General features: G+C 40.2%; 3 protein-coding genes across 9 annotated transcripts in view; 2 read left to right on the top strand and 1 right to left on the bottom strand.

Moving 5' to 3' along the window:
- LOC135991560 (vesicle-associated membrane protein 2-like) overlaps window positions 1-44,316 on the top strand; it is a 45,212-nt gene extending 896 nt beyond the window's left edge. Inside the window, exons 2-5 of the mRNA XM_065640274.1 lie at window positions 36,674-36,788; window positions 40,310-40,468; window positions 42,190-42,241; window positions 44,265-44,316. Coding sequence (XP_065496346.1) covers window positions 36,674-36,788; window positions 40,310-40,468; window positions 42,190-42,241; window positions 44,265-44,281 — 343 coding nt within the window. The 3' untranslated portion in view covers window positions 44,282-44,316. The remainder of the gene's footprint in view (window positions 1-36,673; window positions 36,789-40,309; window positions 40,469-42,189; window positions 42,242-44,264) is intronic.
- A 24,098-nt stretch (window positions 44,317-68,414) lies between these two features.
- PER2 (period circadian regulator 2) lies at window positions 68,415-121,658 on the top strand. 7 transcript variants are annotated; one of them, XM_065639715.1, is made up of 27 exons: window positions 68,415-68,960; window positions 77,172-77,228; window positions 78,213-78,266; window positions 80,354-80,513; window positions 87,017-87,118; window positions 88,357-88,831; window positions 89,449-89,517; window positions 92,475-92,629; window positions 93,145-93,266; window positions 94,820-95,021; window positions 96,595-96,646; window positions 98,006-98,148; window positions 98,482-98,560; window positions 103,336-103,442; window positions 104,055-104,208; window positions 104,615-104,723; window positions 105,077-105,208; window positions 106,647-106,743; window positions 108,098-108,254; window positions 108,337-108,464; window positions 110,110-110,283; window positions 110,538-110,798; window positions 112,281-113,128; window positions 115,491-115,677; window positions 116,143-116,335; window positions 118,018-118,168; window positions 119,231-121,658. In XM_065639715.1, exons 6-27 carry the CDS (start codon window positions 88,458-88,460, stop codon window positions 119,378-119,380), a joined length of 4,044 nt encoding a protein of 1,347 aa, XP_065495787.1. In that variant the 5' UTR covers window positions 68,415-68,960; window positions 77,172-77,228; window positions 78,213-78,266; window positions 80,354-80,513; window positions 87,017-87,118; window positions 88,357-88,457; the 3' UTR covers window positions 119,381-121,658. The 7 variants fall into 7 exon arrangements, with proteins under 7 accessions (XP_065495787.1, XP_065495788.1, XP_065495789.1 ...); XM_065639716.1 differs by having other exon boundaries at window positions 80,348-80,513; XM_065639717.1 differs by lacking the exon at window positions 80,354-80,513 and adding an exon at window positions 80,262-80,325.
- Window positions 121,659-135,557: 13,899 nt separating this feature from the next.
- Window positions 135,558-137,960, bottom strand: LOC135991516 (transcription cofactor HES-6-like). Its single transcript, XM_065640209.1, has 4 exons — window positions 137,852-137,960; window positions 137,684-137,770; window positions 137,527-137,608; window positions 135,558-137,446 (listed from the first exon to the last, which is right to left on the bottom strand). The coding sequence occupies exons 1-4, from the start codon at window positions 137,930-137,932 to the stop codon at window positions 137,013-137,015; spliced, it is 684 nt and encodes a 227-aa protein (XP_065496281.1). The 5' UTR covers window positions 137,933-137,960; the 3' UTR covers window positions 135,558-137,012.
- Between the last annotated feature and the right edge of the window lie 6,219 nt (window positions 137,961-144,179).

The following is a 144,179-nucleotide window of genomic DNA, read 5'->3' as shown; positions in this document are numbered from 1 at the left end:
CTGAAACCAGAAGTGTGCTGAGGTAAGTAGGAATTGATTAGATCCTTGTTCATTCACAAAAGAATTCAGGTAGCTAAATGTATCATTCTACTATTGTCTCAATTCATTGCTCATTCCCTGTGCCTCCTAAGGGACAGCCAGAGACGATGTTGAAAACAGTCAGTCACTCACATGTGGTGTATGGGACCAAATATCTGCTGGTATTGGGTGGTCTTGGAAGAACCAGAGCGTGGTTGATACAGGCAAGATGAGGAGTGGAAGCAGTCCTGGCAATCTGTGATTAAATTACTTTAAAAATATTTCCAATAACCTACTGTTCTTCATGAGAGGTTTTCAAAACAGATTCTACAAACACATATTCTGAAATGTTGACTTTTTGGTTTCATGCTATTTCCTATATAAAATCTCAGACAATAAGATTTCGTTGTCTAAAATGTTTCTAAAGCAAGGACCTCTTTGGAAGTAAAATAATTGCTACCTAAAAGAAGATTTCTTACATAAACACTGAACTCTATCTGGTAAAAGCCAGTTCATTTTAAGCGTCTGTTGTGTTTAATCAAGATCGAGATGATGACATCCAATACTTTTATTTGTATGTGAGCTGTTCTTCAATGATTAATACAAGAGTTTGCTACTGTAGTATTATACAATCTATGCTGTTCAGACACTAAGTAATAACTCAGATAATGTTTAACTTAACCTGTGTGCATAGGTGTTCATGAGAGCATTTGTAAATAAAGCGGAAAAGGTGATGCTAATATAACTCAGTCATACTTCTGTAGTGAACTTGCATTAGACTTCTGACAAAACTGAGAAGTAAAAAAAGGAAAGCAGTTTTTGTCTGTTTTGTCAATTTACACTCTCAGTTTGATAATCGAAACAAAGCCAAGACAAATAAGCGGCTTGTCATTGGCAGTGTCAGTTGGCTTCTGTTTCATTGCTAGATATTGTAATGAAAACTTTTTCTTGAACATCTGCATGAACATCATGTCCCAGTAGCTTCTGAGTTACTGAAGAACAACAGAGATAAATGTGTATTAGCTACTGACTTGTAGCAGCAGCTGCAGTTGTATTTCACTGGACAATAAAAGCTAATTGCTAGTGAGCACAAAATACTCCGTAGGTGTTACTTCTCCTGCTGTTACACCTATAGAGTATTGCAAACATGGACCCTTCTCATGCGTGTATACAGACATGCATGTGAGACACGATGCTGTGTCTTCAGCTGGTGTGAACTAGTGTCAATAAAGAACTCCTTTACTGGGTCAAAATACAGGTCCACCTGTCCTGGTGTGCTGTGCCCTAAAGCAGCTTGCAGGGAGTGCTCAGGGAAGAGTACAAGAAAACAGTGGGTATGCAGTGGTATTCCCAGAATACTTTCCCAGCTTCCAGTGGTTTAAGGCTCGGGGAGTGTCTGAATCTGAAGAGAGTTTTTTGTATTCCATTACTGTTCTTTCAGGAAGGTGTCCAGTTGCTCCCTTTGCAGTGTCCTGTGGCAAGGACCTCCACAGCTGGACCATGCAGGGTGTGAAAGCTGCTCTGTGTTGGTTTTGAGCTAGCAGATAGCAGGTTCTGTTTGATCTTATACTGGAAATCAGAGAACAGTGTTCCTTCTTCACTGTCTTCTCTGTGATTCATGATTGTGTATCAACCCAGCAAACCAGCACTGATTTACATCAGGTGGGAGTCTGTCCCCATGGTCTTTTATCGCAGTGAGTACAGTCCAGGGCAGATAAGATACATTGACGTAATAGACATCTTTCACCTTCGTGCAGGCAGAGGAGAGGAAGCTGTGACATGAAAAGGTTGGATGAAAGGAGAAGGAAGTAAGAGGGATCTAAAGCAAGAACAGAGAAGGACTGGACCACACTAGTGCAGCTGGGAAGGTTGTTCTAGGTCTGAGGGAGAGCAAACTAACTTATTTGGAGGAGATACGAGGAAGAGTGAGGGGAGATGAGGAGAAGAAAATGGCGCTCAAAGCTGAGGCACTTATAGGCTTTATTCCTCTCTGGAAAATAGACTAGCAGCAGCAGGTGAAGTATATGGTTTTGGTTTTTTTACAGGGGTCACATGTCCATAGGTAATTACATATAATAGAAGATCATAGCATCATGTCATCTGTTGTTTACAGATAGGTCAATGACCAGACAGCAGGGTGCCTTTGATTACATTAATCCAATACAAATGTGCTCTATTGCAGGGTATAACTTTTGTGAGACAAGCAGCAAAGCAAAGCACCTGGTCGTCCCTGGGGCAGAATTGCCTTGCTCTATCTCATTCCTTGGGTAGCAGTTAGGGCTTTCTGAAAAAATTAAAAATAAAATAATCCTTCTGCCTGTTTTAGAGCCGGAAGGAGTACCTCCTGGAGGGGACAGATGGGATTAAAAAGGTTCCACCAATTGTAAGGAGTCTGTTCCAGCTGAATGCCTATTCAGGTTCTCTGAAAAGAATGGCGTGGATGTGGTCTCCTACTGTTAGTAGAGCAATACTCAGTCCTCCTTTTGTGGACATTTTACGGAACTCAGCAAAACCTCCCTACCCTGCTCTTCTCTTGTACTGATCAGCGGAGACAAACGGATTTAGTACTGATCCGCTGCTTTTAGGGAGTTTAGTGGCTTACAAAAGTGCACAGAGCCAGTGTGTGTCCTAGGAAAGTATAACCAGCATGAAATGGAGGGGTAAATTTTCTAAGTGGTGAAGCTGTTCCATGCTGGTTAGTGTCTGTGTTCCCTTAGAAATATGTTCCAGAAAGGCTTCAGAAATCCATGGTGGCAGGAAGATTTGAGTCTACTGGAGCTCTCAGGATTTACATCTGGTGACCAGCTGCCTCAGACCCAGAGAAGCTAGATTCAGTCTTGACGTTTTCTAACTTTCCCCCGCTTGCCCTCTACAGTCAGCCAGAGAGATCGATGGTTTGAAGGTCCTGTAGTATTGGTTCACACAAGCATAGGTGTGAAAGAGTGAGTTGTTCTTCTCATTTACGGGATGTAATGGAGCTTATAGTGAAAATAACCAGACCGACCATACTCAGTGGAGCAGGGCTGTGTACATGAGAAGAGGATGATGAGAAGGGGAAAGGACCCCATTTTCAGCATGGCTCTATTCTGACTCTTGTTTGCTGGTTTTAAGGCTCACAGCTCTGAGTAAGAGCCTTGAAGTAAGGGCATTAGGAATAGGAGCTGTTGTTTAGTTTGCTGTTTTCAGACTTCAACAGAGGGATGTATGTGTTCTGTTCATTGTTTGCTTCCCTTGACTTGCTCTTTTGTGACATGATGCAGGGAGGCACCTTCTTCATGTATTGCATTAGAAATAAATGCATCCAGCTCACATTGTTATTTCTGATACACTCACTTGCCATTTGAAATAGGGGTGGCCCTTAGGTCACAAACCTTTTGGATATTTGGGTGGTGAGTGTTTGAAAGTGTAGAGATCAAACTGAATGGTGTCTTGAGATCTCAGCAAAGAAAATAATCCCAGAATGGGAGCAACTGGGAATTATATGTGACAAGTACAGACAACGTGAATATTTGTCACAATAAACATTCTTCAAAACAGGCTAATATGAGATAAATGAAGCCCAAATATATTTATTTCAGTGGTCCCTTTCCTTGTGACTTAGCACTCCGTGCTGTTTTGCTGTAATTGAGTTAATTTTCTTCATAGCAGTTAGACTCTTTTGTAGCTAGCATAGTCTTTTGTTTTGGACTTAGTATGACAATAATGTGATCACACACTAAACTTCCCATGGGAAAGAGTTAATCTTATCTGGGACAGAGTTAACTTTTTTCTTTCTAGTAGCTAGGCTGTGTTTTGGAGTTGGTATGAAAAGAATGTGAGAACTGGCTGTTGCCAAGGAGACCAAGAACTTTTTCAACTTTCCAGCTGCAGGTGCATATAGAAGCTAGGAGGTGTTCAAGAACAATTGCACTGTGCATGATTTATTTAATATAGATATTACATTATTGTTATTATTGCTGTCTTATTAAACTTGGTATATCAACTGACAAGTTTCTGCCTTCCCTTTCAATTTTCTCCCCCATCCCACTTGGGGAGGGGATGGTGTATGAGTGAGTGGCTGCATGGTCCTAGTTGCTGGCTGGGGTTAAATCATGACAGGCTGATTCCTTCTGCTCTGCATTGGCAATAACTTGTTCCTGTTGACTTCAAGGCATTTTGCATAGATAGTTTCTACTGCAGAGTGACTTACAGGACACTTGAAGTGGCTGTAGTGGAAGCCAAATCAGTCTGCCAAAGAACCATTTCCTCTTTTCAGATGCTATTTACATAATTAATGTCTTCCTGAAGAATCAATAATTAAGCTGTGGAGCACAGGGCAAGCTCATGTTTGTGTGTGTGTGTGTACAAAATGCTCCCAGGGTGAATGGGCATGGTTGTGGATAGGGGAGCAATATATTAAACCTGTTCTCCCTTTCCTTCCACTGCCCTTCTGCCACCATTTGTAGGATGCAGAATGCATGGAAGATTCTCACTGGCAGCTTTAGACAAATGTTTATGGCACCCCAAAAGGAGCAGTACAGACTGTCCCAAATAAGTTCAAATTGATTGAACTGCTCATTTTAAGCAATCACGACTTAGAGAATATCCTCTCACCTATATCATTCAGTACTCTCTACTGTCATTATTCACAGCCATTACCAGCAATTAACTAGGCTGGTTTTTTTCGATGATGCAATTCCTTTTTCCCTGATGTCTCTACTTAAACCCTCTAAACTCTTTTCCATTATCCACTGAACAACCACCAAATGATTGCAAGCTGGGGTTTTTTTTAAACTGCTTGGTTATGACAACCTTATGTTTTTTCTGTGTAAAGTAGTAACTCACTGAAATAGATCTGTCTGTACATTTGCAAGTAAGTGTTTTGTCAGTTGCAATTATACTGTAGCTTCTGTACTGGATGAATAATTAGAATGGAAGCTTCCTGACCAAATTATGTGAATTACCTGATTAAGTTCCTTGATCTCTTCAGATGGAAAATTTAATGAGAAATATGCAGAAAAAATAAAATATTTCTGTTTCAGAATAAATGAGAAAGAAATGTATCAGTTGTTAAATTACACCTGCTGGACTCAGTATCAAAGGGTCAAAAGAGAACTCTTCTAGAAAACAGACACTCTCCTCTGATGACCTTTTAGAAGATCAAAACCACATTGTTTCAGGATTTTTTTTTTAAAGTATGTTCTCATCTATTGCAGTGCTCCCTAAATGTAAACTGGTAAACATGGTGGAATCAAGTGCTGTCACTGCATATTTGTACATCGGAGCTGTAGTTTGTTTGTGTTTTGGAAGCACCAAATAGCTGACAGTTTGTACTTCTTAGGAGCTGGTGCTATGAACTTCACTGGAGTTTTTATTATTATGAAACATATCAATACCATGCAGAATTGAGACAGCTGGAGACAGAAACAGAACTGATGGATGGTGGGAATATACCAGAGGCTGTGATGTGTCCTACTTCATCGAATGGTGTCCTTATGCTAGTGTCTAAGTAGGAAAGGAAGTGTCCACAGAATTTACAAAACTCCTTTCGTGGAGAAAAGAGTTGAAAAGAAGAAATACGCAGTGATAAATGTACTGAACTTAGTGCCTGATACTGGATAGATGCTGATTTTCTTCTAAGATGCTCACACCAGATCCAGATGGGAATTTATATATTGAACTTTAAAAATTTTAATTGGAAAATGGAATTGAAAAATTGAACAGTATTAAAAATGCAGTCATTGTAGGGAAAAGGATTTTCTTATTTCCCCTCCTAGATGCAGGAAAGTGTGTTATGTTACAAAATTATCAGAAGACTTCTTTGCATTCTTTGCAATTAAGTTGCAAAATTTGGTTTAAAATAACTTCTTTAAGGACTGTAGAGCATGTGTTCAGGAGAGATGGCTTGCAAAAGGTTTTTGGAGATATTAAAAGATCTGACAGGGTGGTGTCCTAAGAAACTTAATCTAGTGGGCCCTGCTTTGAGTAGAGGGTTGGACTAGATCTCCAGAGGTTCCTTCCAACCTCAGCACTTCTGTGATTCTGTTTGAAAAGGCCAGACAAAATTGCATATGTCGAAGATAATTAAATTTTGTCTGCTTTCCAGACATTCAAGATTTTGATGTTTTGTTCATGATAACTTGGTAGCTTTCATCTTTGACTTGTTGGTAGTGGATGCTGCAGAAATATCAGTAATAGAAGGGGAAAATATGTGGTATTTGGGAAGGGAGGAAATGTGGGAGTTTAAAAAAAACCGCAGGTCACTGGAATGCGTTATTAAATTTGGCTTGAATGCTAAAGTTCGTATTCCTCCCACAGAGAAAAAAATCCAGGTTCCCTGCAAGCAAGCTTTCTCATCTTTCATATTCAATGCAATCTTCCCTAGCTTGGTGTCTGCTCCCATCTCTCTATACCATGTCTTGCAGTAGCTTGGTGGTTTGGAAAAGACTATTGTTCTGTTCCGCTGTAAATGCTGTCTCAGTAGTGCAGAGTGCACATTTTAATAAAATATGTGCTTATATCACGTTAGGGCATCCAGATCTATAACAGAGGAGAAACAAATCTGACTGTCACATGCAGTGACTGGAAGAGATAAGAATTGCTGGTAGCAGGTGAGGTTACCAAGGAGTGGTGTGCTGACCAAGACAGGAGTTGTGAGCCACTGCTACAGAGCTGTGGCTTCTGTAGCTCAGTTTGTAACTTCTGGAAATGGTGGGGGTTTATCGAGCAAGATGGTGGCTGTTGAATTAGCACAAAGGACTGTGTTGCTTCAGGGCACAGCCGAGGAGGTGGATCCTTGTCCGTGGAGCTGTACAGGAGCTCTACGGGTGTGCTTGGCAGACAGTGCTCCTTATATCCATACTGGCAGCAGATGCTCCTTATATCCATACTGGTAGCAGGTACCTCTTGTGTTTGGGCTGTCAGAAGCAGGACAGATCCTTAGCCCAGCATCTTCCCTGCCTCTTCAGATCTCCTTCCTCAGTCTAGATTTCATGTACCCCTGGGGAAGAGGTGAGGGGTGAGCTTTTCCAGTAAGCCTTGTGAACTGCAGTTCTTGAGGGAATCAATCTCTGAACCTTTGAAGGGAGCAGTGCACCCAAAGTACTCAGCTCTGCTGACAGACAGTTGCCTATACAAGAACAAGTGTGGATCTGTGGAGGAAAGGACTTGAGAATTGGCTCCGTAGGCTTCTCAGCATATCCTCCGCACCCACAAAAAGGCTGGGGTGCTGCCTCTGGGAGGTGCGGGCTGTTGTAATTCACTAGTTGCCCGTTTAGACACAGAGGTCCTGAGTCAGGCAATATGCCAGCAATTTAGAAATATATGAGTCCTGGCAAAGCTTTCCTAGAAACTATGAAAATCATTAATTATCCCTAAACCTACTTGTTATCTACTTCAGGAGGTTAATGGTTAGAAATTACATTTGTTCATTTGAATTCGCATACAAAAATAGCTCCTTTTTATCATGCTAGTGAATCTGGACCTACTCAGGGCCTTAATTACAGTGTGCTGCAGTAAGGCAAAGGGCACTGCTGCTTGAAAGCATAAACCTGATCTGCTGTTATCCACCAGCTGTTGGCACAGACTATCACATAGAATAGTGTTTTGTGTGTTATCTTGGACTTAAGAGAGAAATTCTAAGACTGGACATTTCTTATTGCTCTCAGTGATCCTGAACAACACTGAAAAAAATGATACAAGCATGTCTTTTCCTCTTTCTCACACACACTCTTTAGGTTGACCTGTGGGAAAGCTTCCTGAACTCTAGCTAGGTTTGCTGATAGCTCCGACAGAGATTCATTCCCCCTTCTCTTTCCTTCATGTATCTCCAGTAGTATCCATTTCCAGTGTGTGCAGAGAGAATAGCTGCACCCAACAGCTGTCACCCATGGTGACAATTCAGGTGGGGGAAAGGGAAGGGAAGCAAAGAAACAAAGAGCTTTAATCAACAGCAGCAGAAACAAAGCTGTCATCTAACCCTGAAAGGCATAAAGCACTTCATGCTATCACCAAGCAGCTGAAGTGATTGGCATGGTACTTTGTGCTGCCAAACAACCTGAGTGGGATCAAATCTTACCAAACAGTTACCACAAGATAATTGGACCTGCCTATTGGTAAAAATGCAAAGATTCCTAAATAGGCATCAGACTGAGTACCAATAAGCAAAACCCTGGTGGAGTGACCTATCATCCGTTGTACAGGGCGAGAGTGGTGGATGCTGCAGGCCTGATTTGCTAGGACTGGTTCTGGCCAAGTACTCATATTTGCAGCGGACAGTTGTGTACGAATATAGCTTCATTTGTTTTCTGTCACAAGTGCACTGTGTGACAAAACAGTCCTTCCAGAAGGCTTTGGGTATCCGGTTGTTTCCTACACTTCGAAAGCTGACTGAGATTTGATGATGACTTATAGCCCATCAGCTTACCCGAGAATTTCAAGGCAAAATTCTCTGAGCTCGTGTCAGCGCTGCGGTTGAGAGCCTTTCATGATTGGGATCCAGGGAGAGCTCAGCTTGAAAGTGGGTACTGTCAGGATGAATCAGCAGATATCTTCCTGGAAGCAATCGACAGTCTGGATATCCCAAGTGTTTAGCAGAGATCCCACCAGGATATAAAAGTCTGCTTCTGAAATGTTTGACTTCTTCTTTCCAGCAAGGAGCTGTACAGTCATTCCTTGACAGCTGTGATATTGTCTCCCACACATATATGAAATCACACAGTGACATTTTTCAGCAACTTTGTTTACTAGATGATATAAATACAAAAATATTTCAAGTCACTTAACATTTTGGTGCTTTTCTCTTTGCATTGAACATTTTAGGGAGACTAGGAGAAGGAAATGGAAAGGCAGAGTATGTCTCATGTGTCTTGGCACGTCAACAATGACCTGCACATTTTTCATGTCAGTTCTTAATTGCCTCATGCAGATGAAGCAACATGATCTCTTATATTTCACCTTCACAGGTGATATGTGGCTACAGCAGCGATGTTAAAGCAAAGACCCTGGCATTACCATGTTCATTGTCTTTGTGACAATCAGTTCTATAGAGTTAACTCTGGGGAAGAATGAGCAGATTTGATTTTAAGTTTTGTGCAGCAGAGACTGAAATGTTTTAGCAGTAGAATGATCTCCTAACAGAAATCACAGCTGACAGGTGCTTTGCTTGTTTAAACCCCCACCTGGCAAAGCCAGTTACAAAGCATGCAACTTGATACTTCTCTTGTTGCTGGCTCCCAGATAGCCATTTGCTGAGAATCAACTTCACCAGCACAGTTTTAGAAATAAAGCCTGTTTTCAGGCCTGAGCCCCCTCTCCCAGCCCTTCCTTCATGAGCAGTGTGGATGGTGAAACTCGTCACGCAGAAAGAAGGCACTTTGAATTAGACTAAAACATAACAATTACATAACCAAACACTCTCTGTATTTGGACAGAGGAAAGAGCTTAACAAGTCAGATAGTGTATGTGGATGAATCAAGAGGGGGCCTGCACCTTAGGGAAAGGAGCATTGTACCCAGAGGGAAGAGCAGAGTTCCCCTCTTAGAAATACCCTTGTTCCTGTGCACTGTCGGTGAACGAGAGGTGCCAAGATTTCCAAGTAACTTGCAGTAGTCTTGGATGAATCTTTAGTTCTCATAGCAAGTAAGAGAACTCCAGAAACCTTAACCTTGATTGCACTTAATTGTTGCTAGTATTGGAGTCCCTTAGAAGACTAAGTGCTGCCCAGGAAAGGGAAAAGGAGTCCAAGAGGTCATATCTGTTTGGGAAGTTAAATCCAAAATCCTCAGAGAGGAAACATGGCCACTGGCTTTAGATCAGGCTCAGCTCAGAGCTAAATCATTCTGTACAAGGTACTTTCATTCTGAGATGCTGCAGGAGCATTGCATATCTTGAAGGAAAACATTAGAAAAGTAGATAAAATGTAGATCAGAAGGTAACTCCCAATTAATTAATCATTACACACTTTGTTGAGTGAACCTGAAAAATGCCCGAATATTGTAAAACATTTAACAAAACTTAACCAGTAACTAGCTAAATAATCTAGTCTATAGGACTGAATCTGGTTTACAGTGAAGGCAGCTGTTCTCCTAACCTGGGCCAGAATAGTTGTGCTTCAGTGTTTGGATATATACAACCATTTGCAAAACTCCTCTAGTTGAAAGGATTTTTCTCAAAGGCTTATATTTATTTCTGTAGTCTTTGTTTTGCTTTGAAACTGATTGTGCAGGTTGCTTATTGGATTATGCATGTCAATAGCAAAGGAAGGTACTTGATAAAGATTTCTTCATGTCTTAAAAAAAAAATATCATCTGAGATGTAGGATCAAAAATGAGAAACTCCTCTTATTTGAAGGATGGTGGGGAAATATTGTAACAAACGGGAGATAGCAAATTGGGGAGCGTATAGGGAAGAGGAGACAAATATAGGTGTTTACACTTGAGGCTTGCTGCACCGAGCCAACTTTCAGTCTCTTGACAGCACAGTCACATAGCGGTCTCCGTCAGCCAGGTGTCTCAGGCAGTGACTCATACACTGAATACAGTTTTCTGTTGTTTTCTCTGTGGTCCCTTGTTAACCTGCAGATGGTCTATCTTGAAATCTGCCTTTCCCTGCAGCTTCCCAGTGGTGGATGTGACTTGTCCGCCTATATTTGAGACTTTTCCCTTCCTGAGGTAGCTTGATTACAGGTTTATTATAGATTTGCCAACCAGCGAGCATCAGCTACAGCTCCAAGTGACAGAGGGCTCCTAGCCTAATTTCCCATGGAAATGGCCTTCCTTTGAATCTGTACTGGGATGGTAGCATGCGTTTTGGGGCACTAACAGCAGAAACATCAAATAGGCTCTCAGTGGTGACAGGAGACAGGGTTGCAGTAATTCCTTTGTGTTGTCAAATTTAAAAAAAAGGCTATCCCTCTGCTCTGAGCTACAATTTCCTTTAATTTGGTCAAAGTGGAATAACCTGTGTTTATTCTTCTTGGCTGTCTCTTTGAGAGAATAAACTAGGTAAAATTGGCTTTATTCTTTCCTAACAGAAAAGACTGGTTGTAGGCTGAGGTCAGAAGAAAATTAATTTAGGATATGTGAGGAATTAAGGCGAGGGCCTTAACTTTCTTATGCCAAATACAACTTTTGAATTTCAGAAAAGCTTTTGCATTTTCTGTTTTGCCAAGCTCCAACCTTGTAAATCCTTCTCTCAGGAGCAGTACAGAAAAATGAGAATTGTCAGGATGGAGAAGGCTTCTTTTATTTTAATATCGCATCATGCATTTGTGAAAATACTAGCATTTGTAAAAATATTAGGCACATGAGATGTGGTGTGACCTCTGAACAGACCAGACAGCTCAATAGTGTCTCTTAATGGAGACTTGAAATTTTAAGCAAATTTTTCTCTCTCCCAAACTCTTTTAACTAGCTAGTAGAAATCTAGTTATTCTTGCTATGTATACACAGAGGTGGAGAGGTGGTCATGCTACTGTTTCCCTGTTTCCAGTTAAAGAGCTTTTTGGACAAAGGCTGACTAGCTTTGTACTGAACAGGTACAGTGGGAGTGTGGTGAAGAGAAACAGGATCTCTGCCCTGCTAAAAATGAAGTAACATGATAAATCTCCATATGTAGTGTTAACGCGGTACCTATTACCTGCGCAATACCATTGCTTCTCCTCCTATCCCATGTCTGTCAATGAGCCCTACAGCAGGGCTGAATCAGGAATCACATGTCTTTGGGATGGAAAAGATTGCTTCTGCCTCCTTTTCAGAGAGACTGAATGAAGAGGACACAAGGATAAACTGGGATGCACAATCCACTGCTACATTAGACATCACACCACCTCACTGTTGCACAGAGAAGGAAATCAGTGCTGTCTCTGTCCTCCTGTCTTCAAAAGGGAACAAAAGGAAGATATCGTAGTTGGCTCTCCTTTCCATTAAAAAAAACCCAAAACCAACCAACCAACCAAACAAACCCAAATGAAAAACTAACCAAAAAACCCAACAACAACCAAACCAAACAAACAAACCAACAAAAAAACCCCCACCAAACAAAAAAAACCCCAAAAACCAAACACTGAAGGATTTTGTTTAGTTATCTTTAAATATTAGACCTCTGCCCAAGTAATGGGGGATGTTTGGAACTGGGAATTCCTTATAATTACTGCCATAACCAAAATAGGGTTCTTCTCAAGATGCCTTTTTCAGAATGTAGTGTATTTTGTATTTCCTAGTACAACATAGATTTTATAGAGAACTTGCTCTTGGGCGTATTCATATAAATGCTCAGGATGATTAACTCGGAGATCAAAAAGACAAGTAAGTTGACCTTACAAGGATTATGAGATAAGGTATTAATACTCTATGAGAAGTGTGAGATTTCTAGGTGAGAAAATATTCAGCACAGGAACAAACACCTCTGCCTAGGAGCGCGCAGATTTTTTTCAAATTGCCAGTGTTTTTAATGACAGCTGCTTTGTGCAAATGTCTACAGAGAATGCCCAATTTAGATATTTCCTTGAAGCTGTACAAGAGCTATTCTGCTTATGAGCGTTATCATGCAAAGCATGCTTTATTTGACAACTCAGTGTTTTACTCTGTCTTTAGAAATAAAATCCTGAGAGGCTGGCATTGTTTGTATGCATGTGTATTAGACGGGTTGTTTTGGGATAGGCAACTTGTTTTGTTTATTTTTTCAGACTATCTAAAATGGAGACGTTGTTTGCCAAAATGTTTGAAATCAGCCTCTCATTTCTGGGGCCTCATCTCCAGTTCACTGAGGTGGCTGTCTCAGTTTAGGCAGTCTGGCTTTGAAGAGTACTTGTTTCTTCCCAGTAGTACTTTGGTTTACATGGATGTGTTGTTGGTGCAGATCTTCTCTACGTGGAGGTATCCTTAACTGCAAGTTTAATGACAACAAAACAGTAACAACTATTTTAAGTCACGTGTCTACAGCATCAGAGGAACAGAGGGACAGTGTGTGGCTATTGACTGCGCAGGAACTAGCCCTGTTCATAAAAGCTAAACACTTTTGACCATGTAATACCACACTAGATAGAAGAGGAAGCATCCAGCATCTTTCTCATTCCTTCTTGTCCCCAGTCTGTAATATATATATATATATATGTATATATATATATATGTAAGTAAAGCAAACTGGTTCTTGGAATATAGCAGTAGTCCTGTACTAGCCTTATACAATTGACTGAAATCAAGAGAAATGTGTAAATGGCCCATAGGCCCTGGGTCTCTCACATCTGGTACACCAGGGCAGAGCAACAACAGGGATCAGACAAGCAGGCAGTGATTTGAAAGTTCAAGTGAATGTGTGAGGTTGAAGTCTCCTTGAAGAGGCGGGGGAGAGATTTCCCTCTATAAACATCTGTTTGCAAGACAGAGCTTTTTTTAAGCAGGGGAACAAAGAGTGAATTTTAATTAGGATAATGGTCTTAATAGGCTAAAAAGAATCAAAATACCCTTCTGTGTTTTAAAGACAGTGGTACTGGCAAGCTCAGCAGTGCACAGATTTACACCATATAAACATTGACAAATGTACCAAAGAAGAATTAAAATCTTGTTGGAAAACTAAGACAAATATAGCCCTTGTATATACTTGATGGATTTTTTTTCCTTCAGAATTAGCAACTGTTAATGGCGATTATGACAGAAGATAGAACATCCTAGTTTAAATTGAGTAGCATAAGTGAGTAAAAACGATTTATGCAGTTCTCTTACATGCTTATGACTGGTCCAGAGCTTTAATGAATGCTTTCCCTTTGCTGATGTCCTCCAAATTTGTCTCACGGAATTGAGTTAGTGTGGGATTGTGTCTCCACCACAGTACTCTAGAAATTGACGTTTTAAAATAAATTAAAACGTCTGTCCTCTTCCTGAATGTTTCTTCTCTCAAAGTACTAGGAAATAAAACAGCCTGTAACAACCTCTACTTATTGTTTGGCTGAGAAGGTGGCTTCAGGCTGGTGCCTTCTGATATTCAGGGTTCTTTGTAACCCCTTCAGGTGTGCCTGGTGTTTGGTAATACACAGGATGGTAAGTACCAGTTAAGTGGTAAGCAAAATAAAGGAGCAACAGGTTGTAACAGCGTGATGCTGGTTGAAGGAAAGATATTCTAGTCCAATGAGGCACATATAAAGTGGGTTACTAGGGTAAAACATAACCATCTCTGCCTTGCTCTTTCTTTTTTGCCTTTTTCCTCACCTTTGATCTATGACTAAGTCTGACTACCTCTGACTATCTTTGCTCTCCTGTAACTAGTCTGCCTCACAAAACCTTTTGTGGAGTAGATTTGCTCTAGTAGTGTGGGCACAATATCTGCCTTTTCGGGTTTTTTTGTTTGGTTTTGGTTTTTTGTTTTGTTTTTTTTTTATTAGAGGCCACATCTTGTACCATCAGGAATAAACTTGCCTGGCTTGAAATTTTGTTTCTTAAATGTTAATAAATTAAAAAAAAAAAAAAGAAAAAAGGAAAAAAGTGATCATGCTATGACGTGAAGGGAACAGAAGCTATGGACTGGGGAAAACATCTTCTCACTAGAAAAGATCTTTGAAGAGAGAAAATGAATTCTCTATGGAAAGATCAAAGCACATGAAGTTAATGGATTATGACAAGGTAAAAAAGATACCTGGAGAAAACAGTAGGATCAAACATAAAAGAGGGAAATAGGAAAGAGTGCTTTTTTTGTTGGAGATAAAGGATTGTTTAGAGGGCTAGCTAAGTACTTGAGATTATATGTTGTGGCTAAAGGGCTATTAGCGGGAATAGGGATTTTGTTCCTCATGCCTGGAACAGCCTCCACTTACACAGTACTCAGGTAGCCTTGGAATTGCAGTCCTGAATTCCTGCTCTATTGCAGTGCTCTGTGCTGGTGACTACAGCCTAATGCACCCTGTAGTGCAACCAGACCCTCTCAGACTGACACAAGACTGGTTTAACTGTAAGAACTCTTAAAGTCACTTCAATAGTCTGATTAGGTCCTGCTAGGACTAAAAACCAGATAGAATTTATCAAAGAAAAAAAGGCAGAAACCCTTCTGGTGAGCTATCAAATGTTCATGGATGAAGAACTCTGGAAAAAATTTTGTTCAGGTTGTTGTTATCAAAGATCATCTGTACTGCTATAGGTATCTGTGTGCCTTCTTCATAGCTGCAGTGTTTGATGCCGCACAATCATACAGAAATAGAGAACTGTGCTAAGGCACAAAACCAGATCCTCAAAGATCTCACTCTCAGTGGCACGCACATCAGTGGGGATCAGACATTTGAAATGCCTCTCAAGAAGCTGGGATCTGATGGAGGGCTGATCAATACTGGAGTGTATTTAGAAGTGCAGTGTCTTGTCTGTAACTGTATGCTGAGAGAGGAGTTGTTACCAGGTGGGGCAAGGGAGGGATTAAGGTCCTTGGAAACCCTAGTCTCCCTGACCCCTCCTTATTAATACTGCCTGTGCTTTGTGTATGCTCCTCTGCCATGTGATTCTTTTAACTTCCAAGAAGTGGCAGAACCGATGTAGGAGCTGTGTTGCTTCCAGCTCACAGGCAACTTCAAATTAAATATATTTAACTTAATTAAAAATAAAATTGTAAGACTTTCTTTTTGTTAGGCAGCTTCACTTTAAACTAGAAATTCTTTTTCCTTGTTTTACAGCAGCTGCAAGAGCAGTAGTCTCTCTTGTCTGTCCCCATGACGAGAAAGAGTGAGGTAAAGGAATAGATTCCAGTGGGTGCATAGTTCAGAAGGAACAGAGCAACATGAGTACAAAATTAAGTTATTAATAGCAAACCATTTCTATCATTTATTCTCTTCAAATCTTGTTTTGTTTTGTTTCTCTGGTCTATACTACACCAAAAGTGATGGGAACTAGATGCAGCAACATTAGGTTGGATAGAACAAGAGGGTTTTGGTTAGAAATGTTACTATTGTACCCTATTGTATCTAGAAACGAGAACATAAGAGACCTTGACCTGAATATTTGATATTCAGAGTTCTTGGTAATAGGATGCCAACATAATTTAGAAGCAGTAATTGAAGGACAGCTGCCATTGGGTGACTTATGCAGTATGTCAAGAACTCTTACAGTATTGAGGCCTTGTCACCTCTGAGCATGGGGCTCATGCTTTCTCCCACCTTTTCTAGGAGAACGGGTCTGTTACAGTTTTTTCTGTGCCATGAGAGAATTATGCACTTTATGTTATGTCTGGCACCACAGTTGTATCTTTTGCTTTTAGTATCTAAAATAGATACTTGGAGTTGTGGAGCTTAACCAAACTCTGCAGCAAGTGCTGCTCACCAGTTACATTCTGGGCTTATACAGATGTGTGTATATAAGGGCTAGTAGCCTGGCACCTCATAATTAGCAAATTCCTTAAATCTTTCGAAAGCAATAGACAAGGATGTTGAACAAAGGCGCTGCTTGTTGTTGTTGTTGTGGCAGTGGGTTTTTTTGGTGGTTGTTTTCTGGTTTCTTGTTTGTTTTTTGGTTTTGTTTAGATACTGGTCCTGAAATTTCAGTTTTCAACCTTTGTTTTATCATGTTCCACTTCTACAAAGTGGTAATAACAGTGATGTCTGTTTGGCACACACTGTTCCTGGCAGGCCCAGAGCAACTGACCTGCTCTGTGGAGTAAAAGGGAGCGCTACTCCCAGACCATTCATGGATACAAAAGCGCGATGTCTCTTCCTCTTCCATCTCTTCCTGTTTCCCGAAACTATGTATGGCTTTTCTTTTGTATATCGTTGGTTTTACCACCAATCATTTCCATTTCAGTGCTGATATATGGAAGATAACATACAAAACATTGCTAGAGTAGGGTACTACTATGAGATTATTCTGGCAACACATGCAATTAACCATATTAATTTATTCTCTTTCAGTAGATGAGAATAAAACATATGGAATTAGTAAGCAACAAAACCTCAGTTTTCATTTGAAAAAGGAAGTAGAGAATAATTCATTCTAAAGCCATACATTCCAAAGGAGGAAGATTTGAATTACTAACAATATATCTAAACATGATGGGTGCTGACACCTTCATCTCTTTTATTTTTACTGCCATGGATTTTCTTCACATGCAGTGAGAGAATTTACACTACAGGAAGTGTTAATGGTTTCACGCTTCCTATCCATTTTTAGCTGCCTAATTTATGGAAAGCCATTACTAGGTGAGTCACTGCTTTCACAAGATTAGTGTGGCTGAGATAGAACTTGGGTGTTTCTTTAATTTCCATATTTGCTTGAAAGGAACAACAGACTCACATTAAAACTGTTAGTGTTTGGTATCACAGTGGAGTTCAGAGTCTCTGAACTTGATCATGTACAAATATTGCAAGAGGTGCTCACTGTCCCTATAAGCTAACAAGCTAAACAAACAAGAGAGAGACTTGTCTGCATTATGGATGCCGTGAGTCACGGTGTCTTATTGTTCATAATTTGTGCCTAATTGGATGAGAGTTAAATATTTGCAAAGATTACAAACAGAAGCAATACTAGGAATCTCACTACAAAGAACTGTTCATCCTGCAATAGCTAATGAGGAAGCATGTTTACTCTCTTGTTGATCTCAAGAGGTTTTGGTTAGACATTCATAAGTTACAATGGTAAACATACAATGGGTTGAAATACATTTGGGCCGTCTGTATCACAAATGTAACAGGAGAAATGCACTGTGTAAAACTCTCAAGCGCTGAATAAGATGTAGATTTCATAACCATGACTCTTTGTAATAAATAATTCAGGAAGATTTGTTCAGTTCAGAGAACAGTCTCCAGCAGGCAGTAACTTAAAGGAAATCTTGAATTGATTTTTTTTAAACTAATTTACTCTTCTGTAAACCTCTTGTTGCAAAAAGCGCATGCTACCTATTATGAGCCTTCCACCCAATTAGAAACTTTGCAACATCTACATAGGTTTTTTTCTGCTACAGGTTTTCTGTACAGGTCTGCCTCCAGAGGCTGTTTGTTTCAGTTATGTGTAGATTTCTTAATTAAGGAGCCCATATCTCACTGCACAGCGCACACCAGGTAGTACATCTGTCCATCTCTAGCTTCTGCATTTGCCTCGCTGGGAAGTCTCTTGTGCAATTGAGTTAGTGTGGACCTGCAGCTGGGTTAACTTTGAAGTACTGTCCTAAAGAAATTATGATTTTTAGGTGCTCTCTGTAGGAAGCATCATTAGTTCTTCCTCTTTGTTTTCCAGTGGATAGTTTGTGGGGGATGAAAGTGGAGAAATGATGTTACAAGTAATTTAATTCTCAGGGCTCTTTTTCTCTCCCCAATTTCTTTCTATTTTGTCAGCTTCTTTTTTCTCACACCAATTATTCTGACTTAAGAAATTACAGTTTTTCACAATAGCGCTTGATGATTGGTATGTTTGCTCTATAAATTGAGGCAGATCTTCAGATGCTAGAAAGTGAAGTAACTCTCAAGCCACAACCTTTTATTTCAGCTAAAGATCTTTTGTATATGAGCTATCTACCTTCCCCCTGCCCCCCAGGGTTTTTTAAATGTTTGAAAGATTTTTTAAAAAGTTGAATAGCGAATGATATGCCTAGGATTGGGAGACAATAAGTTACTGGTGGCTTGTTAAATGCTAAGTTACAGAAACTAAATATAGAATGCATTAATCAATTGGGGTGTGTACATGTCTTTATGTGCGCACCTATGTGTATATTTTTGAAAGAGGTGTTAGAAAATAAGACCCAAATGACCCTTAAAATCTATCATCAAACTGATCACATGAGAATGGTTAATAAGTAATGTAAGCAAGTACAATAAAACATTCTTCAGCTACTGTTTTGCAGTATGAGTCTGTGGTTGGAATTTACTTTTATAAGAATATTCGAAGTACTTTGAGTATTTAGAATCGAACTGTTCCGTATATGTGGATTTTCAGGAAAAAAAAATTATTCTGAACTTAATATAAACATTTGTCGTGGATGCTTTTATTTGTACTTTCAAAATACCCGACATGTTTCACATTTTTGTTTCATTCAGGGCAGCTGAGTGACTGAATGCAGAAAAAAAGCAGCAACACCATTTGAAATCTGAATGATTACCTGCTCATTTGTTATACCACTTCTATGTAAAGTGAACAGTGTCTTCCTCTACTGGAGAGCCACTGACATGACTGGGGTATAACACATTTGAATAACAGTAGCAAAAGCAGAGACTAAAAAGTGGTGTCTACGTGCAAGGCTTTTAAATGGTGTTGGCTTTGGCCTGCCTTTTCTAGGAGATGCAGTTCGTGTAATTCCCTCTATTCTCTTAAACTGATAGAGTAGTAAAGACCTCATGGATTCAAATTCCTAAAAGCTGTTGGGAAAACAGCAGCTAGGTAGAGGCCCAAATTATTGTTGCCAGCTGAGGAAAGTCAGTAAGAGAAGGTCAGAAGCTGTTGGTTACTGTGGCTGGTTGTGTGCAGGAATGGTCTGGACCTCACCACACCAGTAAATGTTCTGACACTCACTAGAAGGGTGAAGTGTGGAGAAAAGACAGGGGATGTGGCAGAAATCGCAAGTATTATAAGTTACCAAGTCTTGCAAGATGGTAAGGGAGTTAAGCTGGATGTATTTTGGTGACTGGGAAGTGATGTAGCAATTTTTGATATGAAGCCAGGCTTTATTGGTTTGGCTCCTCATGGAACAGTTCATGATATAGTCTGCAAAGGTTGCTTTTTAATGAATGACCTCATAAACCAGGGAATAAATGGAGTAATTCTGAATATTGCTGATGTTTTACATGAGTAGAAAGGATTAGACTCAGTCTTGGTATCAATAAAAAGTCACTTGGGACCCTAACCATAGAAAAGGCAGAAACTGCGTACAAAGTGAATAAGTACAATAATATACCATGAGTGTTTGTTCTATAAATAAATAAGCCGGTAGATTGAGTATTTGTCCTGCTTTGATGCATTTCATTTCCAAGCAAACCAATGAACAAATAATAAAAATAAAGCAAGACATTACTAATACACTTGCATGTTTCATTCTGGGGTGTGTACCACAGATAAATTTGTGAGTCCAATACATATCTTCAAAGTAATAACTGACAAGTCAATAAAAGCAAGAATTACCAGACTCAGACCTGCTTCTTCTTTCTTTTGTTTGACTCAGTGCAGTCATACAAGGTAAGACATTCCGGAAAGTGTCTGTGTTTAATGGATACAGTCAGAATAGTTTAATGGATACTTTATTTGCTGCTTCTTATAACTGAATCAAGCAAAAATGTTATTTCCTTTTGGACACTGACAATTGTCTCCAGTCACACCACAGGACATCTAAAATGGTAAGATGGAGCTATACCCTACTATTAAAAGCCCCTTGGACATTGCCTGATACATTGTGGGGTTGCGACAGTAATATTTTACTATAATTGCTTGCTTAAGATGATGACAGAGCACTGCAATTGCTGTCATTTTTTCAGTATGAGTTAAACCAAATATGTGTGATTCAGGCACATTCACTTCACAGAATGCTCTGAATTTACATGATTAGAAAGCTCTTCAGATTAAACGCAATTCATCACGGCATTTCTCACAAGTAAAATACCTTCGTCAGGTTGGCCACTTTTCCTTTACGATGGTAGGAGAGTAATCTTACTGAATTCAAGAAAAATCTCTGAGCTACCTGCACATGCCATCAGGTAGATATGTCAATAGTGTCTCTAATTATTTCCAGATGTAAAACTGCATGTGCAAGATTGAAGGCTGAGTTGAAGGTCTTGCAAAAAAAAAAAAAAGAAGTACAAAGTGGGACTGCAAACCTCTGAAAAAGAGGCTTTTTCGGAAAATCAGGACCTTCAAATATATTGAATCTCCTGAAATGTTAGTCAAAATCTTAATAAGAAAAAATGCTTAGCAAAGAGTGTTAGAAGTTTCTTTATCATTGCAGTTGTTCTGGTTTTGATATCATGCTGATGTTTTAGTTGTTGCTGAGCAGTCAAGGACTCTTCAGCTGGGGAGTGCACAAAATGCTGGGAGGAGACACAGCTGGGACAGCTGACCAGAGGGATATTCCAGACCATATGACATCGTGCTCAGCATATACAGCTGGGGAAAGAAGAAGGAAATGGGGCACGTTTGGAGTGATAGTGTTTGTCTTCCCAAGCAACGGTTACATGTGATGGAGTCTGGCTTTCCCAGATATGGCTGAACACCTGCCTGCCCATGGGAAGGAGTGAATGAATTCCTTGTTTTGCTTTGCTTGCCTGCGCAGCTTTTGCTTTACCTATTAAACTGTCTTTATCTCAAGCCATGAGTTTTCTTACTTTTCCGATTCTCTCCCACATCCCACTGTGAGGGAGCAAGCAAGTAGCTGCATGGTGCTTAGTTGTCCACTGCGGTTTAACCACAACACAGTATCATTCAGGAAGATTGTTATATAGAGTATACAGCAGGTTTTCTGGAATGTTGCCATAAAGCATAGTTACGTGGTCTCAAGTTATCAAAAACCACTTACAAACTGTTCTCTTTATGCTAGTTTCAAGCTCTTTGCAGAAGTGTTGTTATTAATCCACATATGCACAGATGGCGCATTACATATGATGGCTGCTGGTAATCGTGTGAATGCAACACAATTGTTGCAACTAGTAAAAACTTGCATTTAGTTTTAAAAGGCTGTGGTACCATGCAATAACTCAGATGTATTGATATTTTTGAGGTCCTGATTCTACAGGAAACTTACTGGACAGAAACTATGAATTTGGTACAGCTTTATCCAGAGAAGATGATAGCAGAATCAAGAGTGGAGTAAAAAACTAGACAGGTGCTCCCTTGATAAAAGAAGTTAGATCATCTTTTTTCATTGTGTTTATTTCCCTATGTAAGCACAAAGTAAGAATTAAACCTGTTTTAACTATGCTTGGTTGGATGAGCATTGGTAAGATTGTGATAATTACTGGTTCATTACTGGAAACTGTATGCTGTCCTTTTGACTCACTAAAGACTTAAGAATCTCTGTTAGTGTTTAGTGACTTTGTGTAAGGAGAATATAAGCAAAATAAATAGAAAGCAAACCTTTAAAATTACCAATACCCCCGAAGATGAGGTTGTTAACAAAATTGTTTTTCTGCAAGTTACAGATCACATTTCATTTACTTGCATAACTTGGGTGTAGCAGTGTGGTGATTTTAGCCTAATCACCAAACACATACTTTATCCTAAATTTGATTTAGCAGTTATTGATAAAAATTGAATTAACTCAAATACAAGTTGTTTTTTTTCAAAAGAACTGCAGCTTGAAACACAGACTAAGGCCAAAATGCCATTAAATTCTGACTTCTTGTGTCACTGTTTCTGAGGTTTTGAGATACATATATAAAACACATGCAGATATACATATTCGTGCATACACATATGTGGAGTTACTTCAGTCTTTTAAATAGCCTGCACAACAAAGTCTTGAACTAGTAACTTTTATGATTTTGAAGTGAATCAATACTTCACAGTTTATCATTTCTTTGACTTTTCAATTTGGAATTGCCTATGAGCAGTCTGAGCACCTAAGATTTTTTTTTTTTTTTTTTAAAAATCGTTTGAAAGTAATCTCTAAGAACTGTTATTCAGTGGATTACTCACAAGCTGTTAGTTGTTTTTACTGGAAATCTGCTGGAAAAAAATGAAATGCAGTCTGTTCATTTAGGGTGGATTAATTCTGTAATTTTCTCCTCAAAATCTGTTTTCCCAATAACATTGTAGTTTATCTTTCTGATAATATTTTTCTCAGTTAACTCACTCATTTAAATATTCAGAGACAGCAGCTACTGCAAATTTTAATGCTCTTATGAGTATATTATTAATTATTTTAGGAAGCTAGACAATTCTATTTTAGAGTAAGAAACTGAATCAACCAGTTTTTAAAGAGAACAGGCAATGAGAGAACTCTCCTTTGATTTGAACAGGTCCCTTCACAGGTTCAAATGTACTTTGCAAAATGTTTTGTAGATGATTCCTCCAGACTCAGCGTGAATTCTGCCAAACTTAGCAAGGAAAATGACTTTTGTTAGTTTCCTGTACTGAATTGTTCTGTAGATGTTCAGCCACTCTAGGACTTCATGGATAAAATAAAGAGCTTGCTGTTAAGATTTTCATGCAGGCTCCCAAGAATCTTCATATTCACAAGTCACAACTCTTTTTTTTTTTTTTTTTTTCCTCTTGACATTCTAGTCCCTCAGCTGGTTCATGATGGAGAGGCCTATGCTATAGATACACTTTTGCCAGTCCTCACTTAGGGGGGCCCTAAGACTAAATATTGCAAAGCATACTTGCAAGGATTAATGGCTCTGTCTGGTGCCCTAAGAGCTTTGCCTGAGTTGAAAGTGCTAAATGAACCATCAAAATCTCTGATACAAATATCATTGGGGGGAAAAAACAGACAAGGCTGAGGCAGACAAACCTGTTTCAGTTCTGAAGTAGAAGTCAGTCCTGCCTGGAGATAAGGCAGTGGTCAAGATGAACTCCTGAGGCCTCTTCCAGATAAATTTTCTATCTTCCATTATTCTATTAGGAGAGAAAATCGAAAAAAGTAAAACCTCGGTCAAAAGGATGTCTCCTGGCAGAAACACTCCCAGTTATGTCAAAATCTGTTGCTTACATTAGGAACTGACTGAACTTGTGTGGTTATGCTCCACTTCCCTTTGCCTTGATTCCCAAATTTTTGACTATCAGAACAAAGCCTAAGGATTTCATATTGCCACCTAAATAAAATCTTATTTAATTATTGGCTAGTTAACTTTAAGGGAATACTTTATTGGTATGGAATGCTTAGTGCCATGTGTCAACTATGCATCTAACATATAGCAGTCTTATTTCTAGGCAAACACATGTATCTGTGAGAATTGTAAGGCATGATTTATAATTGTATCCTTTTAAAGGACTTGTAATTTATCAAGTTCTGCTGCATTCAGTGAGCATGCCGGTTATCTGGAAGCACAATGAGTCTGGGGCTGTGCATTGTCAGTCACTAATCTCCATCCTGCACTCAGCCTATCAGCCACATGAGAATGACTCATTCTCTGCAAACCTCCTGTTGCTTGGTAGCTCTTTGTAATGTGAAAGAGAGTTGGGAAAGTAGTGGTGAGGTAAGAGGAAAGGGGCTGGGAGGCAACGTGTTCCTGACTGCCTAAAAGGAACTTGTGAATGAGGGTATTATTTGACCTTATAATTGATGAGGAATTTTTCTGCTTCTTCACAGATATAAGGTGCATGAATTTACATGCTCTGCCCCTCTCTGTTCTCTGCAGTATTTAGAAAAGTTATCCATGCCTGCGGGCCTTTATTTTATGTCTTTATTTATTTACCACCATGGTACCACTTTCTCTTTTAACAGTATCTCTTTGTTACCTAGGGAACTGGTTCCAGCCCTGCACATTTCTTCCTCTCTTTGGTGCGTCACCATGCTCCTGTATTCCATACACAAGGTTCCCAACAGAGTTTGAAGAACTGTATGTCTGAAACCTGTTGTGCCAGGCCTGCATTGCAGCACTGGCACCAGCATGGTGACGCAAATAAACAAGGATACGGGAACCAAAGAGGAATAAAAAAGAAAAAAAGTAATAGCTCTATCAGTGCATTGAACCTTGGGGTTGGCAGACTGAATTTGTTGTGGACAGGTAGATTTAATTCCTGATATTCAGCTGGGATAGCTGTAGAAAGTTGTTTAGCTTTTTTTTATGGAAACAAACTGCATTAATTACATTCGCTTCTAAACTAAATATGTATCTGTATCCCAACCACACTAGCAGGAGGTAATGCTTTACCCTTCTAGGAATGTAACACAGATAGAAAGACAGAGCTTGAAAAGTAGCTTTGAGAGCAGGAAATGTTAGCTATGGGAACGCTTCAGTGATTGGACTTTGTCTTTATGGTTGGTTGTAAATGGATTGCTTTGTCCCAAATATGATTCTCACCAGTTTCTTTTTTTCACTTGAATAACGTCTGGACAGTTCAAATTTTGATTAAGTCTTTGACTTTTAAAGCATAACAGGTTTAAATTTCAAACATTTCTCCTCAGTCCTAATGAATTCTTTGTTTTCAAAAAATGAGATGAGGAACAAGTGGTTACTTTTGAAGTATTTTAAAAATAATTAACTTCTACGTTTCAGATGAATGCTAAGCAAAATAGCAATACTCAGCAGATATGGAGGAGAGTGTTTCCATTTATCTAGAGAACTCTTAAGGGCTGCTTATAATGATGCAACTCACAACAGATTTTCAGTGAAGTGTCCAAGCATTTTAACAAATAGCAAAAGGCAGTCTCCTGGGTGTAACAAGACTAAAAGACAGAACCAAGCTAAACTGGTGTTTACTGAATTAGTAGAAGTTTATGGATTTATCTGGGACAGGGCGGGGGGAAGCAGCAAAATCAAAGTTCAGTTTCTGGACTGTAGCAATTTGCAGATGTACAGGTGTGCACAACTAAATTAGATAATCAGATGCCGTATCTCAGCCTCAGCATTGATCCATGGAGTATGTCTGTAAGCTTCTGAAATCACATTAGGCGTTCTGGAAATGTGATTTAAACATAGGTCTTTGTGTAAAGCAAAGATGGTCATTAAAAAATATCAGAGTTTTGAGAGAAAGATAGGTGGTAAGAAAGATGGGAGCATAGTCTAAGGGGAAACTACAAGGCTCTCAGTGATCCCTTGAGGATGAAGAGTCTGAAGAGTCTAGGAGAGATGGCTGTAATGCTATAGACAAATCTTATTTTACATGTTTGAAGTGTTCAAAATGTCTTTCAATATTGTTTATATAATTTTCTTTTAGGCAATATTTAATTAATTCACATTAATTTGTCAAATGATTTATTTGGCAAAGTAGTCTTAGAAGATCTTCTTTAAAAGGACTTTAAAACTGGTTTTGTTGTATTCATAATGTTATGGGGTTTTTTCTTTTAATGAAAGTTTGAAATGAGAAGTTCTCTTTTATTGCTTTAATATATTTGATTGGTGAAATGCAATCTAGTTTCAGTAATTGATGGATGTTGAAATGGGAGAGAAAATACATTGCATATGATTCACAACACTGTGGGAAGGTGGAGCACCTGTGATAAGGACACCGTCACTTGCAAATGGTAGCTGTGTTTCATTTGTGAGAAATAAGTATGAAAGTTTGGCTTCCTGTACAGATACTTTTGCTATTCTCTCTTAACACTTGCACGTACTGTGTGACTGCTGTTTAAGTAATGAATAAGCAGGATAAAATGTTCACTGTCGTTTTCTTGGCCAAGTAGTTAGAGAAGATTTAAGCTTAATAAGCCTGCTGATAATTAAGCTTTAAAATAAGTAAGGATGGTAATTACCATATAAAATTCAGTTGTGATGAAACTGTCACTGAATAGATGTATATAGCAAGGCTACAAGAACATTTCACTGCTGATGGAAATGTGAGTTTCCTTCAGCTGTTTTGTTGTTGCTGGGGCTTTTTGAATTAATTTTTTTTTTTTTTTAAAGAGCGTGTTAATAGTTGATTTCCTTCTAAAGTGCAACAAGAATGCTGGGAAGTAATTTTCAGGCAAATGGAAATCCCCCCAGCCTCCTAGGTTTTAATTCGTGTCTCTCAAAAGGTGCAGAAAACATCCTTGATCCAAAAAATGTTACTTAAAAGCAGGGAAAGCATATCAATCTTATTATTCCTTTGAGAGTCTTCCTTGTTTCTCTGTATCAGAGTTAACTTTTAACTGACTGCAACCAGCCGCAAATGACAGCAGTTTCTTCTACACCAGTACATGAGTCAGTGAGTAGGGGATGGCTGAGTCAAACTCTACTCTGATCCTTCCCTCCCACTCCCTGCCCAGCTGCTGCATGTTTACTCCTTTGGGTAGAGCCCGCGATCCTGGAAGCCTACACAGAAAGTTAGAAATAGTGGATGCTCTTACTCCTCTGCATGAGAACATAAGTGAAGTCTAACCATAATGTACCACGTCAGCAGGAACTTCAAGAACATCAGCTCGTGTTCAGAAATAGGACTGAGGACTTTGGTTAAAGCCTACCATATCCACTGAGCAGTGTCCTTAGTGATTGCTCTCAAGGTTGAAAACAGAGGTTTGTGAATTTGGAATATCTAGCAGACTAGGATGTTTAACATCATTGGCTAGTTCAAATGTACTCTGGCTCTAGAGTCCTGAATTTTTGACACATTTCTCTAGCAATGTTATTTGGTATTTATATATTCCCCCTATAGTTTTCAAGACAGATTGTGTTTCTTATTTTTATTCCAATTTGGAGCAGAAAATAACAGCAATGATACTGATACTGCATTTTCAGAGTATTTATTGCTTTATTCTTGAGTTGTTTCAGACATATCTCACTAAGGCACTTAGTGTTAGGCTTTCTCTCTCCCACAGTCTGGTATGCTTTGGTGATTTTCTGCTTTAATCCAGTATTGTTTCAGTTTGCAATTGGTTGTGTCTTTCCCTAATTTCAGATCGGTAACTTAGCACAAGAAAAACAAAAGGCTTTGTGTTATCCAGGATTTCATTTCTCTGTTGAATTTCTTCTTTGTTTTTGTTGGAGTTTTTATGACCAGTAAAATCACTCTCTTATTTATGAACTAAAATTCCCTTATTAAAGGTTTTCTAGGGAATAAAATGCAACTCTTCCTCTGATGATCAGGATTTGTGTTATTTTTCCAGGTGTGTAAGGTAAGTTCAGTGTGCAAGACAGAGCTGCAGTAACTGGCTGATGGCTGCTACCAGTGCACCTTGCAAAGTCAAGGGCTCTCAGTGTTGAAGACCACAGCAGCTCAAATGGACTAGATTAAGATAGGAACATGTGGGGCTGATGGAGCATAAGGAGCTTTCTTTAAACAAAATTCTGGGACTTCTTACAACAGTATGTTCATTTACCTACACCTTTGAATCTATTTGAAATTGACAACCCATGCTGAGCAATAGATTTAATCTATATTCAACTAACTTGAAATAGTAACCATTTTATGCTAAAACCAGATCACAGAATTGATCTTTGTGCCAGTTTTATTGCCCTTAGCCCACATCATAACCCAGACACTCAAAGTCAACAGATTGAGAAACTTGAAAATATTTGAAAAGAAATTTAAAAAGCAAAAGCTTGTGTTCTTTCAGCTAATGAAGATAAATTACTACAAAAGCCTGAAACCTGCTAATTCTGAAATCCTGTAAGAAGTAATAGAAGGTATAGTCGATACCTAGGAACTAGAGATACTACTTCCTTTTACAAATTGACTTTTAGTGCAATACAGTGCTTTGGTGTTTTTCTCTGTAGGCATTGCACTAAAGATATTTTTTTTAGTTATTAACTATCATTAATATTTCACTTGATGGATTTTCCAGGGTTTTAGGTTTTTTTACTAAACAGTAATTTCTATCAAAAAGCAGCCAGATGCAAATTAAGAATTTAAACAAAATTTAGAAAAAATAAATTACATTGGTCTTTTTTTGCAATGTAATGTTAATATCAATATAAAAACTAAGACAAAGTTTTTTATAATGGCTTACACCTCTATTTTCTTTCATTCCCTAATTAAAATAAACCTCATTTAATATAAATATTACAGTTCATTTCAAATCAGCAAATAATGAGAATTAATTATTTTCTAAGAAATAAAACAGTATGGGACTAAAATTGGGTAAAGACACTGCTCAGTCTGAGGAAATGATCTCAAAGGGAGATTTACTTTAGAATTGTTTAGTTATTTCAGTTCTCTGTATGTAAGTATATAGATTTGCAGTCCTTGTAGCTGTGCAAAATACCTGTAATTTGATCAGAGATTACCCAGATCTGTAGCCAGACTAATGCGGAGGTTGGTCAGGGGCAAAGTCCCCTGTTGATGTGAGCAGGGCAGTGGAGGTTCCCCGCTCCAGTGTGCCTTGCTGGCAGTAGGTGAGCAGAGGTCCCACGTGCAGCGAGGTGCAGTGGGGCTGCCCCATGAGCCAACCAGCACCGTTGGGTGCTCAGCGATATGGGGCTCTTGCTTCCCTCTTGCAGTTGTTCCCAGAGAGACCCAATTTGCTGCTCTGCCTCTCTGGAAGAGACGGGGAACCCTCATCACTTGCCACTGCTTTTGGAGAATTGAGTGCAATGGTGTAAAAATTTAAACCCGTATCACAATGTGTTAGAGCCCAGGTTTGGTTAGTCTAGTCTGGGTGAACACAATTCCCAACTGTGGTTTAAGTGGCAGACTGAGCTCTTTTAAGTGGATCAGATGGGTTACAGGTTATAGTGGTGGCTATCTACCTGGCTACTGCCTTAGTTCCATACATTTTGTTTAAAAGTTTCTTTTGTCCAGTTAAATGTGAAGATGAGACTGGTCAACTGGGATCTAAAGACATGGTAGAATTAGTTTGTGTGTGCAGGTGCTTTTTTGGATAGGTGATCACTTGGCACTAGCATATGTTAAACAGTCGGCTTCTATAGTGTAGTTCTGAGTTTTTAATTTGTGAACCTAAAACCTGTACACTAACACTCTGAGTCATCTAACTCTTAATCATCCTCCAAGCAAATTCAAAGAAACTCTGCAAAGCATGGTCAAGGGTTAACACATGAATCAATATCCCTGCATTGTGTTGACTTTATCTCAAGCCTTTGCAAAAGATGACAGCAAGGGGAAAGAAGGGTCTAAAAAAATCCGTAGTGTTGATGTTTCAGAAAGGAATCCTGCCTTGTGTTGCTTTTCTGACTAACAGAAACCCCGCCTGAGTCACCACAACTGGTTGTTGTAAAGGCTACAGTTTAGAGAATTTATGGAAATAGGGCAACTCTTTCTGGCGAATTCTTACGTTTGTCATGAAAGTCATTTGACTGAACAAATTGGCTTGATTTAGAATTCGGGTGCTTTGAGCCTTGTAAGTAATACACATTTGGCTTGAACGAAGATACTGAAGAAGATAAATCAGTCAGTCTTTACTAGCATAACAAGTGATGATCAAATTAAAGATGATGTCTTAAAGTTCCTCTGTTTTTCCTCCGTGTGCATATTTAGCGCACCAGATGGTCAATGCAGTCATAATAAACTGGTGGGAATATTTAATTAAATGTGTTCCCAGGACATCAAATGTAGGGTATTATTCTTTGGCGGATGATCAGAGTAAATATTTTGTAATAAGGGAGAGTCCCTGTAGAATATTGTTGGTAGTACATGAAAATCACATTTGGGAACAGAAATGTGTTCAAAGCAGAACTTTCTTCACAAAATTGAGACATCTCAAATGCTAATTCCTTTTACATGTGTGTTGGGTTTTTTTCTACCATTAATTCACTATTACTCATTACTACCCAATTATGGATACCCAATGGATAATCACAGAATGGAATGAGTCTAAGTTTAAGTCTGTAGACATTTAATTGGCAATAGTCACATTTTTACTGAACTGTGAAGGGGTGAGATGGAACACTGAAAAGCACAGTTAAGAACAACATCTCTGTTAAAGCAGTGATGGTTGCCTGGTAGTGAAAGAAGCCTGTTTGCTCTTGGTGGGAGTTAATTCTGCTCCCTCTGTGAAATCTCAGAGGACTGAAAACACCTTCCCATAATCTGAAAATCCCTCTGCCCCCACATATGCAAATGTCCACTAGCCCAGCAGTGATAGTCCTCTGTCAATAACCTAATTATCTTTTCATATATCTTTTTCATATCATGGCCTTCTTTATTCCCATAGAGCAGCTTCTCCACCCCACCCCGCCTCGCCCCCGCCCCGTGAAAGTAAGATTAGTAGAATGAAAACAAGGATAAACTTAGCCTATTAAAATTAGGCTAGTTAGTAACTGGGAATATCAGCTAGAAATCTTAAATGCATACAATTAGTAGGCAACTGAACTGAAAAGCAAATTACTCTACTGAGTGCCTCTATCTCAAAACTGGGTAGGTCGTGCTCTCTAGCCAGGGTCTTCTTTTGAAGAGTCCTCTCACCTTACAGGCAGAGAACATCATTATCTCCTTGTAAGAAGGCTAAGAACATAATTCTGAAGGACAGTTCATTTTATGGGGGCATTAAAAGTAAGTTGTCTTTTCTCTGAACGTCCCCTGATAGAATTAATGTGTGGTTTTGAAAGAGTAACAAGACCTGCCGTTTGACACTATCTCATTTCACCATGGGAAAAGCAAAAATTTAGGTAGGAAATGTTGGAATGGATAGCTAATATCTCTTGATTTCTAGACACACACATCTGTATATTCCTGAACAGAAACATAATTGTCCACATGCAACTGTGTTATGCGTGTGCTATTGTTAAGTTCATACAGTTAAGGACACAAGGCTGGAAGGCCCAGAGCTTAAGGAGTTGAGATATCAAAGGTACCAATTTCCTTGAAAGAATGGCATGTAAATAAGCTAACACAGAATTTTAGTCTGCCCTCTTTGGTTAGACTGGATTTTGTTAGGACTATGTCAAACTGCACACAGCAAAACTTATTGTTAAGAAAGCTTTTGTGCTAGTGCTGGCTAAACTGACCTACTGCAGAAATAAAATCCTATGCAGTAGAATCTGATTAACAGAAAACTGGCAACTAGCAAATCCCTCCGGAAAGCTCTAAGAAGGCTCTAAGTATTGTCAGTAAAAGTCCCTCTTTGCAAATTAGCAATGGAAAAAATTGTTTTAGCTATTACTGCATAGGAATAAGCAAAGCAAGTTCAAGACTAACAGCAAACCCCAGTGCTATAGAGCTCCTTTATTTCCTTAGAGAACCTCCCTGCCTCAAAGCTTTCAGATACATCTAAATTCACAGATGAATATTCTCAGCACCAGGGACAGTGTGAGCGTGGTTTGTTTCTACACTTATTGTTAGGTCCAGGATCTTCACTGACATCTGTAGTCACTAAGGTAGTGTATTTATTTGCAATTGTAGCTAATTTTAATAATTGTTTTAGAGTTAAATCTCAAGAGCTATGGAAGTGTTCTGATTTATTTTACAATTAAATAAAGGGTGGTGTTGTTTTTTTGTTGTTGTGGGTTTTGTTTGTTTGTTTGGGCTTTGTTGTTGTGGTTGTTGTTTTGTCTTTGTTTTGTTTTGTTTTTTATTAATGCCTTTGGAACTAGACCGTCAAACTCCACTTAAGCAGTCAAGCCCAAATGGGTTGATGCCTTTTGAAGGAGTCCAAATGGAAGACCAGTGTCTTAAATATACACAAGTTTGGTCACAACTGTACATATTTACTACAGAAATATGGTACCCGGTCAGTAAAAAAATAGAGAGGAAGAGAGGCAGTGACATTTTGTGCTTTATTTGAACAATAGGGAAAGGGTTTGTGGAAAGAGGAATCAAACTGGGTTTCATTGCCTCCATTTCACTTTTTATAGGGATCATTAGTTGCATCTTCTGCTGCACTGATGCGCTTTCACTGCCCTCTCCTCGAAGCTTTGCCAGCTGATACCAGCTAAAGCTGTGTGATGTAATTCTCACTTTCCTCATGCTGTAAACTTTAACTGTGTGTTTCTCACTGTTTAAGTCTGAGGGGTAGAATATAATTCCTGCTATTAGAAATATGTTTTGAACTCTGATATGGAGTCAGTAGCTGAAGAAGAGGGGAGCAGAGGGATGTGAACAAAGAGGCCTGGGCTGCTTTGCCACAGGCTTCCTGTGCCACTGAGCAAGTCACTTAATTTTCCTGTACCTGTTTCTGAGCTATATGCAGGGATAATAGCTTTTCCTTAGCCTATGGCAGTGTTGTTAGGATAAAGACTTTGAAGGGATTAGGTCCCATAGCTGGAGGTTTTAAAAGCACCTCGAGTGGATGAAACAAGTTGTTGAAAGCAGCTATCAAGGTCCTAATGTAAACTGTACTGAAGTCACACTGGTGGCCTGGCACCCTCCTGGTATTCACATAGTGTATCTCCCTTCCCTAGCCTGACTAACACAAAAAAATTTCTCCTACGTAGCTCACACATACAAACAAAAATGGAAGTATTTGTCAGGCAGCTTCCCAAAACATTAGATACACAGTCATCCTTACTGTTCCTTCAGCCAGTACTGAAATGGAAAACAATAACACTGGATATCTCCAATTCTGTCTTAATTAGAGTTGCAGCTCCCTTAGACTGTTAGAGCTAAGTAGGTAAATTGTTTCCAAAATACCCAGTTGAGATGAGAAATCTCTTAGTCATGATTTTGACCTACCAGTTTCAGACCCAGCAAGTAACCAGGAGGACTAAGGACATATGAGTCAGCTGAGATCATGTTACTGAATCATTAGGATAGTCTCCACATGTTTTTTGTAGGTAGCTGTATGCATGCACAGATCCAGCACCTGCTTTCAATCAGTCAGATTGCTCATGTGCTAACTGAAGCAAAATCTGGCATGGTGGGGAACAAGGCTGTAACTAATGTTATATAAAGAACAACCTAACTACTAAAGCACTAAGCATGTGGTGCTATTGTCCTAAAGTAAGTGTACTTGTTGCTCTCCCAGAGCATACCCCAGTGCTCTGACATTGCAGAGTGGCTGCCATTTAAGAATATTTGCTAGGGATTTGTACCCTTTTTCACCAACAGCAATAGAGCTTTTTTCCACCTTCAAAATTAATTTGACCTGTTCCTGGGAGTGAAGGTTATCACCATCAATGGTAACTTTTTTTCCTGTTTCTGGAAAAAAAAAAAAAAAGTACACAAGTCTGACGGCTAGGGACCCAATGATGGAGCTTTTATATGGATTTTGCATTCTTTTGTAGCTCCCAAAAATCATGCCAGGCCACGAGAAATTGGACTTTAAAGTTGTGATGCTTAATGTATTTCAAAAGAAAGCCTCTCTAACATAGTGCTAATGTTTTGCATAAGTTTCCTTGAATAATGCTTCTGAGAAATGATAAGCTGCTATGACAAAGTACAGAGGCAATAATAGAATTATGTAAGTTGGACTTTAATTCTAGCATTTTTGCATTAGGATATCCCAGAGAATATTGGTGCTTTCTAGTGATGTAAGCCTTCAATTCCCTTCTTTACTAGAAAACTTGGTTTCAAAGACAAACTCTTAACAGACGCATTGTGGGAATGGAGACACATTAGCTCACAAAGGTCCTGCCTTCTGCTGCTGCCCAGCCAGGATGCTTTCTGCAGAGCTCAGACACTGGCAGGGCTGAGCCAGAAGCATGGAGAACCCTCTCTTATGTTCTGAAGTGCCGTGGAAGGCTGGGAGGAGCAGAGGTGATGCAGGTATCTTTGTGCTTGTTTTGTCTGTTTTAGATATTACATGCTGCCTAATGATGAGAGAGGGGTCATGCCTCATTAACATGTAAGAGCTGCTGGTGGTATTAAAGCCATGTGCTTAAGGACTGATTTGTAGGGCCTGTCTGGGAACCTGTGCTGTGCCTTCTGTAGTGGGTGCTGCATCTCTTCTGGTGAGCACTCTTCTGGTTGTGGCAGCTCATTGCTCTGACCCGTGAGGCTGTGAGCAAGGCAGCTGCTGTTACTGTGTAAGAGGAGCACAGCACCAGCGACAAAAGGTTTGGAATGAGTAGCTCTGCACTGCAGGCAGCACCCAGCTCTGGTTACTCTTGTATTAGATTTTATGTAATTAATTAAGATGGGTATGTTAATTACAAGCTTGCTGTACCTTAGCGTAACGATAGCCATCTCTCTTTGGTAGTTACAGTAACTCCTGCTGGATGGTCAGAGCAGCTGTAAAAACACCCAGTCTTCCCACCCACTCCTCCATTGCACAGGGAGCAGAGAAGCCCCAGGAAATACAGTTGAAACCAAATTAGATGGCAGCAAGGATGCTGGAAGAGAACAAACCAGCAAGTCTCTACTTTATGCAAAAACATTTTAAGGACAGCTTGGGAGGTGCAAAAAAATATTAAAATTACTGGGCAGAAAAGGTATATGGCAGAACACTGACCTGAGTTATCACATAGCTTTGACCAAGAGCACTGCTGCACTTAACAAGCTATGCTTACTAGCCAAAAACGTGTGGCCAGGAAAAAAAAACTTCTCATAGGCTTTCTTTCTGTATTCTTTGGTAAGGTAACAGTATATAGCTTAAGAGAAGAGCTCTGTTAACATTTGTAGTAGTGAACAGCGTGACACAATGTTTCCATAGGAAGAATTCTGCTGGCGTTGGTTCAGAAAAAGCCTATTTACTTCTCTGACTGCAAAGAAAAGTCACAATTTCAATTTTAGCTCTGTTGTTGTACCAGGAACTCTCTTCAAAGTTGTTAATGCTCCAGGGAGATCTTGTTTTGCATTGAGTCTGATATACATTATAGTCAGATTTTGATCCTTTGTGACAACAGCATAAACTCGGAATAAAGCCTGTTGGGATCTTGGCCCGTGGCTGTTCAATGGAGTAATTCCATTGCCGGTGGCAGCAGCATCATCTGGTCTTTTATATTTTTAATAGTGGATGTGGGGTCTTCAAAGGTGAGCAACTAAAGCTTGATAATGATGTTCTCACCCACAGTTGAAGAAGTGTAAGATGCAGCAGTGCTCTGGGTCTGCAAACAGCTGCTCCATCACTCGGAGTCTATGAGGGTCAGTGTTAGCTGTAGGAATCTCAGCCTGTGGGCAATACTGTCAAACTGAATTTTGCAGCTTAAGCTACCTTTGGGAAACTAACTGTAGTGCCCCTAGGCGCTTTGGCAGTGTATTAATGGGGCCATAATTCCAGCAGCATTAATCAAACCCTAGGATGTAAAAGGGAATGATTCACAGAGAAACACTGTGTTCTCTCAGTCTGTCACTGTGGGAAGGCATTGGTAATGCATGAGTGCGATTTGTGAAATTTTTCAGTTCACATGCTTGGGGATTTCCTCTGCAGCTTCAGAAAGGGTTTTATTTCTCTGCAGGAAGAAGTGACAGGAGTCCCTTGAAAGGAAAAGTAAGGTGTCACAGGTTAAAGCGTGGGTGTCAAGAACAACCAGTGATGGTTGAGGGACCCTGTTCAGGCCAACAGGGTGACTTGCCTGCACAAGCTTGTATGCTGAGACAGACAGGATCTGGTTTTGGATTTTAAGGGACTTTTGTTTTGTCTCTTGTTTTAAAGTAAGCTGGGGAAATTCAATGTTGATGCTTAAGAAAAGAGCCGATGCGCAGGAGAGCAGGGCTTTGTTCCCAGCATTGCTGCAAATATTCATCCAGGGTCTGTGACAGATGTTCAAGCCTGGCCAGCTGCTCTAGTGGGGTATCTGGTGACCACTGGTGGGGTGGTTAAGCATTGCTGAATGCCTGAGATTACTAACCCCATACTGTGCAAAATTCTCACTTCCACTTCCTCCTCCATTTCTTTCTCCTCTTTTTTTCTTTACTTGGTTAGCCTCCAGCCAAACACAGAGGAGCAGGGGAATGCATCATTCAGCACACTGAGGAGGAAGGCAGGGTTGCAGCTGTGGCTCCTATAGCACCAACACAAAATACCTGTGGCTGTCTGTTTCCTTAGTGAGATATAAGCTCTGCCCTGCTAGTCAGGTCCGTAATCAGTTTGGCCATTGGCGTAAGTTAGGGTAGATAATCTGAATTGCTTGCTGTTTAAAAAGGCAACAAGAGAGGCCCAAAGAGTTTGATATGGTCCTATTAAGAAACAGTGTGAAAACTAACTGCAGCATGGGAGGGAATGAAATACCAGGGTTGTGATCCAGTAATGGACAATGTGGGCTGTGAGACAATGGAAAACTCCTTTTAAGAGATATGCACTTGTGACTTTTTTCCTGAAAAGAGGTAGTAAACAAGTTAAAGATGGTTTCAGTCACTTTTTGTGTTCTCTGGTTTTGGTCTAGGTCTGCTCCAACTCCTACCCAAGGTCCCACCAGTGCTGGGGCTGCAGGGCCACCTCCTGCTACCAGTGTGTCAAGTAACAAACGGCTGCAGCAGACACAAGCTCAGGTGGATGAGGTAAGTGGTTCTAGGTGATTTGTTGCTCACCATAGGGGTGCTGATATGATTTTTTTTTTTTTTTTCCATTAAGATGCTTTCCTCCGTAGTGATCCAGCAACTCCTGCTTGTTTGAAGGAAATGAGGTTTACCAAAGGATGGCAGTTATGAGAAGGCAGATAGTACAAGAGAGGTTTTGAGTATGGATGTCCTTGTACCAGTAACACTTCTGCAGACCAAATGTGGGCATTGGTACTAATTCAGGAATTCAGCCCACACAGTCAGGTTAGGAGGCAATGTCATAGTGAAACCTGCTCTTTTAATGTGTTTCTGTGTTCCTGAAGGTTAGATGCTAATCTCACAGGTTGTTCCACATGGACAGACCATCAGCTTTTCACAGATAGGTTCAAGCCATGAGAATTGTACAGCTGAGGTCTGTGTTCATTAGCCAGAGCTCTATTGATTAATCATCACAATTCATCCCCAAAGAAAGGTACCCATACCTGATGTCATAACAGCATCTTAAACTAATCCCCACTCCTTTTGTTGGTCGTAGAGGACCACGTGCCCGCATGGATCCTTAAATTCTTGCAGCATACAGGCTATCCTGCCACCTCAGCTGTAATGCCATTGTCCACTAACTGCTGTGATAATGGGAATAAGTGAGCATACCACTGCTCATGGGTGTAGTCCCTGAGCCTACCAGCAGTACAGTAGCAGCTGTAGCATCCTTGCACACCTGCTGTGCAGATTTGTGTGCTGGGTATTAAGTACTGAGATTTACTAAGCCCCTACAAAGACTTAAGTAACTAATCGCTTACTGTCCATGGGGAGGTGGCCAGGGCTTCTGTGATTCTTTAATGCCAATTGAAAACAATATACATTAGAAAATAGTTATTTACATGCATAAAGGCCTCAATTTTCAAAAGCTCTACTAAAAATAGTAGAGATGATCTCACAACATCCCACTCAAATGCATTTCTTAAGATGAATTAAATACACCTGTCAAATTGAGATTTGTCTTTTTGAGAACTTACTTGCTGAAGATCTGAAACAGGGTCTTTCTGGCCTCCCCATTGTTGATGCTCAGAGCTGATCATAAGAACATACTCTGGCTGCAAAAATGTCTACAGAAATTTCTAGACCTGGTTCTCTCATTATCACTGATTTTCACATCACATTAACTTCATTGACAGTACTGGAGTGTTGCTCAGTGGGGAAAGGAATATTACAGTGTCTTAGGTCAGAATAATGAAATAAACTTCTTGTCCTGACCATATTACATCATGATGGTGCTGTAATTGTTTATGTGAGCTACAGCAAAAGTAATTGTCCCTTGAAGATGAAAAAGAATTGCTAGTTGTTGTCTAAAACGAGTGATGCAGGTCAGATATATAGGACTTTTCAAGTAGATCAATGGAGATGGCTCCAGTGAGGCTAGTAAACCCCTGCTTTGTGTTTAAGATATTCTGTATTCTGAGACTTTTCATGCAAGCCTGTGCAAGTTTGTCTTCTTGTGAAACATGATGGAGTAATTTTGGCAGGAATTCTTACCCAGTATGAGGAGACAGTGAGTAGTTCTTAGATTTCAGGATTATTGTGGGTGATAATCAGGGTCCACATTTTTTTGCCTGTAGTTTGAGAGGGAGGATTATATCGGTTTGTGTTTTGAGTGGATAGCACATGGTCAGCGGATTCTTATTTAACAGGGAAATCACAAATATAAGAATAGCCAAGGGACAAAAATGCCACTAGGCTTTCAGTACTATGAAATCACTAGGGTGGAACTGATTTATAGCACCGGAGGATCTGATCTGTTTCCTGGTTGTTTCTTTCAAGTCCTGTACGAAAGTAATCTGTAGGTGGCACCAAACACCACAGCACAGCGCTACACTCCGGCTATTCTGCCCCAAGTGCTGTTCAGCCCAGCACTTCAACCCCAAAACTCAGCAATACCATCACCACTTTGCTTAAGAAAAAATTGTTGGTCTCAGTAAAATGAATGACATTTTTAATGCTATATCAATGCTGATATAGTATTTCCTCTATATCCATGTTGGGTTTCCCCCTCTGATCACTCCAGGCATTCTCGAGCTTATTTGCTAAGGCTCAGGTCTCGGCTTTAGCCTAGACAAACGTTTGTTTATTTGACAAAAGTGCAGTCTCATCTGGACAAGTGTTCACTGCAGTCAGGTTAAATTCAATAGATAGGTTAAATTCAATAAATAGTTCTAGGAAAAAAAAAAAAAGGAAAGAATGGGTACAAAATGTTACAGCATTTTGTTTAAGCATTTTCAAATAGTTTAAAATTTTCCCTACAAAACATTGTGCCAAGACAAAATATAGCTAAATACTAGCTGAGAAATGAAAGCAAAAGTTTTTTTTTTGTTTGATATGAAGTGAATGCTTGCAAGGTTTTGGTTTGGAAAAGCAAGTAAGGAAATTTGGGTTGAGCAAAACATTTGATTTTATTTTAGGTTTGGTGGACAAGCGAAACAAATGTTTTGAGTTTTGGAACAGCATTTAACCCTATGCCAGTCCTTTCAAAGATTCTTTCACTACCAGTTTCATCTCACTGTACTTACATCATGTATTATTTTAAATAAATCTGGGCTTTGGCAGGTAATAGTTAAATTATATAAAATGCAAGCAACATAGACTTCTTTATTAGAAACTATGAGAAGTAACAGATCAGCAACCATATTCACTGCTAAAATAAGTGGACACAACTTTACAGAGATATGTATACTGACTAACATTTACATTAGTGATGAATTTATACAGGATTTCTATTTAGATTTATTGGCTTGCCAAAAGAGGATTTTTATCTAACTCAATGTATGAAATATATGCATGAATGGGCCTTACCTATTGTGTACTGGCTGTGCAGACCTTTTCCACTGAGGCTGTGCAATGGGGTGGCAAGAGCTCCTTGCTACACTTCAAGCTGAACTTTCCCAGGTAAAATTTTCTCCTCCTCCACTTTCAAGCAGGACTTCAAATTATGGCTGGGAAGTCGTCCAAGAAAGATCTGCAGAATAAGTAAGTTCTTTAGTCAGGAAATATATACAGTTCCCTTTAGAGTGGCCTTTATCTAGCCAATTTCTCCAGGTCAGGTAAGGAAAGTGTATTTAATATATAAGGAAAATAATGGCTTGGTCTTAGTGATGACTAGACAAATGCCAACAAAAAAAATTGTAGTATAAGTACAGGCCTCCATCAGGTTTTTTTTGTATCTCTAGTGAAGTAGGTAATTGTAGGCTAAAAGACATCAGAAGTTTTAAAGAAACTAATAATGGTATTTCATAACGTCCCTTTATTTTTTCCATTTAAGGGTATCTGAGCACAGTATAGGTATGTTCATCTTGCTCTCACTGTGTCTGTTTCCATAGGCATGGTTTTTGAGGCACTGTCCAAGTAACTGCCATCACATACCATAAAGGCAAATGGTTTCAGTATGATGTGATATTCTAGAGTGTGAACATATGGATGACCTTCGGCTTTACTTTTGTGGAATCTAACGTGAGGCTGTGCCTTTGCAGGTGGTAGACATCATGAGAATGAATGTGGACAAGGTGCTAGAAAGAGACCAGAAGCTGTCAGAGCTCGACAACCGGGCAGATGCATTGCAAGCAGGTGCCTCACAGTTTGAAACCAGTGCAGCCAAACTGAAGAGAAAATATTGGTGGAAAAATTGCAAGGTATGTTAATTCATGTCAGTTCCCTGTGTGAATCACAAAACCCAAACAGGTATAGTGAATACTAGTAGTGGGAGAAAAGAAGCTTCTCCCCTGTGGGAGATCATCAGCTTCTTGATCTTTCTTTATGATGGTAAACTACCAAAAAAATATTTGGTTCCACAAATGGCATGAGAAGTGAGGAAATGACAGTCTTTTTTAAGGAGGGGCAGATTAGGATAGAGCAGGACTTTTATCAAACAGCTCTCTCCTCTGCTGTCTTCAAAGTCTCAACCTTTCCCATGAGCAGAGGGAACATCACTGCTTTTTCAGACCAGCATTTCTCTTTTCTGGACCCAGAAACTTCAGCTCCTCTTATTCATGTAAGATCCCACATCCTTGCTTCTTTCTACTCATGCGCCACCAACACATGAAGACTATGCCAAAAGTTCAGTTTCATTTCCATTTCTCTTCAATACCATCTTTGCTGCTCACCATTCACATCCACCCAAATAGAACCATCTGTTCTCAAAGAAGAATCTCACATGTATCTCTCACCAGTCTGTTGCCTGCTTTGTCTCTTTAATCCACCGTGCTATGAAATGTAAAGCAAGGCAAAATATTCTGTGTCAACTACATGCACAAACACTCCAGAAATAAGCAGATCTGGGTTAGAAACTCAACTGAGCAGTTCCTCTGGGCCTTTTCTAGATGTTGCCTGTTGCTTGCCTGACAATGCAGGAAGCAGGGTTTTTGGGAGCTGCATGCACAGATTTTGAGTTAGGTTCACCCATGCTGACTGCAGTCACCACTACACTAGACCTTCAAGCCCACCCTCACTCTCCTTTCCTCTTTGTCCCTTCTGACAATCAGAAGCCCCCTGTCCTTCCTCAGGCTCCCAAACTCTGGAAGAAGGGGGAGAAATAAATACCTCTCCTGCAAGCCAATGGCTGGCTCTGTCCTCCAGACCTGTGTTGGGAGGAATGAAGGCCTTAATTTAACATGTCCATGTTTGTTGGTTTTCAGTCTTTCCATTTTCACTGGTGTATCTGCCACAGGTAATTACGGGAATTGGACTTCAGCATCTCTGGTGGCCTCATTAGCATTCAGCAAGTCTCATGTGGGGGCCTCTACCCCACACAACTCAGTGCTGTATGGTCTGTGCACAGCTGACTCTGATGTATCTGTTCTTATGGGAACAGATTTTGACTTTGCAATGAGCTATTTCCAGGCTAACAGGCTGGAAACCGTGCTGGCAAGCATGGGCTACCACTCCCAACAGCACAAGTACAGAAAACCAGCACAAATAGCTGCTACACATTAGACATCTGCAGCTGCCTCTTCCCTGAGTATGGGACTGTGGTGAAAAGCAATCACGTTACTCCAGTATAAAGTAGTACACAGCCATCCATGTGTGAATCGAGACACTTAAATCATCTCTGGAGTTGTTTTACTTCGGAAGCTTACTTTTTCTTTACTGCTGGAAATGGATGATGTGGGTCACCGAATCTTAGCTGATGGGCAAGAACTTGCTAGCTTTAGCAACAGGCGTGTCCATTGCTGGTGGTCAGCTCTTCCTAAAATTGACACTGAATTTGGGGCCTTAACAGGTCTGTAGCATTCAGTCTTTGCAAGAATTAGAAGGGCAAGGAATGAGCCACTAAGTAAAAGTAAAAAAATTGAGGGGTTTATGTCTTTCATGTGTAAACCTGACTTTTTTTTTTCTCATAACTTTCTTTTTATAGATGATGATCATCCTTGGTGTAGTATGCGCAGTCATTCTCATTATAATTATAAGTGAGTAATTCATTTTCTCTTTCATTTATGATCTTGGTAGCTTATGAGGTGTTGATGTATTAAAAACCAAAACAAAACAAAAAAAGGGAGTTACCATATTTAAACTGATTAATTTGTGAAATTCCCCTTCTAGTGTCATGCTGTTATAGTGAGAATTACTGCAACTTCTCTGGACACTTACATGGGTAGAATTTGTTGATATTTAATGTATTTTACATTAGCATGTTACATAACTTTCCCTAGGATTAGAGACTCTCCCTTTTCATGTTTACATAATTTTTTATGCAGTCTCAGAGATCTTCCTTTCATTACCACTAATGCCACGGTCCTGATGTTTTCTAGTGAGAACAGTAATGCTTGAATTACCTCATGCCTATAAAAAGAAGGTGAAGGTTCACAGGCAAAGGGGCACCAGACAAATGTTTTAAAAGCATGTAGGTGCCTAGTTCTCACCAAATCAGCTGGAATTTGAGATGTTGGTGCTTCTGAAAGTCCCTTTGCATCTTGAATATCTAAATATTGTTAAAAGATAGCACAAAGTCTTACTGATTTCTTATCTTGAAAGATCATCTCATTCCACACAGTTGTAATAGGAAAAATGGCACATGAATGAATAATAGCAGTCATGCTGGTTGGGAGCCAGGGATCTTGTAATGACAGGAACTGAACATTTTATTTATGTAACCTCTGTGTTAGCAACAGCCATTATGTGACATAACTGTAATATGGCATTAACTCCTAAAAGGGAGATTTCTTGAGCTAGACAGTCCAGCTAGTAATCCAGAAGAGATTCACCAGGAGGCTCGACCGTGGATGTGAATTAATCCCCAGCTCTCAAATTACATGCCTTGTATTCAGCATGTTTCCACTTTCCTCTGTTGATTCTGTAAAGAAGGCTTACAGAATCACCTGTAAACATGACTAAATGGATTGAGATACATGTTGCAGTTTATTAATCTTATGAATGCTGGCACAAGAATGACCCAGAATAATTTTAGGGTTTTGTAACACTGATACAGCGAGAATGGGAAGTGTCTAGATATTAATTAACTGTATTAACTGGGTACTCAAGGGGAAGATGGGCCTTTGTTCTGCAGTCTAGTGCAGCAACCTAGGAAGACAGATGTGCAGCCGTTGAACTGATTGCTGTGTATATAAGCATCCTTGTGCATTACATCTGTCTTAACAAGAAAGTAAAAAGTAGACAAGATAGCTCATAGGGTCTTTAATCACAACCTTGAGTGTCACATCATCAAACCCAGGTCATGGCTTACCATAGTGAGATCTAGTGGAAGTTTTGTGAGATTTAAATGTATATAAGCTCTGGATCCTAAATTGTTTTTTCAATCTGTCTGATCTTTCTGCAATAGTGCCTAAGGGCTGTAGCTTCAGGAAGGACCCTGTGCATTGAACTCCATTATGTATTTATTTACAGGAGCTCTAAAGAATACTTTTAAATTCTGTTGACATCAAGCATCCAAGTGCTGTCACAGACAAGGCCTGCATGGCTTCTCCAGTCACTGATTTGAAATGGAGGAATATCATACCTTTCATGCAGGGCTAAGCTACCATGGGTGGTGAAATGGCCCAAGTCAGGCTTCTTACCATCCTGGTAGCAGGACCATGGAAAATGTGGCTGGCTCCCTGCTGAAGGAAGGGTTACAACATGTGGGACTGCAGGTGCTGCTGGAGCTGGGGATGGCAGCTAACATCACCATAAGTCCTTGCCCTTTCTATCTTTTGAGCTGCAGTCTCCCCTGTTTTCTACTCCAGTTCCCCTTCCAAACTCTTTTTGACACAGGAGGAGCATCCCCATTCCAACTAGGAAGGTATACTGTGTGCAGGGCATATCATGCTCTTTCAACAGAGATGTGTTACAGGTGTTTGCCATCCCCTGACAGCAGATGCTTCTGTGAGATAAAACACAACAGTAACTCTGTAATAACTGCTGGTTTATGTCTTTCTTTTTTCTTTTATTTTCTTTTATTTTTTCTATTTTTTTTCCCTCTGCTTCCTTTCCCAGTTTATTTCTCCACTTGAAAAAGTGAAGAAGGAAGACTTGGCACAACCTTGTTCATATCAACCAATGATATCAGTGTTCCTTTGTTGAACTCCGCTTTTTAATTCCCGGTGTCTTGGGATTTTTGCTTGTAATAACCCATAAGCATTCAGTGTGGTGTGTTTTGGAATTCTGTTGTTTCCACAAGAAACTGTACCAGCTAAATACTGCCAAGTAGTTCCATACACTGTCTTATACTGTGTCTTAAAATGTGTATGTACTGACCTTCAGAAACTGTAGTATATGAAAAGCATCCTAAACATCTCAGAATCAGAGAATGCAGCTATGGGGAAGCTCCTCCTTAAAGGGACACTGTCAGGTGGATTGGACACAAACATAAGGTCACAGCAAACATTAGGGCCAAAATTTTCAATCTGAGCACCTGAAGTTGGGTAGCAAAATCCACTATCATAGGTAACTTTTTGAGGTAGTATCTGGTACTCTCCTTCAAGAGAGTAGTTACCAAGAAGTATTCATGTAAGATGACTTATTTCAACTTAACCAACCAAACACAGTTTTTGTGAGATTAGTCGTGGTATCCAAGCATCCAAGTCTAAATACGTTGCCTGTAGAAAAGTAATAGAACTTGACTATTACCTTCTATGGTTTAAAATTTTTCCTTATTGGGTATTCTGTACAACCAGAGTGGCCTCAATACAAAACCCAGAAAGAAAATTGTATTACGGCAAAAAAAGGCATTAGCTAGCACAATCTTGAAAAAGCCAAGTGAAATGCAGAAATGGTAATACAAGTGTCATTAAGGACCAAGATCCAGACTCTTGCTAAAAACTCAAAGTACGGTTTGTCAGACTTCATGGGACTCTCTTGAATGCAAATTCCCAATACTTACAGCCCTAACTTAAAGCACATGAACAACTTTGGTTATGTCTGTGGCTTCCCAGCACACTTGTAGGAAGCTACCTCTGCACGATTTTGCAGAATTGGTCCCCACTGTGAGGACCATTAAAAAATCAGGAAGAAGGAGGTATTGGCAAATAGAGGGAACAGTGGAGAGAGGTTGAGAAAAGGAAGGGTGCCTAGCAAAGCTTTCCTGGAGAAGAGGAAGACAGAGAAACACTGTTCCAAAGTGGTGGTGTTAATAGGCTTTTTAAAACTTTAATTTCTGTGTGTTTATAGTTCATGAACTATAGTGTGGTCTTTGTAAAGTCCTCAGCTGAGATAGTTTTCATATTCAATTAAACTAACATTTGATGTAATTAAGAGAAATTATATATTGCAGTTTGAATGTTCTTGTATGCTATTGTTGTAGGGTTTCTTCCAAATGTTGAATTCCTTGTTTTTTCTCTTTTAAGCACTGAATAGTTTAATCCTAGCTAACCAAACTAAAAATGAATTATCAAATTTTGAGCCAGGAAATTCTGGAGGGGTCTTTTTTAGGATAACTCTTTCAAAATTTCTAACAAGAATTTGTAGATTTTTTTTTTTTAAGGGTGTGGTGTGTTGTTTTTAGTTTGTTTTTTGCAATATAATTATGGCATAGGAATTGTGATAATAGTAGTGTAAATATTCCCACTGTGGAGAACGTCTCTTGACATGGTCTTACATTAAAAAACAGAGACCTAGACCAGTTAATTGCAGTGCATGTATATACAAATTGTGTTTAAGTAGAAATTTGCAGAGACAATAAGCAAAGATCAGTTGAAAGGTTCCGGTTGCATTTTTTCTCTATATAGTTAGCACTTCCTGTTCACATGTACTGTTTCATGCCATTAAGCAGTAGGTGGCCACCATCTTATTGAAATTTAACTTTCAAAGTTACTAATATGCTACTGGACTTCCTGGTATGCCCTGTTCACTTCAGTCCTTCAGCTGGGTGAGTATATAAACAATTCTAAAATCCCCCAGGCCCAGACAGAAAACACTGCTGACTCCATGAAATGCCACAACTAAATGCTATATATACTTGAGCTTTCACTGGAAAAGGAATAAGTTGTCCAACTTCAAGACCCTTTTTAAACTACTAAGATATTTGGCTAGCTGATGTGAAAGAATTACCTCCTAAGAGTGAGACCCTGCCACCCATACCCATGTTGAGCATGGCTTGATCCTCACAGGGCTTCTCTACAGAAATGCTGAAAGGACTCAGGAGATGAAGATAGCTTTCATCAAGATGGTACAGTCAGTAAAGTTATATGCTGATACAGACCCTTAATGTAGACAGTTCCTTCTCCTATGAGTCTGAACTGACTACTTAGCTGATATGGCAGCAAATACACATCAAAGAGCTACAAAGATGCAAAGTTTCCAAATGAAACTGTAATGAAACTGCTATAAGGATGCAAAGCTTACATCCTCCTAACTAATGTATCTCAAGCAAGTTAATAATCAAAGTGGGAGCTTTACGGCAGAGCGGAGAAGATAAACTGCTGGTTGTGGAATGTGTACTCATTCTCTCTCAAAACACTAACTGACAGGGATGACTGCTAAATGTTGGTGAGAATTTGCAAGGAAGAGTTTGGTCAAGAAACCTAGCCTCTAGTGGTTGTAAAATGTGAGGAGACTATTTCCTCCTGTGTGCTAATGAAATATGCTAAATTAATGTGTTTAACTCCATTAAGTTGTTCACAATAGTGTGCCTGTGAATGTTCAATGTTTGCTAGTTGTGCTGTGATGGTGAGTTGCAATCAGAAAAATAAGCCATGTAACATTTCTAATTCAGGCCAGGAAGCATGAACAAGTGCGTCCTTCCGTGATGTGCAGACCCAAAGTTGAACTGCTCCTGCAGAGGGTTAATTCTTCTGCAATGAGATTATGGTAATATAGGCCTGTCTGGGGTCACAGATTGTGCAACACCATCACCTATATGTAGACTGATACAGAGGACAATCTCTATAAACACAGCTGGAGATCTTATTTGCATTGAAGCCAGGATTGATTGCTTTCCACTCATTGCCTCTACATTTAAAATGTCCATGCAGTTACAACTGCCTACTTGTAATAGTAAATTTCCCATGAAAAGGTTAACTCATTCTTGTTTAGTCAGCAGTGATTTGAGTTTCAATTACTGGGTAGAATGTCCACTACTATTCTTCATCACTAACTACTGCCTAGGGTTGGGCTGGTAAAAAAGCACAAAGGAGCTCCCTTTTACCCACTCCCCAGCAAACCCTCAGGGGACTGCAAGGCTGATTGCTTTCTGACTGCCATCTTGGGGACTGAAGACTTCTCTGGCTGTGAGCAAGGATTTTGGTAGCTTTAGCCAGAGATAGACATTGTTTGAGACTTGCATGTTCTGTCATTATGAGAAGTGCTTACTCTTCCTTTGGTTTCTGGGCTAGAGCTGTACAGCTAGGATGTTAGTATGGTACCCCATTCAGAAACAGCATAGCTGAAATGGGATGGTTAGGAGCTGGTCTGTGGTTGTACCACAGCTGCTGTTCGGCTTGCTAATGAGTGCACATGAACTTCTGAGGCTGAAGAAGTGTTATTTGCATCCACTGTCCACAGGCTAGTAAGGTCCTGCTTGGAGTTACGTCTTCCTCCTTCTAATTTAGCTCACCTTGAAATAACATAAATGTGGCTTTAAACCTAAAAAATTGTTACACAGAGCTTACAGGAGCAAGTAGCGTGGAAGCCCAAACAGGGACACAGGACCTGATTTTCACTTGACAACATTATGTAGCAACACAGTCAATCCAACATAGTCCAACATAATCCAAAATTATTAGAAGAAGGGGAGAATCTGATAAAGATTCTGAATGTAGCTTGGGGTCTGTAAGACAAGAAGTGATTTAGCAATGTAGTCAGTTTGATTTTTAAAGCTGGCACTTTAATTCAATTGGAACCTGCATGAGGTTAGCCATGGGAACAGTTCAGGCATGTAAAATATGTGGCGTTTTTCTTTTTAAATAGTGATCTGCAATAATTGACTTAAACACTCACAATGATGGAAGAGTAGGACAGTATTAACTGTGCAAGGAATTAATTAGAACAGCCACAATCTGCTATGTTTTCGTCTGGGTAGCAAGACCTTTTGAATTCTCCTGTTTCTGTGTCTCATTTTTATCACTGCTCATTTGACACGGCTTCACATAACTTTGATTTTATGAACAGCTGAGCTACTTCTTATCTGAATACAATGGATTTTAGTTCTTAAGAGCAAGTTCATGACTTGACATTTGTGTTGGAGCATACCTGTAAAATAGTGATGTCTGCTTCTCAGAAGTGCATCTACCATGGCAGACTCACACTTTAGGAACTTTTAGAAGTTCAGATGTTACTCAACTCTTCTTCATCCTTTTACAGCTTTTTTTCTCTATGCCATGGAAGGTTATCCACACAGTAGGAGTATGTATAATCTATTATGTTTTTTATGATGGCACCCTGATCGCAGATGTTGGTGCTAGACCTTTGCAAAGAAACTAGAGAGAAGAGCATTTGGGTGTTATCCAGGATTTAAATCTCAACTGCCCTTTAAACAGGGAAGATGGCAAAAACAGTAGCCATATAAGGCACTGGGCTCTCTCCCAAAGTACACAGTGAGTCTTGGAGAAGGGCCTCGAAGAGACCAAAGTCTGTTTGGTCTGGATTCATGTCCTAACTTGAACTTTAGACCCATAACATATTATAACGTTTGGGCCTCCTGTGTAGTAAGAAGAGTGAGATGCTCTTGCAGTTATTCTTCTCACCTGATTTAGGTCCCTCTTGCTAGATAAGATACATTTGAGCATGCGTTTCTTCATGCAAGAGAAAGCACAAGCACTCTGAAATTACCTTATTTAAAAGCAAACCCCAAAAAGCTGAAGAGTGTAGTTTGAAACACCAGACTGGGATGTATGAAACAAATCAGAACCTCACAGCAATTGTTCTTTATTCATTTGGTCTCCTTCAGAAACGCTTTTCTATTCCACTTCAATAAAGGATTTTGTTTTCCTCTTCAGCTAATTTCCCTTCCTTATTTCATTAGTATATGTCTCCATTGATGTCCTCAGTAGCTTTTTTTCTCCATTGAGAACCAGAAGACTGTCTGCCATTAAACACATGCACAAAAAGATCTGAGCCACCCAAGGAGTTTACCTTTCTTCCTGATGCACTGACATTTAAAAGCTACATCTTATAACAAAGCAGAAAAACTGTGGCAGTCCGGTTACATGCAGTTTTGGTGGAGTAAACACTTGATTATTCAACAATGAGTCATTTCTGCAGTAACCTCATTCTGTCATGACTGTATCACATCTGCTAACTCTCCAAAGCAAAAATCATAACCTATACTGGTTTAAAACATGAACACAGCCTCATGGTTCATAGGTAACACTCTACTCAACCAAAGAAGCCATGAGCTATAAGTTTAGAAGAGCAAAGAACTTGTTCTCAAAGATAAAATGTCATACAGAACAACAAGGATAATTATGAAAAAAGCTTCTCTGTTCTTTAGCTCTTCTCACAGTGTCTGGCTTCTCCATTATTCTTCAAGTCTCTCTTTGTTCTCTTATAAAGCCTTTGTGGTTTTAGAGCATACTGTGTTTGGAACATACCATATTTGGGGCTAGGGTTGTTCTGCTGCCCTCTGAGTTGACACCCTGCCTTCTGTGATATTGTTTTTGTTGACCCCAACCAGAGCAGAGGCAGGCCTGAGTGGAGCAGAACCTCCTCTCCATAATGCCCTGCTGTCCTCAAACCAGCCTCCACTGATGGAATGAGAACACTGGAGGCAGAATATGGCTCCTGGATCTTAATTTTGTTCAAAATGATGTGATACAAAAGAAGGCTCCTGACTGCTAGACAACAGCATTTTTGCTACACTATTTTAATTGTAACACTGGAATTTTAATTAAATGTATTTAACATTTCTTGTAACAGATATTTCACCAGTTTTGATGGAAAAGAGAGGAAACAACAAATAAGGCTAGTGTGATGACAAGATAGTAAATTGGGAAATGGTGTAAGTGAAATATAGCCAACATTCAGTACATTCCTTTTTATAAATGGCTATACCCAAGAGCACCTTTTGTATGTTAAAACTAAGCAGTGCTAGCCTATTGAAGTGCATATGGACTACTACTTAAAATGAACTATGGCAAATGATAGTTGAATTTACTTCCTTTCACTTATTTCTTGAAAACACAGGAAATAAATGCAGGGAGGATGATCTAGTATTTTTGCAGAGCATGCCATTTGGGGTATACCATCCAAATACATGCTGCTGTTGTCAGCTGCAGAAGTGGTTGAGGACTTCAGTCAAATGAGAGCTCCAGTGTGCTTGGTGCAATAAAGATACATACTGAATGCCCATTCTGTTATATAGCACTTTGGTCTGCCAGTAAGGAAATCATTTTCACACAACATGATTACTCTGCTTACCCTTGTTCCACTCTAGTATCTATGCTTGTCTAACAATAAATGATCTAAGGAGAGGATGAAAAATCATTTTGCTGAATCCGTTACATTCCTGTCATGTATACTCGTGGTGGTGGTCTGAGCTTTTGTAATGAAAAGAGTTTGAAAGAATTAAGAGGTTTCAATATTATAATCTATCCTTTGAAATTAGTTTCTCCCGTGATAAGCTAGAGGTTTGTTTAAAGTAAGAGCAAATAATGGCAGCTGCTGTTTCCTTTGTAAGATCAATGTTTGAGATAGTGTATATAATAAAGCCGCAAATTCATAGATGCACAATGCATAATTGTTTTCAGAAGTTCAGTTCTTCATATTTATAACATTGACCTGAAAGGCTGCAACAATTTCTCCATTAGTCATAGCAGTGTTGGCTGGATGTGATAATTCGGTGGTCAGTGTGGCTACTGTGCCGCTAGCAAGCTACAGTTTACTAAATAATGCAAGTTCTACCTTTTGTGAAACTTAAAGGGGAAAAAAGATTCTGAATAAAGGTAGAAAAGTAAAGTCAGTGGGTATAGAGGTTTAACCGTGACTGATTTAAGTATACCTGCTAATTGCTTAAATAATAGATAAATCAAACAAATATTTGAATAATTAGCTTCCGAAGCCTATTTAATAATGAATTTTTTTTTCACATTAGAAATGCTAAGTTCCATCTATGTTCCATTTGCTTTTTCCCCAGATTGGAAATAAAACACTAATGTAGCTAAGACATACTCACGGGTCTGCACAATAAAATGTTATGGATAGCCCACCACTTGTCATGAAAAACATTATTACTTTGTCTTGTAAATGAAAAGTCCTCTCTCCCCCAACCACATACGTGGTAAAATATTAGTCACATTATGTATATCAGCACTACTGAAAGGTTAGAAATTAGTACCTCCTACTCAAGATCAAGAATTAAAAACATCCTTTGTCTGTTGCAAAAATACATTTTGAGGGGGAAAAACCAACTGTTATAGAGGTTCAACTTTTATTTGACAACTCCTATTCTTTTTTCCTCCCCCTTTCCAAAAGAAGTGCGTATATACATAGACAGACATTTGCCATTTGGGTGATAAGTTCTTTTTCCAAGTATGAAAGAGATGAAACACAGCCAGCATCTACCGTGAGCAACCTTTAGTTTGTTTTTCAGCATAAAAAGTTCTTTCAGTGGCAATATACGAACTCTCATTATAAACTCGTTTTCATCATTGCAGGAAATGAGTTTGTAGCCAGTTAGTATTTTCCTTAATGACCTATGCTTGAGTCTTAACACAGAAAATAACCCCCTGGAGGGACTATCTAAGCACTGTAGACTTAGAAATGGCAGATGGTTGAGTATTTCATACTCTGTGGCCACAAGTGAACAGCAAAGCATGGAAGGGACTTCAACATGTGCCTCGGCATATAAAGAATTTCCATTCCCTGTGTAAGACAACAAAAAGAATCCTCATTTGTCCTTACTAAATCCAGGCCTGATATGGAATCTGTGCCACATTCTAATTCAGGAGAGGAAAAGCTTTTCCTTTGAATGATAGAAAAATTAGATTGGAAAGGACCCCAGGGGCTTATCTAGTCCAATCTCTTGCTTGAAGCAGGGCCACCTTTGAGGTTGGATCAGGTTGCACAGGGTTTGTCTTAATGAGTTTTGAAAGTCTCCAAGACTGGTGATTCCACAGTAATTCTGCTATTGGAAATATTCTCTGCCCTACCAAGGCTGATAAAAGTGCAGTATGCGCCTTCCTAAGTGTATGCGGTCTATGTTTTTGCCTATTTTTTTGTGCACTGATCTGATTAAAGTCAAATTCAGATCTAGTGGGAGTAAGTGCAGCCCCCATTTTTCAAAAAGCTTCTACTGACTGCAAAAACTTTTCTTCTTTCCTCGTTTACCTGAGACCAAGCCAGATCTGATCCTGCTGAGGATATCAGTGCATTCTCTCCCCTGTGAAGCTTGCTCCTCTAACACTGAAGTTGAGGATAGCCATAGGATCAGGACATCTGGTAAAGTCTGGTCCTGTACTGAGGTCAGTGACGAAACCTCGACTGGCTACTAAGTTACTAGACAGGCACCTAAGAAAGAAGATGATTTACTGAGATTACTATTTCTCCTAATAAGTCACCTTGGCAATGTCACCCCTCTTTCAAATGCTGCTGGAATGGCAATGCAAAACAAAAACCTTTCTACTACCTCTTTCCTTTTAATTCTTCAAGCTATACTTCTTCTAATAGGAATAACCAGAAATTAGTTTTCAGTTGCCCTTTTAAAAACTAAACTCCAGACCAAATATTTAATTGCATGATTTTAAAGGCTATACAGTAGTGTTAAGCTACGTAGTAATGAACTCAGAAAGTACCTGAAAGTCTGTGCTGAGAACAGCATCTCTCACCTTGTAGACTCAGCTGTACTGAGCAAGAAATTGTGGTTTGTGCTTCTACAGAAAACATTCCATTTGCATCTTCTTAGAGCTACCTGGGGAGGAAAAATAATGTTATGGAGACCAGGAAATTTCTTAAAGTGCTTTACCTGGAGGTCAGTGGAATCCCATTTATAAATGATGAATGCATGAATTTTGATGCTAAAATTGTGATGACTTACAAAGTTTGATATTACTGTACTTTTCTGTGGACAGTGACTTTTTTGAAGTGGTGAACATATTTTCCAAGAATATTGTAAGCGTTTGTAACATGTATGTTTGTGCCAATAAATCTTGTTTTAAGAAGTTCCTTTTTGCATCATTTCTGTTCCAAATATACACAGTTTAAGGACAGTTAAGCAGCTTCGGCTTTCACTCCCTCTCAGTGTTAAGTGCTAAAGACTTCTGAAAATTAAGATTTTCTAAATCACACTGAGTTTTTATATATTCAGTCTAATAGAAAAGAAAAAAAACACCTACATTGTATAAAAAATAATGAACTGTACAAAAAGGGGGAGGGGACAGTGGTACAACTATTAAAAATTGTGAAATGGAGCAGATGGGAGAATGCCTTAAGTGCCTTTTACCTTATTCTTAACTTTCTTAGTAATAACATGCTTCCCTTTTAATAGGGCACAGTTAACTCAGGGAGCTCATGGCCATGAGATACTGTTAGTTCATAAGTCTGGTCTACTTTGGACACACTTTTTTGAATGAAGAAAGAAGGATTGTCTGTGAGAGAGATACAGGCTCTCTTGCAGGGTCACCTTCTGCCTTAACTTGAAACAGCTGATGCTGGCCACTGGTGTGATGACCTAATGGGGCATGGTAACTGTTGCCATCATTATTCATAACGAGTAATTAAGCTCTTTGAAGGGACAAGAGTTGGAAACTGCTTTTCTCCCCCTCCTAGTGATTACACCTACATTTTAAAATATGTAAGCATTACTGTAACTGCTAGGTAGCTCTGCACCTTCATGCATATAGGGCATTATTTGACAGCTCTTCTAATTTTGTTGCGAACCAACTCAGCACATATAAAGGACACACGCAAACACACCAAAGCCAGGTGATGTCAAGATGCCTTCTTGTATGATAGTGCTTTATTAGTAAAACTATATATTTTTCCTTGGTAACTCTTAGCATTAAACTAACATTAAATTAACTAATGCCAGGTAACTCCTGGCATTAAACTGGGGTCACTTCAAGTCTATGAGGAGGAACTGGGAAAAAGCAATCATTGATTTCAGACAGTGCATATTCTGGTCTACAATAGCAAGTAAGGACTGAGAAAGTGAATTGTGTTGATTGGTGCGTATGAATGTGATCTTGAAGAACAAAGAAAACTGACGAAAGCCAAAATGAGGCTTATGCTAATAATTAAGAGAGTACAATGGGCTAATATTGCATTAGCACTCTTGTAGTCACGTCGCTTAGTTAGCTCAGTTTTTGTTGAAACAAAATGTCCCAATTTCTGACTTCTGAGCTTACAAAGAATTCTAGCAAATGATAAAACCAAGTGAAAATGAAATTATGTGTAATGTAATGGAGATATTAAGGTGAATATGGCAGAATCAGGAAGATTATATGAAAAATCTGATGTATTTTTGCATTCTATTCAGATAGCAGATTTGCATAATTCATGGAAGTTCAGGGAGCAAAAGGAAGGACTGCTTCTTAGGGGCTGCTAAGTTAAGTGGGGTGAAGAGCTCCGGGGCTTGCATATATTTTGGAAAGTCAATAGAAGGAAGTTCAAAGAAAAAACAAACCTTGAAGTGACTGTCTTTGCTTATATTTTGCTTATACTTTGTGAGCTGAAGTACACGAAGGTAAGTGAATGAATAAGATGTTTTTAAGGGTTCCCGATGGATCTAAAATTTTTTTTTAAAGTCTCACGTGACTAAAGATGGTCAGAACTGCAATCTGAGAAGAAAAGCAGCTAATCTTGAGACTGCTAGAGCTCTATATGAGAGAGGTAGGCAGTGATGATGACTATTATGAAACCAAACCATCTTTTTTTTGCTTTCCTAGGTGTTTCAAATCTAGGGGAACATAACCTTGTAATACCACCTGTGGTTTGTGCAGCTATCATCAAAAGCTTTTACCACAATGTGGTAGACATATTAAATATATTTTCCTATGGGGATTTCCTGGTACCAAATACACTGAGTTATTACACTTTTAAGGCAGCTTTTAGAATGATTCTGCAGAAATAACACCCTTGCCATCTCCCTTACCATCTGCACAGTTTAATTATAATTTAGCAGCTGTTAGCTGAACTGCTTTACAAAGGCAAGTAAGCCTGGCTTTTCTACCTTCTGTTTGCCACAATGCAGCTTTACTCTGTTGAATGTAGTCAGTGAATTTGATAATTAAACTTCTAGTGCTTATCAAATAACTGGCAGGTTGTTCTTTTTACTAGAAGATGTACAATACAGCAACATGTTATTTACATATTCTCTGGATTAGCTTAGAAAACACCTGCTCCACAGCCTGGGAAGACTTCCCAATACCATACAGCATATGCCTCTCTGATATAATCTGTACTAAGACATAATGCCAGTGGACTGAAAAAGCTGCATAGATCAAGGGTGTTGCCAGTATCATATAGCTCTGCACCAACCCAGGCTTTGTTAAACTTCCTTCCTTATGATCTAAGAAAGCTATGGAGCAGAGAAAAAAAAAAGTTCTCCGCAGTCTGTGTCAAATGGCTGGGGAGTGGGGAGGAGTTCCTTTTTTCAGTTCAGAATCCAGTGAATTAGTTTAACTGCGAATAGGATGCAGAAACCAGGCATCTGAAACTAATGGCGCAAGGAACACTAGGTTTAATAGTGCTTGAGGAGCTGGGAAAATAAACCAGTTTTATATAGCTTTCTAAAAAAAGCCTTGAAATACGGGATTATTACAATGTACATATTGTACTGGCAAAGAACAAGGCCATCTCCTTTCAAACAACTTTGGAGACACCTACAAGTTCCAGTTACAAAGTTCAGTCTTTTTTATCACCAGGAACTGTTTGGATTAGTTTTGCCATCCTTCCACCTGCTCATCAGGCACCATTTGATAACCACATGTACTCATGGCCTCCTTCGGTCCTCTAGAAAGCTTGATCTGAACTTCATTCCTGAACTGGCTAGAAAACTCTTTCTAATGTCCTAGTTACTATCCAGGAAAATATTTAGTTCTTACTCTTTTGTTTGCTATTTTTCTTCAGTTTGACTGGCCCATGTTCTCCTTAGTCATCCTGACAGTCCATCTCTGCACAATCGCCAGTTCCATCACTTATGATCAGAGCAGCAATCAGTGCTCTGGTCCAAGTAAAAGCTCATGAAATGCTGTATATAGTGGCACAAATATTTTGTTGTCTGTGTGAAATAAACCTGAATCATCCTCCTACCATATTAGTACTTCTCTCAACTGATTTACCCTCCCACCTCCAATGCACCCATCCTAATTATCCTGTGTTACACCTGTTGCTTTTTTCATATTTTAGGACCAACAAAATTATAATTGGTGAAACAATAGCAAGCAATATCCTCAAGGATGACTTGATCCAAATTTTCCTGCCTCTACCACCAAAATAAATCCTATTGATACTTCCAGTGCTTAGTCAGATGATAGCTAGGTGGCCTGAGACATTGCCTACAGCAGGCAATCAACTCATACTTTCATTTCAGTCTTTTGTTTCACTCAAAAGTCTCAAAGTTCGAGTGGGTTTTTTTTCCCCCCCTAGAGGTGTTAGTATACCAAAAGTAAAACTGTTGCTTACTGCAACTACCAGCTTAATCAATTCTTGACTACTCAGACATCTCTGTTCTCTTTGAACACGTATGCCAGTCAAAAATACTATGGTTTTTGAGATGCCTAGGTTTGGCAGCTAGATGGAAAAAATACAGTAGCAGTCTCTGATGAGAAAAGGCGTCTCTGAGTAGCTGTAGGCAAAAGCAGTATCCTCAAGGTCTGTCTTTAATCTAGATGAAGAGCCAGCCCACATGCTCTTTGCAGCTGAGCCTAGAACTTGAAGCCCTATGAAGTGATAAAGCCAAGCTGGCTGTATAAGCAGCATTGCTGCATTTCAATGGTGCTGTGCCCATTATGAGTTTCCCTTGGCTGTATGTAGACTTATTGGCTCCCATATACGATATTAAAGTGTCTTCTGACACCATTAAGACAATGCCATCTTACAAGTATCCCTGAATCTGGATTTTATTAAAAAATGGTCTTTGGGCAGTTAGATCATTAATAAATGGTTAAGTGCAGTGTGAACTCTTCTTCAGCCTTGTATAACTGTACAACACATCATACTTACATGATGTGTGTCTGAAAAAGAAGCAGCAAAAAGACACAAATCATTAAAAGGGAGCCCTTCTGCACCTAGCCTGTCTGCTCCTATTTGACTAAGACATGAGGGAGGAATCAAACTGCAACCCACCTAAACTGGCAGCTTCTATTCCTGATTGTTTTCTCTTTGCAGACCATAGCAGAATCTGTGGGACCTTCCAGTAGAGATTTGTGGAACTGCTCTCCCCCGTTCTTAAAATGTGCTGACGAGAGGGCACATCTCTAAATATCTGCAATGCCAGAAAGCAGGTTGTCTTTTAAACTTTTTTTCCTTTAAATAAATAAGTAAATATTTGAAAAGAAGTCTTGCTTTTAAAACTGCCTTAATGAAAAAAAAAAGAAAAAGAAACAAAGAGATACACGTGTTCAGGTTTAGCTGGCGAACTGCGCAGTTGCCTGCAGTGCCCCAAGGGAGGTTGTGCCAGGCTTGGGAGGCATCCAGCCAGCAGACCTGTGACCAGATCACAACAGAAGCAGCCAGTGCAGGCAGCATCACCCTGGGATGGCACAGGCACTGTTGTTCTAGTGAATTTATTTCACGAATGGTGCCAATATAGACTAACAGTGTCAAGCTCAATCTCAAATGCAAAACAAGTTCGCTCACAATTTGTCTGTACAGGCTTAAACTACACTGTCCATCCCATTCTGCTGTAACTAGCATTTATTTTAACAGTTTTTGAGATCTCTCTTTGGCCTCCTGTAAAACAGTTACTTCAGCCCAGGCTCCAAATTTCATAAGCATTCTCAAACTTAACAAAATTTTGCCTTTGTGGTTTTGGCATTGTCTCATTCTCCCTCTTCGCTTCATCCCACCTGTTCTCTGTTTCATGGCATTGAATGAAATATTGTTCTCCCTCATGTCTACAAGTGCTATTACTCCTCAAATCATTTCATTTAACTCTTATTTTCACCACTTCCTCTATGGAAAAAAGAAATTAGAAGATTTGTGTCTATCCAAAACAGTTGCACACTTCGACTAAGCCGTTGAGGTCTTTGTATTCTTCTGATGCTTCTGAGGCTGCCTCCTTAAAAAACTCTTTCAATTCTTGTGTAAAAAACAAGTCTACAGTATAAATGCACCTTTGTCTTAGAAGGAAAGGCTCTAAGTTTCTCATGTGTTTTAGGTCTTTCTTGTACTCTTGAAAGCATCAGAAAACACCGCATCAACGTGGAGAAGTACCTGTTGATCCCTTCATGAAACATCTTTTAAGTCAGGAGCCAATATGAAGCATGTTGCCTGCAGCTGTCTGTACAAAGGCTCCCTATGTCATGTATTGCATGGGGATGACCTCACCAGTTGAACAGAGCTACTGAACCGGTTACAGATGTAGTCTGACAGTCATAGAACAAACATGACTCATTTAGGAGCATTCCTTACCTTCCCTTTTAATGACTGTTTTCACAAAAGTCAGTAAACTAGAACTGAGGGGAAAACAAAGAGTTCTTCAGTCAGCTCTGCACAGCGTTCTCAAATGCCACTTACTTCACTGCAAGAGTACATTTGACACATACTGTATATTTCAAACAGTTGTCCCTCCACAATTACATCTCCTCTGATGATGTCCAAGCTCTCACAATGTAATCATCTCTAGCAGCAGATACTAACATGCCAATGTCAACAATACTAAAAAATGAACAGATCTACGTCCTGAATTTAAAACCAAAAAGCTTTAAAAATACAAAATGTCAGTGTGTTGAGGAGAGTTCATCATCCCTGGTGATGATAATAATAATTGTGTTAAGATGAGAATAGGGTTCTGCAAATAAGGAGATTTGGGTCTATCTAGTCTGACCAAGGATGAAGGCTTGATCATGTGACTTAACACCCAAGAGTGCTCATCTTCCACACTCAGTTTTCTTAACAAGAGGCTAAGAAATTAATTCCTGCTATGCCTTTGCTTCTCCACCTTGTGGTATATCAATAATCACTTCGGTAAAGCTCTTTTTGAGAAAGCAGATAATAGAAATTATGTCAGGGTAAACTTCGAAAATTTGAACTTTATTTGAGATATATTTTAGAATTATAAAATCTCAACTCCACTAATGCCAACAACACCACCACAAAAAAATCTTGATTATAGAAGTGGAACTGAGGCTTCATCTCAGATTAAGCTATTACAGTATCCAAATAGCAGCATAATTTTCTGAATGTGCAATACACTAGTCCACATACTGGGTCTTCTGTTGTTTTGATTTGATTGTAATGGACTGATCCTACATAATTAACTGGCAGTGGCATCCTAAGTTGGAAACAATGGAGCGCATTCATTTCACCAGTAACGGCTGTGTCTAGATGGGCACAGTGCAGTTTTCAAGTATATTTTTTAATGGTGTCCCTATACAATTCTTTGGACTTTACTGTGTCTAGATGGGCACAGTGCAGTTTTCAAGTATATTTTTTAATGGTGTCCCTATACAATTCTTTGGACTTTAATCCACCACATGGCTGGGGAAAGAGTTTATTGAAATAGATTTGGCTGTCACTGACATTTGCCTTAACTCAGTGTGAATTACAAGGTGCATCATCTCAAGATTTGTGGCATGGTTAGTTGTAACGTCCTCATGACATATTATGGAGTGCCACGTCTCTGGTCTTGAGCACTGATCTGTATTTCTGAGAGACTTGAGTCCCACTCTAATGATCAAATTTGCAGTGAGGTAAGAGCTTTTAGATAGTGACACAAAGCACTTTGATTGCATTTTAGAGCTTGAGAAGAGGTGTTGTCTCAGTAGACAGTCAGTGTGTGACAAGAGAAGTTGATTCATTGGTTATTAGGTTCCAGTGAAGTATAAAATCTGTAATTTAAAAACCTCTCCCTTTCTTGGTTTGCTTTCTGAAGTGAGTTGAAGATTAGCACAGGCATCCTCCCTGACTAGGCCAAAACACCTCAAATTTTGCTGGTGTTCAGACCTATCTTGTTCCTTCTAGAGGTAAAGACAAGGAAGGGCTTAAATTGGCCTGAGTGATTTAAAAATTCTTTGACTTGCAGATAAGGGCAAACTGACAACTCAGTTTTAAAGTTATTCAGTTTTTAGTTTTGGTAAAGTTACTTAAATGCCACAGTAGGTAACTTTATATAAATATATACATATGTGTGTGTGTGTGGGGAAAATTCTGCTGAAACTCTAATTTGCCTGCCATGCTGCAAGAAGAGATGGACTTGGACTAATTCAGGTTAGAAGAGCAGAGATGACAAAACTTAGCAACTAATTTTGGTTAACAGCTGAAGTAGATGAGCCTAGTGTCCTTACAAGTCATTAAGTTTAGTAAAAACGCATGTTGCTTTTATCACTCTTCTTAACATGAGCTAGGTCTTGCTAGTAAACCCCAGAAAGGACCATATGCAGACTAACAAAGTGAAGGTATAAAGTTTTTCTGCAAAGAGAAATTATGCGATTTCTAGTAGTCGCAGGAGAACACATAAGGAAATAGCTCAGCAAACTTGTTAGGCACCAGTACTCAGGAAGATACCAGCTGCAAGGACTGCAGTAGGGACCAGCTTGCCCCAACCTGCTTTGTGCTACCCAGCTGGAGGAATGCTCCAGCAGAATGGGCTAAATGCCTCAGCACTGACTGAGCTCCTTGGGTGGGCTTTGCATCTACACTGAGTTCTGTATCTACCTAGGGAGCTTCTGCTATTTTAAAGCTGGCTTGGATATGCCTTCATAGGCAAACTTACAATGCAGACTTATTCTAAGGCTGTCCCGAGTCACTGTTTTCCCTGCACTGTATTAATTTGAAAAAGAACAAGAATGCTATTACTGCATGAGAGGAATCAGCCTCCCTGGCTAAGTGCTGCTTTCTTCAGTGTTAAATGAAGCCAGCAAAAGCTACCAGCATTATTAACAACAATAGCTGTTTAGTAATGCACTGTGAAAGAGCAGGGTTGGGAACACAAAATAATCACTGTAAATTACCCAGATCAATAAAAGGGCTGAAAGGCAGCTGAATATGTTTTTCAGACCCACTAGAAAAAAAAAAAAAAAATCCTGGTGCTCACCCAGTTTTCTGCCCAGGCACCAAGAAACCATGTACCCTACAGCACTTTTGTAATTGCCTACAGGAGGCATATCGCATGTGTCTGCTTTTTTAGCAAGGTAAGATTTCCTTCATTTTTTTTTTTCCCTTTAACTACACCTTTTTTCTCAAATATATTTCCTTAGCTTTCCTGTAGTACAGTGCTTTAGATGACAGAAGCCTTTCCTCTAATGAGCAACAATTAGCTAATATCACTTAGAATTACTAATTTTTGCTTCCCATTTATGACCTTTAACTTTTCTCCTTTAAGGAATGTAAGGGGTGAGGTGGGGTGGGGTTTTTTTGTTTATGTTTTTTCTTCCTTTTGACTGAATTAAATTGCTTGTTTAATTTATTTTATTGTTTATTTACACAATAGAAGCATTGAATTCCAAAGTACTCCTACTGCTAATGGAGTATCACATGTTATAAGTGGACAGAACATGTCTTATTATGACAATGCATACTATATTTTAGTGTTTTTCCTATGTAAATAAGGCTCATGTGATCACTTTGATTCTGTTTGCTTGCTCGCCTCTCCCCATTTACCCGATAATTTTATTTTCTGGTGTCTACAAATGTCCCAGATAGGAAGAAGTCCCAAGGATATTTTGGCCACATAATTTCCAAGAAATTATATACCTGGGAAATCAGGTAGATGAGGGAAGTGTCTCTAGAGCTGCACTGGGGAAAGGGCTGTAGTTAAGCTCATACCAGTTAAACACCAGATAATCCACAAAGATGGGAAAGATTTCTGCTGCCTTTGTTTCCATTACTGTCTTCTTTAGAACAAGTTCTTGAAGCTACTTAAATCAAAGGGTATTATCATAATAGAATTTGTATCAATCCTTCACTATGTGGTGCTGTGGATCAATGACAGGGTGTAAAGTGAGCTGTCCCTTTTCTTTTAATTTATCAAAGTTAAAATAAAAGAATTTCCATAAAACTTTATTTACTGAAGTATCTCAAATTGACTTTGTCTGGGAGGGACTTTTGCAGTGCCTGAAAGGCTTATTAAAATTGCTACTTCGTTTTCCAATAGTGCGGCCAGGTATGTCAGGCTGCTCTTCAGGGTAGATGCTCTTGCTGAAGCAAACTCAGCCACCCAGTATACACCCTCTCCTGAAAACAAAACCAAGCTTCCACTGACTTCAGTAGTAGCAATGTTCAGTTCAAAACAGCTCATGTCTGAACTAATGCTAGAATACTAACTGAGGCAGAACAGTAATGGGAAACTCAATCTGATAATGAAGTGGTTTTAATTGATACACTCTTTCAAATCATACACAAAGAGGCTCTTTCTTATTTAAAATTTGGCTCTGACTTCCTCACCAACTATAAATCACAGATCTATAATTAGTATTCTTAGAAGGAATGCCTGATTGTCTGGCTTAATTTATGCTTATGACTGGGATGAGGAGAGCTGTAGGTGTGTTGGAACAAATTCTAGCTGGTAGTTAGTTAGCTACTTAGTATCCAACTTCTTACAAATGTTTCCGTTATCTGCTAATGTTGTAATCTGTTTCTTAAAACTGAGAACAAAATAAGGAAGAAGTGTGGCTCTTGATTCCTAGTAGCTAAAAAGAGCAGCATGACTCAGTGGCACAATGTTTGGGAGTTTACCTGGGAACAAGAAAGAGTCTAGCTCCAATCCTGTGCCAAAATTTAGTCCAACATTTTATGTAATGATATTTAATAAAAATTGCATAAATGCTCACGGGTGAGGAAGCCAGTACCCATATCTTGTCTCTCTGTCCTTATTCTATTTTTAAAGAAAGATGTGTGTCTCACTCCATTTTTGTAAGAGACTGATAATGCTTCACTCTCCTGAAGTGAGACCAAAAGTAGATCATAAATGTGATGGAGGTTAGCAAACTGACTCAGGTCAGTAAATACAGAGTTTAAACCAATTCCAAGAGCGTGACAGAAATCAGTGGTTGTGGGGAGTCAAGAGTTAGGATACACTGTGTTACAGGCCCAGCAACAGGTCATAGACCCAGATGATTAGGTGTATGTTGAGGAATCCAGGTGTCTCAAGGACATCTGCTGTATGTGGCCATGTTTAATCCAGAAAGTAGTGTGCCTCAGGTATCAAAAGTTGTGGAAAAGTTATTCTGCTGTCTCACTGCCTTGAAAAGAGCTTTCCCATGCCCTGTCCATGCCATGCATGGACTCGGAAATGTACTTGCTCACCAAGGGATCAGATTTAGTTGTTTAACAGGCAGGAAACTAAGAAAGCTTTCTGACAGGTCAACAAATTGAACTGGCTTGAGTACCATAGTGGGCAAAGGGAAGGATCAAGACCACACCCCCACAAGTACATGGTATCAAGGCGATAGTGGTGGCAGGGATGGGGTGAAGAGCAGCACTGCCCCACTTTGATGAAAGCAAAATGTTAGATCAGCTCAGAAACCTTGTGAAAGCTGTCTTTGGCATCTAAGCCTGGATGGACTTGAATGGTGAACCCCAGCCTGATGGAGTCTCTTTCAGGGCAGAAGAGGGTGTGTAAATCCAACACAGTAGGCAGGAATGAGGATACGTCTTTTTGTTTGGCTTCTCTTACTAGTTCTCTAATGCTAGTCTAATAACATGAAAATTTCATTTTAAGTGTCTAACTCTGTAATTCCATGTACAATAGGTCTTGGACCCTCTGTTCCAACCCAAAATGTGTTCTTCCATTCTGTTTTGTTTTGGCTTTTGTGCACCAACAGCTGTGATGTGATCCAACCAAAAACTTCTTTCATGGGATGTTTTCATTCAAATTAGTTTCCTAATCTGGCTGATGGAACAGTTGCATAATCTCTAATTTTTAACTGAGTGGAGGTGGTATGACTGTTCCTTTTGATGGATGTGTCAGGTCTTTGGTCACCTTAGGTAGACTGTGAAATCACAAACTGGCATTAGGAGTTACACAGGAAGCTTAAAACCCCCTTTCGGCACTGTGGATTCAACTTCAGGCTCTCTTCAGCCTTCTGTGAGGCTGACTGCAAAAAATCAATTGCTCATACATACTAAACAGCAGGGTCACAGACTTGTAGTGCTCAGAGCAGTATTTTGCTTCTGAAATCACATTAACAGACTTGGGGATCAGCACCTGTAGTTACAGTGATGAGATACACGCCTTCCATTTTGTATCCTTCTGGTAATTTTAAACCCGAACAATTCCAGGCTCCTTTACATGTCACTTTTCAAGATATTTGGAACTTCAGATTACACTGAAGTTACCAACAGAAACTGAATTTAATAAAAATAACTAGAAAACAGTAAGAATGGGGATAGAATGAAAAACTGCATTCCCCAGAACTCTTTGGAATCTATCTAGGAAAGGTTTTCTGACAGCCATACACCTTTGCAAAGGACTTCTGAGCTGCTGCACTTTTCAGGAACTTGCTGTTCAGTTGGGAATTCTTTATCTTGGTTAAATGTCTTTAAAATTGTAATCAAAGACTTTTCAATACTGTATGGATATTGCTATCTTTCTGCTTGTTACAGTTTTACAGTTTTTTCCTATGCTGTGTAGTGCTTTTAGAAAAACCTGTCCATATATTCACTGGTAATGAGGAAATTGGGGTTTTTCCTTCTCTCATCCTTTGTACAGACAGTAACAGTGACGCGTTTTGCTCATTAGCAAAAATGCCTTTCCGGATCTTTGCAAGAATCAATGACTGTCAGCGTCACTGTAGATGATGAGGAATTAGACTTAGGAAATGAAGAACTGGACATGGGCTCCAGCTGCAAAATATTGATTTTTTTTGTTTTTTTGGTTTTTTTGAACACTATACAGTTCCATCAGTGCTGTGGTATAACTTTTAACAGGTCACTTTTGCAAATGGACAAGTGGATAGCAAAACATAGTTACTTGAAAAAGATAAGCTCTAGTTCTTTAACAGTAAGCAAACCCAAGCAAGCAATCATCAGGCAGATCTTCAGGAAAACTCAAGTGATTTTTTTTTTTTTTTTTTTTTGTTTAAACATTGAAAGACTTGATTTCTCCCCACACATTGATACTGCCAATATGTTGCTGCTTATCAGAACCAATTAAAACACTTTCGTTGAGCAAAAATTGTTTTTTTAAAGCATGCTGGGAAAAGTTTCAGCATTTGGTGTGTGTGTCTGGCAGGAGAAGTTCTGCTGATTTGGAAAAGTGTGAGAGGCCGGGGTGGGGGTCCTTTAAAAAAAAAAAAAAAGCTTTTCTAAATGACATTTTCCACATAAAATCCTTGCAGAAAAACAACCACCACCAACCAACGAACCAACAAAAACCAAAAAACCCCAAACGACACAAAAGAGGGGCGGGAAAAAAGGCCTAGCTCTACTAGTCCATCTTTTGTGATTTCAGAGAAAAAGCTAGGCAAGAATGAGATTCAATAGCATGAGGCGGCTATGTATTAGCAGTGCAGTTTGAGAATGCTATAATAGTTGTACAGTTCAAAGAAAATGGCAAGGCCCAAGGATGGACCCTGCTTAAGAAGACCTGCCATCTTCCATGCTGTTTCACACAGAACAGTATTTGCTTTGTGAAACCAAATGGGGAAGCCAGGTAGAATTTAAAGCAGGACAGTGCCCCACCTCTCCAACCAAAAACTCCTTTGGATGAATGTTACTGTGAGATGTGGTGTGTTACATGCTGAAACAGACGTATATCAAGAGCTTGCCTTAAACAGGAATGATCTGTTTTCACCATGCTCCAAGAGTCACAACTGAATAGGAAAAAAAAAAAAAACAATGCTGGAAAAATCCAAAGTAATTTTAATGTTTTTGTTATGACCTTTGTGTTCTTTAAAACTTCTTGTGTACACACACAAGCATATTTTACCCATGCTGTTATTAAAACTCTCATGCTATAGCTGCTTACTAGGTAGAGTGACCTTAAAATCAAAACAAACTATTTTGTCCAGTAGCATTTTGCAACCATTTTGTTTTGCTTTGTTTCTTAGCAGATGAGCCATTTTGTCAGTAGTAATATTCACTCCTCTACAAGCAACGTGCCTGCCTTCTTATCTCATACTGGTTGCCTAGAATAACTTGTACCTATATACACATGATTGTAACTTTCAGAAAATAAGCACAATAGAAAAAATTGGACTGAACTGGTTCAAGATGGACAATCACATTTTGAGTAACACTGTTTCCCCCTGTTTTGGTAAATGAAATGGAAAGCTACAAACACTAAAAAGTGGCGGGAATAGAACCTAAAAATTATTCCTGTAAGCTTCACCAAAGTAATTTTCAATATTCCTTTAAAATAAGCAAAAATCAAGTAATGCCTCTGGTAGTTACTGGGATGGAAAAGGTACTGGCTTTTTCTAGTGGTGGTGATTACTGTTTGCCTGCTAGAACTGGCATGCTCCGCTACAGTGATGAATGTGTCTCTTGTTCTGTTTGTTCTGGAAACTGATCCAGCCCTGGTGCAGAGCCACAGTTTGCCTCCAGCTCCTCATGCTTGCGCTCTTACAGGGTGTGAGGGGAGAACCTCAAAGTTTTGCCTTGGTTGCAGTACCTTACTTAAAATCTGTGGTAAGAGATATAGCCCTTAGCACACAGCCAGAGATAAGTATTTTTTGGTGCATGCCATGAAAAAAACATCCCATGGAAACCAAGAATGTCATTATACACCACTCCAACCCAACCAACCCTAAAGCAGAGAACTTAAACAGAAAAGATTATGAAATTTTGCATATGAAGTCCTAACAACAACAGTAAGTTGACTACACTGAGAATATCTAATTAGGATTAGTCTTTAAATTAGACTACTCAGAGGAGTGCAAACTAAGAATGCGATCCTGATAAGCTGACTTGAGCACCTCAACAAATCCAGTTGCAGAATCTAGTCCTAATGCTTCCGCTGCCCACCCCCTCTCCTCTCCAGGAGTTATTCTACAGTAATTTACTCACAGGCTGTTTCTGTAACAGTCATAGCTTAAATATCTAGGTACCTAATGGACTTATCCCTAACACTGCTGTGAGGGAGGGAAGCAGCATTAACCTCATTTTGCAGATAAACAGTGGAAGCCCTGATGCCTCTCTACTGTGTTACATCCTATGGAGCAATTGCACATATGCAGTGAGTGTAAATATGCTGTTGCACCAGAGTGCTGTATTCACAAGACTGACAGAGCTTTGGCATGCCAGCTATTTCTCCTTCGCATAGCCACGTATGACTATGAAGAAGACAAAGTTCAGAATATGGATAAGTTATCGTTAATTTCTCAGCTGCTGATTGCTCTGCACAGCCTTGGAACACACAGAGACTGGTACAGTGCAGCTCAACATGCTGAACTACTTAGCAGAGGGTAATCTCACTGCTGAACTGTAGCAACTCAAATCTCAGGTTCTCTCTCACAAACGAGGATGGTGCAGGGGCCTGAGCAAAAACGTGTGTGACCAACGTCACAAGAAACTTTTTAATTTTTTACCATATGATGAGAAATGTCAATACTCTCTGAATGTCTCACCTGAACAGGAGGGGAAAAGATTTAATTTTTTGGAATAAACATGAAAAATTGTTTCTTGTACAGGGTGTTTCAAAAAGATGGATCTAATTTCAAAGATACAGGGATTTCAAATTGGGTCCATATTTTCAAATGCCTTGTACATTTTGAATGGAAAATAAACATATGGTAATTAGTGTATGAGGAACTAGTTTCCCAGAGAACAGCATATACCTTTAATGCCTCGGAAACTCTTAGTTTAACCATTTTTGTAGTAATTCAAACTGATGTTAACTGGATGGTGCTGGAGAAACGTGAAGTTTTACGTTCGTCTGTCCTGCACTTTGGTTTGTGACCCGGCAACTTCTGACCACTACACGGGGTCAGTTTCGAAATTTCAGGGCGTGCACCCAGTGCACCCAGCACGGCTGGCAATACCAGGAAACGCGATACGGGCGCTTCTCACTTATGTAAGCGAACCGAGGCCCCGGCAGGCCATTGGCTGGCCCCGGCAGAGCAATCCCCGGAGGCTCCAGCTGCTGCTGCCACATCGCCAGCAACGCGTCAACATCCCTCTCCCCGGGAGGGTGAGGCTCTGCCGCCTGGGCTGTTTTCCCTCTCTCACCAGGCCGTTAGCGGCGGCGGCGCTCGGGAACCTCTTCCAGAGCGGCCTTTTCCTGCCGGCAGGGCGGGAGCGCTTCCTGGCCCCCCTCGGATGGCACTCGGCGGCCGGCCCGGCCGCCCCTCTTCCACCTTTCCGCCGCCGAGGGGGCCGCGAGGCAGCCGGGCGCTGTGCGGGGACTGTGCGCGGCGCTCCCGGGCAACGCTTTTTCCCTCAGCGGGGCCGAGCGCGCGGTGCGTCCGTTAACGGCCGGGCCGCGCGCCGCGCTCCACCTCTGCTGCCGAGCGCGCGGCCGGCCGCCAACGGTCCCCCGCGCGCCGGCCCAGCGGGCAAGCGCGCGCTGACGTCACGGGTGGCTCCGAGGAGGCGGGGCGGAGCCACTTCCCCCGGCGTGATGTAACCTCTGCCCTCCTCGGCCCGGCGGTGGAGGAGCAGCGCAGGCGGAGGGGAGCGGAGCGGCCGGGGGCTGCGGCGGGAGGCAGCGCGGCGCCGGCGGTGAGTGCGGGGTAGTCGCGCGGGGACGCGTCTGCGGCGGGGAGGAGGCAGGGGGGAGGGGCGGGCTGGCGGGGCTGGCTCGGAGGCGACTGTGGCTGCCGGTGGAAACATGGTGCCACACGTGAGGCTTATGTAAAGTGAGCGGCGTGCGGCGCGGCCAATGGGAGAGGCGTGCGTTCCGCCCTCGCCCCTGTCCGCCGCCGGCGTCACACGCCCGCGGCCAATGGCCGTGCGGGCGGGGCGGGCTCTCCGGGCTCAGTCACGTTTCTGCCTGTATGAAGTCGGTGCCGGGCTGCGCCGCGCTGGCTGGACGGGGTGTGCGCGGTGAGTCGGGCTCCGCTGGGCGCTCTCCCCGCGACCGGCCGGGACTCGGGGGCTGCTGGCGGGGCGGGAGGGGGTGGTGCGCGGCAGCCGTGCTGGGCAGAGGGGCTCCTCCGCCTTCCCCGCCCGCTGGGCCGAGGTTACGTAACCCCCGCGCCGGGGCTCTCCCGTTGCCAGGGAGACGGGATGGGGCCGCCGGTGGGGCGGGCGGCGCCCTAGGGGTCGGGCCCGCGGGAGAGGGGGCGGCTGGGACTCCCTTCAAGCCGGGGAGGGGGCGGCCGTGACGTGCCCCTCCATCTCAGACCGTAGCGGGGTAAGAGGGCACCGGCTTTGACTCCGTCTTCGGACCGGGCCGCGGGGTGGATGCTCCGGAGGGGAGTGCGGCACGTTCCCCGCCCGTCTCAGACCGGGACGGGGCGTCCGGGGATGGGAGGCACAGATCCCCCAACTCAAGCCGGGCAGGAGCTGAGTGCTCCGAGGGGCGCAGTGCCACGCCACCGCCGCTTCCCCTGCCCATGTGGGGCTGGGCCGGGGTGCCGAGGGGCAGCGGTGCCCCCAACCTCAGAGCGGGAGTGGGGCGGCTGTGCCCCGGGACGGGGTGGTGGCGCCGTGGGGCGGCGGTCGGGCCGGTGCGGAGGAGGAGGAGCGCGGCGGGGCGGCTGTGGCTTCCCCGCCCCGCGGCCTGTGGGGGCCCGGTGGCGGCGGGGCCGGTCCCTCGGCGCTGCCGCGGGGCTCCGCTCTGGCGTCCCTGGCGGCCGCGGTTGCAGGGCGCGGGCTGCGGCCGCATCTGTGCGGAAGGTCAGTTGCGGGGTTGGGAAGGAGCGAAAATAGACGCGGGGAGCGCCTTCGGGGAGCACACGTGTCCCGGTCCGGTGAGCATGGACCGCGGCCCCGCACTCCGCCGTCCCCCCGAGGGGACAGTGCTGTACGCAGCTGGCTGGGTGGCTTTTTTCACATGAGTAACCGTGTGGCAGTGAGTAGCAGAATCTCAGCGTGCTGCTGAGATGGGTGAGCTACAGGTAGAGTAGGCAACAGGTGCGATGGATTTCTTAATTTTTTTTTTTTGGGGGGGGGTTGCCCGTGGTTGCAAGAACGTTTTATTCTTTGAGACCTTGTGTTTGTGCTGCTGTTGTCATTAGTTGCATGCTATTACCTGCATGATTACAAAACAGTTTATGTAAGTACAGTTTCATGCAAATAGATGAGCAGTATGGTAACAGTCAAGCTGATACTTTACAACTGACTTTTTGTAATAGGTTAGGAGCGGGTACAGCATTTCTCTGTGTACTACAGGAGCTTAAAAAGCCCTCAGAGGGGTCAGGATGAGCTCTCTGGTACTCGGAAACTGAAGCACTTTGCAATTGTATTCCAGTGAAACAGTAACTTGGCTGAGACAATGCATATGAAGGATTTTGAAGAAACATGTTGGCTTATGTTTTTAGGCTGTGAGGTGTCTTTTTCTTTTCCAAACGTGAGACTCTGAGGTTTACCATCTTGTACAGCTGAGATCAAATACGTACCACTTATGTATTTACAAGTAAAGGGGGAAAGGTGGAAATTCTGTAATGATTTTAGTGGTAAGATTGGTCAAGTCAAAAGTAAAGAACTGGTTTAGTATAGTGAGAAACTGTTTCAAGTTGTCAGTATCATTTTAACTACAGAGTTTGTTTACAGATTATAGTTAAGCTTGGCTAGTTAACATTTGTCAAAATTGGAGCTGGCTTTTGCTTTTCATCAAGGTAAAATTCCAATTAATCACGATGATGGCAGTGAGGAATATCTACTTGAATGCAAATGGTTAGTTTTAACAATGTGGGGCTGTTGATAAAACTTAAGGGTGTCAAGCTGACAGCCTTGATGGTGTGGCCCTATTCCGTAAACAGGTCCCATTGTATATTAGATGATTTAAGGGCATTGAACTTGATAAAACTCAAACTTTTGTACCTTCTAGGGTACCTCAGTGTCTGTATGTGTCTTTGATCTTCTCAGTCTTGGGCACAGTGTTGTTTATGCACTTTACACAGTGGCACTTGAATACAAAATTTGTGAGCAGGGCCTAGAATTTGATTCATGTCAGAGAGAGTGCCCACATTGTTGTTCTGTAACATCAAGTTCCTTCTTGTTTGTCTGTGTTTGCGTGCTCTTGTGATTTTTCTTTTTGCCCTTTCTTACTGAAACTTGCATTATTTCTGCAAAGCGAGGAAGTTTCACTGGAGAACTGGACTGTGTCCTTGGTTCATCCAAGGCTTACTGTTAGCCTTCTGACTGGGGCACTGTCCTGAGGTGTGGAGCTCTTGTTCTGGACTGTGGAGGTTACTTACCTTGCTAGTAAGACATAATGGAAAAAAAGAGGGCCTTTGGCCTAGAGTAGAAGAAAAAAGCTATTCCCTTCAGTTTTGGTCGGTTTTTGGCAGTTTCAGGTGTTTACTTCAAGGCAGAAAGGAGAATGCTTTAGTTGGGTAGTTGGCATAAGTGTCCAACACTGTGCAGTGAAAGAGTGTGGCCTGTCCTGCACTGTGAAGAAGTGTAGTTCAGCTTGACCTAGTGCAGAAGGTAAAGGCACGGAAAGCAAGATTTTGGCTTTCGTGCGCTTTCCTCAGGTTCAGCAAGTTTTCTGGTTACGTTTATGATCCCAAGACTCTATGGTTTTGCTGGGCTTCTTTTTTGTTTGTTGGTATGACTTGTTGTAGGCTTCCTATATTTATTCTAACACATCAATGCGGTCTGTGAAAATCTAAGTAATCTTCATTTTTACAGTTCACTATTTTCCTTTTAGATTTCCATGGAGAGGCATTAAAGAGACAGAATATTGTGGCAGCTCTTGGAATAATACCTTTTCCACTTTTTTCCCCACAGCCATAAGATTAAAATATGTATCCACTCACTTTATCAAATAAGCTTACTTGAGCCTGTCCCTGGACAATGCATTTTTATAGTAATAAATTTCCCATGTGAAGAATCACATTTTTTGAGTAAACTGTGATTTTTTGATGGTGTTTAGCCTTGGTATGAGAATAGAGTGAAATGGGGAAACTGATTGCAAGTAGAGTTCTGGATTTTTCCTCTACCTCAGGCTTTATTATGACCAGGAAGTGTTTGGTTTAGATATAGACTGATAAACCAATTTTCTTTTTCCTGGCTCCTTGCCACACCTTTATTTCTCTAACATCTTTACACTATTAAAACGTGCTTTACTGCAGAAAAGTATTTTTTAACCCCTTAAAGTATAAGCACATGGGCAGGTTACTGTGGGATGAGGTATACTTGGTGTGGTTTAAAAGCAAGTAGACTACAACTAGCCAGTAGAACAAGTAAGTTATCACTAGTCTAGATCAACTGTACTATTTTATATAGGGTTGCTATAGCTGGCCTATCTTAAAAGGGAACATCATGTTCATAGCAGGGTGTTATGTAATACTTGGCATGAATGTCCCATAGACACTGTATTATACTCACAACGTTACCACATCATAATTACTAGATCATCAGGTGTTTCAGAAGAGGAATTTTTGTGTCCAGTTTTGGATGCGTGGCCTGGAATTCCTCTATGAGGATTGTGGATTACAGAGATTTTTAACTGTCTTGCTGCATTCACACCACATCCAGTTATATCCCTATTGTGTGAGTTTTGAACTGCTTGTCAGGCACTGAGCAGCAAATGGGTCAATTAATAGCTGTATTATTCTTTGTGATGTAGTTTTATTACTCTGAAGGGCTTTGAGTTACTTTAGAGTACAGATGACGTTGGATGCAGAAAATGGTGGTCTTGAATGTAATGCCACTGGTGTTTTGTGTACTGTGTAAAAGGTATTTGTCACCTCTCCTGCTTTAACTGCTGCCTTAAACTTAACTACTGCTGTAGTGGGAGCCAGACTGTTAATGTTGCATGCATCGCTGGTAGTAAGGCAAACCCTTTGCTTGCTAGTTGGTGGTTAGTAAATAAAACTCCACCTTCTGACACAGAGAGAGTTTTCCTGGGGATCATTTCTTTTTAGCTACAAGTGAGATACTTCCTTCTCTGAAGTATGTTTAAAGGGCATGGGAAAAGAGAAGGCATCTGTCAAAAACAACTTCATGGGCTAATGGTTTTGCAGCCTGTTGCTGGGATTTCGTGTGGCTTTGTGAAATACAGAATGGCAGAGAAGACCGAAATGAAGAAGGATCAGATGGTTTGGGTATGTCTGCAAAGGCTGTGGAGAGGCTCTGAAGCTACTCTTTAGAGCTCGTTCTGTTCATGCTGACAGTGAGCCAGCAACCATATGTAGTAGGAAAGCACCCGAACACATGGGAATCCACATGCCTGAGCATACGCGTGGTGATCTGGTACTCTAGTAAGTGGCTTAGTAGATCACCAGGCATGCTTGTGCAGCCTGCTTGTACTCTGCCTGCCAGCAGTGCTGGAACATGGGCAGATCAGGCTTCTGTGCTTCTGGTTCGTATTTCTAAGGTTATCCTGATGAGGTCTTTGTCTGAATGCCTGTGCCAACTTGTACCAATCCAGTACAGAGTCCTCCTGGTCTTCTCTGTCTCAGAGTTCTTGAGGGACAGCAGCAGTTTACTAAGTTTCATGCAAGTTGTACAGCCAGTGCGTATTTTCCCAGCTTATCCACATACACAAGTGTGGTTATGAGAGTTTGTGTGTGTGTGAGTGTAAGGTATTGTAAGGTCAACAAAAGATTTTGTACAGATGTTTTCAGCTGCTGCTGAAGTACTGCTGAAGTAGTGATAATTCTAGAGGAGCTTTCTGATTTCTCTGACTTTTGGTGGTTTGATTTAGACAACTTTGTTTGTAGGACACAATAAGAAGTGAGGCTAAATTTACCTTCCTCAAGATACATGAGTGTGGGGTATGATTTTTCCTTTTTCCTTCATTTTCTCCCAGTAGAAAGCAAAACTTTATTGGGTGGTGCTGAAGGGGTAGCGACTCAGCATGGTGTTTACATGAACAAGTGGACTGAAATACGCAGAGGGTGTGTTTCTTGGGGCAAGAGTATGAAGTTATTCTGCAGATTGTGTGAGTAGGCTGCAGAAGTTTGGTGCAAGCAGTACTGATATTCATCCTGAAAAGATGTGATGGTGGGGAAGAGAGCTCATTTTTATGTCAAAATGTCTGGAGAAGACTTTAAAATTTTGCTTCTGGAGTGTGACATGGTAATTCTTAATGCTTGACTTTTTCATATAGATAGAGTAGTTAGAGATTTCCTTGTATAGATGGCTTTTAAAAGTAGAACTGGCTTTTTAAAAGAAGAACTAAAGCTATACTGCCTTTCAAACATCCTGCCCTAAAACAGAAGTTGTTAATAACACCTGTAATTTTTCATAGTCAAAGCTTAGGGAGACAAGATGAAGTGGTGAGGATGTCCAGTACTTCTCTTTTTAGTTCATTTTGCTTTCTGTGCTCCTTATTGTTTGCAGCTTTTGTATCTTAGTATGCTTTTTGTGCTTGACCTTATGTCATGGTTTAACCACAGCGGGCACCACAGAGCCGCTCGCTACCTCCCTCCTGGCACAATGTGGTAGAGAATCGGAAAAGTGAGAAAACTCATGGGTTGAGGCAAGACAGCTTAATAGGTAAAGCAAAAGCCATGCAAGCAGAGCAAAACAAGGAATTCATTCACTCCTTCCCATGGGCAGGCATGTGTACACTCAGTCATGTGTAACTGTTACTTGGGAAGGCAAACACCATTACTCTGAATGTCCTCCCTTCCTTCTTCTTTCCCCAGCTGTATATGCCGAGCGACATCATATGGTCTGGAATATCCCTCTGGTCAGCTGAGGTCAGCTGTCCCAGCTGTGTCTCCTCCCAGCATTTTGTGCACTCCCCAGCTGAAGAGTCCTTGACTGCTCAGCAACAACTAAAACATCAGCGTGATATCAATATTATTCTCATACTGAATGCAAACCACAGCGCTATACCAGCTACTAGGAAGAAAATTAACTATATCCCAGCTAAAACCAGGATGCCTCATTACAAGTACTTTTGTGTTTCTGCTTAGTTTCTTTAATTGTACAAAGATCTTCAGTATATAAACCACTTCTTCAATTTCAATTACATCTCTACCATGGATTCCTTTGTGACTTGAGCTTTTATTTTTCTGTACTAATATAGCCAACTCAAAGGACAAGTACATCATGTTTGTTAGGTTGCCACGCTTTGTGGAGTGTATTACTGATGTGGTAGGGACCATATTAGTAATACTCGGCTAATTTTTTTGGTGTAGAGTCTTCCAGAGTGGAACTTTCATTCTTTAACGGGATGTGAACTGCAGCAATGTCTAAAGAGCAGCGTTAGTCTGGAACTTTCGTAAATGTAATACCCATGGTGAAATTCTCCACTTTTATTTAAGGAAGGGAAGCATTAGGCATGCAAATACACTGCTTAATGGAGATGTCAACAAATATTAAAGTTGAAATATGATGTTGTAGATACTTTAAATCTAGTTTCACCTACGATAAGGGTGAAATAACTTTAAATCTAGTTTCACCTATGATAAGGGTGAAATATATGACTACATGGGGGGACATGATAATTTTTTCCTCCTTTCTGTGACAACACTTCCTCAAATGTATCATTTTTGTTATTTTGTTCAAAAAGAACAAGAATCGACACATGCATATATCAAAGAGTTCTGACTACTGATCTCCTGCTTAATAATATTTCCAGTTCCACTCAGGAGTAGTGTTTTCTGTTTACAAAGACAAATATCTTTCTAACTTCCCATCTAATACAAAGAATTTTAGTTCACCTTTAAGAAGGTATGTATGGAAGGAAGGATGTCTAGAAATTAGCATGGGGCAGATGAAGGAGACTGTGTTTAGCTTCTTCACAAGATGTCTTGGCACAGGCTGCAATAATTTATCTGTCAGGGGTATATGTCTGTGCTCACGTTTTTTGTTTTTTTTTTTTTTTTTAAGTGGAGATTACTTTGGTACTTGGCTTCTTATATTTACCGGAAAGCAAATGATGAATTGGGAGCTGGCCCAGGTTGGTCAGCACAGCGTAGGTGAGATTGACCCTGCGTGAGGTGAACTTGATAAGTTCAACAATGTGCCGGTGCCGTGCTATTCATAGTAAAACTGAGTTGACTTTGTCCTGTCACCTCAGGCTAACTTTTTTGCTATTAATTACTCCATGGGGAGAATAGGCAGCTTCAAAAACAACAAAACCAATCTAAAACTGGAAGGAAATTAAATAATAGTGGTGCTGTGGGCGCTTCAGGAATAGAAGTGACTGGTGACATTAGCTTAGGTCCTTTTAGGAATCATCACTTGAGGACTGCAGGACTTATTTTTCCTGTTTGGCCCTCTGGGACATAGCTAAGGATGCTTCTTTTCCCCTTTTAAAATTTTTTTTTATCTGCTAAGACTAACTGGAATATGTATTTCAGTGGTGAAATGTTTTAAGATTAAGATCGTAATCTGTGGAAGAAGAAACATAACTTGAATTTAAATATATGATCCCAAATTTTATTCCAGATAATACTCATTCTTCTTGAATGCTCTCAGATGAGTGAATGGTTGATTTTGAAGTATGCTGTGTTGTTATCTGTATTATCTAAACAGTGTGCTAACAATAAATTAAGTTCATGGAGATTGAATTTTTGGGATTTCTTACGTTTAGAAAAGAAACGGAATTCAGTGAGTAGTTACTTTGTACATTGCTCAAGGAACTGATTTAGAAGTTAAGTTACAATAATAGTAAATATTTTTATCAGTAAAACTTCTTACATTTCCTCTCATTTTGTATTTGTAGTCTTTATAGCCATTATTAATCCATGAGATATGTATTTTATGTGGTTGGACTTGTATTACATTATCGTATGGACTTGACTTATGTTTCATAAGTAATTTTTTAAATCTTGCTTATACAACTTCCTTGTTTTTTAATAGGAATATACTGATGACACTTTAAGATTTGGAAAGATTGTGATTGGTACATTCCTTAAGGTAAGTGTCTTACACTGTTCTCAAGAAAGTGATTTATAATATCAGGTCTTTCTCAGTGAGTCTGAACTGATTTTTTTGGTTGTTGTTGCTGCTTTGTGTGTTTCATTTGAGCTGTAATGTCTGAATGCTGAAAAATAAAAAAATATTTGGGACGTTTATAAATTGTGAAGCAAATGGAAATGGTGTGACCTCTCTAAATCTTGAGGAAACTGAAATTTGTGTACCATCCAGTATCAAGTACTAAATCTGCATTGTTTGCTGTGCAGAAGTTTATTAATAAACTTCCAGTCTCCCAGTTGCTCTTGCAAGTGTTTTGAGAAATTTTAATGATGAGGAAAATTCTAGGGTACAGAAAACAAAGTTGCTAGTGCTGTTCAGATAAGCAGGGTGATAGCTCAGGGGGAGAAAAGGAAAATGTTATGCTTTGGTTTAGAAAGCAGGTCATAGCTTCCAACAGTATTTTTCGGTCAGTCGTGATCTGCTTTCTAACAGGTTGATGCTTACTCTAATCTCTGATTGAGAAGTCGAACAGAGGGCATCAGAGGTACTGACTTATATATGTTTATGTTCAATGTGTGAGAAGCTGATCACAACTCAGGTGCAATGTGTGATGGGTTAAGAAAGCAGAATAGACAATCAAAATTATGGTTATTGGAGCAAAAAAAAGGAAACAGCTGAGACCTTCAAGGAGAATGGTGGAGGCACGTCATCTGTGATGTGAAGAAAATTTGTCAAAGTCGTCTTGTTACATGTGATCTGATGATGGGACAATATTGGCCCAAGACAGGAAAGGGAAGGGTAGCAGTTCTGGATAGTACTGTAATATTGCAATACAGATGAAATAGTAGCTAAGATTTTGAGGATTAATGCTGTAGTGTCTGATTCGTCTAAATGATTGAAAAAAAAAAAAAGTTTTTCTGTGGCTACAAAATGTGATCTGAATAGGTTCTTAAAGCTGACAGTGTTCTCTTTTGAATGCTACAGGTGTGACTTCAGTTCTCTACAACAAGTGAAATTGGTTGGGATCCTGCAATACAGGTGTGTTCACTAAAGCAGGTTGTTCATTCTTTTCTAATATTTGAAGTCTTCTGTGCTTGGAATAGATATTTCTCAGTATCGAAGGAAGCATTGTCACAAGTTCTATGTTCTTTCTGTACTGATCAAATTAGACTTCCTTCTGTGGAAAAGACCTTTTTGAGATTCCATACATAGATGAACTCTTTTAGTTCTTTGGGATTTGGATATACTCAGTCACCTGTACATTTCCTCTGATAAATAATAGAAGACTAGAAGATATGACTGCCTCTAATTCTACTCAAACTGATAAAATTCCTGTTTTGAATGACTTGTATTTAGTTTCAGATAAAAATCCTTTTGGCTTAGATTTATCTTGGCTTTCAGTTAAATTGTATAAAGGCTTATCATGAGAATTTTAAGTAGTTTACAAGGACTGTTTTTTCTTAATGTCTTCCTAAATACATTAAGTAGATGAAGCAAATGTTATACCCAATTAAAACAGTACATGCTGCTACTGTGAATACCCTCTTCAAACTTTTTTCATTTTTTTTAATCTATGAAAATGTCGTGATGGAGGTCATCAAACTAGAAGAGTGCTGTGTCACTTCATTAGTAGTCAGGCAAGACTTCGTGGCTAATTTCTTGTAGATCTTGATTAGTGAAGGTAGACACTTAACTCCATCAAGGAAATATCAATTATAGGGAGATGAATTAATGTTCTTTAAGCCAGGATTTAAGTAGTGATGAAAGAAATTCTGTGTTTCTAGTGTCCAAGCTAAAAATTGCAAAATCTGTAAGTAGCTCTAGATAAGGCAATTTCTAACACTTCTTATGGTCAGAGATACAGAGCTTATAATTTAAATCCTGTTTTATCAATTTATGATAAAGACAGACATAAAACATTTAAAGAACCAATGCACACAGATTTGTATCACAATCTGAGACTTCTGGAACTCACATTGGCTTTATGACATTATGCAGAATGGAATGTTATGAATAAATTCTTCCTTAAGTCTGGCCAACACAAGTGTACTTTTAACAGTTGGTAGACATACAACATCTTAAATTAAGGCATGTTAACATGGGCTGCCTTCCAAAATGGTTGGCTTGCGATCTGAACACTGTTCCAAACGTTCCTTCTGCATGTTCACATGAAACACTTAAAGTGATGTAATTGTTTGCCACACAAATGTCGATCATCTGAACTTCTGATTGTCATTCTACTGTTTTTCTACTGTTTTATTGTGTTACGTGGCAGTACAATGTACCAATAGACTTAATTTCCTAGATTTAATAGAATTCTCAGATTTTCCTGCCGAAATTCCCAGTGTCTTTCTTGGGAAACTGTTTTGCCTAGGAAGAATAATGGTGTGGATGGACTTCGTTAGTACAGAGTTCTGAATGTAAGGAAACACTTTTTTTTTTTTCTTTTTTTTTACTGTGGGAGTGAGTGGGCACTGGAACAGATTGCCCAAAGAGGCTGTGGAATCTCCATCCTTGGAGATATTCAAGTCATCGGGAGGTGGTCCTGCGTAGCCTTCTCTAGATGACTCTGCCTGAACAGGGGGCTGGACAAGATGACCTCCAGAAGTCCCTTTCGACCTCAACCAATTTTGTAACAGCCTAGTAAACTCTTTAATGCTCATACTAAGCCTACAGCGATGTAGATAAGTTTAGATCAGGTGTTAAAGTTGTATTCTAACCAAATTTCTTAAGCACTTGGAGCTCCTGTTGACTACATCAGGCATTTTGCTCTGTTATCTTCTGGAGAGGTTGGCCCTTTGTTCTTGGTGGCTATGTCAGCCCCTGCAGACTGTATACATACTATACATGTACACAATATGATACAATACCAAATTGTGAACTGGAAGGGTTATTTTATCTAGTTTAGAAGAGTCTGTTATTTCAAAGCTCTATAAGACCCTACGTAAGACTGAAAGTATTTGAAATGCAAATTTTTATCTGGTTCCTCTGCTGGATGACAGTTTCATGTTTAACCAACATTTATTTGCGTAGGCGTGGCATATCTATGAGCATCTCTCTGCTATCTGTTTGAAGAGGACACTGTTGGGGGGCCCAGGTATTTCTTTTATATTTTATAGTTGTAGAGGTGTCCGGACTCTGTAATGGTCAAAGATTTCCAGTAGAAGAGGATGAGACAAGACTTAAATGCATGTGGGAGACTCTGGACCTAGGCACTTCATGCTTTTGATGCTAGCTGGGAGGGAGCTTGATAAACACTTTTACCAACTTTTCACAGAAAAACAGGTAAGAAAAATGTGCAATTGTTATGATTCATATTAGTAGAAAGATGCTTTTCCCCTACCCCGTAGGGTTTATGCAGAAAATATATTGTTCTGTGTTGGTTTTATCTTGGAACTGTGATTTCAGTCATATATATACTCACTCAGAACTATATTTTGAGTATAAGATGGGGATTACCTTATTTGAAGCTTAGATGGTTTTAGTCTAAAACCATACTTATTCTTAAATTCAGGTTTTGGTTTCTTCACTGAGGAAACAATCTGGTTGGCAACATCCTTGCCATGGTTGCAAGGACCCTGGCCTGGTGCTTATGGTGACCTCTTCCTGTATAGGTGCTGCTGTAAATTCAGGGTGGCACTTGAATGGCTCTGGACCAAGGCTATGTCTTGGTCAGTTCCTCTGTTGTAATCAGGATCACCTTTATAAAGATATTACTAACGTTTATGTAACTAACAGTCCTGCGTACAGGATTCTCTTGAACTGAAAGAGGAATCCTTATCAACAAAGTGTGAAATGAATGCTGTGAAATCCAAATTTTATGGAAGCACTTGTGATATTCTAGATGTTGTCGATAATTTCATTGGCATAAAATTGACTTACACCTCATTCCTTGTTAAGAAAAAGAAGAAAAATTTTTATGATGACTTGCAGTGAGATGATGAATCTATTAAAGAGTTTTAATTGAAAAAGTCTTATAGGAAATTTTTAAGCATCTTTTGCTGTTTTTTTTTCTCATAGTGAAGTCTGAGAATACTGCCGCCTCTTTTTCTTTTTTTTTTTTTTCCTTCGTTGCTAGAAAGTGTCCTACTGAAGGTATTCTGTCAGTTGTTCTGTCTCTTGCCACAAAAAAAATGAAGCTCTTGGTATTATTGTTGGTGAAGTTGTACAGTCAGACAAGTCACTTCTTGGATTATTGTTTTTCAACATTTTTTCTTAATGTTTTGCTGCTATCAAGCATTTAATTACTGTCTAATTGCACAGGGAGAATGCACACATTGTAGATGTTAATTTTCAATTTTCTCTGGAATTGCATGATGAGATTAAATCCCTGCTAGTTATTTGTCATACACATGAGATAACTCTTACCATTTTGCAAAGCAATCATCCAGAAGACATGTGGAAACTCTTCTTGTTGATGAGATCTTCAGTAAAATTGAATCCTGACTATTAGAAAGGTCTCCTGTTGGTGTTGGTACAGTTAAGAGTCCCCAAATATTCACGTCTAAAGTATAGTCATAAACCGTGGTGTGCCTCTTGCTTCATTTGTGAATATTACTAAGTTAATATCAGTTGCAAATTTAGACTCAAATTTTTAGTTGTTCTCTTCTAACTCAGTTATTGAATTAGATAATTTTGACTCTGGATTTTTAGTTTTTGTTCTTTAAATGTCAGTACTAGACATGATATTTTTTGTGTGAAAAGAAATCTGGAAAAATCTGTTCTCTGAATGTAACCTGATCTCTGCTGAAGCAAGATTAAGTTTAAATGTCATAGTTTTAAAATAAATTTGCCTCCTTGATGTTCTACAGTCCTTATTAAGAAGACTTTTCAAAAGCATCAAAACCATTATTTTTTCAAGGGTTTGTCCATACATATTTTGGCATGTTTTTCTGGGGACACTAAGGTCCAGGTTGTTTCCATTGTCTTACTGCAAGATAAAGGGGCTTCTGTAGCTAATGAATAACATCTAACCTGTCTGCATTTGTCCTTAGTGCTCAGTGGAAGTATGTTGCCCTTTTCATACACTGCATCAAGATCTTAGAGAGTTCTAGTCTTTGCCAGAGTGACTTTGGGAGGTTTGCTCTGTATAAAGAGTGGTGAGTGAGGTGCCTTAAAATCAAGTTTAACTGGTGCCAATTTAAGATTAAAGATAAGTTTTTACTTAGAGTCAAAATAGATAACCCCCCTTAAAAGTTTAGAAAGATGTAGCAGAAAAAAACCCCAACTGGCTTAATGTACTTCTCTCAAGATCAAACCTGAAAGAGTTATTTTTCTGTACCCATGTGACTGTCTGCACTTGCTTGCCAAATTGGGTATGAGATGCACTTACCTCACTTTAACTGTGGTAACAGGACAGGTCATCAGACTGGGAAAGCATGCTAGCTCTTATCTTTTCATTCTTGTTTGGTTATTGATTGGAAATTTATTCAAACATATAAGCGGGATGAATGTGTGCATTTATTACGGCACTTTAACTGAGATTAGTTTCAACATTAATTAATCTCTCTGGGATGACTGACCCTCTGTGCTCCTGAAGTGTTTGCGTGGTGCTTGTGTATGCATGCAGATATTCCACTTAAGGTCGTCTTCTGTCGGGAAGTAAAGTCTAGCCAGATGCATCAGTTCTTATATAAAATTACATGCACAGAGCATGGTGTAGGGTCATTGCTAGTCTGTTCTTTTATTCACGGTTATTCCAATCTCTTTGTACAAAATATCTCCACATTTATGGCATATATTACCATTGCTGCTTTTGGGTATCTTGGTGTTTTTATTTATTACACAAGCTCTTGTTTTAGAAACACTCCTCTCCCATCTTTCCCTGGAAGCTCCTAAAAGTCTTTCATAATCTTTTTCTTGTTCCTTCCTATTTGTTCTTCCTGTATTCCTTATCCTGGTATGTGCCTCTGGCACTGAGGCTTTTGAAATTTTGAAACAGAAAAACTTTTGTGCCAGACTGACTTTCAGTGACATTAATCTTCCAGTCCTGCCTAAGAACAACATTCCACCTCAAGGAGCTGAGCCAATTCTTCTAGAAAGATACTTTTTAAAAGTTCAAACTTTTATCTTCTCCATTATTGAGATACTCATTTTTGTTTCTGTCACCGTTGTCCTTGGGCTCCAAATTCTAGTCACCGTAATGTAGTTATGTATTAGGTTGGTGCAAAAGGAATTGCAGTTTTTGCATTGCTGAAATTTGTCATTTGATATTGGAATACATCCTTAAATAGATGTGGTTATGTTATACATAATTTTAATGCACTTTTCTCACTGTAAGTGGGGGTTTTTTTGCTATTGACTTATTACTTGCTGTTTCTATTTATTTTAGACTATGGCAATTATGTTAGACAAAAAGCAAATATGAGCAGTTTTCTTATTTGAGTTCAAAATGGGTCATAAAGCAGTGGAGACAACTTGCAGCATCAACAATGCATTTGGCTCAGGAACTGCTAATGAACGTACAGTGCAGTGGTGGTTCAAGAAGTTTCATAAAGGAGATGAGAGCCTTGAAGATGAGGAGCATAGTGGCAGCCATCAGAAGTTGACAATGACCAGTTGAGAGCAATCATCGAAGCTGATCCTTTTACAACTACACGAGAAGTTGCTGGAGAACTCAATGTTGACCATTCTATGGTGGTTTGGCATTTGAGGCAAATTGGAAAGGTGAAAAAACTCCCTAAGCGGGTGCCTCATGAGGTGACTGAAAATAAAAAAAGAGCGTCATTTTCAAGTGTCATCTTATTCTGTGCAACAACACCGAACCATTTCTCGATCAGATTGTGATGTGTGATGAAAAGTGGATTTTATATGACAACCGGTGACAACAAGCTCAGAGGTTGGACCAAGAAGAACCTCCAAAGCACTTCTCAATGCCAAACTTGAACCAAAAAAAGGTCACGGTCACTGTTTGGTAATCTGCTGCCAGTCTGATCCAGTCCAGCTTTCTAAGTCCCATTGAAACCATTCCATCTGAGAAGTCTGGTCAGCAAATCGATGAGATGCACCGAAAACTGCAGTGCCTGCAGCCAGTGCTGGTCAACAGAAAGGGCCCAATTCTTCTCCACGACAATGCCCAACCGCACGTCACGCAGCCAGCACTTCAAAAATGGAACGAATTGGGCTATGAAGTTTTGTCTCATCTGCCTTATTCACCTGGCCTCTTGCCAACCTACTACCATTTCTTCAAGCATCTCAACTTTCCGGAAGAAAAATGCTTCTACAACCAGCAGGATGCATAAAATGCTTTCCAAGAGTTTGTTGAATCCTGAAGCATGGATTTTTATGCTACAGGAATAAACAAACTTATTTCTCATTGGCAAAACTGTGTTGATTGTAATGGTTCCTATTTTGATTAATAAAGATGTGTTTGAACCTAGTTATATTGATTTAAAATTCACAGTCCCAAACGGCAATTAGTTTTGCACCAACCTAATACAAACTGCGTAGGTAGTTACTGTGGGCAAAGCTGCAGAAGCTCTGGCGTATTGCTAGTTAGAGAAAGAAGTAACATAACTTGAGCAGTTCCTGACACAAGTTTCTGCCAGGTGTCAAGAGGAAGAAAATTCGTGTGGTATCTCCTATAGGCCAGTACCTGTTTCTTGTCTGTTGGTGATTCTCTTAATTTGAATTCATTGCTTAAAGTAAAAAAAATCCTGAAATCTCGACTGCCTTTGAATTACTCAACTCTTGTTCAGGGAGGCACAGGAAATTTCTCAAATGTTATTGGGCAGCTTATATATACATGTGTGTGTGTATGTATATGTATGTATATATATATGCATGTATGTTTAGGGAATTATTCTCTCCCTCGTAAGGAAGCACTGTTGAAGTTTGCTACGTATACCTGGCAGAAGCTAATGTGTCAGGGAAAGAAGGGAGGAGATGAGACAATAGATGATACGTGGAGGTGGAAAAAATTACTCATCAGTGATTTAACAGCTCAGAATTTCAAACTATAAGACTCTACATGCTAGCTATGGTGCAATTTCATTGAGTTTTAACTTCCAAAGGTTACAGAAAAGACTTTGGGGAAATAGTTTTCCAAGGAAAGGTTGTTAAAAAAATATTTGCAGACAGCTCTTGAGGCTGAAAATACTATGGCATATGTAATACTTTGGCTTCGGAATTCAAAAGAAGAGGTTTCTTGTGCTTAAAGACTGAAATACAAAATGTTTGCATTCAGACTTGGAAAGCTGTGATACAATCATTGCTCTTCCCATAGACAGCACAATTTTCCTGATATGTGTGTTACTCTAGTATTGGGCTAATTATCCTTGGAGAATTTAGGGCTATGCTAAGAGCCTTGTCTGCTGGAAGTTCATGCTTATGAACCTATCAGTAGTGATTTATGTAGTTTTCTTTAAGGGATTTAAGTTTAGCAGTTTTGTTGGGGTTTTTTTTGAGAATGTGTGGTTTGTTTTGGTGGGTTTTTTTCCCTTCTAAAGAAATCATGTAACATAGTTTGCTAGCAGATCATGTTGTATTGGTTATGGCAGTATGTTTTTCTTTTGCAACTAAAGCTATTTCAAAGTAGCACGTGGTCAGAAAAATAGGTGGAAATGCCTACCTTAGGCACAGAATATAGTATGAGGAATGTTAGATCTCGGTTTAAATTCCTACATGTCAGACCTCCTATTCAGGTGATGCTGTCTTTTTCCAAAAGTTTCATTTTAATAATGATGGGGTTAATTTGTGTAATTCTTGTGTGTAAGGCATTTATTTAAGTGGACAAAATGCTGTATATGATCTCCAAGGTTGTCTCTAACCTTTACAGGGAAGGTAAAAAGCCATTGCATTGCTAGCTGAGTACTTTGCTGGAGTACCTTTACTCACTGAATCCTCTATAGAACTTTACAACCTCAGCTCCCTCTGAGAAATAATATTGCAGTACAGGCGACGCCTGAAAAGTGGCTTTGAGCGTGGGTTCAGTTATTTAACCAGACAGATGCTCTTATTTCTGCAATACTTGAAGTAGTAGTAAGAGCATTTCCTGGGTGAGAATGGATTAACAGGTTTATAAATCACTCCTTACCTTTACAGTAACAGGAGGTTTGTCTAATGTGCTGTCCATATAGGTATTCTCAGTACCACCGTCTATATTCGTTCTTGAGCCCTTTGACGTTTTCAGTCGCTCTCAAACAAAATGAGTCATGGTTAGCCCTGCGTTGGTAAGCATGGGCTGTGATGCTGCAGGCAGGATTAATAGCATGGGTACCACTAACCAGTCAGGCTCATTAGGAGCATGTGTGGTGAGAGTGGGCTGTGTACAGGGACAGAACTTCATTAAAATGTCCAGCTAAGTTAGGCGAGTGAAAGTGTGAGCTCTGTCTACCAGAGAGTTTAAATCAGTGATGAACTGTCTGATCTAGTTAATCATTGGCCACCAGAGTATGTGCCATTCTGTAATAATACTAGAGTTTCATCTAAGAGTAAATATTATTGCATGTTCCAATTATAGATTTTTTTTTTTTAGACAAGTGGCTTACTTAGTCCAGAAAAAAACTGTTAGAGCTACTCAAGTGTAATTTACTGCCTGTATCTGATGTTCAGTGCAACAGCATGACAGTATGTCTGTTTAGTCTGGATTAGAGTACTTGAAGTGAATACATGCAGAAGTGAAATATCAGTATATTTTACTCTATCCAAAGGGGTTGTTGTATTATTACCTATAATGAAGTACTAGTGAATAATCTTGTAAAGAAAAAAAAGTATTTATATTTGTATGCTATTACTGATAGCTTAAATAAATGTCTTTAAACTACACTTCCTCTTTCAAATGAAAACAGATATCTTGCATATTACTTTGGCCAAACAAGGAGACGAGTAGTATTTTCTTCTGAAAAACTCAAAATAAATGTAAAATGTCTGGAAAAACAGCAATTAGGAGGGTAAGAAAATAGTTTCAATGGTTTTTTTTTTGGGAGGGAGGGGAGTTAAATCATAATGTGTTTTAAATTAATATTAAGTTAATGTTTTCTGTTACGGGCTTTCCTTAAAAAAAATACCTATTTATTTGTGTTTAAAAGGAAGCTGCTGCAGTTAATATTAGCAAAACTTAGTTGCAGACTTTATTATTCCAGTCAGAGGTTTATTAGTCAACAGTTGTAATCTTGAGCATTTTAAAGGAACAAAAAGGAAGGAACAAACATGATTCTTTTGTTGTAAAAACAACCTTTTTTTCACCTGATGATGAATTATACTGTTCAGAGAATCTTAGTTCAGGGTTTTGCAGTACTGTTGTCTCTGGGTTGCTGAAATAGATGAGGAAATGAGTCAGGTTAAATATCTTCATTTTATTCATAAATTTGAGCTACCCTCTAATACTACTTCTTTGGCTCTTCAGTATGTCTGTTCTTAATTCACTTGCATGTACACTTTGAGTGTATACGTATACACTTTTGAGTTTGGTGCATTAGAAATTGCATTAAGCAAGGATCTTACTTTTCTAAACAATGGAGAATTCCCTCCCACCCCCCACCCACAATTAGTGGTGATCAGCAGATAAAATGATTTTCAGGCTCATTTGTGTCTCAGAATTTTTGTTGTGGATAAACAAGTGGATTTGTGTACTTATTTTCCCTGTCCCTACTATATGTTCAGTCTACCTATGCGGCTCTTATACAAAGAAAGAAATGAAGAATTGGTCAAAATGTCAGAACACACTATATTTTTAAAAAATACCTAAAACCCTAACAACCTGCAGACCAAGTGTGAAATCCTGTGATGCCTGGATGGAATCTTGGTTTTATCAGGGTAAACTGGAAGCCAGGGAAATGGTTTCATGAAAATAATAATTAGCGTCCAAATCCAGGCAGTTAAATTGTCAAGTATTAAGTAGGAAGGTAAAAAAACAGCTGAATATTTTCATGTTTGTTTCACTTTCTCTTTCTGTGGTGTGTGTTTTTGTTGTTGTTTGTTTGTTTTTACTAAAAAAGAACTACCTTTTCCACAATAAAACATTGTTAGGTTTGCAGTTATTAATATATGAAACTTTTCACTGTTCAAATGCTGAATATATTAACCACTGAATATCACTTATTGCTTTTAGCTTCATCAGTCAGTGAGAATCTAGCTTTTCAGCAAAGGCAAACAAGAACTTTTTTTTCTTCCTTCCCTTCCTCCTCAGATTTGTGGGTCTGTACTTCCGAACTGAATTTGTACAGAGAGAAAATTCTGAATATGGCTTGATTTGCTCTTGATCTTGGCATTGTTTCTAATGAGTATCCCATGGACTCTATCAAGTTCAGAGGGTTCTACTCTAGCACTGAGGAGCAGGACCCTGAGCAGCAGCCTGGTATCAGTGAAAACGTTTCTTTGTCGTTCTCTTTAAAAGAGCAACAGAAAATGAGTGATTATTCTGGACTCGCAAATAACCATAGCCAGATGATTGCTGAAGATTCAGAAATTCAGCAAAAGCCTGAACACTCTCATGGAGTTCTTCAGGAAGATATCGAAATGAGCAGTGGGTCCAGTGGAAATGACTTCAGTGGAAATGACACAAATGAAAACTACTCGAGTGGGCATGATTCTCATGGCCATGAATCTGATGAAAATGGGAAAGATTCAGCAATGCTCATGGAATCTTCAGACTGTCATAAAAGGTAGTAGCTAATATTAAATAAATTTCATTTTTATTTTTGTCACTGAATGCTTTTTCCATTTGAATCTAATTTCTGAAAAATAACTATGGGCTAATGCATATCTTCAGACTGAACCAGAGTGCTCTTTTCTGCTTAGTTAACTTGTGCTCTCATATGATGTAAATTATGCAATATATTATAATTTGTACAGAGGCCTAGTGTTCTGTGAGGCCAGCTTAATTTGCATCTTTCTTCTCATCATCGTGTGTTTAATTTGCCTTATTTATATATTTTATTGTAAACCCATGTCTATAATTGTATATCAAAAAATGTCAGTCTGTTTTTATGTGTAAGGATGCAACTGTGCTATTTTCATCTTTTAAATCACAGCTTAGTGTATAGAGCAAAGCTACAGTAAGAAGAACCTTCTTACACAAGTGTGTAAGAGCTTTTAGTTTCCATTTGTTGTACCAGGCAGAAGCTTTTAAAGTTGTGGGTTTTTTTGTTTTGTTGGTTTTTGTTTTGTTTTTGTGTTTTTGCTAGATAGTCATTAATAGGAAAATATAAAACTAAAATGAACTAAAAGTTGTCTGTTAGGTTTAATAATATTAACCTCTTTCTGTCTTTCCTTATTCTAGTTCAAGCTCAAATGCATTTAGTCTGATGATTGCAAACTCTGAACACAACCAGTCTAGCAGTGGATGCAGGTAAATTAATGTGCATATATTTTCAGTAATTTGCATGTATGTAATGCTAGATGCTGAAAACTAAATAGTGTTGTGTTTTGCTTTTTTCGTTCTGGCTAAACCTGGAGGAGTACACAAGAAATCCTATGTTTGATTGTCTTTCTGTCCCTAATCATTAGTATGTCCTATTAACCACTTGATTGATTTAGAGCTTTTTGTTGCTGTTCATGCAAGTTGTGTGATAACCTTTCAAATCGTCATACTTTGTTTTGATTTGGTAGCTTAACTCTGTAATTTTACTTTGCATATTGCTTCAGCTCTAGTGGCTCGTTTGTGTGTTTTTTTGAAGCTCTGAGATTTCTGTTCTTCGTAATTTAGTCTGAAGCCCTTATCTGGGGACAACCTACTAGTGTTTTAACATCAGAATTCACCCACTGAGTTGGATGTGTTCTGATATCCAGCAGCCATATAATCTGCCACTCCTGTGTTCCATTCACCAGGATTGAAACCTCAAGTCTGTAAGGATAAACGAACATCAGCTGCAGGAATCCCTCTGTATGAACTCTGCTTCTGACCCTACTATACTTGTTGGGGGTTTCTAAGTCAGCTTCTGATCAGGAGATCAAAACCTGATCCTCAGTAGATCAAGGATATCTAGCTATAGCATCCTGATGTTAAAACCCCCATCTACTTGTACTGACCTGAAAGTGTTTCTACCTGATGCAGTTCATAGAGAAGTGGTAAATTAAGATGACCGCTTCGCACCATTTGGTGCTCGATGAACTTATTGTCTGTGTCTGCCTTACAGGCACCTGGAGTTCTTGTTCCATGCTGTATTTTGGAGTGTTGCTTAGTATCAAAGATGGAGTGAACCAAAGGCATTTCTTAATCTTACTTTCCCATTGATTCAGTTTTCACTGCGAGATTTTTGGGGCATTACTTATTACAGGTTTTCTGATAGCTCTTTATTTTAAATTCCATTAATAGCTCTGCTCATAAATAAATAGGAATTGGATGGTACAGTGTGTCCCCCAGTTGTCAGGCACAGTGCTGGGGGTTACAGAGTAGAATCCGATCATCTTTGGGGAATAGGAGACTAAAGAGATCTAGAGAATGATCTTTAAAGAGAACACTAAAATAGGCTGATAAAGCTATAAGATTAGCCTTTCAGAGGTTTTGGATTCAATATTGATACCAACCATCTACTTAGTTTAATATCTGTTGGCACCTTTCCAGTTTGCTGACCACATAAAGCAAAATGGAAAGCTCCTATTTTTATAGAAGTTGCTTATTCTGTCCTCTGCAAGTCAAGTCTTCCCTGTGGTTGGCTGCTCTGCCTAATGCTACTGATATCTGGAAAAACATTTTCAAGTTATATAACTTACTTTCCAAAGAGGCTTGTCTTCTATATTTGCTGCTGCTGCTGCTGTAAGCTAATTTGGAAAGGTTTCTTTTCTTGCAAGAGAGTCTGACTGCTCTCATGACGCATATTCAGAGAGTACAAAATGAGCAGCATGCCCAGTTGTTTCATAATAGTTTCCCTTTCTTTCCTTCTACTGCCAGCATAGAGGGTTCTTCTGTTAACAAGGCCCTGTCTGATTGCATCAGTCCAAACTGTCAAGCCATGTTGTAGATGTGATTTTAATACACAGCATGAACAGAATGTTTCCCAAGGGAGTACTATACTTTTTCGTCTTATCCCTTGCCATTGTTTCTCAGTACAAAATGACCACTGGTTAAGTGAATGCTACGTTTATCGTAGTACATTGTGAGGTGAACAAGAACAATTCTCCAGCACAAGCCAGCTTTGTCACTTTCCAAGTATTTTTGGTGAAATACACCCAACACCTGTCAGATGATTGATCTACCCAAAGAACTTTTCAAACTTCCCAGAAAAATGTTCAGAAATTCTCTTGAAAATTGCCTGGAAGCTGAAGCCACTTTATTGAGCACTTCAGACAGAGCAGTGCAGTTTGCCAAGACTATTGTTTCTACGGTAACTTTTTAGAGACTACCAGCCGTGACAATCGGCTGCTAAGAGAAGGCCATTCTTTTAATGGGAGAGAATTTATTTTCAGGAAGGTTTAAGAAAAGCTCTAGAATTCTCTTGGTTGTTGTAACTGATTTCTATTCCAATGGGAAAGACATGGTGATTTTTCATTTTGACTGCTTCCTACTTACCTGCCACCCATCTTTGTCATCTTCTCCTCCCTTACCTCCTTTCACTTCCTTTTTGATTTTGTCAGCACCTCTCAATAATGGGGAGAGAGATAGGAATTGCAGAGACAGGTGATAATTTCCTGATGTTGGCACTGATAATCTCTGTAGTTTGACCTTCTATGCTGAGACAGCACTTCTGAACATGCACCTGAGAAAAGTGAATGCAATTTCTGTCTCCAGCCTCCTCTGATTCTTTACCCTACATATTTAGTCAAGTTTCCTTATTTAATGTATTGCCATGCTTAACTGGGATACGTTGTTCCAAGGATTTCTCCGTTTGTTTTAACTTGATGCTCTCCCACTGCCATTCCCTTTTCAGGGACCTTTCTTATGAGAACCTGCTCGAACAGGAGGTGAAGACTTGACTGGACCTCCTGCTTCTCTCCTTTGAAGTCCATGAACATTTCTATGAGTTTGAATTTGAAAGGAACTAAGGAAAATACCACTAAAAAGGGAGGAGGGAGACTGGCAAAAAAAAAAAAATCTCTGGTGCTTGGGTATATGTACTGTTGCACATACAGGGTATATTTTACAATAAGACTTCAGATGGTGGTAAATAATTTCATTTTAAATGATTCTAGCTAATTCAAGAATTATTGTAAGTTCTGAATGTTGATACTAAGTACTGGAAAAGTTCATGTGGCTAGTTGTACAAATTTAGGTATGTGGCAAGTTTGAGTGTATTTGGGCTTCTATGAGGATGATGTGTCCCTTCAAGCATTCAAATGACATCTTATTTTTTGTTTTTAATCTTACAGTAGTGAGCAGTCCACTAAAGCCAAAACACAAAAGGAATTGCTGAAAACATTACAAGAGCTGAAAGCTCACCTTCCTCCTGAAAAGAGAATTAAAGGCAAATCTAGTGTCCTAACAACATTGAAATACGCCCTTAAAAGCATTAAACAAGTTAAAGGTAATCAAGTATGATACTACCAAGATAATGCCAACCTGGATGAAATTAAACATTTAAAATAAGAATTTAAATGTGATTGTCTGTGTAAAGCTAAGTTTGTTAAGTTTGAAAACCACTCTAAACAGATGTTTGTATGGTGTTCCCATTTGTTGGCTCTGCTGTGTTCCTTTGGGAGCTAAAGCAGATTTCTAGATGCTTGATATTTTTACTGATATTTGTTGGGTTAGAAAATTAATTTGAAAACAATTTACAATTTTATACTATTTGAACTGTCAAACAGACCGAAAAATATGATCACACAGATGTGGGTATATTAAGATGGGTAAATTTATTTGGGTTACTGATGAGGAAGCTCTACTGAGGAAAAACTAATTCAGAATAGTACCTAGATTTCCTGACTGCCCATTCCATACTTATGGCAAAAAAGATTTTGTCCCTTTACCACTTCCAGGCTGGATGTTTATTGATGAGATTTTCTTAATTCTGAATGTAAGTTGTTTAATGTTCTCATGTAGCCAATGAGGAGTACTACCAACTGTTGATGATTAATGAATCCCAGCCTGCTGGACTCAATGTGTCATCTTACACAGTGGAAGAAGTTGAGACTATAACCTCAGAATACATCATGAAAAATGCGGTGAGTATGGTGACTCAAGTCTACAGTGTGTATTGAAAATGTTTTCTAGAACTGGAATTCTCAGGCATGCCTTCTTTTTACAAGGTAAGAGGCGGTACTGAGCCAAATAACCTAAAGAAGCTTTTGCCTTCCAGGGAATGTTGAGTAGAAACTCTGAGCCATTGCAGACTTTGCCAACAGCACCTTGATCTGAGTTTTTTTCTGCAGTTAGGTGGGAAATAAGGAGTCTAAACTCTGGCCCTGTGAATTGTACCTCATGCTTAGAGATGATGGTGTGACATATCTCAGCATCCATGTGATATAATGCACTGTGAGACATCATTAATTTTAATTTTAGAACACCTTCTAAATATAGAGAGTAACTCTTTCCAGATTTTAGTCAAGGCACATTGTGAAGTGTTTTAGCTTACCTTTATCAGTAAGGGTTACTTGATGTTTCACCAGTTCTTTGTGTTAATGAGGCTGAAAAGTGATGCAAGTGTTGGAATCACTGTGTAGTTTGTCCTCTCTGGTATTTGTCTAGTCTTTGCAACTGGGGTAGGCTTACGGTGTGATCCAGTGATACTGTGTCTTCTCCTCTAGATAAGAACAGCTATGATGTTCAGCATAGTTTTTAGCAGTAAAATGACAGTCTGAATGATTTTTAAAAAATTATTATTATTAATTTTTCACATTCCCAGTGTTTTAGGGATATTTTAAGGAGTTTTCAAAAAAAATAATTACATATAAACTTCTTAGACTGCCTTCCACTGAAATCAATAAAATAATGGCCTGATGGGAGATGTTCCCTAGTTTGAAGTAGGTGGGGTTTTTTCTATCTGTGAATAGTAAAGGTTGCCCAAAAGGTTAAATAAATAGGAAGTCTAAAGTACAACTGAGAACTTCAGCCAAATATCATAAACATTGTTAAATTCATCTGAAGCATCTGGGTTTGTGAAACTGGTGTTCTGACGACAGCTCTTAAGTTTGTATATAGCGTTAACAGATAGAGCACTACATGTTATGACGCAGGAAGCCCCTCTGTGTCAAGAAGAAAACCAATGTGGAATGACACAAGTGGAGTGTGTTTATGGCTGTATGGGACTTTTTTCCACCTGTCATTATTTTACCAGGTGGCTTAGAGCGCTTTTTTTCATTTTGCAGTGGATGGACAAGCTAACATAAACATTCTTTTGAAAAATAGTTGAATTTTGTAAATGTAAAATATGCCTGTAACAAGCACAAGGAAAACGGCAGTTTTATAGCTGGAAGCTCTTTAATTTTTAATTTGTAAATTCCTTCTGCATCATAAAATTCTAGGCAATGATATTTAGAGCTTGTAATCCGGTAAGATGCTAGTGTGTCATTGCGTATTTCAAAATGTGTACTGTCTGTGTCTACTTCATCAACAGATTAACTTTATTGCTCCCTAAACACATGCTGTTTAACACTGCTTCCTTAATTTTTATTTTGAACTTATTAATGATTTATATCTTAAGTGTTTTTATAAGTAGTAGATACTAGATTGAAGAATGTTTTAAACTGTCTAAATAATTTGAGATTTTTGTTTTTAGGATATGTTTGCTGTAGCTGTTTCTTTGATTACTGGGAAAATTTTGTACATCTCTGATCAAGCTGCTTCTATTCTCCGCTGTAAGAGGGGTTATTTTAAAAATGCCAAGTTTGTGGAGTTCTTGGCACCTCAGGATGTCAGTGTGTTCTATACTTCTACTACCCCGTATAGATTACCATCGTGGAATATTTGCAATAGAGCTGGTGAGTAGTCTCAACAGCAGATACTCTTCTGACTTTCAGTCATGCAAATGCAAATACTTGAACTGATTTTTTTTTTTTTTAGTATCCTTTCATCCTTTTCCATCACTTTCTGAGGGTATAGCACAGATGCACTATTTGAACATCTCTGAACAGTACTAGATGTCAGTCACATTTCTACAAGTCAGTAAGGCTTGTCTGTTGGCTAAAAGTCTTCTGAATGTCATGGTTTATTGGTTCTCATGCCCCTTTTGTCCAAATGAATGAAAACAAAGTAGGTATTCATGCTGAATAGTGGATTTGCTTTCCACTCTTCCTAGCAATCAAATGACCACAGTTTTTCTTTAAAATTCACTTTCTTCAGATATAAGGGAGATAACATTCCACCTCCTTCTTTTTAAAATGGTTGATTTTAATAATGGACACCTTGATTACAATGTAGAAAGATGCACTTCAGCTACCATCACTGTGCATTCACCAGGTGTAATCATCTCTCTTTTATTTTAGCCTTAGAAAAACCGCGTTAGGCATGCTAATTTTGAAGGATGACATCTTGAGGCACTTGATACTTGTTTGTGGGAGGATTGTTTTACTAGTGTAGCTAGAGCTGTTAGGAATTGAGCAATAGCTGCCAACTATTTTAACCAAACACTTGAAATTCAAGGTCTGCTCTAAATGGTTGCAATTCCAAGCCATTGTATACTGAGTCAGTGAATCTAAGTCAGAGTATGAACCATATTTAATCTGAAAAAATCATTGGCAATAAATATATACTAAGTAATGCATACATAAAGCAGGTCTGAAGGGACCTTGTGAGGTCTGTAATCAAACCTCTGGCTCAAAACAGGGTCAATAGTGAATTCTGACCGTGTGATCCTAATTATAGATATTATTCTGTTATGCCTGTTTTGGGAAACATTTTCTGTAGTTTAATTATGTTTGTGTATAGCTTCAAATTTCAAATATGCAGTAAGTGGAACTACACGCACTATGCCGTGTCACAGAATATGCCATAGAATATAATATCCAAAAGTGTTGTGCACTGACTGAGACCTTTGAAAGACCAGAGTTTGCCTCTAAAATTAGTCTGTGGTCACTCTGGAAAAGGAAAGAAATAGGCTTAAAAGGTGAGAGGAAGCCTTCATGAAAAATACTATTCTTTTGGAGGGGGGTTCAGTAAGTGGATCTGGTGATCTAACTGTCCTAATGCCATTCTAGGTAAAAGGTCAAACTTTGGGGTCCCAGATAATCAAACAAACATTTTTGGTCAACATTATAAAGTACAGTAGAAAAGCTGATAAGAGTAAACAGCTCAAACTGGAGAACTGTTTAGAGATATTTTTTGGCAAAAGGCTTAATAAGCAAGCAGCTGTGATTCACACACCAGCCTCGGAATCTGAGCGATATCCAGATTTAGTTGCTTATGAAATACAATGTTTAGCAAATACACATGGAGAATTTAGGGAACAAACTTTTTAAATAATTCAGCCTTTATCACTTAAGGAAAAAAAAAATCTTGCTTTGAATATGATCTTGAAATTTTAAACTCGTTATGAAATATGTTTACTATTTCTAGAGTCTTCCACCCAGGATTGCATGGAAGAGAAGTCGTTTTTCTGTCGCATCAGGTAAGACAATATTATAAACCTTAACATTGTATTATGAAACCATGCATTACAAAAGTGTTTGACTTTTCTAAGAACCATATGGTATGTAGGTCTCTTACTTTTCCATAATGTGAACATAAGGTAAAACATGCGCATGTCCTCTAGTTGATTAATTCCTAGAAGCTACACAGAAAACTGCCAAGTGGTTTCAGGAAGCTGCATCTTAGAAGTTGAGCAGTGTTAATATTGACCTTTGCACCATGAAGGAAGCTGATAAGGTATCTCCTACTGCTATGGAAAGTCTCATGTTAATTGAACTGTTCTGTTCAGCACCTGCTACAGAGTCTCTGTCATTCTAGAACACTAATGTCAAATCTTAAGTTTCTCTCAAGTGTCCTATGGAGAAAGATCCATCAGGGTAACTTGTCTCTTTTACAGTTACTAGATGACACTAGTAATTTGGTTTTGATTTTCTTCCTTCTTTTCCTGCCCCCACTCCCTTTGGTTGCTTTTATTTAGGAAATGCTGGCAACTTACTCAATGTTCGTTCTTGTGCAATTTGATTTCTTGCTGCTCATTGTCTCTGGTAGCATTTCTGAGACTAAAAATTGTGGATCCTATTACTTAAGTACTTATTTGCTCCAGAAGTAATTATCATTAAGGTACAAGTAAACTTTAAACATATTGCAGACAATGCACTACTCCAGGCTGTTGGATTGTATGTACTGCAAAGGTACTGCTGGTATTATTGTAGACTCTTTTGTCCAATTAACGTTGGTTCCAGAAGCTTTAGCTTTATGAACCTGCGCTGTTATAGACTTCTTACAACTGAAATATTTGTGTGTGTGTGTCACTGAGTAAATGGCTGTTGTTTTCCTTACTGTGCTTTGGATTTTATTAAGTAAACAACTGTTATTATAGGTAAGAATTTCTGAGTCTTTGTTCTTTTTAAATCAGGGTAAATATTGAGTAAAAGAAGGTCTGTTAACTCAGGGGATATAGCTATTTTCATAAAATAAATTCGTCCCTCTAAAGGGCATAGTGTCACAGATTAAGATTATTGGATCAACAAGATAACCTATCATAGGAGGTGGGGTTTTCTTTTTCTGTCAAATTTCCATTTAAAGCAATTGTGGTTGATCTTATTTCAGGCAGTAGAGAGGACAACATATTCTTTACTGCGGTTGGTATGCAAAGGGTGTTGTCAGAATTAGGTTCTCTTCTACCAAAAGAAAATAATTCAGACAGTTAAATTCTTGGGTGCTATTTTAGGAGCTATCATGCAGTCCTTGTGTCATGAGGAAATTACAATAGATATATTAAAACTTTGTTTAGCATAAAATGAAACTGTCGAAATAATTAACTCTGTTTAATTATTAGTGCGGGAAAGGAGCGTGAAAATGAGATTTGCTATCACCCATTTCGGATGACTCCTTACCTTATCAAAGTGCAAGATCCAGAAATAGCAGAGGACCAGCTTTGCTGTGTGCTGCTTGCGGAAAAAGTACATTCTGGTTATGAAGGTAATCCGTTGAATACACAAAGACTAATTTGGTTTCCTTAAAATAAGAACTATTCTATGTTCTGCTGCAGGAATTTCCATGTGGTGTAGCACAACTGAATTTCAGCCTAGGATAGCCAACTGTATGAGCTACTGTCAGTGTTCTCAAGTTTTATTACAGCGAAAGATGTTTCTGTTCTCTGCCCTTGCTGAGAGGCTGCGAGCTAGCAAGCTGCTTTCCTATATGCTCTTAGACTTTTAGACTTTACTCAGTATTTAATAGAAGCATGTAGCTTGAAGTATTTTACATATGCAAAAAACCACAGTTGTTAATCTGCTTTTCTTTTTCTCTCAGCACCCAGAATTCCTCCCGACAAAAGAATTTTTACGACTACGCACACACCAACCTGTTTGTTCCAGGATGTAGATGAAAGGTAACTTACAAAAAAAATTCTTTTTCAATTTATTGAGAAGCAAGCTATCCAGTATCTTTACAGGTATTTTTAGGATTTAATTAAGATGTCTGTGTAGAGTTAAAAAATTATGTGACTACCGAAGAGCGTTTAACCCAAGAAAAGTACATTCCCCCAATTTTCACTAAGCATGAAAACACATTTTACTGTGGTATTTAAGTGGAAGACAATTTGCCTACTAATAACTTGTTTGTCCATTTTTCTTTCATCTGGGGCAAATCTGGACATAAATTCAAGGAATGAAACCCAAGGTCAGGAAAATTCCTGTGCCAACCATTGTCACCTGTACGAGGATTTTAGTTTTATTTTAAGTTTATCCAATTAATAATAATGTGTGCTGTCACTTTCTGCTGGCTCAGATATAACAATATAACAAGAGATGTGTCTTTTAAACAATGTTAGATGTTAACTAGGAACACAGATTTTTTTTTTTTTTAAACTACGGTCTTCATATTTCTTGCTGTTGTCTGTACACAAAACTGCTCAGATTGTACTGTCTGAAAACTTCACATTGCTTTGGCAATCGTGGAAGCTGATTAGAGTAAGTATTCACATTTCAAAGTAGAACCAGATGCACTGCCTGTGATCTGAAGGCATACACAGAGGCTCAGGAGCTAAGGTGTAAACCCAGCTTTCCTTTAGTATTCTGAGTTGTGTTTGTCTGGGGCCTTTCAAAGGGTGTTTAGGTGATGGAAATGTGAGGGCTATAAAAGAACAGGAGATATCCCTTCAGTTAGGAGCATACTTGGCTGAGGAGGAGACAGTAATTTCAATAAGCTTTTAAGGGCAGGGGTGCACTTTGGAATATCTTGGTGTTTTGAAGACTCGACTGAGAATTCTCTTGATAGAGAATTCACTTGTTCATGAGTTGAAAACACAGGCTTCCTTTTTCCTTTCTTTCTCTTCCTTTCCCTTGTTTTACTTTATATTGTTTTAATTATCGTTTCTGATGGGCTATATGTGGGATTTTATTTTGGTGTGTGTTGTGGTGGTTGGTTTTTTGTTTTTTTTTTTTTTTTTTCCTCATTAGTGAAAACTAAGTTGGCTACAATAGTAGCATCTGACTTCTGAGGTTCTCCTCTCCCCTTGTTTTTAAGCATTCTAAGAATGCTGAAATTGTCTTTGTAGGTCTAGATGGGGGGGATGTCTGCAGACAAAGTAGCAGTCTAATGGATAATTTTGGATTCCTATGGTATCTTTTGGGTGGGAATCTTCATTTTTCTGAAGAAATACGCTGTTCCTGGGAAAATCTTTAACTGCGGCAGAAGAGAGGGGGATCGGGGGAAAGGTGGTTATTGCAAAGTTTGGCTAAGCTGGAGTCAATAAGGTAAAAATTAGTTTGACTTCTGAGACAGTTTATCTGTAGAGAGGTCAGGCACATCAGTATTACTGCAGTGTGCATGTTCTGTATTAAATGAGAATTGGAAAAGGTACCTATTGGAGATTACTGTACAAGGTCACAATGGCTAATCAGTGAAGATAAGCTTGAACTTTAGGGTACAGCTATTTTTGGCTAACTCGTGGAGACATTGTAGATTAGCATGGAAAGTTCTTGCAGGATAGAAGACAGTGTCATGCTGACAAACTGTTTTTCCATGGTATTATTTATACAGTCTCTAAGCAAAAGAACTACTTAGTCCAGTATAGTTCTGTCTTCTTCATGGATTTTCCTCTCTCCCTCATTCCCACACATGCTGCAAGCAAACTCCAACTTTGCAGGGTGGATTTACCTTTTCAGATAGGTTGATGGCACACGGTAAAGCTTCCCATCCTCCATGCACCCCCAATTCAGTTATTTCCAGTGGTCGCTTAACAGGAATGGCAAGATTACTGAATGGAGAATTTTGCCCTTATTCTCGGGCTTGGGTGGAGTGAGTACAGTAAATCCCTTTCTATGGAAGCTTCTTTCCTGTTAGTCTGTTGTTATCATTTATTCTCAAATACCATTTCTGAACACTCTGAGGGTTGATTACATCTTGGTCTGATATTAGGGCTTTGCTTCATTTATTTTCTGTTCTTGCGATCTGTGTGGTTGATTTTGCTTTTAATTATTTAGCTCCTGAGAGCATTGGCAGCCACATAAACATTTACCAAGATATGCGTATGCAGTTTATTACTCCAAAGCTCTCCAGCGTTAGGTGGAATACGAAAAACCATACATTCTTAAAGAAAGCAGAGTCTGATATTTAAACATATACAACTGAACACCTGCTGTTGAATGAGAATTGTTCATAATATAAAGCTGAAACTGTTGCCTGACTTGCATAAAATAAAGTTAATTCTTTAATCAGTATGTGTTCATGGGTTGGAAAAATGCTTATTTGTCCTAAATCTGCAGGTGGATCACTGCACAGAATATATTAAGTAAATATAAATATTCTGCTGAAATTAAATGGTTCATTCCTGTATATATTTGTCTTTAAAATGTATTTGATACTTGATGTGTGCGATGGGTGCAAGGAGTTCTGCATAGTTCACAGTGGAGTGATCTTAGTAAATGAATTTAAAGCAGTTTCCTATTTAACTTGCAATAAGAATGTAAAGAGACTTCTTATTCCAAGTTGTTTTGACACTTCAAATGTCATTCTATAAAACACAAACTAAACTTGCTGCCTCTCCTCATCAGCCATGCTTATGCCATATGTGCATTTGCGTTCATAAAATGAGTTTAACTTAAACTCTGATTTATTTTGAGTTATTCATTATGAGGAAGTATAATGATGCTGGGGTACTGCCTCTAGTAGATAGTAAATCAAGTATTCTCAAATATAGCATTATATGATGACAGAAATGCTGGTTGGAAGGGACTGCCAGAGGTCTCTGTTCCATCCTTCGCTTGAAATAAATCCTTGCCCAGTTCTAGATTAGGTCAGCTGTGGCCTTGTCTCAATAATGCCTGAAAACCTCCAAGGACAGAGATTACACAATCTGTACGGGAAACTTGTACTGTGTTGCAGTACTAACTTTGTTAAAAAACTTTTCCTAACTTGCAGCATAAGCTTTCCAGACAGCATTCTGGGGCCATCGCCCATAGTTTTATGGTCTGGCACCACAAAGAAAATTTAACTCCGTCTTTGTAAATCCTTTTTCCAGTAGTTGTGGGAAGGTCCTGGGTAATCCCTTAGTCTCCTCTTCATCAAAACAGGCAAGCCCAGATCAATCTCTACTCATTGGTCCTATATTCTAGATCCCTGACTCCTCAGTGTTCTTCATATCAATATAAAAATGTGTAGGAGTTGTGTTGTGGGTTTTTTTTGTTTGTTTGGGTTTTTTTGTTTTTGTTTTTTTTTAATAGAAGTGACTGAATTTACATCTTCCTTTATAACTAGCTTGATAAATAACAGTTTAAAATTTTATCCCTTTTAGGGTAGGTGTTGTGTCACAGCATAAATGTGGAGTTTGCCAGGCTTTCCTAAAGCAGATGGCAAAGAATAGGAACAGCACTGAACAAAACCTCTTGTTTTCTTCTACTACTTACAACATTATTTGATGCAGTCCTCCCTGAAGTAATTAAGAGTTGACTGGTATTTTAAACTCTTAGTGACATAACTTTTCTTACATGCTTTGAACTTGGCAGCATTTTTAAATGTTAATGGGTCAAAATGATATGACTTGGTATGAGTTTCATGCCGGTTTCAGCTTTGTAAATTTTTTGCTCTAGATCATCCACAAGCTTTTAATCCTCATTATTTAACTAACTGCTTCAATAATAAGGTATTAGTTGCTATCCTCATTTTCCCCTGAATGTCTCAGCTCCTTTGCCAGAAGGGTATGTTTGATGTTTTGGGGAACTGATTTAATTCCATTGGGTTATTGGAAATGCTATGTTGAAGGCATTTGCCCCATAATGTTTTTGAGTCTGAACACAACACAGATCCTGTGTCTGTGGTGCACTGTGGCTGAGTTCTTCATTAAACCTGTCCAAATACCTGAGTATCTTTCTGCTCCTGGGCCTTTCTCAGTGAAGGGGGCTGGGGAGGAGGTGTACAGCACCAGGTGTACAGGTCCAAAGCATATTTTTGACAATTAGCTTTCAGGGTAGGGTGCAAACTGGTATTTGTGAACTTTCACTCTTTCTCCTTAATATGAATACTTTAAGTGATCGATGAAAATTATTTCATCACAAAAATTAGTCGCTCACGTCATTACAAGTGGTCATTGGTGATGTGCAGGGATTTGGTAACATTACTTTCATTTCTCTATTTTAATTAATAAGCTTGCTTCCTTGCAGCTCCTTTGAGTTGAACTGTTAACCTGCCTGTGAGAAAGTTTTCTTGAATCCTGGTCAACTGCTCCGTTGCTAGTTCAGCTACAGGAATCCTGTGATCCTTAGCCTTGGCTTGCAGCCCATAGGTTGGGGTACTGTTTACCTTCATCAGTGTTTTACAAGACTAAACTTCATTAATGCTCTTTTAAAATTAGGGTAAGTGTTTATCCTCTAGAGGCAGGCAGCACAGAAAAGACAGAACTGCTGTAGTAGACTTTTTGATTTGGTGTGATCATGTTGTTTTGTAAAGTTACCAAAAAAACCCAACCATCCCACAAACAAATAAAAACCCTCTTGTTCAAAGACTACTACTGCTAATAAGTTGGCACTGCTATTTGCCTAAATATAAACTTAACATTTTTTGTTCTCTTTATAGGGAAAAGAGCAAAGAAAATGTAAAATGGAAACATTTTAAAGATTACATATGCATTTATTCCACTTTTTTTTTTCTTTGTTTTTCTTTCCCCAGGGCAGTACCTCTGTTGGGATACCTACCTCAGGACTTAATAGGAACACCAGTGTTGGTGCATCTTCACCCAAATGACAGACCCTTAATGCTAGCAATTCACAAAAAAAGTATGTAATCTCTTACCGTGGCAGAAACGTATTTGTTTTTCTGAAAGTTACTGTAATAATAATGACTAAAAGACCTCAGCAAGTAAGAGGTGAAAATTAATTGTGACTATGAACTTTTCTGCAAGTAAATACTGAATCCTTTACAACTTGATTCTTAATGCATGTAGATGAAAATGAGAAATCACTCAATTTCATGTTTGATATGAAGCATATGTGTCTGCTGTAAACAAATTGACTGTAAATGAATATTTCATACATAAAGTTTCCTGAGAATGCAGTGATGGAAGTTGTCATACTTCAAATGGTAGTCTGACTTATTTCATGGGGAAGAAAATAAGATCCATTCTGGCAATGCTAATTTGTTAAACTTTGAAAACGTAAGGCTATTCAGTCAGCTTTAGCTTGTTATGTTCTGAAGGTGATTTTCTTGACATAGTCCAGTAAATTATGAAGGTCTGCTTATTCTAGTAGCCCAGCATTTCTGAACATCTAGACATAGCAGGTATTTTTTCAAATACCATTTTCCTCTTTTGCAATTCATTGTAAAATCCTGAATCTTTAAGTAGAATTGTGCAAATATTAATCTGAATTTTTTTGAATCCTTCATTACAGTACTTCAGTATGGAGGGCAGCCTTTTGACTATTCACCCATCAGGTTTTGCACGAGAAATGGAGATTATATAACCATGGACACTAGCTGGTCCAGTTTCATCAACCCTTGGAGTCGAAAAGTTTCATTTATTATTGGAAGACACAAAGTTAGGACGTAAGTCAAACTTTTGGGACTTAAAGTTATTTATTTATTTATTTATTTTTATTTTCCTCAGATTTACATAGTGATCATTAAGAAAGATATAAGAGATGTTCAGGGGTAAAAAAAATGACATAGATATATTGCTTCCTTTTTAAATTTGGGCTTTGTGATGTAGTAACTGCTTTAAAAAGAAATATGAAGTCCTTAAATTTCTGCCAGTATTGTCGAGAGTTGCTTCAGAAGAGAGAAGTCATGCTCAAAGCAAGTAAGAGTATGTATTAGATTCAAAGGTTGTAGATGCAATAGAATAAGCATCAGATTCTGTTTACTATATGTAAGTGGTAAATTGGACTTGTAGTCTCTCTGTGATTGAAGAACTTGCACTTGTAATGAGCTGGGATATGTTTGGTTTATACAGAGGTCCCTTAAATGAAGATGTCTTTGCTGCCCCCAACTATACAGAGGATAGAATCCTTCATCCCAGTGTTCAGGAAATCACAGAACAAATATATCGGCTATTATTGCAGGTACAGCATGGGCTTTTATGTTACCATTTTCATTTCCCACTGAAAAAAGTGCGTTTATCTTTGTGTGACGTTTTGTTTAGCTGTCTACTACTGTATGGGAATTTCTGGCCACAATCCTGGAAATTACTTACACTCACAATTACCAGACAAGACTTACTGAAGTACATTAAAGGTCCAGTTGGTCTTTTAAGGAACTATGGAGTCCTCACCAGAAAAAAAAAAAAAAGGCAAAACAAACCACCACCCAAAATAAATCCTTTTTTCCTCATATGGAATTATTAGTAACAGTTTCAGTTTTGTTTAAAGCTGGTGTGCTGGGTTATGTGCATATATATTTTTGTTGTTGTTAACAGCCTGTACACAACAGTGGATCCAGTGGCTATGGAAGTCTGGGTAGCAACGGTTCACATGAGCACTTAATGAGCGTGGCATCCTCCAGTGACAGCACAGGAAATAATAATGAAGACACTCATAAGGATAAACCAGTAGGTTTTATTTTTCTTATTCGAGTATGTGGCACAAAACAAACTAGTAAAAGAGGATTTTTTTACTTTTAGCATAACTGTTTGAAATTAGGATTGGGATAAAGGAAAAATCATCTTAATTTTTTGTTTAACATGGAAAAAACCTTTCTGTGTAGAGGACTAAACTCTTCTGGTGTAGATGAAGTCTCAGGGTACTGAAGCACAGTTATAGGTGTGAAAGTTGGTGTGTATAAAGAATGTAAAGATGTACGTTGTGTTAACTTTAGTGTCCATTATATGTTACATGCTGTGTTTCTGGGAAAAACAGCTTGATACTTGAAAGCAGTTTCTTTTCGGAAGGGAAAGTCTGTAATTACCGTTTCTCAAAGCCGAGAAGATAAAATGCAGTAATACCTGCATAACCATGTGATAGTTTGACCTTGATTGCTTTTTATGTTGCAAAGATATGCTATATAATACGTAATGAAATAAACTTTTTTTCTGAGCTTAAAACTTAACTGTAGATTTGGCCATTGCTACATCTAGTTGATAATGAGAGAGAAGTTTTAAAATTCCATTAGTCTGAACAAAGCAGCAGCATTAAGCTTGTATCTATGCTTAACAGAACTATTCCATGCGCAAAGTAAATCTGACAGACAGTAACATACTAAATGTGGATGCAGTCGAAGGAACTGCACCTTTTAACATCTCTAGTCATTTTGGCTTTCCTGTTGTTCATCCCAAATTTGTTGTAGTTCCCCAAGCTGTGTTTAATTCTGAAAGCCAAATTTTTCTTGCACTTAGTTATATTGCTTACAGGCTAATTCTCCCAAATCTGATTCATGCATCTGATCAGTCTTGCCAAGGTGGTCATTGTCCTGGCTTTCAGTCCTTGAACACTAGTGGCTTAAGCAGATGGAGTTTCTGGATTTTTCTGTTTAACAGATAACTTATTACATTTCAGAGTTCTGCAGAAAAGTAATGTTTAAGGAGATCTGAGGGAAATAGATACCTATCTTACCTTCACTATTTCCACAAATAGTGAAGACTGATATAATATAGTTCTGTAACATCCTATCAGTGCTTGGTTAAACTTCTCACACAAAAAGTTCTCAGCAGCAATATTTTGTTTACCAAGTGATACTGCTTTTGTTTTGTTTTGTTTTTTCTGAAGTCATCTTTGTAATTTATCTTTATATTTTCCTATCCAAGTCAACCAACCATATTCAACAAAATTCAGAGTAATTGTGTACAAAAAACATACTTTAAATTTCTTCTCTTTCCAATTCCCAAAATTCTGCTGTTGCACAATAAAAATCTAGACATCAGGATTTCACCAGTGATCAGACTAATTTTAAGGTAGAGATTAACTAAGATTAGATTTACTCTGCTGAGGAATCTCTGTGCATGGTATTTTATGTCAGAATTTCATAATAACTCTTCAATGATCTGCTTTCAGGAGGTTTGTCAAGATGCCCGTAAGGTAAAGAATAAAGGACAGCGCGTTTTCACTGACAATAAAGGAAAACTGGGATATAAGAGAGAGCCTTTTGCAGGTAAGACACTAGCAAGTTAAGTATTAGTCTATTGCGCTGGTGCCTCATAGTATGACGGTAGGATTTTTTTCTAGTTTAGTTCTAATGAGTGCAGCATTTTTATAAATTAAAATTATATTATCCTGTGTGTCTCCACTGCGTTCAGGCAAATATTATGTTCAGCTGTATCTCAATTTATAATAGCGTAACACACAGTTAAAGCATGTTCTAGAGCTGTTGTTTTGAAGTACTTTAATTGCAGCTCAAGTTTTCATACAAGTCAAACTTCTTTTCTGTTAGGTGAAGGAAAATGTTATGGTGGTTGTCTTTCCTGTTTGTGTTGTAACCTCACAAATTTTTAAGTTGATAAATGAAAATCTTACTCATGAGATTGAAATTCTGCATGTGTTAATAGGTTATTCTTCTAATAATTGGTTATAACTTAAGAGCACTAGAGTTCTCATGCTGAGTATGTTTCAACTCTAATAATATCTATTATCTAATAGCCACAACATCTCTTCCCTTTGGATCCATGTGGATCAACCTAACTAAGCTTCATACCTCCAAGAATCCATAAGGACAGGAAAATATTTACACAATGTTCTTCTGTCAGTTTGCAAATTTCTTACTTGCTTTACAATGGTGAACCTGTGACTTGTTGTTACTGTTTAGCCCTGGGTGATGGCCAAAAGAGTAAACAGCTGCTCTCTTTCTTGCCTTTCCTTCCCTGAGAAGGAAGGGAAAAGAAGGAAAGGCTCATGGGTTGAAATGGAAACAGATTTAATAGGAAAATGATAAAAGAAAAGTGATACAGAGCAATACTTTGCTGCTGGAACACGTGCTCCCAGCAATGAATGCTAAGGGGTGGGCACTGTGAGCATGGCGCATCCAGTGAAAACACAGAGATTGGAACGGGCATCAGGAGCAGGAACAGGAGCAGGATGCTCCCGGATGGTGGCCATCGAGGAAAGAGGGCAGTGGCTGGCAACTTCCCATTTATATACGGAGCGTGATGTTCACGGTATGGAATACTCGTCTGGGCCAGCTTGGGTCAGCTGTCCTGGATCTGCTTCTACCTGGTGCTACCTTGCACCTGCAGCTGGGCAGTTGGAAAGGCCTTTTTGTCCCTTGGCAACAGCCAAGATTATATTCTTTTCTAACCAAATCCCAAACACTGGAAAGCCACTTGGAGAAAACATTAATTTTATCCCAGGGTGAAAAGTTTCTAACTGTATCAAGAAAATAAACTTGATTTCAGTCAAACCAGCACACCTGTTAAGAAATATGTATAAATGAGAACTTTTACCATTGCTTTTAGAGGAATTTGCAAGGATTTAATGCTGTCGTTGCATAATAGTGGTATCTCTCTTCACAGAAAAACAAAATGATCCTGGTGGTCAGGTGAAAGATGTAGTGGGAAAGGATACTGCAGTAACAGCTGCTCCTAAAAATGTGACTACTGAAGAGCTGGCTTGGAAAGAACAACCTGTATATTCTTATCAACAAATTAGCTGTTTGGACAGTGTCATCAGGTAAGCAACCAGTGTGTGAATTACTCTTGACTTCTAGACTTACGTCTTGCATATCTAATATTATTAAATCATTGTATTTTAGGTACTTGGAGAGTTGTAATGTGCCTGGTACAGCAAAAAGAAAATGTGAACCTTCATCAAGTGTTGCATCGCTGAATTCTGGAGTTCATGAACAAAAAACAGCTGATAATGCTATACGGCCCTTGGAAGGTATCTCTACATCACAGCTGCTTCTTGATTTGACTTCTGCTAGCAGCCAGTTAGATGTTACTTCTTTGCAGAATATTGACAAGTGTAGCTTAAGCATGACCTCATAGCTGTTTTCTCAGTGTTACATGTCGATGATCTAACTTCCGGCATGAAAATCTTCCGTACAGTCAAAATACCGAGTAGTTGATTGGATAACTGAATTGTAGATGCAACAAGCTTATTTATACTGTAAAAAATACTGCAGGATTTTGAGTTTTAGGATTTGAATCATTATCAAATGTACAAAGTGTGTTTCAGAGTTGTAACTTGTAAGAATAACCAGCTGAAGAAGCTGGCAGCTGATTAGTTGCAACAAAAATATGTATCTAATGCTTCGATTTCTTCTTTCTGCACATTAAAAAAAAAAAAGAAAAAAACAAACAAACAAAAAAACCCAAACACACACAAAAAACAAGAGAGGGTAAAATGCTGCATCGGGCTGCTCTCAGTGTTGTGCGAGGCACAAGAACCGATTTAAAGGCAATGTCCAGCCATTAAAAGAAAAGATGGGAATTATTGTGGATAGCTATCTAAGAAGTCTGCTGTGGGCAAAACATTAACTTAGTTAGGATGTAAGCATAGCACTTGATATGGTCCCTGTCTGGATGGGGAGCTAAAGTAAAGGACAAAACTGTTTGGTTAGTACAAAAATTGTAATATTGGTAAAGAACTATACATAAATTAAGATACTTGCTGATTCAACCTTGTTGAATGAGGCTGAAGGGGGAGTTTCTGGTGGAGTATCTCAGAAATTGGTCTTGGGAATGATCTTGTCTATATTTCCTTTGGATAGGCTTCAAAGAGAAGTTCTAATGCAGGTTTTAGAATCAAATTAGAGGGTGGCCATGTACATAGGAGCAAAGTGTCCTGTAGAAGGAATTGAAATGCCTTGAGAACTAGAGAGGAAGAAATGATGGAACTAGCATCATGCAATTAGGAACACAATTTCTGCTGTCATTTGGAGTCTGTACAGTTCTGGTTGACAGGAGAAGATGCGGGTTCAACAGCTTTTTGGTGCACCGATGGCTGGGAACGACAAAGCCACCAACGTACTCTAGTCAGAAAAAAGGCAAACTTCAGGTCTTATGTGTTATGCCAAGCATTCTTACTAGAGAAGTAATGTTTTAATGCTGTTTTATGAGGCACTGGTATGACTTCTGCTGGATTATTGTGTGTAGCTTTCAGGTGCAAGAATTTAAATAGGCGGCTGCTATAATAGGCAGCAAAGCTATAAGGATAACCAGCTAACGACAGCGATGAGTGTGCAACAGTACGGGAGCTGGGTGAGATTTAATCTTAGGCTGGAAGAGGCCAGAAACTTTCTTCCAAAATGGTGCCATGAAGGAAGAGGGAAGACCAGGAAATAGCAAAAAGCCCTTCGTTGAGAAGTTCTGTCTTGCCTCTGCGTGAAAGTAGAGGATTGGATTTGGTTGCTCAGAAATCGTTCTGTTCCTAAAATGTTCTTGGTGGAATGCATAGAGTAAACAGCTCATTTTGTGTCTTATCAAGCACAGTTTAGCCTCTACAGTTTTGCAACCCTAGCAGCATAAAACTTGCATTCGCTTTTGTTTATGTTCAGTAAACTACAAATTTATTTTTTTAATAGATCCTGCTATGTTGAAGGCATCTGGTAAATCAAACGGTCCCCCAGTGGTTGGTGCGCACTTAACATCTTTGGCTTTACCTGGCAAGCCTGAAAGTGTTGTCTCTCTCACAAGTCAGTGCAGCTACAGTAGCACCATTGTTCATGTTGGAGACAAAAAAACGCAACCTGAATTAGGTATGATTTTTCTAATAAATTTTCTCCAAAATGCAATTGCTAGCAAGTTGAAACCTCAGACATTTGAACGGCTCGTATCTATTTGTGACTTGATATTTTCTTGCAGCTATGATGTTCCTATGGAATAAATAAGGTCATAATTTCTATCTTAAACTTACAGAAAAATTATTACGGAATTGTAATAGCTTAAAATGCACATACAGAGGCTTCTTTTACTTCCTCTTGATTTATTTTTTTTCTTCCTGTTTCTGTAGAAATGGTAGAAGATGGTCCAAGTGGAGCAGAACTGTTAGATGGCCAACTTCTTGCTCCTCCATCCAGCTCTGCACATGTAAATCAAGAAAAGGAGCCATTTAAAAAACTGGGACTTACAAAGGAAGTCCTTGCAGTGCATACGCAAAAAGAGGAGCAGAGCTTTTTGAATAAGTTTAAAGAAATCAAGAGATTTAATATCTTTCAGTCCCACTGCAATCACTACTTACAAGATAAACCAAAAGGACGGCCTGGTGAACGTGGTATGGCAATTTTCATGATAAAATTTGTATTTATATAGGAAATAAATCCTGTTGCGAGGATGTTTCCGTTATTAGCTGTATTTTGGGGCCACTGTGAATAGTGACAGTTGTATGCTATTTTTAAAGTCCCACAGAAAAATTCTTTCTGGTAAGTCTTGCATGAAAATTGAGAGTGGAATATAGCGTTTAATGTAATAAGTGACATTTTAGTAACTAATATTTTCATTTTTATCTGTTCACTATAATATTACTGTCATGCAGCTACTTTCAAGGGACAAAAAAATATGCTTTTGCATGTTTGCTTTACTGTATATGTGCCTGTATTCCCTTGTTTTTCTTTCTGTCTTTCCATCTGTCTCTTTTTCATGTTTGTGGTTTTGGCTTTTTTTCCAGCCCCTTTTGCTTTACATCCAGTTTCCACCATTCCACTATTGTGTAATCAGTGAAACAGTCTGATAATTGCTTGGTTATCTTTAAGCTAATAATATGATCAGTGGGATGGAACCGGCACAGACTAGCTCTAATAGTGAGATTGTTTTGTTTATTAAGACTAGGAACTCCGTGTGGCATTTTCAGAAGTGCTTGATACTGATCTGACTTTGTTCCTGTTTCATTCCTGACTTGACTTGGAACACAAATCAGACACTGCAAAGCATTTTTTGCAGATTCTTATCTTTCATTTTTTATTTAAATAGTTGTGCAGGTCCTTGATTTAGGAAACCTGTTTTGGAACCCTGTAGTCCCCTTGTGCCCTTTGTACTCTAAGTTTTCACCTATCTAAATAAGCTTTAGACAAACTAAAGGTTTGAGCAGCTTTTAGTGCCAGAAGATTTTTCATGGATTTCCTCATGTCTGTAATCAGATGAACCTGACAGCCTTTACCTAGGGAAGAGTCACTTGGTGCAGACTTTGCCTAAAATAAGGTTGTAAAGGTAGCATGCTTTTTCCCCCCTGCCTCAGGAAGTTATTTTTATGTGTACTTCCTCTCCTGGTGTGTGTGTGTGTGTTTTGGTTTTTGGTTTAGTTTGGTTTTTTGGTTTTGGGTTTTTTTTGTTGTTGTGTTTTGTATTGTGTGGGTTTTTTTCTTACCTTTTCAGTTATAGACCTGCATGACCTTAACTCTCTAGAAATGCTTTCAGTCATGTCCCATATTGCTTTAATTGTAATTGCTGGAGTAATTAGAAGTTTGCCCCTCTGGGAGCCATTGTTCTGCAGCTTTGTGCTGTTTGGGTGATGCACATTTGAGCCTGAACTGATCTACTGCTGCTGTCTTTTCTTCTATGGTGTGTCAGTATGGTTTTTATTGCCCAGTTAGCTCAGCTCTTGTGCTAGAGGTAAAAGTCAACCTGACCCATTACCAAATGCTTCCATTTGGGTAGACAAAGTCAAGAACTGTGGTTTTGAGTGACTTGTAGGGATGACAAGGTGAAAGGAATCCATCAGATTGCAAATAGGATCCTTCTTGACTTTTTTTTTTTGCAGGTGGCCGTGGACAAAGAAATGGCACTTCTGGAATGGATCAAGCTTGGAAGAAAAATGGAAAGAACAGGAAATCAAAGCGCATGAAACCACAGGAGTCTTCGGACAGTACAACTTCTGGAACTAAATTCCCCCATCGGTTCCCTCTTCAAGGTTTAAATACTACCGCTTGGTCACCATCAGACACTTCGCAAGCAAGCTATTCAGCAATGTCTTTTCCTGCTGTTATGCCTGCGTATCCTCTTCCTGTTTTTTCAGCAGCAGGGACTGTGCCACCAGCTCCTGAAACTTCACTCTCTGGTTTTAATCAGTTGCCAGACTCTGGAAGTAGTTGCCCTATGCAACCGTCTCAGTTCTCTGCACCACTCATGACACCTGTCGTAGCTCTTGTGCTCCCCAACTATGTCTACCCAGAGATGAACAATAATGTACCTCAAACACTTTACCACAGCCAACCCAACTTCTCTGCCCATTCCACTTTCCCTTCGCAGACAGTATTTCCCACACAGCCACCATTCACTACACCCAGCCCTTTCCCACAACAGGCGTTTTTTCCGACGCAGCCATTCCATTATAACCCACCAGCAGAGAGTGAAAAGGTTCCTGTCACAGAGCCACGAAATGAGCCATCCCGCTCCTGCACTCCGCAGTCAGTGGGTCCTCAAGACCAGGCTTCCCCACCTCTGTTCCAGTCAAGGTGCAGTTCTCCTCTGAATCTTCTACAGCTGGAAGAAACCACAAAAACTGCTGAAACCGGAGCTCCTGTGGCTTTACATGGAGGTTTAAGTGAGGAAGGAGCCATAGGCCAAATCATGACAACCGAAAACTGTAGTAGAAAGGGATCCTTACCAGTAAGTATGCTGGTATTGGTTTCTTTTTTAAGTCTTTGCATTCTTGAATGTATCTCAAGTTGTTAATATGTAGAGATGCCTAAAATGCATATTTTTCCCATCTCTGCTACATTGTTTGCAATCCTTTCACTTGTGGAACCTATTTTTTAATGATAGAGAGTAATCCATCAATAAAATGCCGGGAGATGGACTCACAATTGTAGTTAGTAAAATCAAACCTCAGCAGACTGAATAAAACATGAAGTCCTATCATTGGAATAGTCTTAACCTTTAAAAATTAAAACCACCTTGTTGTTCTTCTAAAGTTACACCAGGAAGCTTGGAAATACATCCTGAAACAGTTTTGTTCCACTTTTTTTTTTTTTTTAATATGAATATGGATAAGTTTTGGGCCAGTGAATTTGTGTGGAGGGGGGAAACAAGCTATAAGGGGTCTGAAAGAAGCTGATTTAAAATAAAATCACATTTTTGTTTACAAACAAGCAACTAAAGGAAGAATGAATTATTACTTGCAGACCATAAGGTTTTGTTTGTTTTATTTGGTACACTAAAACTATACTGAGCTATTTGGTAACTTATGGGTTTTTTTATTTCCTGGCTCATTCAGATTTGCCAAATCACTTTAATGAATAACCTTCCAGAGACTTCCGATGGAGTAATATGTCCACAGAGGTTTCTATGACAAAAATATATAGGCTAATATTAGTGTTTTCTAAAGGCACCATAGAGTATCTTGGTAAACGTTAAGTCACTGATGGGATGGAGTTGCAACCTAAACCTTTTAGACTGGCTGCTTCCTCCCTGCTGCTTTTCTTGTGCTGCGGTTTGTAACTGGTCTCTGCATCTAATGGTGCAGTGAAAAAGTATAATAGATCTTGAGTTCCCTGCGTTGGAAGGCGTGGCTTTTACCTTTAGGCAAGTCTGAGGTCTAAACTACTGTAACAATGCTTTTTACAAACTACTTTATGTTGATGCTAGCAGTGGACTAGATGACTTTCTTTGTGCAGTGAGTCATAAGCATGTATCTGTATTAGAAGTTATAAAGGAGGAAAAATGAAAAGCTGCTGAAAATGCTTGTTCCCCACACTGTGGGGAACATTTAGATCTCCACGTTAAACTTTTGGTTTCCAGATGATTTATTTTATCTAATATTCTTGATACTGATCCTTAAGGTGGACGAATGGAAGGAGACCGGAGATAATGGTATTTTGTTATCTATGTTTTTCTAGAGAAACTTCCAAAATTGATATAAGTGCAAAAACTTGTCAGATTCTGTTGTTACATGCTTGTTAACTCAAGATCTTGAGAACAAATACATTTGGTTTTCCTGGAAAGATTCTCTATCATATTTGTTGTGCAAATGCCACTTATGGAGAAATTTTCAGGGATGTATGCATCCAGTGCCATATTTTGACTAGCATATTCTGTGCACTATATAATATCTCTGAAATCTTACAAGTACTGCTGCCTGCTGTGGTATAACAGGGCATCTGTGACAGTCTGTAACCTACAGTGTGCTCCAAGATGCCTCTGCTGATTTAAAACAAGCTCGATTAAAAAAACTTAGTAACAATTTTGCTGGCAAATTCTTTTGAATTTCCTTGAACTGTTACCTACTGTTCTTTAGAAACCTGCAAAATGTAATTTTCTATAACTTCCTCATCACTTACTGGAAAATGAGGACAATAGAGGCATTTGTTCAGGAATGTGTTAAAGATAAAGCTATTTCTTTCCACTCATGTATTTTGCGAAGTTCCATCAACCATAATTTCTAATATTTAATCGTCAAGCTGACTTGCAGTGAGGTTTTGCTAATGTTAGATATAAGCGTAGTCAGTGCTCTTTCCCTTAAAAACATACAGATAAATGATCTTGCCTAGCAAGCCTGCATCTGGGAACACCTTCTTCCTTCTCATCATGCAGAGAGTAGAAACAGTGATGGACTGTTGATGCAAATCTCTCTGAAGTAGATTATAGTAGGAGGAACTGCTAGTGTGTCTGAGGTGGCTTGGGTAAATTCAGACTTGCCCAGAACAGTAGGGGCAGTCAAAACTGAACAGCAAATGCCTGCCTTCCTTACTGAACTATATATGATTTTAAAGAGAAACTGAGTTGAAATCTGTCTTACTGACGGACCACTTGTCTGCCTATCAGGCCACTTTGTTATTCTTCATTTGGTCTTGGCATGTTATTGGTGGTTGTCTGTCATTGAATAACGGTTTAAATGTATTAGAATATAAAGTGAGATCGATTAATATTAAATGTAAATGATTAGTAATGAAATAGCCTTGTTGTTTAGGTTTGGTTTTGTAATTTCTTTTTTTTTTTTTTTTTTTTTTACCTCTCCCCTTCTTATCACTAGGCTGAATCTCTGATGGATGCTCAAAATAGTGATGCACTCTCCATGTCTAGTGTCCTGCTTGACATTTTACTTCAAGAAGATGCGTGTTCAGGCACTGGTTCAGCTTCTTCAGGGAGTGGCGTGTCTGCAGCTGCTGAGTCTCTGGGGTCTGGATCCAACGGCTGCGGCATGTCAGGGAGCAGAACAGGTAACACTGGCAGCAAGTGCTCTCTTAGCGTTTCAGAGGAGTGGGAGATATTGCGGACACCACTTGAACATCAGATGCTTTAAGAAAAAATCTTTAATACTCATCACACAGTTTATTCTTTAGTTTTTTTTTATTACATAACATGAAAGTTTCTATTGTGCTTGATTTACAGTATAGAACCTTTTTTAAGTGTGTGTAAAATAGCAGTTAAGATATTATATAGGTGTGACGGAATAATGAAGAGAAAATAGCATACCCTTCGTGTTTAATTTCAGAGGATTTAATTTAAGCCAGCTAATTATTCTGTTGGAATTTAATTTTTTTAAACGTTAATGCAGTTACTTGAGGATGGAAGTTCCCTTGCTTTGTACTTCTAGTTCTCCTTAATTTTTTCTGGTTTAAAAAGCATTCAGATAACCTATATATTTGACAATTGATAATGAAACTTTAAATTTCTTTTTAAAGGTAGTAGTGAAACTAGTCATACCAGCAAATACTTCGGGAGTATTGATTCCTCAGAAAATCATCATAAAACCAAAATGAAGGCAGAAATAGAAGAAAGTGAGCACTTCATTAAATATGTCCTTCAGGATCCTATTTGGCTATTGATGGCAAACACAGATGACACTGTCATGATGACTTACCAGATACCTTCACGGTAATTCCGATGTCATAGTCCTTCGTGAACTGTGTGCGTATGTTGGGAGGAGCAGGGTGTACAGAAGGAAAGATATATGTGGATCTCTGTCTCAATAGAAGTAAATTGGTTTTAATGTTTAGCTCAGTGTCAAGAGGAGTTGTTGCTTCCTTTATGTCTTTTGTATACTACACAAGAAGTTCTCGAAAAGTAAAAATCATTTTATTAGGTTTACCTGTATTTTTAGATCAATTATCTAAATTGAAATTAACTGTGTTTGCTTTTTGACAGTGTTTTATAGTTAGTGACTTGTAACTATTTACCTAGAAATCCTTGTAGTCTGATTAATAGATCCTGGCAAGTATTCTTAAATCTCATGATGGTCTGTAGCATGGAAAAATCTGTAGCCCCTGGCTGTTGTCCTTGCAATGACACATTCTGTGGCACACTACTTTCTCTGTCTTGTGGGGTTTTTTTTCCTGGGTTGTTAACTTCCACATGTCTGTTATTTTCCATAAATTCCCATTCAAATAGGACAAGGAAGTAGAAGGTAAAAATAATAAGATTTCTAATAGAAAAATCTTTACCAAAAAAAAAAAATTAAATGCTTCCCTGCTTTGATAGCAAAAAACAGATATAGGGGGATAGAGGGTGACAAGTCTCCAGATTTTTTTTTTTTTTATCTTCTTGTTTATATTTCTTGGGAGCAGTGAATGGTATTTTGAAAGGAATAGGAAGTTTCAGTGAAGACAAGTCCTTTGAAAGGAAAGGAAGACGACAAGCTTTCAAAATAGAGAAGTGCAGGGATGATGAGCATGGGAATAGAGAACACATCCTAAGAACTTTAGAATTTTTCCCTAGATTTAAAAATACCTTGGCATTTCTCATTTTTTTTGTAGCCTGAAGGTTGATAACTGTAGCTGAGAATTCCAGTAGACTGTAAGAGTAGCAAAGCCTGCCAGAGAGAACATAGTATGAAAGAGAATACTGTGATAAGAAGAGTTAAGGTCACTGTGAGAGTGTGATGCCCAGGAAGAGATGTGTAAAGCCAACCTGTTCTTAGGTAGGCTGTAAGGAAAAGAAATAGTACTGGGTTTCTTAGAACTTGCTTTCTATTGTCATCTTTTATACAGGTATACAGTTTGTTAATGTTTCCTGTGGTGCAGGGTTTCTATAATAAGTTTCTGAATCGAGTCATTGAGGGGAGAGAGAACTTTGGCTGCTGAAATAGGGCAGTGTTTTCTAAGTCTCTCCCTCTCAGTCCTGAAGTTTAATCCATTCTTGATAACCTTCTTAAACACATCTTACTTCTTCTGCTTTAGTAACTCATACGTGAATCTAGTGTCTGTTTTGAGTTGTCCTCCCAGTGAACGGGAACTTGGAACTTCTCACAGCAGCGGGAAGCTGGAGTTCTTGGTGGTTTCACCGTTGGTGCTGCCCGAATAGCTTTAAGAAAACAGTTTTCACTGTGATGGGATTTGAAAAGACAATGAGCCGGCAGAGATATATATGAAGGTTGTCTGCAAATGCAGAAAGCTGCTGAAATAACCACACTTAGTTTTCTTCCAATATAAGACTTGTAAGCTTAACATTCCAGGACAAAAAGAGTCTTTAAAAATGTTAGTATTTGTCTGCGTAACCTTATACAGGCATGAAGCCCAGAAACTGTTGAAGCTCTATTTCTTAAATACATTTTGTTTTAGAGATTTGGAAACAGTTTTAAAAGAAGATAAGCAGAAATTAAAGCAAATGCAGAAACTACAGCCAAAATTTACAGAAGAACAAAAAAAAGAGCTTATTGAAGTTCATCCCTGGATCCAGCAAGGTGGACTGCCAAAAACTGTTGCTAATTCTGTAAGTTTAAATGAGTTAGTTACTTTTGCATGTATAACAATGCTTAAATTACTAGCTGCCTATGTTACTTTCCCATTGCTGTTCGTATGAAAGCTTGGCCGGTTACACACAGAAAAATGTTAATTCAAACTTCCATGCAGTGGTTTCCAGCTTGATTTAATTTACCATAAGTCGTCTTTCCAATGGGAAAGTCAAAGTAGTGGTGAATACAGTAGAAGAAATTTCCTTCCTATTTCTAAATTTCTGTGTATCTGCTTGAAATCCTTTATCAACACAGCCAGAAACTTCACTACATAAAAATCTCGTGTGCAGAATTTGTGCTCATTGCTTTCTAGAAAGTACAAAATCGATGGGACTACACTGTTCCTTTTTTCTACCAGACTTCTCAGAGAGGACCATCTCTTGCATTGATTCCGTAAGTGGATTAATGGCTTAAAAAGAAACAAACAAACAACAAACCACAAAACAAAACACCACAAAAAACCACCACACAAAACAGAGCATCCTTGCAGTCTGTTTTACTTTTGCACACATGAATACCTGATGGCTTTATCTTTTCCCTAAGCTTTCCGTCATCTGTAGCTTTTTTGCGCATAAGTTATCAAATGCAGAGGAACTTCGCAGATTAGTATTTCAAAAGTCAGTGTAACAGAATTGCAGTGGAATCCTAATCCTGATGTTAGTGCAACATTAACACTACAGCATCCAACTTGTGTATGTTGCTTCAGTCTCTTAAGTACTGCGGCTGACATCAATATATTGCTGCACGGTTAGCAATCAAATGGAGGAAAAGGTGATTGGAAGTGCATGTAAAATGTCAGTATTATAAACGATCTATGACATAACGGCTTCCAGTAGAGTTTTCAAATACTTGTATTGATTTATTACACATTATAAAATTATTATGTGGGGGAAAGTTGGAGAGTGGACTATTTCTGATACTTGCAGCACAGATATAAAGGTTTTCTTGGAATCAGGGGTCACATGCAAACAGACTGTTTAGAAAAGCACGGGTTTATTTTTTTCCTTATGAGTGTTTCTATAATTTTTTTTTCTTTTTAGGAATGTATTTTTTGTGAGGACAATATACAGAGCAATTTTTATACATCCTATGGTGAAGAAATCCATGAAATGGACCTTAATGAAATGATTGAAGACAGTGGGGAAAACAACTTGGTTTCCCTGAGCCAAGTCAGTGAAGAACAAACATAGCCTTTGAGCCTGTTGTTTTCAAAGCTGCTTCAAAACTACAGTGATGATCCGTAAAGGTTTTAATCTTGTATCAGCGAGATGAATGCAGTTCATAAAAACAAATGTGTTTTTCTTGCTCTAGAAGAGTCATTTGTGAATGAATCTCTCTGTTTAAATGGTGGCAATCTCTTCCCAATAAGGACATTGTTGAAGATGGTATAGCTTTTCTTTAAAAAAGACACTCATTTTGCACTTATATGCCTCAAGTATTTCTCTATAAACTATAGAAACTTTCATTGATGCCTACTGTTTTTTGTAGAGTGGGTTAATGAGTACTGAAAATCCCATTATGTACATACGGTTCTTGAAATCTCCTTTTGGTAATGATTCAGCATTATAAATTGTTCTAAAATTTTGCTTAAAGGTTCTTTATTATTGTTCTTAGCATTTGAAGTGGTCCAGAATACTAGAAGATAAAACCTTCAAGCAAATCAGTTCACACTTGCCCTTGTCATACCAGTTGATCCCATCCTCTTTGTTTCTTATAGTTTTGGATGTAGGAACCTTTTTTGTCTAAGAGAAATGTTGAACTCATTTTGTAAGATGGTCTTGGGTTAAAATATTTCTGTGAATGTGTAAGAACGTATAGATGAGTGCTGACAAGTTTGTAGCTTTTTATTTAAATGGACACTGCAATACTATGAACTGTTTATTACCTTGAAGCATCATTTCTGAGAATTTATACACAAGAAATCTTTATGCTTAAAGCTTTTAAAAACTAAGACCACAGAGGATGACTGCGTGTACTCCAGTGACTGTTAGACAAAGCTTGGTATAAATTTAACCTTTATTTCTGATTTGTTCTGTCAGGAGGTTGGCCATCAATTTTTCCTGTGTGGCTAAACCAACATCGAACTTGTATGTGGCAAGAGAGGATTAGACATTTCTTGTCATTTGAAGATAGTTCTTATAACAAGAGTGATTTTGAGAATAGCGTTGACTTTCACTATATTTGAATTGCATTATCTAAAATTTAACGTGGCTGGAATCCTTTGTCAAGGGTTTAATTTTAATGCCTCTGAGATTGTATGGACTTGAATATGTGTACTTTACGTTCTTGTGCTGTTTATACCTGCTGGATGTGGAAAGACATCACAAAAGAGCAACTTTCATGTATTGGTTAGTTAAAGGACATTTAGTTGTGGTGTTGCTAGGTGTCAGCTGCTGGTCTTGGGGTGAAAAACATGGAGAAATTCCATTTACTTTGATATGTTTGTCTCAAAATATTTTTCATGGAAAGCATTTCCTTTTTTATTCAGACAACATTTCTGTTCACCAAAATGTTAAGGTTATGTTCATTCTGTAAAAATCTTTATCTTCACATATGAAGAGGATGTGAAGTTAGATCTGACACCACCAAAACATACAGAAGTGACTGATATTTGTGTCAAGTCATTTGTTATTAATTGGACAGTGTCATGAGGTAATTTGCGCTGGGGACAGGTTCTACGGATAGCAGAGTGTGTGAACTTGTGAAACAAGTAGAATCACAATTTAAAAAATATATTAAATGTAGTGCGAAGCACTACCCAGCAAGATCGGTTCCTGTCTTTAATAGTTTAATAAGGTCAAACTTAAATATGTGTAAATATAAACTGAATGAGGCATTTTTAAATGTTGGTGTTCGAGTCTGATGTATTAAATGTTTTAATCATAAATGGAACAGTGCAGCTATACCAACATGTTGAATATATTCCATTTTTACATGTAAACACAAATAGTTTCAATTGGACCAGGGTTTGGGGAAAATAAAAGCTTTATATGAAAGGAGTGCATCATAACTATACAAATTATTTTCAGGGACTTCTAAACCACTTTGAACTTTGCTTTAGCATGCTTTTTTTTGGCTTTTTTTCTTTTTTCTTTTTTCTTTTTTCTTATTCCTTTTTTCTTTTTTTTTTTTTTTTTTTTCAATTACCATCTTGTAACCATAACTTAGTGAAAGGAAGAGAAAAGTATATTTAGAGCATTTTGTGGATGTGCTTTCTTATGGACTTAATCTTGCATCCTTAAAGTGTTTGCATTTACAGGGTGGTATATAAATACTTCCCTATAACTTTAAATCTACATGCCTCCATTTATAGATAAGATTCTGAAGCTGTAGTTTTTCCAAACTGTTGTAAGATGATTTATTTGTGACAACACTTTGTCAACATGTCAACAATGTTTTCTGTACACTGTGCAATATATTTTGGTTTTGCCACTTGTGACTAATTTTTATGACTTTGCTTTTTAGAAAACTGGTAAATAAAACAGATATATTTTTAGTTGCCTTTTTGTTCCTTGAGCCTTCTACTCCATGTAAAAAGCAAAAAGATATACATTTCTGATAGTGTGTGAACTGATATTCAAACCGAAGAACTTGTGAGCGAAAGTTAGTTGTGGCTTACTGTCCTGAAGTAAAATTGGTGCCAGCTTGTCTGACCTGTAAGTTCACTGGACAAATGGAAGACCGAATCTTTATATTGACTAGTCATTCCGAACGCGTACGAATTTACTGCCTGGAAGAGTGTGTGCAGCTGGCTTCTGTGTGTGTGTTTGTTCAAAGTCATCATTGTCCTTTTTGCTTTGTTTAATGCCAGCTGTGGATGCCTGTTCTCCTGCAGCCCTCTGTGGTGTTATGCTGGTAGCTGAGAGGTAGAGAACTCCAGTTATGCCCCTTGGATTTGCTTTGTACAGTGATGATTAATCTCCTGTCGTGAAGCGTTGTGTCTTCTGCAGATTGCCAAAACTTGCCAAGCCTAGCGTACTTTCCTGTTGGTGTTCTTGTTTTATACTCCGAGGAGAGAAAGTAGTGGAGGTGTGAAGATTTCTATTTTCTCACTTTGAGCAGGGATGTACTGTAGTGGGTGTGGGATGCTGCTTTGGACCACTGTTTTGAGAGGTTTGTTGGTTTTTTTTAAAAACACAAGCAGCTAGTGCAAGCCCTAGTTTGGTCAGGAGGGACCCAGATATTTCTGTGAGCTGCAAAATCAAGGTGTTTCTGTACCACAAAACTGTTCACCACACAGGTGAATTGCCTTCACACCAACAGTAGGATTTGTAGTGTTGTGCGCTTTGTTCCCAGACATGCATATTAAAGCATGATTGTTCAACACATCACCCAAGTCCCTTTGAAGTCTTATGTATTTAGGGTCAATTCAGGAGCAGTTCTATGTACGTGAAGTGTGAAAACACTTTTGTCCTAATAGCACCTTGGTTCCTTGTTCAGCTAAATATGCAGAGGAGAGATGTATTGATGAAGCCATTTACAGAACTACAAATCTGAGTGTCATGCACACGTACAGAGTATCTGTGCAACTCAGCAGAGGCATTGTGCTAGCCTTTGGGTGCAAGTTTTGACAACTGATATATAATGTTGGGAGAACTTACGCAATAAATTGCCAGGTAATGTTTCACAGTTATTTCTGCTTCTGGTAATTTTTTGGAATTGTAATAAGAGTGTAAGTTAAACGTGGCTTCAGGTATTCCTGTACTCCATCTCGGTGATGTGCCTTCTGTCAGTGCTCGTAGATAATGGCTGGTGTTACACTGCAGAACTGTGGGGAAGAGTCTTTGTCAGAGAGTTTCTCCCAGCCCGGTAGCCCCTAGGCGTCACTGCTGTCCTGTGATTATGTCTGGCAGTTTTGCCACTCCTGTTTTGCCTCTATTCAGCTGTTTGTATTTTAAGGGCTATTGAGTTTGCTATGACATTATGTGATGTAAAGGGAAAGATCCGTGGCTTGAATTTCAAGTAAGATGTTGGAAAAACTCATAATGATGAGGTGTTGGCACATAGGGGATGCAGATACAAACTTCATGGAGAACACGGGAAACAGACTATGCAAAAGCATCAGATTTTAGTCTGCTTGACAGCTGACATGAATTTGGAGGGGGAAAAAAAGTGCTTTACTTACTGAGAATTAAGATCCTTGATTGTTCTTTTGTCTTTCTAACAAGGGTGGAAATAACCTACTGCATTGATAAGCCTCTGACTCAAAAAACATGATGAAATGAGTTGCGTGCTTCTGGCAAAGTGACAAATGGGTGACTTGAACGGAGAATAATGTTGATAGGTGTAATTTCTAGAAATTCCAGTGTTTATTTGCTCATGAGTGCTTAGGAGCTTGAGAAATACATTCGATCTGTTGAACAGGGTAATGAACAGCTCATCAGCTCCTTTTTCTTAAGGGCTGGGGAAGAGGACGGCATTAGTGGGGGTGGTACACGAGGTGTACAGTAACTTCGGGCTTCACTGGTGCAACTTGGGGCTGAGGGGGAACCAACAAGAAAACCAACTTCTGCCAGGCTTCCTAAGTGGAAAAGAAGTATAAGACTGGGTAGAAACTGAGACAACTGAACTCTTTATCATGCATATTTCTCTTGGCATTTGCTGAAAAAATTTGAGGTAGATTAGGCTGCCACGTGCAATAGCAGCGCGTGTGATGGGGTTTCATTCTACAGTATTTCTGGCTCTGGATTATATCTAGCAGTTGCAGACAAAAAGAAGCTGCTGTCGTGAGGCACCGTGAATGTGCAGTTCAGGTGGCTGCCCTTTGCTTCTGGTGTTACTTGTGTAACTCACAGGACATGTGTTTACACCTGTTATAAAGAAAGGGGGGAAAAAAGCCCCAACCCAACAAACAAAACCCCTAACCAAACAAAAAACCCCAAACCTGTTGTCAGCACTGGATTAACCAAGGTGAGCAGGTGCTGTGGCGTAGCTGCGATGCGTTTTCAGTGGTGCGTACAATGATTTCTGTGTAATACAAATGGGGAAATCGTAGTGAGGTGGTTCTCAAGCACCTGCTGCAGCTGCGTAGGTGGCTTGGTGGGGGAGGCATCACACCATCAGTGCTTTGCACTTAATTTGTTTTAACTAGGTAAAAGGAGACACATGTAAGGATGGGTTAAAATTTCCTTGTAGCCCAGGATATGTCAAGGTGTACTTCTCTGTCTATAGTCTGTGCATTAATACAGTAAGACAGAATATAGTGAATTTATTACACTCTTTAAATTGTTATAATGATCTGAAAGTAAACTGCTTGTGTTGCTGTTGCAGTGTCAAATTCAAATCTCTACTTTTCTCCAAGAAAGTATTTGCTGTATTTTTTTTTAATGTATTTAGCTGTTGTTTGTCTAAGGTAAGGTCTACTGCTCTTCCTTCTGTTGTCACCAGCTGACTCCCTTTGAAATCTCCTGTGGCCTTTTTGCATAGGGGAAACAAAAGAAAACCAAACTTGCAAACCAGGAACCCAATCACAGAAGTTCTGGACAAATTTATCAAATGCAAATCTTTAATTTTCTTAGCTGCAGGAAGCAGAAGGGTTGTGTGGCCTGTGCTTACCTCTGCTCCGAGTCAGCCGGGCGCTGGGACTGGCGTGGCTCGGTTCTGCGGAGTCCTGCTGAGACAGACTCGGTTCCTTCAGCTTCCCAGGTAAGAGCCGCATCCACGGTGCGGTTGCACGCAGGCATTTGTACCGATGTTTTCATCTGAACCGTCAGGCCGTTCTGTATGCTGTGACTTGGGTTCCTGCTCACCGCATCTGTCCAGCCTTTAGGTGTTTGCAGTTTTGCTGGGAGCCATATTCAAAATTAGTGGAGCATACAAAGACTGAAGCCAATACATAAACTGGGCTCAGTGTTTGTCCTGTTCCTGTGATAATAAACTTCTGCCTCCCTTAACTTTCAGTTTGAATTTTGAATACTGACAAATCTGTTTTCCCATATTTTGGAAAAATGTTTTTTCATGGTTCAGTTGCATTTCTAGATTTGGTAAAACCATAAGTTGATGATGAAAATGACTAATTAGATTGCAGATCAACTTCTAAGGAGTCGCAATAGCTGCAAAGCAGAGGTACTATTGCTTCAAGAGTCCTAAAATATGTAGTTTGGTTTTGCACCAATACAGAATTCTAAGAAATAACATTTTGTTTTTCTCTTGCAGTGACAAGTGTAGTTTACTGTAGCAATCAGTATAGTTTAGTATCAGATGGTATTTAAGTGAACTTTGTTGTATTCTTTTATTGTGCAATGTAATAACTATCTGCTAGAGTATTTTCTCTTCCTGTTTGGGCTAAATGAGGTCTTAATTTACTTTCAAAAAAATAAAATCTCTCTCCAAGAAATAATGGAGTTGAAGAAAAATGTGTCTGCATCAGGGTATGGAAAACGCAAGAATGATCTGAAAGCGCTCTGGCTGCAGGACGATCTTTGCAGTGGTGGGGGGGGCTCGGTAACAGCCCCAGCCCTGGAACAGAGCTCCCCCAGCTCTGGGGCTGCTCCGCCGGTGCCTTCAGGCCTTTGTACAGAGACTCCGCTACCAGCCTGGGGCCAAAAGCAGCATCTTACCTGTTGCAATTTGTGCATTTAAAAAAGCGTGTGGTGTGACAATGCAAAGAACGTGGTGTTCAGGAGTTATTTCTAGTGTCCATATGCAGTTGTCTTTACAAGCCCCTCCTTTTTTTGTGTTCGGAAGAGCTGCTGCCCGCCTGTGCATAGTGAAGACTTTGTCGCAGCTGCTCGGTGCAGGGCAGGATGAGGAGGAGTGCCTTCTGCTGGGATCCCATTGCTAGGCAGATGCATACCTCTCCCTAAACCCCACCTGCTGCTGTAAGCTGGAAGGCTTTTGTTCACTGATTGCCTTGAAGTTCTCTTTCGCCTCCCCTCCTTTCAAAGACAAATCCAAATATAAATATGCATATTTTAGAATTGTATTGAAATTTGTAACTGCCAAAATCACATGGCAACAATGAAGGATTCTCACATAATGTAAATAACTGGGAAATTATCCTCCCATTGTCTTCAGTTATGTGCATACAAAAAGATGGTTACAAACTGCTTCAAATGGAGGCTCCTAAAGCTTTGGATGTAGTTAAGCAGTGTATTTAATATTATTTTAATAATAATTACCTTGCCTTACGTGTGCAGTGAATTTAAATGAGATCAACTATAAAGCCCTTATTATGAAAGCAGTTAGGCACTACATTGTTTTATTAGGCCAACCAGTCCACCTGAAGTCCCTTCCCTGGATTGTACTCTGCCATTGGGAGGTGATGCTTAAGTCTTAAATTTAAATAATATAATTTTCAGAGATTTCTGGTTTGGATTTTTGAGGAAAATCTGGTTGGTTGGTTGGCTGTTTGTGGGGTTTGCTTGGTTTTTTGGTGTGTGTTTTTGTTGGGTTTTTTTTTTTTCAGTGGGTTTTTGGTGTGTGTGTGTGTGGGCGTGTTGGTTTGTTCTTTTTTTAATTTAAAAATTTGTCTGATAGTCTATTAGCCAACTAATTAGCAAAATAAAGGTGTCTATATCCTAATCTGAGTAAACTCTTTATAGTCTTGATTTCACAGCAGAATGATTGAACTAGACCGCATACTGTAAGTTGGTTTACAGATTTCAAACTAATTCTGTCAGTGAGTGAAGTGATAATATGACTGCCTTTGTCACCTAATCGAGTGTTCATAGGCCTGTGAAGTTTACAGTGTTAACTTTTACTCATTACGCTGACAAAGTGGCTTTACAGGTGGAGTCTTTTTGAACGTATTTGACAGGATCAAAGGGTCCAAATGCTCAGGAAGTTGTTGAATGGTGATGCTGCCCATAGTGCCTTCTGAGGGGACAAACTGAAGTAACGCGAGGGAAGATGACGACGTCTTGGCCAGCGTAATGTAAATTCTCCGTGTGTCTGAATGAGCCGGCAGTAAATTAGGTCCAGGAAGCGCAGCAGTGCGATGTAATGTGTTGTAAGAAGTGCTGATAAATTGAGATGGTATTTATCACCTAGTTGTTTTATACAGCCTAACTTATTCAGGCATTTCCAGAGATGATTTTTAAAACTTTTAGATATAAAATCTGTTTTTCAGTTGAGAGGAGAGCGTGTGAGAGAGAAATCTGTATTATTTGTTCTGCAGCAGCGTTCCCAGGCGTATGGATGCTAACAGCCTTCCCCAAACTTCACAGACTCCATCAACACGCATAGTAGTGACTTGAAGTGATTGCCAAAACTTACTGTGAGTAAATTGCTGTAATTAAATGTATCCACAGCCTTCCAAGCATTGTGTGTTGCCATACCTCTAAGCCTGTTAGATAAGACTGGGGTTGAACTGTGACACCTGGGCTATATATAGAAGGTGACAGTTTGCTGCTCTGGAAACATTTGGGTTGTTGCACTCTGGTTTGTGACTTTCATGAAAGAATTGGAGGAAGACGATAATAACACAGTTCCAAAGGGCGCTGCTTTTTCTTTGAAATCGCCTGACACTACCTTTTTAAAAATAGTTTTATCAACAGCAAAAGACAATTTTATCTTTCTCTGAGTGAGATGTAGTGTTTCCTTGTCAGAGAGAATTTGAGAAAGAGATGAAGACAAATGTCTCATGAGTTGTGGATACTTGGAGCTTTACAAACAGTTCAGTTGAATGGAGATACGGAGCTGTTAAAATAGAGACACAAAAGGAAGGCACTTAAATCCGTGTGTCTCCATGAGCTGTGACCGTAACAAATGAGAAAGTTGTCAAAACAGGCAAGGCTGGAATTGCCCAGTGTCTAGACAAAAATAAGGAAAAAATGAGGAGGAGATAAAATTGCCGTTTAGAGCTTTTGGCAAAAGAAGTTCCGGCTGCAGAACCAGACCCACGAAGGGCTGTGTTTACCTGGGTTCTCTGATAAACTACATTCCTGAACCATCAGAGTCTCAGAGCAGAGCTGAACTCTAAGGTAACATTTAGAAACCGAGTCAAATCAAAATTATGTTTCCAGACACTTTGGATTTTGCTGTCTTTGAAAACCAAACCCCAAATATGTAGTCGGGCCACTTGAATCTGTCTATGGCTTTATTCAGAGCGATGTATAAAATGACTTTGTCTAAACAGTTTATTAATATTAATTGTTCTCTAAAGCCAAAACAAGTAGGTACAAAACATGTAAAAAATTACTCTTTTGTTTCAGGGGAAGGACAGGGGAAGTGGGAGCCCTTCCGCTTTTGAAGGTGCGTGTTTTTTATTTCTCACTGCTCAGATGCCATAGTTACAAGCGCTACGGAAAACAAACCAGTGGTACCACGTAGGCTCACCCTCTATTTTCCAGCAGTCCTGATTTCTCTGCCCATTAGTGGGATTCTAACAGGAAATGGAGCAAGGCTGAACCCTGATGTGATTCAGCAATGGAAAAGACCAGATGTGCAAATCTTCTAATTTGGGCCAGAAGGCTGAATCCTCCCCATTACATTGTAGGGTTCTGCTGCATTTCTAGGGGGAATGTATTGTGAGCAACAGCTTTGTTTTGGTTTCTCATCAGCAAGAAATGAAGGGAAGGTGAAGGTAACACACTTAGCTGGAGAATTCCCTACAAACTGATATGTTTTCCTAGAAGTGGTGAAATGAACTGGGATCTGCAGCTAAATCCCTTAGTTCATGCTTGGCCAACCATCGCTGTCGTCTTGTGACAAGTACCTGTTCGATGATTCGGTGTGTTGAGCGACCATGTAGTGACTGTCTGTATATGCTGTATTGTAAAAGTCCCTAACAGAAGGATTACCAGAATACAGAGTCCACCTGTTTGTGTATACAAGATTTAATACGTGGCATCTAATGTATTCAAGGAGGGAGATAACGCTTAAGAATTCCCTTGATATTGCTGGCACTGCGGGGATCCGTTTTCCCAAAGCGGGCCGGCAGTATGCTCGGAAGCGTGTTATTTGGGCTCAAAAAGGGAAGAACAAAAACCCCACAGCCAAACCAAACAATGCCTCAATGCATGTAACTTTTTTCTTTCCTGATCTACTTACTTTACATGACACAGATTCTCTTTACATTTGTTTATTTCATTTCCCATCTGGCCTATGTCCTTTACATCTTAATTTTGCATGCAGGTATGTGGCTGAGTCAGAGTAGTCATTGCAAGGCTGGCCAAGGAGAAGTCATCTCTAAAGTGTTCAGGTGATCAAATAAAGCAAGAAAATAGAGCATATGCATCTGTCATTCACCCTCGATACCTCGACACTTGCTATTTGTGCAAAACCTTAGTATTTCGCACAATTCCCGAGTCTAATAATATTTCAGTCAAAGGAGACCTCAGAACATAAATTTTGAGGAGGTTTTCCTCAGCTGAAATGGCCAGTTAGGCAAGAAAAAGGGTACCTTTAGAGACGTGTGACCAGTTCTTCATCGTGGTAATTCTGGAGTTGAATCCAGACGGCACCAACAGAGGAGTGTCTGGCGGCAGACTCCGACCTAGGAAACGGCATAGCAGCCACTCCTGCGACTGGCAGTAAGAGACTTGATTTCAGGGAATGCTTGACGGTTTTGAGAGATGAAGAAATGCTGTGGCCTTAGAGATTCATTCTCCCTGTTAGTCTAAATTAGAATTCTGCACTGTGGGCCCCTTCCCTTTTTTCTCTGGCAAGTAGGAAAGCTTTTTCATCAGCTTCTTTGTAATATTTCATTCCTTGAGTCTGTGCTATAAATTGATTGATTAGAACAGCTGTAAATTGCTGTGTAACTGTATAAACCCATCAAAGACACAGACAATTTGTTGGCAAATTCTCTTTTTATCTCTTCTTCCCCGCTCAAAATACCCTGAGGTAATACTCCTCCCTTCTTCATGAAGCCTTGCAAGAAGTATACAAGAGCAAAATGCTATTGGTTGTTGTTATAACAATCGGTGCATCAGTATAATATTATTTTAATTGCCTCTTTTAAAATTAAAAAGAACAAAAATTAAAAATTCCAAGGTGTTAAAGTAAGCAGGTATTATACTTGTCCTCCCTGGAAATGCAGCCAATAGACCTTCTAGCAAAAAGCTGAGAGGTAAGAATCTGTGTGTTGCTTTGTTGGGTTTTGTGTGATGTGGAAGGTTTTTTTGTTTGGGGTTTTTTTTTTTGAGGATTCAAGAAGTAGATTATTATTTCACAAATAGAGGAGCGGTGCTTCTGGGAAGGAATGGGAGTGGGAACAGACTCCTAAGCACAGAGCATCAGGATCCTGAGTGTTTGCATTGTGACTCCCTTTGTCACTGGAGTTCTCTAGCCTTGGAGCAAAGCTCTGGTTCAGCGTTGGCTGAAAGGATGTGAATCATTTTTCCTGCTTCCTGCGCAGCCTGTCCCGCTGTTCCTGAGTCACCCAGACCGGCTGTGCTCTGTGACAGCCAGCGCGGCTGCCCCTGAGCAGCCCAGTGCTGCTGATAACACCCCGCAGCAGAGGAGCAGTTGCGTAGACCTCTTGGGTGGCTTGGTTGTCCTCTTTTTCCCCATGACACTGCTGCTCTGGGCAGGTGCTTCTGTGCGTCCACACAGGGCGTGTAAAGTATGATGTGGGCGTAATTGTGCCCTTTGGGTCCTATAACCCGCTTTTTGAGCCCAAGCACATTCAGGAGCTTTCCAAATTATGTGCCACTTGATAGAAAGTTTCCCAGGAACTAGAGGACGTCCTGGGTGCAATGTACAGACACCCCGAAGCTCCCCAGGAGCACATCCACGCCTGCTCGCAGGTTGCTGTCATGGGCTTCACTGAGAACCTGTGTTGGCTTATTAAGAAACTACTGATTTGATAGAAGGGTTTAATGAGTGGGAGGCTTCCAGCTGCTATGAGAGAGTAGAAGCTACTCAGTAGATATTTGCTTCATAATCCTAGATTTTGGTGAGATGCTGTGCGCTCCCTCTGCTTGGATGAGGGGATTCAATTACACTTTTGTCTTCTGACTGGTTAACCTGTTCCTGTGAAGGACAGAAAGAACCCAGACCAGGCTCAGATGCGTGTAATGTAATCTCTGAGTCCGGGTACTCTGCAGGCAACTGCTGAGGGTCCGTTGAGGGGCAAAGGATTTTGTGTATGTTGTTTTGGAAGTGGCCAATGTGTAGGTAGATACCACCCATGTTGGGGGTCAGCCGTGAGTAATGAAGACACCCTTGTTTTATGAAGGTTGGTCATAAACACCAAATAGCATTTACAGGCCCGAAGAAGGCAAATTTGCTAGAAACTTGCGTGTGATTCAGGCCTCGGTGTGAGGCACATGGGTGCTGTGAACAACCTCACAGAGCTGGATGAAAAGTTTGGCAGGGCTGATAATGGAGTTGATGTGTCTCTTCTGGGCTTTTTTCCCCCCTTCTTAATCTGTGGAACACAGATTGCAAAGGCTGTTGCATGGTGACAGTAGAAGGGATTTTATAGTGCCTTTGTATAGCACAGGTTGGTTTTGATGAACTCAGTTTAAGGAGCATGAAAATCAAGAGTTTTGCAGTGTGCCTCTCAGTTTTGGACTGTCCAAACCCAAAACACAGCGAGGCTTCCACAGGGGCCGCTAGAAGCTGACACCCATTTTGAAACATATCTGAGTGGATTTGCAGGCTTGGGGTGATGCCCAGTAATTTATGTTTCCTCTCAATGGGCATATCATTTTAAGGATACTTCTAAAGTGTGCCTCTTTATTGGTGATTTTAAACTAGGCTGCTTTACATTGTATGTAAATGGTCTAGGAGCTTTTCAGAGTTCAGCTGAGGGTGACTGAATCTGGGCAATTCCTGAAGCTATCTGCAAATGTAGATTTGATGCCCTAGGTCTGCACTTTCTCAGTTGCAAAGGAAACTACTGACTATGCTTTCAACCTATATTTTAGCTTGAGGTGAACGTAAAAACTAAACACCTACAAACTGAGGTAATTTTATACTTAAGGAATCTAAGGCCAGAAGGGATCAGCTAATATAATTGCTCGTATGTTGTTGTTTGACTAAGTAGTTTCTGTTTGTAACCAAAGCAACTTGCATTTGCTTCTGGAAGGACGTTTTGTCTTGCATGACCTGATGACATTTAGAGAAAGGAAATTCATGGCTTCTTCTAGTGTCTAATTTCAATCTTTTTTCTGCTAATTTCAGAAAGCTTGGAGCCACTACCTAGCTCTTGGCACTAAAGGCTCTTCTTTATTAGATTAAAAGACCTTTTGAACCCATGACTTCCTCAGCGGGTAAGTATGCAATGTAACATATGTATAATATAACATATGCAGTATAACTAATCAAATTATCCTCAATCACTATGTTGTTTAACTACATTAAGCTTAAAGTCTCTTGCTGTAAGGTGTATTTTGAATGTTTTCTGCACAAGCTTTGATTTTTTTTTTTTTAACCTGTTTCAAATGAGAACCTTGTTCAGAAATGAGAATTGTATTTTCTGAAAACAGTAATGGAAGTATTAATGTTGTATAGGGAGCTAAAAATTCCATGGAAGCAGAGAGACTATTTTTTCCCCTTTTCTTTTAGCTCAGCTTATGCAGAAACCTGAGAGGCTTGATGTACACAGTTTAGTGGCACTATCCATGTAGATAACTCTGGGCTCAGGAGATCTCTACAAGAAAGAGTATAAATGCAACATGGAGCCAGGCATCTCATGCAAGAAAACGAAAATATGTCTTAGAGGAAGGATAGGCTTCTGGTGAAGCCAGATGGGTTGGTGTATTGTTTTGGTTGTTGAGTTTTCCATATATTTCTGCAGGACCTTGCTCAAATTATTATGCCCATATGTGGAGCAAGATGATGTTCTCCTCCTGGGTCCCATCCATACTGGCTTGTGCATTTCTGTGGTCCAAGTGAGCGTGGCCCAAGCTGTGGGTTCAGCTCAGTTGGTTTTATCAGCAGAGAAAAGGAATTGCTGCTTGGGCAAAAGTCTCGGCGTGTTCTGAAAGCAGAACACCAGACTTGTAAAACCCATGTGTCCGCTCCAATGTCCCTGCAGGACAGAGGAGTAGATAGGGCTGGAGGCTGGTGTGTGTGAACATAGCTGTGCTTGGAAATGGGGCCAGAAATTGGGAAATCCTGAAACTGGGCTCCAGCAGCTGGAGATGTCAAGACTGCATGGCCCCTTGGGGGTGTTATCTGTGGGGAGTTTACTGTAACATGGTAAAGCTCTGGATGCCAGGATTAGCCAACATTTGTTGCAGCACACTTTTCATAGAAATAAATTATTCTATTTGTGATTTGTTTCACTAACATTCTGCTAATGACAGCACATAGGATGGTAAGAAATGTAAGCTCCCTGTGTTACAGAGAGGAATGAACTGTCTGCTTAGTAGAAATTTCCCTTGTGATATGTCTGCATGCATCCCCTAACCCTGCTCCTGAGAGCTGGACTGAATATCTATTCTTCTGTTTTAATTTTTAATTGGAATAGAGACCAAAACATTTATTTATTTGGAGGAGATAACTGCAGAGAGCTATATGATACTTGCTAGTGGGAGACAAAGGAAGGTGTGAGCTGATGTGGAGAATCTGAAGGCCCGATCTTGCACCCTGGCCAGAGGGCTCTGACAAAAGACCTGGTGCGTGCTGCCAAGGCGTTAGGAGAAGGCTTGAACTGTAAGTCATCCCAGCTGACCTGGTCTAACAAGGAGCAGTTTTTCCCTGCAACAGGTGTGAGTGACTGACATGCAAAGAGAGAAGAAAATGAGCTCTTCTTTCTATTATTCTTCAAGTGCATATCAAACGAGAGTCCCTGTGTTAGTGTGCTACTCCTCTCTCCTTTTACAAGGCGGTGCACTGTCAGATCAGATAGTCTGTATTACTTTGGAATGGAAAAGAATAAAGGCGGTTTCTAAAAAGAACTTGAAAAGACTTCACTGTTTTTTCATCAGAGCTGCTGGAAACCTTCCTTCCCCCTCCAGTGCCCCCTCCCCAGTCCCAGCCCTGAAATGCTCACCTCTTCCTGCCTTTGTCAGGGAGGTGTCAGATTTGACACCTTTGCAGAAAGGTACAGAAATGCAAATGGAGAAATCCAGCGACACCTAATCAGAGGATGTAAACTTTCTGTGAACCTAATTTGTGGATTTTAAAAAAGAAGCCTTATTGCTAACACATTTCTAAAATGCTGCTGACACTTAAACTTGTATTGGGACTATTTTGACCTGGCTTTTTTCTTTCAGCTGATACAGGACTGAGAAGTGCACCAGGGAAAGGTCTGTTACCCTCTGCTGTGGTTCTTCCTAATCCCCCCAGCACTGGGAGAGCAGCTGGCCGGGCAGCCTGGCCCCCCAGCTCACAGCCCCTCTGCCTGTTCCCTTCTGCAGCGGCAGGGATGGGATGGTGGCAGATGCGCAGGGAGCTGCGTGGGTCACCAGCCTGCGAGGGTACCCCAGGTGTGGGAACTGCAGCTGCACCAGCAGCAATGTGCACAAGCATGGGAAAGGGAGCAGGTAAGTGGTACGGCCAGCTTCAGCTCGGATTCTCCACAGCAAATACAGGAAAAGTTAAGCAGCACATCTGTGATGCTACTTAGCAGAGATGACTCTGCTGCTGGCTCCCCCAAATCCACTGCTGAACAAAAGCTGGCACTTTTGTGTTGACTCTCAGCTGTGTTTCTGTTACTGAAGTGTCAGGATTTGCACTTGCTTTCACAGGACCATTACAGAAGAGCCTTAACCTGGGGGTCTTTCATCTCATGGAAATGAAGCAAAGCTGAGCTGCCTCCGGTGTTCCCGCAGCAGCAGAGGGGCCAGAGTGGCTGCGCCAGCCCAGGATCAGCCCTGGATGTCATGCACCCATGGACAGGAGCTCAGGCAAGTGTCTGCAGCCCAAGGCTGCCGTGTGTGCTGTTGTGAGCCACAGGCTGGGCTGTGGCTGCTCTTGTAGTGTTAAGAAACAGAAACAGGCTGGGGCTCTACCTCCCTTGAGAAGGATGTTTTCTAAGATGTTAAAAGCAAGGTGCTCTGTCTTAGATGGTAACATACTGCAATGTGTAATGTGTGAACTGCTCCTGGTGATTACAGTGAGGTATTGCAATCTGGGCTAGTTAAACAGGAGAGTGCAGTATCAAATGTTGTGATAGCTGGGGAAAGTAGCTTTATAAAAATAAACCTGGCCTTGTGCTGGGGCTAGAGCGGTGCAGGCTGAGTCTGAGAGGTCATGTTGTGTGAGGGGTGTTACTTCTAGTGCAAGTGACCCAGGCCCCTCCTTCATTTACACTTCAAACCGCTAACCTCCCTCCCTAAAGCAGAAAGGTCACTACAGAAGCTCTCACCTCCCTCTGCTGAGCTGGCTTTGGCCCTTCTCCCCCTCGTTCAAAGGGAATTCAGCACAAAAGGGGATGAGAAGACCAAACAAATCTGATGGCCATCTTTGAATAAGAACACCCACCTCAGGTAACTTAAAGAAAATTACAAAGGAAAGGTCTTACCAGTCAGTTTCCATTTTTATTATTCCATAGGGTTGTTAACAAAAGAAAGTTACATGTCTAGTCCCTTGGTAGTAGGTTGCTTCCTTTCTTGCTTGCTCTATGTTTAGGAACTTCCATGTATTCAGCAACTTTACAATCCTTTTTGTTTTTCTCTTTACAATGAAAGCTCTCTGAAAGGTATTAGCATAAATAACCTGGCATCTCCCAAAAGTAGGAACAGGGGAAGCGTCAAACTTCAGGTAGAAGGATGCTGAGGGCCCCCAGCCCCTTAGAAACATTTAAGGAATACTTTCCAAATTTCTTGCACTCTATTCGACTTAGACTCTATTCGACTTAGCATTCAAGAGCCAAAAAAACCCCCACAAACCTCAAAACAACCAAAACTAAAAACCCCTGAACCCACACCCCCAGTGAAATCGTGGCCCAGGACAGGATTTGCCAAGCACTTCTGAACTCAGGACTGTAGATGCATGAGCAACACTGTAAATGGGAGATCAGGCAGAGGTTTGAGACTGGCATCCAGATAAACTAGCCCAGAAATCTGTGGCCTAGGACCAACCCAACACCAGAACAGCCTTGGTCATTGCAATAACTTAAGTGTCTTCTAGTATTAAACAAAAGAAACATTTGAATTCCAATACTTGGCTAACAATGCCTAGTACAAGAATTAAGTGCCTAATTATCAGCATTGTTTCCATAACATATACATTATTTTGTTAGTAGTTAAGAGGGAACTGTATTACTGGTTAGAAGGGCTTCACACTCCACGATACATGTGATCAGTTGTGAATTCAGTATTTCTTTATTAAAGATAAAAAACGTTTGATACCCTAATATACATAAAGTCACAAACTCCAATGTGCTAAAAGCAAAATGTGCATAAAGACGCTCATTTCGAAAAAGGCACCCTGCCACCACTATCTTTTAAATGTTCATCTAATTCCAACAGCTTTCTAGTTTTCCTTCACTGAAGGTGAGACTCTAGACCGCTACCAAGTACAGATGCTAACCACGCCAACCCCTTTCAGGGATCTTTGCTATCACTAGAACACTTAAAACCGTGCATGCAGACTTATCTGAGCTTATCATGGAGTTAACCGCCATGATTTAAAACGCACCAGGGCTTTTTCTTAAGAGAAAAAGGTAGTGATATTTGGGCCGCTCATAAGGGCCAAGAGAAAGAGACAGGGTTATAAAATAACTGCTGTGTATCCACCAAAGAGCTCTGCTATTAAAAGCCCCCCAAACCTCTCATAGAAACAACCCCTAAAGTTACAAAATGCCACGCACACGCACATACACACGGATGAAATGTTAACACGTTTCGCTATTAGCCTGTCAGGGCGTGACAGTGTCAGAGCGCGGCCGATGCGGTTCTCGGGTGTCCGAGGGCGGCAGGGACAGGGGGACCGCGCTCTCCCCGCCGGGCAGGGCCGCGTTGCCTCCTGCGCGCTCCGCCGCTACCAGGGTCTCCACATGGATTTGGGTAAGCTAGGCGAAGGCAGGCTGCGCGTCTGGGAAGCGTCCAGTGTGTCCGGGGAGGTCTGGCCCGGCTCGGCCTCCACCTCATCCGAGTCGGAGCAGGCCTCCTCGCTGGGGCAGGGCGAGGGTGCCGAGGCGGGCAGAGCCAGGCCCGGGGAGGCCGCGGCTGCTGGGGCCAGCGCCGCCCCGCCGGGCCAGGGCCCGAGGGTGGGATCTGCCAAAACGTCCGCGATCAAGTCCGGGAAGCCGCCCTCGTCGAGGGGCATGGACTCCAGCAGGTGGTTGAGCAGCTCGGCGGCCGTGGTGGCGTCGATGCCGGGGCAGCTGGAGACGAAGGTGTGCACCTCGTGCATGCACTGGATGTAGCCGGCGGCGAAGCGCTCGCTGGCTTCGCGGTGCAGCCGCCCGGCCCCTGCGCCGCGGGAGACACAGAGAGGAGCGCGGTGAGGCAGGGGCCGGGCCGGGCCCCGCCGCCGCCCCGCCGGCACTCACCGAGGGAGCGGCGCTCCAGCACGGCCTGCACCCGCCGCACCGTCAGCTCCAGCACCTCCGCGTTCTCCAGCTTCGCCTGGAACTGACCCGGGGCGCCGCGGCCGTCAGCGCGGCCCCGGGCCCCCGCCCCGGCGCGGCCCCCGCCCCGCCGCCTCACCTCGCTGTCGGCCAGCAGCAGCCGCAGCTCCTGCAGGCTCTCGTTGATCCGCGCCCGGCGCTTCTTCTCCACCAGCGGCTTCCTCGTCTGCGGGGGCAACGGGGACAACGGCGCCGTCAGCCCCGCCGCCCGCCCGGCCCCGCCCGCCGCGGCGCCCCCGTCGCTCACCCTCCTGTCGGCCCGGGCCTCCGCGCAGCCCTCGTCCCCCCGCGGCGGGCGGCCCTTGCCGAGCCGGCAGGCGGGCGCCATGGCGCGGTCCGCGTCCCCCGGCAGCGCCGCTCCCGGCCCGCGCCGCCCTACTTATCCCCTCCGATTTGCATGTCAGTGAGCCCATTGGCCGCGCCGCGCGGGCAGCCGCCCGAGCGTTGGCCGAACGGGCCAATGGGAGGGGAGCGCTTTGTCTGCGCCGGGGCGGGCGGGCGCGCCGGGGAGGGCCGCGCTGCGCTCCCCGGGCTGGTCGCGGGCCGGGCGGCAGCGGGGGGGCCGCGGTGCTGGGGAGGGAGCTGTGCCCCTGCCCGCGGTGTGGCAGCTGCCGCTGTGGCCTCAAAGCGCTGGGGTGCATCACTCACCTCCTAAAAAAACACCCCCCAAAAGCGCAACCCTTCCCAGTCTGTGCGCTCAAAGCCTTAGAAAATGCGAGCAGCGATTTGTCAGCCGGAGAGCACGCTGGAGGCCATCGTTGCCCCTTGCTGCTGGCAGCATGTGTGGTTATGGCTGCAAGCAGGGACAGCCAGGCATGAGCGACAATCTGGGCGTGAAAGAGACAAATTCACCCCGAGCACGAAACCGGCAGGGTCCAAGCCTGCACAGCCGACCATGGGCACCGTGCTGTTCTGCTATCCCCATCCAAACGGATGGGCAGGCTTTTAAAGTTGGGCCCTCCCGTGACAGGACAGGATTTGGGTGCCTGCCCAGGACGACACCCTGGTTTCGGGCCGTGTAGCAGTGCCGCGTTAGCACCGTGCCCATTCTCCAGTGGCTGGCCAGGTGGGGCCGTGCAGCCCTTCCCCAGCCTGGGGGGCTGCTCGCTGGCCCGGGGGCTGTGGGGAGCTGCACCCCAAATGCTCGGTGCTTTCCCTGGGTGCGTTGCAGCCCTCCGCCTCCCTTGGCTGAAAGAGCCGGGCAGGCCGGCTTTGTGCGGGTAACTTGATGCTGATGACAGTTGGCAGCTGCAGTTCCCCCAGCAGACTGAGGCAAATAAAAGCATTAGGGCTCGTCCTGGAGGAGAGCGACAGGTGTTCGCTCCCGCTCCTTTGTTTCCCTCCTTTTATTCTCCTTGCTAATGCATGTCATATTTTTACCGCCCGAGGAAACGGGAGACACGTCTCCCGCTTGAATCAGCATCGCCGGCGTGGAGCCGCACGCTTGCCTCCCTGTACATGTCCGGCATAGCTCCCCTCCCGCTCTGTTATACCCCTGTTTGTTTCGCCATCAAGAACCCTAGGGAAAGACCCTCTGGTTTTGGTGGTGCTGAGGTTTTCCCTGCTGAGACATCCCACGTGAGCTGGTGTGCCCACAGCTGTGCAGCGCCCCGGGACCCCCAGCTCTACTACTTCTCGTTGATTCCCGTCTGTAAGTTGGTGTCTCATCATCCCACATGGTGCAGCAGGTAATGGCACGTGCGCTGAGAAGGGCTGCAGTAGCTCTTAGTCCCACTATTACTTAATGCAGCTTTTCATCCTCAAGGCACCGTGGCCACAATGTGCTAATCTGTGTCTGATAAAAGAGCAAACCGGGATAGAGATGTTCTGCATGGTCTTCGCGCAGCCACTGCAGGGGAGCACATCAGAGATAAAGCTGGCATATGGGACATGCTGGAGACCCAAGCTCAGACCACTCTGCTTTTTGTACTGCAATGGGCAGGAGATTTTATTTTCACAAAGGTGCTTCCGTTATGTTTCTGCCTTGTATTTTAAAGAAATGATGCTTGGATTTTGGCAAAGAGTTTGCTCTGTAGGTGGCACATTTTGTTGCACCAGGTGGTACAAGAGTGGGATGTACCTGGGGCTGGATGACTAAATCTGTCCTTCTGCTTCTGATGCACCCAACACCGTGTAATGCAGTGTGGAAACTGGCTCATTAATCTAGGAAAATGTGAAGTGAAGGAGCTCCCGAATTCCCCTCAGCCGTGGTTCAGATGCGTCAGGACTCAGGTGGTGAGACGCTGATGGCTGCTGAACAGCAGTGATGTCTCGCAAGCTTCATGTCTGCATGGTTTGGAGCAGTGAGGAGCCGCAGGCATGGGGTGAGGACACACAAGAAGAGGAGATACCGGCAGTGGACTAGCAAAGCTTGGCCAAGGGTGGTGAGAAAGAGTCAGCCATGGCTGGAATGTCCAGTTTCTGTTCTGACTTGGTGGGCACTGATGGCAAGGTATTAATATTTTATACATTGCTAGCTCTTGCTCTGCAGCATACCTTTTTGTATTTTCTTTGAAAAGCTGCAGGTCAAATGAGTTGACAAATACTGGAGCTGTTTGTGCTGAATGTTAAAAATGTACGTGCCATAAATATCGGGGCATTACTAGAGCTGCCGTTCTGGAGGAAGAAGCCACTGCGGGCTATCTGCTCTAGCCTGCAGGGATAATGTGACATTTTTGTGCCACTTTAAACAAGCTCCGTCACATCAGGTGAAACGATTCATGATAACCTCATGCATTTTAATGGAAACGTCAACTGCAATCTAGTAAAAGAAAATGTTCCTTACATACCTTGTTTCATACCTCAGTGCTTGCCCATGCATGGTGGTTCCTGAAGGAGATTTCGGTAAACCCATCAGCTTAGCCGTGTTGTTCTTTCCAGGTGTTGGGGAGGTGGGTGGCCCCTGCTTTCTCCTGCATGGAGCGTGGGCGTTTAACCTTTGGCAGAGCAGGGAGCTCTGTCCTGCCAGAGGCTGGTGCTCCCACACGTGATACGAACTACAGCTTAGCCGAGGAGCAGCATGGTTTTAGCAGAGATAATGGGATCAGTGTCTTCCTGCAGGTGTTTTCCTGCAAGTCCATGAGTAGAGCGGTATAACGCACCATATAATAACAGACTTTAACTATTTTTAGATCGTGCATGATCACTAATGCCGCTGTGGTGACAGTGGCAAAGACATCTGTGGGGAACAATTCTGCAGCCTCAGCTACTTGCCATGTGTTTTGGTGGCCCAGGTAAGTGACAAACCCTCATGAGATGGGGGAGTCTGCCACATAATGCCTTGCACACTTCCGTTTGAGCTATCAGGTGCATTTGAAAGGTGGAGCATACTGCAACATAATGCAACTCTGAAAAGTTTTAAGGACTCTGCAGGCAAGTGCGCTGCCGTCCGTGTCTTTGGGCTTGAGTCAGTAGGTCACACAGGCTCTCCGTGGATAATAGAATCAGAGCACGGGATAAAGACATGACGAGCATGGAAAAGGTCCATTGGAAATGCTTGAGTAGTTTCTTTCATAAATGGTACAACATCTGTTGTCGTTGGAGACACAAGTTCCTGTCAAAGAGATGCGTCATCCTTATAAATATTAATGGTGCATATAAATGGTGGTGGGTGTGAACTGTGGCGGATGTTCAGTTAACGGGTGAATTGCTCCTTACGCGTCAGTTTGCTGTCATCATGCTTATTTCTACGCTAACAAATACAAACTGTTTAGGTGGCAGAGCAAGCAAAGACCTGTTTTCCCATTCCTTCTCTCCCTGGGGTCCCTTCACAAATGTGGTGTGTACCGTAATTAGTCTCCTGCCTTGTCTCTGATGAAAATTAGTCCCGCTCACAGAACCAAGGTAGAGGGGAACGTGCCTGGAGCTGGAAGAGCCAAGGGCTGTAGTGATAAATGAAGCGAATGAGGAAGCCTGCTTGGAGAAGTTTGCAGCATTCCCCATCAGCTTGATCCTAGTAGCCTTTAGTGCTATTGATATCTCTGCTGTCAAAAGCAAAAGTTTAAGAGGAAAATCAGGTTGAATATCACCTCTGAGATGCTTTTGGACACGAATCTGTTTGTTGCTGCAAATTGTGTTTCCTGCCTTGAGCACTGAATTTCTGTTGCCCCTTTCAAAAACCATAGGGCTTTTCCTATCTTGCTTTATTTATCAGCGGGCTTGGCAGCCGCGCTCGTGTTCATCGGCTGGGGCACAGAAGAACAGTTCCTGCCAGCCACAGCGCTAACGAGCAGCATTCAAAAGGGTCTTATGTCCATTCACAGAAGAGCCCCAAGACTGCGTTTGCCGCCTGCAAAGGCTCGAGTTCTGCTTCGAGCGAGAGGACGGGCCCCGCTTTCTGCTGTTTCAGAGGTACTCAAGGTGATGTTCAAGTGCAACACGTGGTGGGGGCTGTGCTGAGCGAGTAGCGAGGACAGCAGAGCCTCTCCCCACGGGTGGGGACGGGGGGGTGATGTGCGCCGTGGGGCTGCCCCCAGCAAAACCCTGTGCGCCGCTTTTATTACCTTGTCATTCTTTCCTCTCCGCCTGTTGGGCTCCAGTAGGGATGTGTCTACACTCGCACATAATTGCAAACTGCTTCATCTCGTACCATTTAGTCTGTGGTCCACTGTCAGTGACTGTGGCAGGGTCCTGTGTCTTGTAAGGTTGGAGAGACTGTCGCTTGGTCACATTGTGTTTGTGGAAGTTATTTCAGGGAGGGGAGAATAACTATCTGAAGCAAGGACAGAGGGTTTTTTCAGTGGGATTATAAAAAAGATAATCTGCCTGTAGTGCTTCAGGGAGCAGTTTTGTGGTGTTTCCAGGGAAGCCTCTTGTATTTGATTTCTCTAATGTTTTTGGTATTTGAAAGTTATCCTAGTTACGGGGCTGACTTCATCATAGGCTTTATCCTGTCTATGTAACAGTGATGCATATGTCACTGGTCCTCCTCTGCGAGATAGTTTTACTACTTCCTAAATGACTTACAGGCATTCTCGTTAAAGTACATTTTCTTCAGCGAGGTTGCTGAATCCCTTTAACACAATCCTGGCTAAGGCCGAAAGCTTTTTTAAGTGTGTGCCCTTCAGAGCGTATTTCTTCTGACATGCAGTGCGTGGCTGGGGTAACTCCCTGTCTGTACCTCTGGCAACGACACTCCAAGTTTGTTGACAGGACACAGGTTTTATTTTTATCAGATTAACATGTACGTAATCAGGCTCTGCACTTTGCTCCTGTGTGTTTTGTGAAATGCTCTAGAAAATGCCTGCTTTCGTAGCCTCTCATGGGTTTGCATTCACATTGCAAATTACATATCTGTAGGTGGGGGAAAAACCCTGTGCTCTCGGGGGATGTTTGTGAAATCCTTTTTAGCAGCAACGTATTTTGTGGTCAGTTTTGGTAAACACTTGTCTTTTCTAAATCAAAATAAGAAATATTTTACAGGCAGAGACCAATCCCTGCTACTTCAGAGTCCTGGCCCCCATTTTGGTAGCTCATGTTTTGTATAAACACTGAGTTTGACCCTATTGCAAGAGATTCCTCAGGCTGCACAGATGTGTTTTCTGGAGGTATCCATGGATAACCTGGGACATGACCACAGTAAAGGATATTTGTAGGTCTTGTCTTATCTGTGCCATGCTCCTAATCTGGAGCTGGTCATTTGTCAAAGGAGATGATACTTTATAGCCCAGACTCCTTATAACAGTACAAAAAAGGACCCTTCTGAGTTCTTGCTCTATTGTGTTCTACAGAGGAGGTTGTCTTGTAACTAAGTTTAGAGTGGATTTCAGCCTTGCCGTCCTACCCAGCTCATTTTCTTGGCATACTGCTCAGCTGATTTATGTTGGTGTTTGAGTCCCTTAATCCACTGCAGAAGCTTCTTACGTCTGTTTTGGTGAGGAGCCATCATTTAAAGCGGTGCTGGAAGGCACCGATGTGAGGTAGCGCGAAGGGAGATTAGCAAGCATGTTTGAAAGAGGTAACGAGTGCTGTCATTCCTTCCTCTGCATTATGTGTCTGCCCTTGTCTCTGGAGAAGCCGAGCCAACTTTAAGAGGAGCATAATGGCTTTGAACACTTGGTCTGAGAAATAGCTCTGAAACTTCAGCTCAGAGAAACATAACCTCTATGAGATGTTTCTTCACAGCTTTCTGCTCCAGGCAGTGCACAGCTGAACCTACTCAGTTACGGAGCGAGGGGCTGCCGCTGGCTGGAAACCCACTGCCTCCAGTTCAACTGGGAGACCAACAGGGAGCTGGCAAGTCAGTCCCAGTAAATGTTTGGGCTACTTGGGGGTGTCAGAAACAGGGTGGAAACAAAAACCTTAAAAAACAATGACAGGGCCAGTGAGCGTTACCTACCTGGCTCTCCTGTTCCCAAAGGCTCAATGGGTTCCCAAGGATCATGAACGTGATGTAGGATTGCAACATGCAGAGGAGAATGTAATTCCTCTGCTTGGACAGTTTTTTTTCTTTTTTTTTTCTTTTTTTTTCTTTTTTTTTTCTGATGGGACATAGGTATTTGCAGGAGAATGCAAAACATCTTCCTGCTGTTCTCTGCGCTGATTCTGATCATGTGGAGCTGCTCAATACTTCCACT

This window comes from Caloenas nicobarica, chromosome 8, assembly GCF_036013445.1.
Source record: "Caloenas nicobarica isolate bCalNic1 chromosome 8, bCalNic1.hap1, whole genome shotgun sequence".
Taxonomy (NCBI): Eukaryota; Metazoa; Chordata; class Aves; order Columbiformes; family Columbidae; genus Caloenas; species Caloenas nicobarica.
Note: the sequence above shows the minus strand (reverse complement) of the source record. Positions and strands in the feature narration are given on the sequence as shown.

What these genes read in the sequence shown, in the direction of transcription:
- PER2 (XM_065639715.1), top strand. Translation starts at nt 88,458, where the DNA reads ATGGACTCTATCAAGTTCAGAGGGTTCTACTCTAGCACTGAGGAGCAG. An exon ending in GGAAGACACAAAGTTAGGAC is followed by an intron (nt 104,209 to 104,614) that starts GTAAGTCAAACT and finishes TGGTTTATACAG; the next exon opens with AGGTCCCTTAAATGAAGATG. An exon ending in TGCTATACGGCCCTTGGAAG is followed by an intron (nt 108,465 to 110,109) that starts GTATCTCTACAT and finishes TTTTTTTAATAG; the next exon opens with ATCCTGCTATGTTGAAGGCA.
- LOC135991516 (XM_065640209.1), bottom strand. Translation starts at nt 137,932, where the DNA reads ATGGCGCCCGCCTGCCGGCTCGGCAAGGGCCGCCCGCCGCGGGGGGAC. An exon ending in TGCTGCTGGCCGACAGCGAG is followed by an intron (nt 137,609 to 137,683) that starts GTGAGGCGGCGG and finishes GCCCCGGGTCAG; the next exon opens with TTCCAGGCGAAGCTGGAGAA. An exon ending in GCTGGAGCGCCGCTCCCTCG is followed by an intron (nt 137,447 to 137,526) that starts GTGAGTGCCGGC and finishes CCCGCGGCGCAG; the next exon opens with GGGCCGGGCGGCTGCACCGC.